The 121,896-nt window shown below is 46.5% G+C and overlaps 4 protein-coding genes and 8 non-coding genes across 12 annotated transcripts; 9 read left to right on the top strand and 3 right to left on the bottom strand.

The window, feature by feature from the left end:
* Positions 1 to 15,105: 15,105 nt before the first annotated feature.
* Positions 15,106 to 40,483, top strand: LOC102571922 (E3 ubiquitin-protein ligase TRIM7). Its single transcript, XM_014594473.3, has 7 exons — positions 15,106 to 15,594; positions 16,200 to 16,295; positions 21,683 to 21,913; positions 27,721 to 27,743; positions 29,928 to 30,043; positions 33,051 to 33,086; positions 36,420 to 40,483. The coding sequence occupies exons 1-7, from the start codon at positions 15,178 to 15,180 to the stop codon at positions 36,932 to 36,934; spliced, it is 1,434 nt and encodes a 477-aa protein (XP_014449959.1). The 5' UTR covers positions 15,106 to 15,177; the 3' UTR covers positions 36,935 to 40,483.
* Positions 40,484 to 42,103: 1,620 nt separating this feature from the next.
* On the top strand, positions 42,104 to 42,176 carry TRNAT-UGU (transfer RNA threonine (anticodon UGU)). The gene has a single exon. It is a non-coding gene; the product is annotated as a tRNA-Thr (tRNA).
* Positions 42,177 to 43,178: 1,002 nt separating this feature from the next.
* TRNAP-UGG (transfer RNA proline (anticodon UGG)) lies at positions 43,179 to 43,250 on the top strand. The gene has a single exon. It is a non-coding gene; the product is annotated as a tRNA-Pro (tRNA).
* A 984-nt stretch (positions 43,251 to 44,234) lies between these two features.
* Positions 44,235 to 44,307, top strand: TRNAV-AAC (transfer RNA valine (anticodon AAC)). The gene has a single exon. It is a non-coding gene; the product is annotated as a tRNA-Val (tRNA).
* Positions 44,308 to 45,016: 709 nt separating this feature from the next.
* Positions 45,017 to 45,098, bottom strand: TRNAL-AAG (transfer RNA leucine (anticodon AAG)). Its single transcript has one exon. It is a non-coding gene; the product is annotated as a tRNA-Leu (tRNA).
* A 2,638-nt stretch (positions 45,099 to 47,736) lies between these two features.
* TRNAT-UGU (transfer RNA threonine (anticodon UGU)) lies at positions 47,737 to 47,809 on the top strand. The gene has a single exon. It is a non-coding gene; the product is annotated as a tRNA-Thr (tRNA).
* A 3,276-nt stretch (positions 47,810 to 51,085) lies between these two features.
* TRNAP-UGG (transfer RNA proline (anticodon UGG)) lies at positions 51,086 to 51,157 on the top strand. The gene has a single exon. It is a non-coding gene; the product is annotated as a tRNA-Pro (tRNA).
* A 2,322-nt stretch (positions 51,158 to 53,479) lies between these two features.
* TRNAV-AAC (transfer RNA valine (anticodon AAC)) lies at positions 53,480 to 53,552 on the top strand. Its single transcript has one exon. It is a non-coding gene; the product is annotated as a tRNA-Val (tRNA).
* Positions 53,553 to 67,893: 14,341 nt separating this feature from the next.
* Positions 67,894 to 69,285, bottom strand: LOC132243884 (olfactory receptor 2T27-like). Its single transcript, XM_059714397.1, has one exon. The coding sequence runs from the start codon at positions 69,283 to 69,285 to the stop codon at positions 68,341 to 68,343; it is 945 nt and encodes a 314-aa protein (XP_059570380.1). The 3' UTR covers positions 67,894 to 68,340.
* Positions 69,286 to 83,958: 14,673 nt separating this feature from the next.
* Positions 83,959 to 84,030, bottom strand: TRNAP-UGG (transfer RNA proline (anticodon UGG)). Its single transcript has one exon. It is a non-coding gene; the product is annotated as a tRNA-Pro (tRNA).
* A 20,110-nt stretch (positions 84,031 to 104,140) lies between these two features.
* Positions 104,141 to 105,085, top strand: LOC102563938 (olfactory receptor 2T27). The gene has a single exon (XM_019495559.2). The coding sequence runs from the start codon at positions 104,141 to 104,143 to the stop codon at positions 105,083 to 105,085; it is 945 nt and encodes a 314-aa protein (XP_019351104.2).
* An 11,837-nt stretch (positions 105,086 to 116,922) lies between these two features.
* On the top strand, positions 116,923 to 118,261 carry LOC132243883 (olfactory receptor 2T27-like). The gene has a single exon (XM_059714396.1). The coding sequence runs from the start codon at positions 116,923 to 116,925 to the stop codon at positions 117,865 to 117,867; it is 945 nt and encodes a 314-aa protein (XP_059570379.1). The 3' UTR covers positions 117,868 to 118,261.
* The last annotated feature ends 3,635 nt before the right edge of the window (positions 118,262 to 121,896 follow it).

Below are 121,896 nucleotides of genomic sequence, written 5' to 3'. Positions count from 1 at the left end.
ATTAATAGAAATTTGTGTTAGTAAACTTAATCAGCAACAAAGACTTCCATCATCTTTGTTGTCCATCTACAGATAATTGGAGAGAGGCCCTGTGAAGGTTTGTGTGAATGTGTGAGTGTATGTGTGTGTAATAAGTAGTCTTTACATATGACTTTCTTTTATTAAGTGACAGGCAAGGATTTCTTAGGGTAATATAATTTATTGGACCAACTATGTAGTTGGGATAAAGTTAGACAAGCTCTTGAATGCACAACCTTCTTCCTCCGGTCTTTTTTGTTAAGAAAATACACATTGTGATAAGAAACCTGTTTGTTATCCTTCCTACATGAATGCTTGTTTTCCAAGCCTTTCATTCCTCTTAGACTGAAAACAGACAGTGCGGCTGTTGCGGCTCTGGCTGTGGTGGGACACCGAGCTGGTAGAGAAATTGCACTTCTGTAGTAATCACGCCTAAAGTGGCTGAGTGGTTGGTGCACCACCATGCTTCCACCACCAGGTGGCCTTAGAGGACAAGCACAGCATGGCCAGAAGGGGCCAAATGGTCCCTGGCCCTTCTCTAACTCTACCTATGGCACTTATTGGTTATTCGTGCCTTGATCCTGGCTGCTTTGATATGCAAGTTACAGTTCCTAGGTCAGATGTAAGAGGTGGAATAGAAATTCTGACACAATACTTTAATAAAATAAAGCATAATCAGTGTAAGTATAAATGCTTGAGATGTGCAGGGTAACATCTTTGCCGTTAAGAATTGTCATTCTGGGTCAGACCTCTGGTAGATCTCCTGATGCCAGTCAGCAGCAGTGATCACTACCAGAGGAAAGTTTGAGAAACCCTATAGCAGACAATGATAGGATGTCCTTAAATTGGCAAAATCTCTTTGGGCGCATCTACATGTTGCTCTACAGCGACGACGCTGTTACTGCTACATTATAACCACCTGTACCGTACCGTACATGTGGTGCACAGTTATTTTTTAGCAACTACTTCACTGTAGCGGCGCACTATAACAGGGGAATGCCCCGCTATGGCAAGGTAGCTTCTGGTCACATGGAGACACATGTGGTCACTACATTGCTGTAGCATGTTGCTACAGTGACATAGTGTCACGTGCAGATGCGCCCTTAATGTACAACCCTTAGCAGTGTGCATAAGTCCTGAAGTATGATTTCATAGTTTTCATAGACATTAGGGCTGGAAGGGACCTCGGAAAATCATCGAGTCCAGCCCCCTTCCCCAGGGGCAGGAAGTCAGCTGGGGTCATAGGATCCCAGCAAGATAAGCATCCAATTTATTCTTGAAGGTGTTCAATGTAGGTGCTTGAACCACCTCCGGTGGCAGGCTATTCCAGACCTTGGGGGCTCGGACAGTAAAGAAATTCTTCCTTATGTCCAGCCTGAAACGGTATTGCAGTAGTTTATAACAGTTTGATACAAATGAGAATTTGTATCTCTTCTACAACTTTAGCATTTTCGTTTTTTCAATAAACAATGAAACAAATGTGCAGAAGAAATAGGTGGTACTAATCTCCCTCTTCCCCCCACACCCTCACAGCTATTGATGAAGAAATAATTGCAGCAACCACAGGTGGATTGTTTTGGAGCTGAGCTTGACAATCTTGTAAACCGGGGCTGTCCAACTTCTCAGAAACCAGGGGCCACATCCATGTGGGCCACAGGCCTCCCAAGCCACACAATACATGGGTTCCCCAATTGCATGTTCCTCCTACCGCCACACTATCTCCCACAATGCTTCTCCACCACATAAACTTCTCCATGACCCTTTGCCACCATGTGGCCTCCCGCACATGCCCCCACTGTATGTTCACCTCTGTAGGCTTCCCTGCACCCACTTCTGCCACACGATCTCCCCCATGCTCTCCCACCACACAAAGCACTTGGAGGTCCTGTTGCCTTTCTGGGTTACCTGGATCCCAGATGTCCAGGCTCCCCAGACGTGCCATCCTGCCTCCAGGGGCAGGGATAGGAAGTGAAAGCTGGACGAGGAAAGAGCAGCCTGGAGGCTCCAGCCACCAGCAGTCAGAGCAACGGGGAGAGCAGCACCCGGGAGGGAGGATCTAACCATGAAGAAACTAGAAATCTCAAAAGGCTTTGATGTATGAAAGGCTAACTCTTCTTGGAAACTTTGTTTTGTATTTGATTATTTTATAACTATCTGTTGCAATTTATGTTTCATCTACCTGCTTGTCAGTTGAATTTGATGCTTTGCTGGAGGCAGGGAGCTAGAGGAATGAGCACCCTAAAAAAAAAAGCTGCTTTGAAATGTAAACCTAAATTAGGTTCTTGTGGCTGTCTCCTAACCCCTGGCATCTAGCTGGCATCAAAGCACATCATTATTGCCCAGGCCATTTCAAATAAGAAGCTTTCTTGACAGTTGGTAGCTGGTCTTCTTTTGTGCAGACCCTTCCTCTGACCTCACACTGAGTCCCCCTTTGCTGACCACCCCCAGCAGCTTTCCCTCCAGGAGCTGTTGTTCCCCTTCCAGGCGTTTGTTTGTTAACAGAGACTCCAGGTGGCCCTTGTCTGTGACTGGGGCTTGGTGCCCTGATTGCTCTGCTTACAGGCCTGCGGTTCAACCGCACGAACTGCTTGGCTCCATCAGGGCTATGGTAAGGTACTCCCTAAACAGGGAGGGAGGTGTCCTGCTCTCGTGCAGGGACAGCAGAGATTTCCCAAGAGGCCAGAAAGGCCCAGAACATCTGTGGAAAGAGGGGAGCATCCCCAGCACTGGCAGCAAGGGACTGCTGAAGGTAGACAGCATCTTGCTCAGCCCAGACTGCCACAGCCAGAAAACAGCGGGGCTGCAGCATGGACCACAGGCTGGAGCCATTTGAGAGGAAGGATCTAAGCTCTCTTCAGCCAGGTCCCCACACTTCTTCTGCTCTTTCCACCTCTTGCAGTGCACTCCAGCTCCAGAACCAAGCCCTGCACATCCTCACAGTCTGCACCCAATAAGGAACCATGTCAAGGACTGCTCATGACTTGGAGGTGCGAGAAGCACACACTGGCAGCTCTGGGGTGGTTCCTGATTCCTTGGGCATCTGTGGGATTCCAGGACATGGTAGGGGTCATCCAGGAGAAAGTCCAAGAAGTTGATGATTAGGGAGAGTTCAGAGACAATCTCAGGCCAAAGTGACTCAAGTGCCTCTCCCAGAGGAAGATAACCGCTTGCATGACCAGTCACAGCCCTCCATTCCCTCCCAGCCATCCACAGAAAGAGAATTTCCTTGAATGTAAAATGAAAGAAGAACTAAGAAGAAGAGGAGTTCCTCTGGGCTGAAGGCAGTGTTGAGATCAAGGACGGACTACTGCAACTCCAAAGCTGCATGTCCACTTTGCTGCAAAATTCAACCAGGAACAGGACATCGCTGGGGACGATGGTTGGCTACCCCATAGCGAGGAGGACGTGGCTGTAGAAAAGCCTTCATTTGTGGTGTAAAGAAGCATCAATTGTTTAATGTCACCAGATTGGGAGGTCTGGATTATCTTCATTGCAGAAAGGCTTGGCACAGGAAATAGCAAAGATTTTTTGCCAAACCAGCCATCTGGGTCATAATTCTGTGTGACAAGAGAAGAGCAAAAGCAGTGGCCTCTCTGTGCTCTTGGCTGTGGCAGGGGGCACAAGCAGAGAGCAGAGGTAGAGGAACAGGACAGCGCCCACTGGCAGTCTGCCTTGCCCTCCCCTGCACCACTGTGGGATGCTGGGGTCCCACAGGTCCCCAGTCACACTTTTCACAGTTCATACACTTAACCAGAAATGAAATGTTTTTAAATAGTACATCTTTACAACTGATCCTCTTTTGGAGCACACTGAACATTTCTGGAGTACAGCAAGGAAATGCCTGAATAGCTTGCCCTTCAAAGGTGTTCAAAACACTTCAAATGCAGCCACAATGCCTTCAGCCAACAGCCTGCGGATGCACAACGAGGGGCTAGCATCACATCCATTGTCCTCTGATTCCCTGGCCCAAACGGCCAGGTAGGTAGGTACTCATTATGCAATTCAGTTGACTGGAGAGGACCTTCTGTGGAGTCCAAAAGAGGCACAATCTCCATGGCAGGACACTACATCTCTTGCTATACCACCTGAGGCTGTGTGGGGCTAAATCCATTAAGGCAGGAAAACCATTAATAGCAAAAGGGCTGAGCGTGACCTTGCTCTACAACTGAAAGGCAAAATCCTTCCACAATGCCACACAAGAGAGAGCAGTTAGGGGGAACGTTTCCTAGGGACAGATTGCCCTGTTGCTGAATCTTATTCTAACGCAGCTGGAACCAGCTACAAAGATACGTGGCACAAGCCAGAGGGGTCCATTAACACCAGTGGAGTTTCCCTCTCCCTGAAGCAGGGTGTTGGTGCCTGAAAGCTTGCAAAGAACATTTTTTTCCCAACTATTTAACTGCTCTAATAAAAGTTATCACATCTACCCAAAGAATCTTGCCTGCCTGTGTCCTTAGGTCAACAGGGCTGCAACCAGCAACCCGTTATCCAGTCTGGCAGTTTGTGAGCTCTCAGCAATCTCTCTGCAATCACAAGAGGCTCCTTTGTTTTGCTTTTATCTGATTCTCTGCCCTCTTCAGCCCCCACACCATTTAAACATGCCCTACTGGGTCCAGAATTCATTGGGAAACATTAATTAACAGCCTGCAGAGAGGGGCATTACATGGTTGAGCGACTGACAATGGTCACCATGCACTTCTATTTAGAGAGAGACAGAGAGCAGCAAAGAGCAGCAAGGAGAGGGTTATTTTCATCATCCCTCCCTTAGGACAGGGAGAGAGCTGTAAAACAGGTGGAGGAGGGGGAGAAGGGGAGGGGGAGACAGGACTAGACATTTGATCTCTGCTCCAGAAAGTTTATGCTGTCCTTTAAGCTAAGGATCTTTGGCAAAGATAAGAACAGATAAGTCAGTGGGGAGGGGAGCCAGAGGGAAGAAAAGTGCTGGGGGTGAGAGGAAGAGAAAGGAAGAAAGCATGGGGGAGGGGAAAGACTGGTAAGTTTGTAGGAGAAAGAGAGGGAGGGCCTAAGAGCCTTGTTACACCTTACGCTGCGAGCTGCGCAAATATTGATCGGCTTAGTGCTAGCTTGGAGTTTACAGTTAGGGAGGAGTGTGGTGTGGCAACAAAGTGAAACGGGGGACAAAGTGTCATCAGTAGACGCAGAGATGTCAAGGCCAGTCCTTTAGTCCAGTGTTTCCCAGGCTAGCGTGCCTAGCTGTAAGACTGCAGCAAACGTGGACTGGGCAGGTGAGAGGAAGGAATGGGAAAGCAGAAGAATGGAAAGAGAGATCGAAAGAACTTGAAGAACAACTTGACAATGTATTTTTGGTTGCTGGAGAGGTTAAAGCGTGGCTATAGGGACATAAAATGTTTTCTTTGTGAGCCATAACATGGGATCATGTTATTATATACTTATCATGTATATAAGTTTATACGATTAACCTAAAACGGGATATGCAACACCCCAGAGAAGTTTGAGAACCACTGCTCAAGTAGATGAGATGGCTGCCCTATAGGTCCAACGTATCATTGCAGGCATTTGAACTATATCTAACAGCATTTTCTGTGTCTCTCTCTTTCTCTCTTTATGGTAGGCATGGGATGAGCTGAATGTTTATCTGTACTTACATAGTACCCATGGAGTAAAATAACCATCTGTCTATCTAGCTTTTCTATCTATCTGTTTTTTGCTCAGCACCTACACCTACGCTGTTACCTATGGATTAAGACAACTCTCTCTCTCCCACTCTCTCCATTCTTCCGTCCATCCAGGGTAAGCATAATTGGAAAGGTGCAGTTTCTTGTCTCCTTTTTGGCTGACTATTTTTATGAGAAAGTGGTTCAGTGATATTCCCCACTTCCTCATGCACAGGTTTAAATCCTCTATACATATCAGTACATAGATTTCATCACAGAATAAGGAGAAAATGTTTATTCAAATTGTATGGAAGCAAGTAATTGGTTCTCGTCATCTGACTTGAAATTCACAAGAATTTTTCAAGTGCTTTTTGTGCTTCTGGAAAACTGTCCTGACATCTGATGTGTCTTTCAGTAATTTTTTTAAAAATTTCTTATTACAATTTTAAATAAAAACAATAGATATTTTTTCAAAATAAAAAAATGACTGTTTTAAACACTATGAAACATGAAAACCTTTAAATTCTGAATTATTTACGTAGACAAATTATTTGAGCAAATGAGATTAAATCTAGCACTTGAGCCAAAGGAAAACCTGTGTTGGGGATTCTTTGTTTTAATCATAGTGAGTAATATTTTAAAATTCTTTATTAATGTTGGTATTTTTCTGAAATTCTTTATTTTTTGCAAAAAACCTGTTGCAAACATAAAGAGTGGCACTTGATATATAAAATGAAAGTAAGAAATAAACCTACTAAAAGTATCTTTAAAGGGACACTGTAAACTTCCAAGTCATAACTTGGAAAATGCAAAAGCTAGTCTGTCAGAAGTGACTGAAACGTTCGCTAAAATTGAAGACAGAAATAAAACTGCTGCTTTTATCTGCATAAAAGTCAGCTGTGTTGTGAGAGAATCACATCATTAAGGTCCAATCTATGCAGTTTTTTTGTCATGATTTAAATACAGTATTCATTTTGGGTGGGATTGTTGTTGCTGTTGTAATTATTCCACAGCATCTCCTTATGTGGATGCAGCTTTATTAGTAGAAAGGTGCTTTATCCTGTGTTACTTTGTTCCCTAGCTCCTTCCATCTGTAAGCATCTTTATATAGGTAAGCTTTGTCCTCTTTCAGGGAGGTTGTACTATCTTAAATGTAGTCATATAGTTTTTGTGCATAGATAAGCCCTAACCCAATGTCCCTTCATATTGTTACCAGCAATACCACCATCACTACTTCTAACACTCCTGGAATGTAAAACAAACTATTGATCTATGACTTCAACCTTAACTTATATTTACCAAAGGGTTTTGTGTGGAAGTTTCTTATAATGCACAATGGTTGTCATATCTCATCTCTTATTTTCATGCTCCAACAATCCTAAATTGGCCTTATCGTCTCATAGCCCAAGAATAGAATTTAGCCCAAAGTTCATATTAGTACTTCTATTACAAACATACAGACATGTCCAGAGGAAATCTACCACCTAAATATCACATGAACCCTGGGAATGCTTATGGTGTTGGTGGCAAAATCAAAAGTGAATCTCCCTCCAGGGCATAGCCCAGACATTCAGAAAGTTTGGAATCAGGCTGGAGTTTCAGATCTCTTTGCAAGAGTGTCTTGCTCTTTTGTTTTGGCTCTGCCCACAATAGAGATAAGTCAGTGATTCTCAACTGGGGTGATGTGGCATCTTGGAGATCTCATCTACATATGAGTCATAAAATAAACCCAGAAATTTCAAATAGGAACTGTAGAATCATAGAAAAGTAGGGATGGAAGGGATGTCTAGAGGTCATTCAGTCCATGGCAGGATCATCCCTATCCAAACCAACCCATACAAGTCCTTGTCCAACCTATTCCTAAAACTCTCCAGGCAACCATCTTGCACAGCTACAGAACATATCACCCAAAGACACTAAAAGCACCCTAACTTGCCTGAGGTAAGGTAGAGGATGAGGACTGTTAGGCATGATCACCATGTGCTCCCAGAGGCTGGGGGCCATGGTGAGCTCCCGTAGGTAGTGGCAGTGCTTGCAGAGGTGGGAGCGTGGTGGCAGCAAGTGGGAAGATCTCGCAGGCAGCCACAATGCTGTGAGCAGGGGGCAGGAGGTGTCGAGCACCGACCGGTGGTCAGCGACTACCCACAGATGCCGCTGCAGCGGCGGTGATGACCAATGGCAATCGCAGACCACCTGCAGACACTGCCAGCAGTGTCGACAGCAAGGGGGCAGAGGGGGAGTAGTGAGCGGCAACTGCCCACAGGCACCATTGGCAGTGTCAGTGGCGCCTTTCCGCAGGGGGTGCACCGCCATGCTCAGGGCGTGCATGCGCACCCACGTGCACCCCCTATGCATCGCCAATGCTGTTAGGGCATCTATACACATGACAGAACTCTGGTCTGATATGTGCTAAATAGCATGTATTGGAGCAGATTCAATAAAGCAAGTCTGCTGCCAGTCTGCTGGAGCGTGCTAACTGGTGTATTCCAGCAGCCCCTGTGTCATGGGTATTCAGTGTTTCCACCTTTCAAAATGGTGGTAGGGGCGCTTTAACTAAAGCTTATCAAATGAGCTTTAGTTAAAGTGCCCCACCACCGTTTTGAAGCACAGGACTCTGAATACACATGATGCTGTGGACACTTTAATTAGACTGGCTCTCAAAGCCTCTCTAATGAAAGTGGTCCCCCCACACACACTCCCACCCCAGAGTACAGGTCTAGATGCCTTTAGTGTCGCACTGTTCCAAAGTTTGCTAAAATGCATTCAAGAGGTCCAATATAAAAACCATTTTAGCCTGTTGTAATCTTTCTAAGTTCTTTGCAACAGATGAATTGCTCTATTATTTTTCCATAGTTAAGAAATGAATAAATGGTGAGAGCTGGCATTTTTCTGAGGGGTACCTTGAATCTAAAAAAAATGTTCAGAACCACTGAGATAAGTTCTGGATGCAAGCCTCAGTTCAATACCCTTATATTGCAGTAAATTTGTTGCAATTAGAAAGCGGGGTTTTAAACCTAGTGCCCCAAGAATTGACACAACCCCCGGTTGATTAATAGCAGAAAGGCTTTAATAACAATACCACAAGCAAGCTTATAAAACCAAATGACAGAAAAAGACTCCTTCCCAATACAAACCCAACACAAAATGAACTACTCCACAAAGTCCTAGTACATATTTAGTAGCAGTAGTGTTTTTTCACCAATGCTAATGAAGGAAACTGGTCCAGCCTTGCAGCTTTCACCAAGCAGGATCCCTTCCTGGTTAAGCTGGGTGTCATGTAGCAGTGATCTCTCTCTGCTTCTCCTGGCATGCACACTTCCCTGGCAAATTCACTTACATCTTATAATGTTTAATTGTATAACTTCAAAGCATTTTTCCTTGATAGCTTGCTGATTAGAGTCCAAGCAAACAGAAATGAAAGGGGTTGATCATCATGTCATAAATTGTTAATTGCCTGGCTCCTGTTCTTGCATTGTCCAGGTGTAAAAACTTGTGCATCTCTGCAGACCCTGCAATTGTAGGTCAATTTACAGGTGATGGCCTTGAGTAGTCAGACAGGATAGTTAGAGGTGTCATCAAACCTGCCTTCGGGTATTTGTATATCAATGGGGCACATTTGCAGTAGCTTGTATGGGTAATGATCTGTTTTCCAAACTCCAGACATTTGTAACACCTTATACATTAAGGTGTTTGTTGAGAGAAGTGTTTGTTACCTACAGGGAATCTTTTCTGTATCTTTTACAAGTTTCTCTTGAGATGCATATTTAGCCTTTTGTCTTCTGTAGCTGTTAGGTCAATTGAAATGCATATGTAGCTTCCTTGCCTTCACTGGTTCTCTTATACACATAAACACACACGATGGTTCTCTGTTGACCATTTTCTTGATTTGACATAATCTAGCACAGAGAATAAAACCAATTGGGGTTGCTCTATTTTGTATGGTCCCAACTGTCACTTTGCATTTTTGTGCAAGATGCACTGTTATTTAATTTGGTCATAAAGATTTTATGTGTAAGGCTGATGGAGTTGTTACTATATTCACTATCAACACAGTTCATGACCCTTATATTGCAGTAAAATTCAAATACTGATCTTGATCCATTACTCAGATCCAAAAGTGAGTGTAGATTAACTAAATTACTTCCATGTTGTTGCAGTGACAGGACATTGGTGGTAAGTTAATCACCTCTGCTTTTACCTGTGGTGCGTAGGGTGATCTGGGTGTTTCAGAGATTGTCCTTTCCAGTTGTGGGCAAAGGTGTGAAGGAAGTCTGGGGATTGTCTTAGTTAACCATAGCCTGGAAATGCAAGGGACTAGAGCCAATTTCCCAGAAGGCCTCCTTCAGTCCTAGTTCCAAAGTGCTGCTCCCCATTTTAAGCTCATGTGCCGTGTCTACAGATGCATTAATGCACTTTAGATAATACTCATTAAATCTAGTAACAAGGTACTAGGAAAATGTGCATTAGCCTGGATTAATGTGCATTAACTAAAGTGCACACTTTTAAAGTGATACTTAATGCACATTAGCCTATTTTAATGTGCATTAAGTAAAAAGCATGGGTTTTTTTTACATGACACTTTACTGCACATTAAAGCATATGTGTAGACGCACCATGGAGTTCATAAGCAGCTCTAGATGTAAAATCCAGCTCTGCTCTGTAACTGTGGGCTGAGTCTCCTGTGGAGTTACAATATTCAGGTCTAGTGCCAGGCAGGGAATGCAAATCTGGAAAGATTTTCTTGCCCCACTGGTATTTATGGCTCTGATTAAAAACAGCATCCGTGTTCCACAAATCACTTCCTAAGCATGTGACTGAAGCATTGAAACCAATGGGCTCAAGTGATTGCCTCTGTGCAGTCTTGTAAGAACTGTTCAGTGCAGATCTGGAATCCCACTACAATTTTTCAGTTGGAAAGCGAGACAGCTATGAGGTTCAGATCTACATCGGGGTCTGATATTCACACCTGAAGTTATATTTTATCTCCCCCAATACCTTACTGCAAAGAACCTGCAGCCCAGATCCAGACCCAAAGCTGAAGTTGGTTCCTTATTCCTAGTTCCTTATTTATTGTTCCCAGTTCCTGGTTCCTTTTTCAAAGCTAATCTAGACCCAATACAAACTTTTAATTAATGAATTCCACATCCTAAAAACAAGAGAATGTAATTGTCTATACATATGTACTAATTAATATGTAAAATAACATTCCACATCAAGTACAGAGCCCAAATGAAGGTCAGATTAGGATGGGATTATGGGGCAAAATACTTCTTAGGACACCCCAAATTTCATGGCGATGCCACCGGGGGACTGTTCCAAAGACCCCTGACCACAGTCCTACCTGGCCCAAAGCACGGTTTGGCTATACCAGGCTGCCAACTAACAGCCCCCATGCCCACTGTACTAAGTATAATGGCTTGAATAAGGAACTGGTTTTCAGGCTGGGATTATGGCTAGAAATTCTTCTTGGGCCACCCATCAGAATACCTCTGTGCCACCGGGGGGCTGTCCTGGACATCTGTGACCAGAGACTTGCCCGGCCTAAAGTGTGGTTTGGCTGTGCCAAGATGCCAATGGACAGCACACCAGCCACTCTGCTAAGTGTATGGACTTGAATAAGGAAGTGGATTTTGGGCTGGGATTATACCCAAAAATCCTTTTTGGGCCACCCTAGACCCCACCTCTGTGGTACCGGGAGACTCTCCTGGACATCTCTGGCCACAGACTTGCCTGGGCCAAAGGGCGGTTTGACCATGCCAGGCTGACAACAGACAGCACCCCAGCCGCTGTGCTAAATACATGGAACTGAATAAGGAACTGGATTTTGGATTGGGATTACACCAAGAAATCCTTCTTGGACCACCCCAGAACATACCTCTGTTTCACCAGGGGATGCTTTTGGACATCTCTGACCACAGATTTTCCCGGCCCAAAACACAGTTTGGCCGTGCCAGGCTGCCAACAGACAGGACCCAGGCAACAGTGATAAATATGTGGAACCGAATAAGGAATTGGATTATGGACTGAGATTATACTCAGAAATCCTTCTTGGGCCACCCCAGACCACTCTCCTGTGGCACCAGGGGACTCTCCTGGACATCTCTGACCAGAGACTTGCCCGGCCCAAGGCGTGGCTTGGCCGTGCCAAACTGCCAGCTGAAACCACCTCCCAGACACAGTCCTAAATATGTACACCCAAATAAGGAACTGGATTTTGGGCTAGGATTATAGCTAGAAAATCTTCTTGGGCCACCCATCAGAATACCTCTGCACAACCGGGGGACTCAACCAGGTGTATCTCACTAGAGACTTGTCTGGCCCATGTGCGGGCCGGGAACAATCCGAGGCCCTTTTTGTGCACCGCGGGCTGTGGCCAGCAGCCTGGACACGCCGGGTCAGGGAAGGCAGGCGGCACGCTTGAATTAGGCACGGACGCTTAATGGTTGTTTAAGATTGTTTACTTATACCGAAGATGGTCGCGGTGTAGGCTGGAACTTTTCCAGGAATACTTCGCTTAAATCCTAGTTTAAGGACTTGGAAAGAACTCTGATTCACTCACAGGAAGTTTTCGAGGCTCCGTGGAACTTTGCGCGCAGGGAAGGGTACGTCGAGGGATCATTCGGCAACAGGGAGCAGAATCGATAGGTGATCAGTCTATCGATCAGTTTAGCCGCAAGTCAAATCTCCTTAGAGGCACTTTGCAGCATGCTCGAAGTTCTCCGACTTGGGCGGAAACCACTCAAGCCTCTTATACGGCTAGTAAGCCAATCGCTAGCCGCCACGTGGGAATAATTTAGAACTGACCAATAGTGGGGCACAAATTTAAATACAAATGGCGGGAACTCCTTGCAACGTGCATTTCTGTGCTGCAACGAAGAAATGCACCCTGCAAAGAAAGCTACAAATGGCGGGAAAATAATTTAGCAGTGCCGAAGCACACACAAACAAAAATCACACCCTTGGGTTGTGACAGCCCAAAATGCGGTTTGGCTGTGCCAGGCTGCCAAATGACAGTACCCGGGCACTGGGCTAGATATATGGATCCGAATAAGGAACAGGCTTTTGGGCTAGGATTACAGCTAGAAATCCTTCTTGGGCCACCCCATGGCATACCTCTGTGACCCCAGAGGACTCTCATGGACATCTCTGACCAGAGACTTGCCCGGCCCAAAAGGCAGTTTGGCTGTGCCCGGCTGCTATCTGACAGTCCCCCAGCCACTGCACTAAGTATAATGGCTCGAATAAGGAACTGTTTTTTGGGCTGGGATTAGAGATGGAAATCCTTGTTGGGCCACCCCACTCTATGACTCTGTGGCACTGGGCGATTCTCCCAGGCATCCCCCACCAGAGTACTGTCCGGCCTAAAGCGCAGTTTGGCTCTGCCACGCTGTCAACTCAGAGCAGCCCCCCCCACTCCCCTCCGTGACTGTACTAAGGACAATGGCTTGAATAGGGAACTCTTTTTGGGCTGGGATTAGAAATGGAAATCCTTCTTGGCCACACCACACTATGACTCTGTGACACCAGTGGACTCCCCTGGACATCTCTAACCAGAGTCTTGCCCAGCCTAGAGCGTGGTTTCATCATGCCATGCTGCTAACTGCAGCCCCCGTATCCATTAACATAATAAAAGGCTTTGTCTGGCTGTCTGTGTGTCCATCTGAATGTCTGTCTGTCTTGGGCCAGGCAAGACTCTGGTTAGAGGTGTCCAGGAGAGTGGCCTGATGCCAAAGAGTCATGACATGGGGTGGCCCAAGAAGCATTTCCATTTCTAATCCCAGCCCACCAACCAATTCCTAATTCAAGACCGTATACTTAGCACAGTGGCTGGGGTGCTGTCTGTTGGTTTCCTGGCACGGCCAAACCATGCTTTGAGCTGGGCAAGTCTCTGCTCAGAGATATCCAGGACAGTTCATCAGTGGCACAGAGATGTGTTATGGGGTGGCCAGAGATGGATTTCCATCTAAAATCCCAGCTCAAAATCCAGTTCCTTATTCGGATCCATATACTTTGGGCTGTGCTGGGCTGCTTACAGTAGGCAGGCTGGCACAGCCAAATCCTGCTTTGGGCCGGGCAAGTCTGTGGTCAAAGATGTCCAGGAGACTCCCCTGGTGCCACAAAGGCACAGCATGGGGTGGTCCAAGAAGGATTTCTTGGTATAATCCGAGCCCAAAATCCAGGTCCTTATTTGGGTCCAGATACTTAGCAGAGTGGCTGGGGTGCTGTCATTTGGCAGCCTGGCATGGACAAACCACACCTTGGGCCAGGCAAGTGGTTGGTCACAGATGTTCAGGAGCATCTCTCGGTGCACCGAGATGTGGTCTGGGGTGGCCCAAGAAGGATTTCTAGCTATAATCCCAACCCAAACTTCAAATCCCGATACTTAGCACAGTGTCTATGGGGGTGGTGTCAGTTGGCAGCCTGGCAGGGCCATACTGTGCTTTGGGATGAGCAAGTCTGCGATCAAAGATGTCCAGGATAGTCCCCTGATGCCACAGAGGCACAGCGTGGGGTGGCCTAAGAAGGATTTCTGGGTATAAACCCAGCCCAAATTCCAGTTCCTTATTCGGTTCCATGTACTTAGCACAGCGGCTGGGGTGCTGGCTGTTGTCAGCTTGGCATGGCCAAACCATGCTTTGGGCTGCGCAAGTCCCTGATCAGAGATGTCCAGGACAGTCCCCCAGAACCATGGAGTCATGTACTGGGGTGGACCAAGAAGGATTTCTGAGTATAATCCTGGTCCAAAAACCAGTTCCTTATTCGGGTCCGTACATTTAGCACAGTGGCTGGGGTGCTGTCTGTTGGCAGCTTGGCACGGCTAAACCACACTTTTGGTCAGTCAAGTCTCTGGTCACAGATGTCCAGGACAGTCCCCCGGTGGCACAGAGGTATTCTGATGGGTGGCCTAAGCAGAATTTCTAGCCATAATACCAGCCTGAAAGCCAGTTCCTTATTTAAACCATTATACTTAGTACAGTGGGCATGGGGGCTATTAGTTGGCAGCCTGGCACAGCCAAACCGTGCTTTGGGCCAGGTGGGACTGTGGTCAGGGGTCTTTGGGACAGTCCCCTGGTGGCATCGCCATGAAATTTGGGGTGTCCCAAGAAGTATTTTGCCCCATAATCCCATCCTAATCTAACCTTCATTTGGGCTCTGTACTTGATGTGGAATATTATTTTACATATTAATTAGTACATATGCACAGACAATGACATTCTCTCTTTTATAGGAATAAGGACTAGGGAACCAGGAATAAGGAACGGAATAAGGAACCAACATCAGCCTCATGATCTTCATATGGAGACCTCGCTACCTCTTTTTTTTTTCCATCTGAGTTTCTTTCCCCCAGCTGTAGCACTGGCAAGTGATTCATTACTGGTTTAAGTGATTAGGTGGAGCAGAAATGACTTCAGGGCACCAGCTGGTTCCTGGAATGGGAACACCCACTTTTTGCTCAGTGCCAGGCATTCATTCCCTGTGTACAGTTCAAGTGAAATCAGTTTCTGCTCTCAGGGAAGGAGCCATGGCAGCCGTGTTTCTCCCTGGGAACCTCCAAGACGAAGCCACTTGCTCGGTCTGCTTGGAGTTTTTCAAAGATCCGGTGTCCATTGAATGTGGCCACAATTTCTGCCGAGCCTGCATCGCAAAGAGCTGGAAGGAGCTGGAAATGGACTTCCCCTGCCCTCAATGCCGAGAGGTATTTCAGCACAAGAGCTTCAGGCCCAACAGACAGCTGGCTAACATGTCCGAGATTATCAGCCAGTTCACCACACGCGGCGTGAAGGGGAGCGAGGAAGACGGGTTTTGTGAGAAGCACAGGGAAGCGCTGAAACTCTACTGCAAAGATGATCAGAAGACAATCTGTGTGGTATGCGACAGGTCCCGGGAGCACAGGCCTCATACAGTAGTGCCCATAGATGAGGCTGCAGAGGAGTACAAGGTATCTGTCTGTATGTCTTTGTGTCTTTCTATGCGTTCATACTCCATTTATCACCAAATTATGCAACAATCACCTAGCCCAATGGTTTTCAGGCATATCTTATTGGCATGTAACAAGCAATGACCAGTGTGGGACAACAGATCCCAAAGTACTCGTTGCTTCCTTTTCCCAGCTGTCAAGTTACAGTAAAAGACATTTGAAATCTTCAGATATCCTTTCCTAATGTTACTATTGATATAAGCAATTGTTTTAGTTGCCACGTGGATGTTACATGGTCATAAGCAGAAAGGGATGGTGGGAGCCTGAGGGATCATGGATAGGAATGGGAAAGTTCAAGGGGACAACTTCTCTGTGAATGTATGACCCACACAATGAGACACTTTGAGAACTCTGCTTTAAATAGTCTCCCGTATATATATTCACTTGAAGCAAAGTAATTTCAAAAGCTTGGCACTGCAAAAACTTTCTGAGCTCCTGAGTTAGTTTTATTAGGAAATGAAAGGTGAAATAAGTGAAAATATCCTGATTTATATTTAGCATGGGAGAATTTCTTTGGCACCTTCACCAGAAACCATAATAAAAATCCTTTTTACTATTATTTCTAGGGGCAAGTTCAGAGCCGTTTGGATAACCTGAAGAAAGAGAGACAAGAATTGCTGGAGTTCAAATCAAATGATGATAAGAAAACCCAAGACCTATTGGTGGGTGCCTGCTCTTTGCCACAAGATAACACTCAGGTGTTAGGGTGTAAATGGGAAATAGCATCACAATTTTCAAGGGAAACAAAGTGAAGCCTAACTGCTATTGGGTTTATGTTGCACTGAGGAAAAAATTGTTCTGGTTAACTGCAATCAGGGCTCAGAGTAGAGGTGATATTTTTATTAGATCAACAAGATTTTTGCAAAAAAAAAATAAATCCTTTAATTGCACGCTTTTGGGCACAAAAACCCTTCATCGGGCATCGGAGAAAAGATTCGAATTAACTGGAAACACAATTCTCATCTGAGATATTGCAGAGATGAGTATTTTAAGAAATATTAGTATGAATCCTGGCTAAAAATTTAAAAAACCACTGCAACTTCTGATCCAAACCACCTTAATGGAGGGTTGCCTTCCAGAGAATGCCTGCTCAGAAGTTTCTGAAATTCAGGTCCCTTGACCGTGTTTCAAATTGGGCACTGAAAGAGGGACACATCCAAAATCAATTTTGAAAGGTTAGAAGACGGGCAACAACAACAATAAGTGACAGGGATTAAGTCATGCTGTTCTATTTTAATGAAAGAGCTCTGCAAGTATGTAACAAGCCAGGAAAAGTGCTATTTGCTGAAGTCAGCTTCTCCCAGGCTGCTGGCTATCACCTCCAGCTGGGTCACCAGCTGTTGTCTCTATGGAGTGAGAGGGGAGAGCTGTTGGCACCTCAGGTTTAATCCCACCAGGTGCTGAGCAAACAGAAAAGATGTTTAGCACCCACAAATACCGTAGGAGATGGGGGCACTCAGCACTTTGCAGGATCAAGCCCTGGATTCCCATTCTCCTGTCCTTAGTCATGCACTGCTGAGTCTCATATGTCGATATCCTCCTGAGACATTCAGCCATGTAAACTGCTTTGTGGGCTAGTGCTGCACCTTCTAAATGTCACCTGCACCTAAATGACCCCCCCACCCCGGTCTCCGGAACTGGTTGCAGGGGGGGCACATGCCCCACCCTCCTCCCCAACTAAGGGGGCACCAGTCGTCCATGGTCACTTAATAGCTAAAGAAGAGGGGAATGTGTGTGTGGGGTGGTCACACAGCAGTGAAACCCAAATGCATGCTTGATTCATGTTCAAGGACCAAGACAGTAAGAAACAAAAATGCCCAGATTTACCTCTGAAATGCAGACAGCATAAATCTAAGCCAGAGGAAGGATGAGCCCTGGGTCTGTTTTTGGACGGTAAATGTCAGCAGAGCAACAGATCCCATTCCTTACCCTCTGCTCTCAGGTCATGTCTTTCTCGTGTCACTCCTGTCAGGCAAAAGTGTGCTCCTATCCCCTTTCCTTGCTGATAATACCCCTAGACAGTCATCCTCCCTTTCAGCAGGATTCACAGGCTTATGGCTACTCAAACGCTGCCTTCATTTTCACTCTAGATAAGTAGCAGGCAGAGTAGATTTGCACCTTCTAGACTAACCAAAGTGTGTGTGTGTGTGTGTGTGTGTGTGTGTGTGTGTGTGTTTGTGAAGGTTCCTTGGGTGAATTTGATATCTTTTATCAGACCAACCCAAATAGTTGGAGAATAGTTATTAAGCAAGCTTTCAGGTTCAAAAACCCTTCGTCAGGCTAAGGAAGTTTCAGCAGTTTGTGTGTGCTCTTCCTGGATGGAGTGAAAAGTAAAAAGCCAGGGGCTGGGCTGGGGAGTCGGTTGCCAGGCAGAGTGTGTGTGTGTGTGTGTGTGTGTCTCACATGCTTTTGTATGCTATAGTTCACTTAATCAGATACTGTAAGGCAGAAGGCACGGGTGCACACTTTAGAGAATAACTGGTTCAGAGACGCATAAGCTTTCACAGGCAACAACTTTGTCAGATCCCGGAAGGTACTGCTAGGATGAAGTAGGTTGTTGCCTATGAAAATTCAGGTGACTCAATTAATCTCAAAAAGGTGCTACCCTGCCCTGCTTTCTGCCTCACTTCAGACTACATGGTTAACCATCTCTGCTCTATTTAAAAGAAATGGTGAACCTTTTTACCCCCATGTTCAAGGAGGGACAATGGATGTAATTCATGTTGGGATGGCATGCCAGCATAAGACCAATGCATTAAGACCTCAGAACATGGCTCGAGAGGGGCCTAACATTTGTGCTGTGCTCACTCTACAATAGTTAAATGGGTTTTATAACAAATCCTTGGTCAGGATAGAAGTCAATACGCCTGATAGCTATACAATATCAATACAGTCAACAAGTGTTACAAAATCATGATCCCTCCTAAGAATCATGATATTGACCTAAAATTGGTTAGATTTTAGCAGAAAAATACTAACAAATTTGGAGCGTTGACTTTTATTTGTTTTCTGGTTAGGGACCTTTGTGTCACTCCCACATTTTCCTTTACATGAGGACTAGGAATTGTATTGAATTATTTAAAAATAAAAATTTAGGGTCTCCGGCATTCTCCTGAACTGAGATTTTTAAGAGATGCACTCAAAATTAGGAGACTCATGATAACATCATGAGAATTGGCAATACAACAGTATGGCTGATAAGCCCCTTAGCAAAAGAATAGGCTGGGATATAGTGTTTATGTGCGCTATGGACAAGACCACTTAACAGGGAAGGTGTAATCCCTTTGCTTGGCCCTCCTCATGACTTTCCATGTGATAGGACATCCCCAAATATTCTCTCTTGACTCGGTTTGGTATGTATTTGGGACCCAAACATGCTGACATAAGCTGTATAATGTTGCGTGATAGCAGTGGATAAATACACAATGTTCATCAACTCAGATTTCCATAGGAGACCTGCAAGATGACTGAAGCCCTCTATGGATACCCACTGGCCATAGTTTCCATGATGTCTTCTAGGTACCTCTTAGAAAGCAAAAGAAACTCCTCCTCAAAATCTGAAAAAAAACACCACTTAGTCCTCCTTGCATCCCTCCTGAAAACTCCCCTCTGATGTGATGTCTATGGAAATATATACCCTGATCCTGTCTGGTGGCTGGGATTGCTCCCACTGGCCAGCTGCAAATTACACATCCTGTTTCATGTTTCACCTCTTCTCTGCCATCCTTTTCTTGGTCTCATTCATCTTTTCCACCTTGCTTTTTAGGTTTGCAGTCTCTATGGGACAAAGCCTTTCAGCTGTTATGTATCTAGGCATTGCTTGGTTGAGACTTTTGTCTGATACCACAGTATAAATGACATTTGTAATAATGACAGATGGGAATGTAACATACTAGTTATATGTTTGTACTTATTGAGCAGACAAGAACAAATGGTGGAAACTGTCTGTGACAAGTCTATACTTGAACTATTTAGATCATTACATGGTCCCCATTATTGTCATATCTGAGCACTTGACAAACTTGAATGTTTCCATCCTCATAGGACCTTTCATTTGAGGAAGTGAACTTAGGTTCACAAAAGCTTGTCCCCTCTTTCTTTCTCTCTTTCTCTCTCTATATATATCCTATTTAGTTAGTCTGTGGTGCACCTCTAAGATATACCTCTACCCTCCCATATGACTGTTTTCAGACCAACATGTCTAACTACCATCCCCCATACTTACAACACTTACATGGGAAGGGTGTGGTATTCCTCCCATTGTACAAATAAAGATCTGAGGCCCTGACATGCTGAAGGCTTGTCTCAAAATCCACTAAAGTTAAGGGAAGGACTCTCTAGGTATGTCTACACTTCACCCTTCAGCAGGGGTGGGCAAAATGCAGCCCAGGGGCCAGATGCAGCCTGCCAGGCCATTCTATCTGGCCCGCGGGGCCCCTAAAAATTTAGAAAATTAATATTTATCTGTCCTGGACTGCCTGTCATGCAGCCCTCGATGGCTTGCCAAAACTCAGTAAGTGGCCCTCAGTCCAAAATAATTGCCCACCCCTGCCCTACAGCAATGTTGTTACTGTGCCATGCTTTAGTACTTCCTTTTGGAAGTACTAAACCGTGACACAATAACTGCCCGTACTGTGCTGTATGCACAACACACGGTTGTTTTTAGCTGCTATTTCACCATAGCAGCATGCTATAATGGGGGAGTATGCCACTATGGCGAAGTAGCTGCTGGTCACGTGTAGATGCATGTGATCGCTATGTTACCGTAGTGCATGCTACAGCAACATAGCGCGTCTGTACAGCAACGTAGCGTGACATGTAGACATGACCTCAGTGACCTTAATGAGCTCTGGAATAGGTCCTTGCCTAGATATACCCAGGCTATTTATAAGGGGCCAGGTAACTGAACCAAGTCTGTGTCTGGTGTCATAGTAAGTGGACCATGTACCTCTCAGTAATGTCAGTATTAGTCACACAAGGGAATGTGTTGTTAATAAATCTGAATTGTATCTTGATAGGTTTCTGTTAATAGAGCAGTATAAAAATATCACTCAAAATTATTAAAAAGGGAGAAAGCTAATGTTATTCATCTTTGATGAGCATTTTATTATGAATTACAGAATCATAGAAAATTGGGGTTGGAAGGGACCTCAGGAGGTCATCTAGTCCAACCCCCCTGCTAAAGCAGGACCGTCTCCAGCTATATCATCCCAGCCAAGGCTTTGTCTAGCTGGGTCTTAAACACCTCCAAGAATGGAGATTCCAACACCTCTCTGGGTAACCTGCTCCAGTGTTTTACTACCTTCCTAGTGAGGGTAGGCAGGGTAGATTTGCACCTCATAGGCTGACTACATCAGAGGTGCATCAGCTTTCCTAAGCAGAAGCTTTAGTTAGTCTATAAGGTGCAAATCTACCCTGCCTTCTGCCTGACTCCAGACTAGCACAGCTAACGACCTGTCTTTATTATTATCCATTTACTTCTAATAACCTCTACCTTCATTGCTCTAGCCTGTGTAGAAATGTGTAATGAGAGACAGCTCTAGCTTCAGTGGCTTGCAGGCTGAACAGAACAAAGGGTGGTGAGAAGACAGAAACACAAAAATGTGAAGTGAATCGCCTGAAGTCACACAACGACAGAATGGGCCTGTCTACATGTGTGCTTTAATGTGTAGTAGCCCATTTTACTGCACATCAAAACATCATGTAAAAAAACGTGATTATGCTAATGCACAGTAAAATAGGCTACTGTGCATTAAGCATCACTTAAAAAATGTGCACATTCATTACAGCACATTAAGGCAGCCTAATGCACATTTGTTTAGTATCTCACATTGGAGGTACTAAATTTAATGTGTATTAGGAAAAGTACCTTAATGCATGCGTAGATACACCCCATTAGTAGTAAAGTCCAAAATCCTTTCCATTGTTTTATCCCATCATGGTACAATCCACCAGATTAGAGTAAATGATCTGTTTTTGTTTTTATTACAAGGTGATACAAAAAATATTTTGTTTTCATTATAAGATCTGCTATTTGTTTTTATTAAAGAAAACTATAGAGATAGAGAGGCAGAAGCTCTTCTCAGAATTCGAGGCGCTGCGCCAGTTCTTGCATGACCAAGAGCATCTCCTCTTGGGTCAGCTGGAGAAGATGGAGAAGGGCATCTCCAAGAGACAGAACGAGAACATCACAGAGCTCTCCAAGGAAATTTCACTTCTCAACAAGCTGATCGCAGAGCTAGAAGAGAAAATCCAGCAACCAGTGCTTGAGCTCCTCAAGGTAAGGCTGAGCCATAAATTATTGCACAGGGGAGGAAAAAATGCTTTTACCTGTTTGTATGGGTGGGATTCCACCCATGACTGGACCACGGGTATAGATAGCTATACCCTGTACAGGAGGGATCGTGTAGAGAAAAGGGGCGGGGGTGTAGCTCTCTATGTTAAGGAAAGCTACGCGTCCCTGCAAGCCGATATTGGCGACCAGGGTGGACGGCTGGAGACCCTCTGGGTTAAAATCTGTGGGGAACACGGCACAGGGGACACAATGGTGGGAGTCTATTACAGACCTCCCACCCAAAGTCCTGAGCTTGACCAGGAGTTTGCCCAGGAACTGGCTGAGGCAGCTTGCTCCAGGACCATGGTTGTCATGGGTGACTTCAATTACCCGGACATCTCGTGGGAGGATCGCTCAGCAAAATCTGAGCGGTCGCAGAGCTTCCTCTCGTGCGTGGATGACCTCTACCTGACTCAAGAAGTCTATGGGCCAACGAGAGGCAAAGCGCTGCTCGACCTGGTACTGGCTACTGTGGATGACCTAGTCAGCGACCTAGTGATCGATGGGAAGCTGGGTGACAGCGACCACGAGCTGATCACCTTCACCATCCGCCGAAAAGCTGGCAAGTCAGGCAGCAACACGGAAGTCCTTGACTTCAGGAAAGCCGACTTTGACAAGCTCAGGAGGCTTGTCAGTGAGGCCCTCAGGGACTGTGACCACAGGGAGAGGGGAGTTCAAGAAGAGTGGTTGCTCCTCAAGGGAGCGATCCTCAATGACCAAACTAAGTCTATTCCATCTCGGAGGAAAGGCAGCAAGAGGGCACAGCAGCCCCCCTGGCTCTCCAGGGACCTAGCAAACCTCCTGAGGCTAAAAAGAAAGGCCTACAAAGGATGGAGGATGGGAGTCACCTCCAAGGAGGATTATTCTGCACTGGTCCAGTCCTGTAGGGAGCTGACCAGGAAAGCCAAGGCTGCAACTGAACTCCAACTAGCTTTGAGCATCAAGGACAATAAAAAGTCCTTTTTTAGATATGTGGGGAGCCGGAGGAAAAGCAGGGGCAACACTGGACCCCTGCTGAACCAGATGGGGCAACTGACAACTGACGCCCAGGAAAAAGCCAACCTATTAAATAGGTACTTTGCGTCAGTCTTTCATCAGCCCCATGGGACGCCCATGCCCGCTACAGGGCCGGGAAGTCCGGGTGAGGGTGATCCCCTGCCCTCCATTAATGCTGACTTTGTGAAGGAACATCTTGAGAAGCTGGATACCTTCAAGTCAGCCGGCCCTGACAATCTTCACCCCAGGGTACTCAAGGAGCTGGCGAGCATCATAGCCCAGCCTCTAGAGCGGATCTTTGAAAACTCTTGGCGCTCTGGTGTAGTGCCCGAAGACTGGAAGAAGGCCAACGTGGTGCCTATCTTCAAGAAAGGGAGGAAAGTGGATCTGGCTAACTATAGGCCCATCAGCCTGACTTCTATCCCGGGGAAGATCTTAGAAAAGTTTATGAAGGAGGCCATCCTTAATGGACTGGCCGACGCCAACTTCTTAAGGGATAGCCAGCACGGGTTTGTTGCTGGTAGGTCTTGCTTCACCAATCTCATTTCCTTCTATGACCAGGTGACCTATCACCTGGACAAGGGAGAAGAGATTGATGTCATATATCTTGACTTCAAAAAAGCCTTCGATCTGGTGTCCCATGATCGCCTCTTGGAGAAACTGGCCAATTGTCGCCTTGAGTCCTCCACGATAAACTGGCTGGAAAATTGGCTCCGTGGTCGGACCTAGAGGGTAGTAATTGATGGAAGTCACTCATCATGGTGTCCTGTGACCAATGGGGTCCCCCAGGGCTCTGTCCTTGGACCCATACTGTTCAACATCTTCATTAATGATGTGGACAATGGAGTCAGAAGCGGACTGGCCAAGTTCGCAGATGACACCAAACTTTGGGGCAAAGCATCCACACCAGAAGACAGGCACGTGATCCAGGCTGACCTGGACAGGCTCAGCAAGTGGGCGGACGAGAATCTGATGGTGTTCAACGCTGATAAATGCAAGGTTCTCCACCTTGGGAAAAAAAACCCGCAGCATCCTTATAGGCTTGGCAGTGCTATGTTGGCTGGCACTATGGAAGAAAGAGACTTGTGGGTCATCATTGACCACAAGATGAACATGAGCCTGCAATGCGATGCTGCGGCTAGTAAAGTGACCAAAACGCTGGCCTGCATCCATAGATGCTTCTCAAGCAAATCACGGGACGTCCTTCTCCCCTTGTACTCGGCCTTAGTGAGGCCACAGCTGGAGTACTGCGTCCAGTTTTGGGCTCCACAATTCAAAAAGGATGTGGAGAAGCTTGAGAGAGTCCAGGGAAGAGCCACGCACATGATCAGAGGTCAGGGAAGCAGATCCTACGATGACAGGCTGAGAGCCCTGGGGCTCTTTAGCCTGGAAAAGCACAGGCTCAGGGGTGATCTGATGGCCACCTATAAGTTTATCAGGGGTGACCACCAGTATCTGGGGGAACATTTGTTCACCAGAGTGCCCCAAGGGATGACACTAGGTTGAATGGTCACAAACTACGACAAGACCATTTCAGGCTGGACATAAGGAAGAACTTCTTTACTGTCTGAGCCCCCAAGGTCTGGAACAGCCTGCCACCGCAGGTGGTTCAAGTGCCAACATTGAACACCTTCAAGAGCAAACTGGATGCTTGTCTTGCTGGGATCCTATGACCCCAGCTGACTTCCTGCCCTTTGGGCAGGGGGCTGGACTCAATGATCTTCCGAGGTCCCTTCCAGCCATAATGTCTATGAAATCTATGAAATCAGAGTCCAGGTTTCCACTTGCATAACTTCACTCACTGATTGTTCAAAATATGGAGCTGAACTTTTTAAGAGATTGGGGTCCATGTGGGCTTGATTGTTCCTTCTTTGCCTATCCTATCTTCAAAGCCTTCAAAAGATGGGAACTAGAGACCACGTACTGTCAAACCTCTCTAGGATGTCTTATATTGGGCACCCAAAACCACTAATTTCTTGAGAATACATTGGTGTAACTATATTTATAACAGTTCAGTTGTGATATGCTACCTTAAGCATTAAAGCACAGTTTTGAGATAAAGGAGTAATCACATTAGCTGACATTGGAAGTAAGCTGTTATCCTTTATAGAGAGCCATTACTTAAAGAGAATATGGGACACATTTTGCAGAGCTGTTACATATTTTTGAGGTAAATTTGCATTTTTATTCTCCTAAATTAAGTCATGTTGAGCCTTATAGTTTTGGTGCCATTGATGGCTATTATTTTTAATAGGGATAACACCTTTCCCTGTGAGAGTAATAATGGCTAGTCTACATGCCGTGGCCAAATTGCAACTGAGATCCAGTGCTCTGCCTAACTTAAAACTGTGTTCTGACCTTGGAAGGTGCTTCTATAAAAGGGCATTGATTTGGGAGAAATGCACACGTGTAAAATAATCCAGCACATATCTATTCTGATACTTCTTATTACACCCAAGATGACTCTGAGGGCTTTTATTTTATCTAGAGGAGAACAAGACAAACAAACAAAAAAAAGTTCCTCCAAACTATACAGTGATTTACTGGGATATTAGCAGTCAGGAAAAATTACCATTAACTACTGTGTTAGCTACATACAGTAGATAATATACAGATATACTGTATGTCTATATACTGTATATCTGTATCTACCAGGTGATGCAGTATTGAGGGCCCAACCCCCAAAACTGCAGAGGGTTGGGCCCTCAATAAGTGCAGAGACCTGCAACTGTGCCTCTGGGAGTTGAGGTGTTTTATACAGTTCAGACGTTTATGTCTGTATTCCCACTTATGGGCTGAGCTAGGATTTTGGAAAGGGGGTGCAGGAGCAGTCATCTGCACTGATGGGGACTTTCTACTCCAGCTCCCAGCTTCCCCCTGTTAGGGGAAGACTCCACCGCAGGATCAGCAGTGGGACTTTTTAAAGTCCCTCAGATAGATAGGAAGTTTCCCTCTCCCTTCCCTTCCTCTCTATGCTCATCTACATGATCCTTTGTCTTCCTTCCTATCCCCCTGCTCCCCCATGCACTGTTGCCACTGTCCCCAGCTAAACCAGGGCTGGGGACCTCCAGAGCTATGCCTGCCCTGCTGCAGCTGGGCTGCACACAGAACCAGCATTTGCTAGAGGCAGCAGTGGCAACAGGTGGGTTCCTTTCTTCCAGATCTGCTTCAGGCCTGGCAGGGAACACTTGGGGGACTGGATACCAAGGGGTAACCTGCCCACTGCTTCTGCTGTCCCTGGGTATGCCTGGCTCCTTGCAGAGCCTGGCTGGATCATCAAGGGTAGCCCTGAAGCTCTATGCCCCCATGCCTCCACCCCAAGACAGCCGGAAAGTGGCAGCAGTGGACACGGGAGGGAAGCAGAGGGGAGGGAAGATGAGTCAGCAGTGTGCCCTTGTTGCCAAGAAGGCTAACGGCATACTGGGCTGCATTGGTAGGAGTGTTGCCAGCAGGGCGTGGGAAGTGATTCTTTCCCTCTATTCTGCACTGGTGAGGCCATATCTGGAGTACTGTGCCCAGTTTTGGGTCCCCCACTACAAAAAGGATGTGGACAAGTTGGAGAGAGTCCAGTCGAGTGCAGTGAAAATGGTTCAGGGGATGGAGCACATGACTTCTGAGGAAAGGCTGAGGGACCTGGGCTTATTTAGTCTGGAGAAGAGACGGCTGAGGGGGAATTTGATAGCTGCCTTTAACCACCAGCAGGGGGTTCCAAAGATGGAGCTGGGCTGTTCTCAGTGGTGACAGGTGACAGAACAAGGAGCAGTGGTCTCAAGTTGCAGCAAGGCAGGTTTAGGTTGGATATTGGGAAATGTTTTCTGACTAGGTGGGTGGTGAAGCACTGGAACAGGTTACCTGGAGAGGAAGTAGAATCTCCATCCTTGGAGGTTTTTAAGGCCCTGCTCATCAAAGCTTTGGCTGGGATGATCTAATTGAGGATAGTCCTGCTTTGAGCAGGGGACTGGACTAGATGTGACCTCCTAGGTCCCTTCCAACCTTAATTTTCTATGATTCTATGATTCTACGTGTGTCCATTATTCTTACCTGGGGTCATCTAATTAGCATTTGGCAAGTCCCAGACCTATGCATCTCAGATCATTGAAGCTGTCTCCCACAGTCACTGCATAGTATGAATTTTAAGTTGATTAAAAATATGCAAAATTAGAAATCTCCATAATGGAGGCAATATTTCACATGAAGAAAGCAATACATTTAAAGATAAAAAGTGGGGTTTTTCAGTGAAAAACATGTTTAAGTTGAAAAATCTCAACCACCTTTACTTCTGAATGAGTAAATAAATTCAAAGCAGTCAAATTTGTTTAGAAACACTGCACTAGTAACCTGAAGAGAGGATGAGTTTGGACACAAACACATGGTTTATGAACCATTTCCAATTTTGAGGATTTCACTGGTACAAGGTGTTAGGCCTTTTACTTAAGGGTGAATTTTACCCATAGGGGCAAATCTTCAGCTGATAGAAATCTGCTTGGATCCAGTCAAGTTACCTTTGCTTATATATTTCCATAGGATGCGTCTCTGTCACTTGACTATTATTAAATATCAGGAAAGAATAATATCCTGGATATCTGGAATTTTTGATGGGGTGAGACTTTAACTTTGCTTTTAACTGTGGGATTTTGGAGTTAAAAGCAAGAGTCTGAGGAGAGCCAGGATGGATTCACGTTCCCTATGGCCCAAGTACAGTTTTTGCAGCACATCCTGTTCAGGGGATTCACTCTTTCTTTTTTTTTTCCTTCTAGGATGTGATGAGCATTGTAAGCAGGTATGGAGCTGTGTTTTAACTTTCTCTTTCATGCTTTTCTCACTCACAATACTGAAAGGTCAGTGTTAGCCATTGAGATAACAAGGGACCTTATCCTTCGGAAGGATCTCCTCCCACCCAACACCAGCTTCTCCGCCAGAAATTTAACTTTGTCAGGTTTACTTTTCCTATAAGGCCATTTAAACAAATGCCAGACTGAAAGCACTGGAGACAGGAGTCCGAGGTATCTTTATCTATGCAATGTGAAATTCAGCCAAGTATGGGGCCATGCCTGTGTGAAGCGGGTAGCATTCGCTTCGGATTCGGCCGATTCAGGGGACAGTGATTCGATTCGGTGATTCAAATCATTGTCCCGATTCGATTCAGCCAAATCAGCTAGGCCCCATCCCCTGCCCCTCTCCCAGCCTGGCAATGGCTGCCCCAGCTCCCAGCGCTTGTTAAAAAAAAAGTCCTGGTGAACCCCGGGGTTTTTCTCCGGTGTTTTTTTTTTCTTAAAGGGCTGGAAATGGTCCAGGCAGGGCATCCATAGTGGGGGCTGGGGGAGCGGGGGGGTGGGAGGGGGCTTATGCCCTATGTAGCGTGGGGCACTGGGGGGCAGTGGGGATTGCCCCCCACCCGGCAGCACCCAGTGAGCACCGGGACTTTTTTTTAAAGTACCAGGCTGGACCGGTGGGGCAGCCATGGGGGGGTGGGGGGCAGGGGTCCTCCCCCCAGCCTCCTCTTCCCTGCCCCCTACTTACCAGCTCAGAGTCAGCTGCAGCTCTTTGCTGCAGCCACGGGGGACTGCCCGAATCATCAAGGCTCTCCAAATCTTTTTTGAAGATTCGGAGAGCTTTGAATTGATTCGGACCTTTTAATTGGTCCCCTGATTCAATTTGGATTTGGAGACTCGGCCACTGAATCGGGCTGAATCTCCTGCGAATCGAATCACCACCCAAAGCTTCGCACAGCCCTAATACACACCACATAAACCTTAGGATGAAATTGTGTCTGGAACACAGCTCCAGACTTGCTATGCACCTTGTAACTCACACTTAAGTCCTGATCCAAATGCTTTGAGGTCAAAAAGAGTCTTTCCATTGACTCCAGCAGCTTTCATAGCATTCTTGATGAAAGCTTGATAATAGCTTGATGTGGTATTCTTAGTGGTGCACAGTTAACATATCAGGCCTCCTGAGATCAGGAGGAATATTAGTGGCAGGATAAGTCCCCTCTTTCCCCCACACACCCTGCATGTGAAACTTCCCCTTCCCTCCAGCAGGACTGCTCTGTAGCATGTTCCAGTAGTGAAGGTTGTAGTCTAGGACTTGGGAGACCTTACAGCCTGTGTGCTGTCATCATCTCCCAGCATGATGCTGGGCAAGAGGCTGGGATGACGAACCACAAAAGGATTTAGATGCCTCAGTGCCTTTGTGGATCTGCTCTTCTGTCTCTTACTCAGTCCATTTATCCCCAGGATAAGAGAGCCAGTTGTGACAGTAAGTAATTAAAAACAAACTAAGGTTTTAGCAAAGGGGGCATTCGCCTTTCTCACTCACAGGCAACACCCCTGTCTACATGGGAGAGGAGGGAAGGGCACTGTGCACCCTTGTTCTTGAACTACCATGTGGCTGGGGAGATTTGTACATGGAAAGAAGGTACAAGCTGAGGGGGACTTGAGTCAAGCCACTTGACTCAATGCCCACTTAAGTTAATCAGAATTATCCCATTGATATCACAGGGTCAGGCTCAAGAGGACAAGGTGTGACTGTCTCACTGGCCTGCCACTCTCCCTCCACACATAATCCTGAGACAGACAAATAGAGGAGTGTGTATGCAGAGGAAGGAAGGGAGGCATAGGCAGACCTGGATTAAGGCTATACACTCAATTTATTTACTTTTATTATGGTTATCACAAAAGAATTGCTGAGTATTGTCATTCTTTTTGTGACCTATTTATTCAGTTAACATGTTCAAGCATTATTACAGCTTAATTGTAGGAGTTGATTAGTGTTACCCAGCATTTGTTAAACTCAAGTGTTGAAGATGTTATCGGTACCTAAGCTTTCTGCTGTCCTCGCCCGCACAAGGTTAGCACCCTTAGGTGCTAACAGGAGTACAAGATGAGTATTTGGACACATCTAAGCAGCACTAGAGATCAGATATCAAAAGCATTAACTAATATCCATATTTTTTTTGCATTAGAAGCAATGATGTGAAGTGTCAGAAGCCAGTGCCGGTTTGTACGGATATGAAAAACCATGTCTGCAACTTCTCTCTCAAGACTGTTATCTTAGAAAAAGTGCTAAAGAAATTTAAAGGTATGTGAGAGTAAAATATGCTTGCTGTTTTGCCACCAGAGGCACAATGCTTTTGATGTACGTTTCTACTAAAGTGCTACTTGATATATTTTATAAACAATGAGGAGAGTGATGATTCATTGTGGCCTTTTCATCCGGGTTTTCCATTAAAAGATCACTGCACGTACCAAAAAAGACCAGTAGGTGGTACTAAGAGACCACAACATGAGCCATGAAGGAGTAAAACTGAACAAAGCTGTCTCAGAGAAAAATCTCACTGACAGCCATCACTTAAGACACACCGGCCAGGTCTACCTGAGATGCTACAGTTGTTACGGTGCAGTCATTTAGTACGTACATACACAAGTACTAAATGACCGTGCAGTAACCGCTAGTGTTACTGTGCAGTAGCATCCCCGCAAAGCTTCTCGGTGATGCTGACTGCGCAGTAGCTCCTTACTGCTGTGCAATAGCGTCACATCAGAGGGGTGAATTGCAGAGGAGTGAATTTCACCTACTGATTCAGTGAGCATTTTGCTTCATTAAAATACTAGGATCCACCAAAATGATAGCAGGACTTCTTTGATTTCAGTACCATGGCTCCCTTGCCACCAAATTTTTGGACTAATGGAGAGCTTTGTGTGCTGGATGACATAGTGCCAGGGAATAGATCTGGCCTGTGGGCCAGGGGTTGAACATCCCTGATCCAGGCAGCTATCTAGTCTACCTGGCTAAAGGAGTTTCTAGCTCTCATGTGTTGAGAAAAAAAAAGGAGTTAAGTGACATAGGAAGATTTATAAACCAGGAGGGAAAACATAAAAAGCATTTGAAATGCATTATTTTTCTTGAGTGTCATTGTTTTAATCTAATCTTGTTACATATATAATCTCCCCTCCCATTTCCTCTCCCCTGTCTGCAACTGCTGCTTTGCCAGCTGCCCTGGGGTTGGGGTAAGCTTCAAAGCAGCTCCAGCCAGGCTGCCTGGGGGCTGGGCTCAGCAGCAGCACAGCAGGGATGCCAAGCTTGGTCTCTGGGAAATGGGCAGGGAGGAGGCACTCACCCCCAGACCATCGCTGCTGCTGCCACTGTTACTTAGTCCGGCCTGACCCCCATGCAGCCTGGCTGAACTGGGCAGGAGCAGCTTTGAAGCTTCCCCCAGGACACTGAGGAAAGCATCAGCGGCAGGCAGGGGAGCAGGGAAGGGGAGAGGAGGAGAAATTTGTACCTGCTTCAGTAGCTTTACTCCCTGGAGGCTCCCAAGGACAACCTGCCTATATCAGTGGAGGTGGAGGAGGCTGGGAGCTGGGATACAACCACCCCTGCAGTACAGGTTGCTGCTCCCATGAATGACTGGTGCCTCCTGAGACTGGGGTGGGGAGGCACCATGGTGGTGAGTGATGAGTGGGGACTGCCTGCAGTCACCGGCGTTTGAGTCGGTGGCAGCAAGAGGGGACTGCCCGCACCTGCTTGTGTCAGTGTCAATGTCAGTGGTGACAAGTGGCGAGTGGGGACTGCCTGCAGCCACTACCAGCTGTGTTGGTGGCGGGGGGGCGTGGGTGCAGGCTGCAAGTGGGGACGGCAAGTGGCGAGCAGTGACTGCCCACAGCTGCCACCCGCAGCAGCCAATCTCAAGGGGAGCACATGCCCCCCCATGCCTCTCCTATGCATCACCTATGGCTGCTCCTTCACCCCACTTCAAGAAACCTTGGATCTACCCTTGCCCATAGTTGCTATTTGGATCTGGAGGCCTCTTCCTTTACCCAGGTTCAGCCACTATGGTCCTGTCTCAGGGAGGCTTTCTCTCTGCAAAGGCCAGTGTGGAGAGCAGTTCCACCAGAGCTACACAGATAACCTATCATGACCACTCTTCTGAGCAAGCCCTCTGCTGCCCTTAAGAAGTCATCAGGCCACCCTTTTTGCTGGAAGGAGCAGAGCTGATAAAACAAGAGGGTTGGATCCAGTATTGTTACTAATGTGCTGCAGCTGTTGCTAACTTCCCTGGAATCTACCGTACTAGACCTGTGCAAATAACAGAGACAGGCCAGCCCTGTAGTCACTTTAATGTCAACAGCAACAGGATTGACCAGCAGGCATCTCTTACTGCCGTGATCTTGGGATTAGACTGTCCAGTCTTTAGGCATGTTGCTGAGCTCTCATCTGCCATTCATTTACCCAGAGGATGGATTTACTCAAATCTAATGTAAGCAGGCACAGTGTGTGTGCTCAGCTGTTTGCACCTAGTTAGGCCCACATACAGAGCAGTTACTTTGCCATACACAACAGCAGACTCAATGAATCAAACAGCTGCTTGTCTGTTGTTAGCAGCTACTCAAACAGCTGTCAGTCCTTTGCAGCAGTGTAGACTTGATGGCTGCAGCCTTGCTATTGACAGCTGCCAGCCTGCTTCACAGATTATTATTCAGACTATTCAGTTAAACAGAGTACAGTTACATTACAAAAGCAGACAGGGAGTCCCAAAGTTCCTGTGTAGTTAAATAATTTGTGCATTTATACATACAATAGGCAGGTAATTGTTGTTATCAGCTGGGGGTGTCAAATATATGGCCCTCAGACTGGACCAGCCCATGGAGACCTTTCATCTGGTCCCTGGTGCTATCTCTGGGTCTTGGATTAGACCCATGCACCACTGTGGCATGCACTGGACCAACCCCATGCTGCATATTGAATGGGGCTGCTTCCAGGCACGTGCTGCTGGCTGCACTCAGGGCCAGTCCCAGGCACTTGGGTCCTATGTCACTACACCAAACCAGCCCAGCACCACTCATCTGGATGAGTTTGACACCCCTGACATATGCCACAGGCCAAAATGTGAGACTAGTGTCATGTTATGCAGTTGATGGATTTATACGCTCATCTGATACTCATTTAAATAGAGTTGACGTACTCCCATTAGCAGTTAGTAATATTAGTCTCCTGAAGAAGTATTTGCCCCCCTGGATATGCATTCCCAATATAGTCCCCACAGGTGTGTCAGCATCAGCACTTATTGACTCCCCTCTTTTTTCAGAGAATCTGCGAGATGAATTGGGAAAAGGTGAAAAAGGTAAAAGTCAAATATACCCATGTTTCCTGATGCAAACATTTTAAATTGTGGTTGTAATTTGCAAAGCGATTCGGTAGAGAAAGAAAAGGGCACTGTGGGATTTTTTACTTTTCTCTCTCTCAATGATTTCCAGATCCAGTTTGGTCAGTTCAGGACTCAAACGATGGTTTTTCTAGCTGACGCCGAGGATCTGACAGTGAAGCTGGGTCCTTTCTGCCTGTTACACATACCAACCTACAGTGCCAAATGGAAAGAACTGAAATTTTAATTTAGAGCTGACTCTGGTTCCCTCTAGATCCTTCCACCTTGGTTCCTCTGCCCTTACAAATGACAAATCAAGGTCCTGAGTCTGCCAAACTTGCACTGAGGCCTGGTCTACACTAGAAAGCTTTAGCAGCAGAGCCATGTCAGTCCAGAATATGGGAAACAATCACAGCTCTGGTTGACATGGCTTTGCTGGCAAAAGCTCTAGTGTAGTTGCAATTATATTGGCACAAATGTCTGTTTGCCAGAAAGGCTTCTTCCACTTGGGGAATTGGTTTAAGCTATACCACCAAAAGAGCTCTCATCAGCACAATCTGTATCTCCAGGGAAAGTTGCAAGGATGACGCCACTGGTACAGGAATACCAGCCCACCCTGTAGATTAGACCCCAGCAGGACTTTACTGCATGAGAAATCAAGAGAATAAATTATGAAGCCTGAGCTCCAAAGCCAATCTACTTTCCAACTGACTTCAGGGGTCTCTTAAGGAGAGCCAAGGCCCTACCTAATGTCAGGGCTGTCCATTTTTGCAAGTTGCCTATGCGCTGTATAACCTCTTATTTTATCTGTGTTCTCAGACAGCAACAATATTTTATTTAAAGACCCATCTCCTAGGAGCTTATAATTGTAGGAGAATTTTAGCTTCCATTTATATATATATTTAATATATCCATTTATATAGTCCTCATTGTTGCAGACAAACTGGAAATGGTGGACTCAGCACATCCTAAAACCTACAAAACCAGGAGAGAGATACATTTTAAAAGTTCATTTAAAAAAAAATCCTTTTAAAGTCTCATGATTTTAAGCCTTTTTCATGATTTGCAGGAAGCTTGACTTGTATTTTTTTAAATGCATTTCGGGCTGGCAAGATGGCAAAGGATGAAATCTCTACCCCTCCGCACAGCCCAGGCACAGCTTCTTCCCCACTCAAGCCTGGTACTGGAAGCCAAGGCGGGCACTATGTAAGGCTTAGATTGCACTTGATATCTGCACTGCTGTTCAGTTCACTAAGTTAGAATAAAATGGCAGAATCAGCCCTTAAATTAATAGTATATGGAACTTAATATTGCAGTTTGGGACATCCAAGCCTTGGATATTCTGTGGCTGAGAAGGAACTATTACAGTCCTTTGCTTTTCTGTGGAAATGCCACAAAGTCTTAAAATGTCACAACCACTTCTGGGAGGGGTGAGGGGGAGGTAGGGAGGCTTGAGTAAAGGCTCCAGACCAGGCATTTTAAACTGGTTGCCTAAAGTTGGTTTTGGTATATGGGCACCTAAATATTGAAGCCATTTCAAAAGTGCTGAGTGACCACAAACCCAGGTGAATGAAAGCAGCAGGCTCAGGGAGTTCAGGTGTGAACCGTTGCAAAGTGGAAGCGATCTGGATGGGAGGCTCCCGTTTCGGGCTGTCATTGGCCTAACAGAATCCACACTCACTCTTCTACCAGGAATGAAACTGGGGGGGTGAAGTTGGCCTCTGTTGAAGTCAATAGCAGTTTTGGAATTGACTTTTTTTAACTCAGCCAGACACCAGAGAGATGTATGTGGTAAGGAGAATCCTCAGGGCTGGGATTTTCAAAGGAACATAAGGGAGTTCACTATCCAAGGGTGCAGACACAAGGCACAATTAATATAGATTAAATTACCTCTGATTTACGCTCTAATAAGGAGCACACATACCACTGACTCGGCGCTATTACAACGCCTAGCCATTAGGGAGCTGCTTTGCATTGAGCAAAGGATTGAACTCATCCAACGGAGTAGGCCCATGAAGGGTCCTGTGTACCAATCTTCCCATGCGGTAATGTTACAACCTTTGTTTTTTGAGGAGTGACCTTACCCTGGTTTTGAGTGATTTACTACACTACATTTCATGCGTCTGCTGCACTTTCACTACCTCTTCAAGTCGATTTGCCACATAGGAAGTGTGTTTTGTGACTGCAACCGAAGGGAAGTAAAGTTTGAAATCCAATTTGCTTATGCTCCTAAATCCCAGAGACTGTCCAGGGGGGCTAGATTGCTTGACAAAGTGCCATGTGCATTTAGCAACTTTGCTAACTACAACCACAATTTGCTTGTACTTATGCTACCTGATCTTTTTTTAGTGTGGCTTTGTGAAAGAGCATATTTTTTATTAACTCTCTTTGTTGTTCCTCGAGGTCCATCTGAATGCATTTTGGTGCGCAAAGGTATATTTAGGCCAAGATTTTCAACAGACACTAGTGTGGGAGGGATGGGGGATAGGGATTGCACAACTTGTCTAGGGAGGTGATACTTCCCCTCTATGTGGCATTGGTCAGGCTGCAGCTGGTGTACTGCGTCCAGTTTTGGGCCTCGCACTTCGGGAAGGATGTGGATGGCCTGGAGAGGGTTCAGAGGAGGGAAACTCATCTGGTTAAAGGCCTACAGAAAAAACCCTATGTGGACCGACTGGGAGACCTGAATGTCTTCAGCCTCCGCAAGAGGAGGCTGAGACATGATCTTGTGGCTGCCTACAAACTCATGGGGGGGGGGGGGCAGCAAGAAATAGGAGATACAATATTTAACAGGGCACCTGTTGGGGTAACTAGAAATAATGGCCACAAACTGGAAAAGAGCAAATTCATATTGGACATCAGGAAAAAATTCTTCACAGTGAGGGTTGCCAAAATATGGAATAAGCTTCCGAGGGAGGTGGCGCTGTCCCCTTCCTTGGAGGTGTTCAAAAGGAGATTGGACAGACACCTGGCTGGGCTCGTCTGACCCAAGCACTCATTCCTGCCCAGGGCAGGGGGTTGGACTCCATGGTCTAATAGGTCCCTTCTGACCCTAACATCTATGAAACTATGACATTTCCTACATTTTTTAAAGGGACATGATATTTTTATAGGGTGGCTTGTAGGCAGTTTATGCATCTCACCTCAGGTCTCCAAATGTAGAAACCCCCCCAATTATTAGTCTCTTTTGAAAAAAATTGGCCTAAGTATGTTATTATTGCACATAATTACTACTTGGTTGCATGGGGATTTTATGAGGTCCTTTACTAGTAAACCTGTGGTTACTGTTATCATCATTGTCATCATCCACAGAGGACCTGACTCTGGATCCAGATTCTGCAAATCAACTCCTCATCTTATCAGCAGATCTCAAGAGCGTAAGGATGGGATGCAGGAAGCAGGAGTTGCCTGACAACCCCAAGCGATTTGACACAAATTCCCGGGTCCTGGCCAGCACAGGATTCAAATCCGGGAGACATTACTGGGAGGTAGAGGTGGGGGCCTCCGACGGCTGGGCTTTTGGGGTGGCCCGGGAATCAGTAAGGAGGAAAGGCCTAACTCAGTTTTCACCTGAAGAAGGAATCTGGGCAATGCAGCAAAACGGTGGGCGATACTGGGCCGTCACTTCCCCTCAACGCACCCCTCTTTGTCTCAGCGAGAAACTCAATAAGGTCAGAGTTTACCTGGATTACGAAGGGGAAGAGGTGTCGTTCTACAACGCCGAGAACATGCAGCACATCTTTACATTCACTGTTCCTTTCAAGGAGAGGGTGTTCCCACTCTTTTCAGTCTGCTCCACCGTGACCTACATTAAACTGTGTTCTTGAAATTCATGAAATATTTTGCTGAAGATTTGTTTATATGCTCTTTACAGAAAGGTGCTAAGATACCATCGAGGTAAGCCTGGTATCGATGTGATAGAGAGATAGATAGACAGACAGATAGATACTCAAAAAAGTTATTACCAGAGGGTCATGAAAGTAGTGCTTGCTACAGAAAACTAAAACCAACAACAGCTATTGAGATAACCATAATCAGCAATCTCCAGACCGTTTCTACGTATTGCGCACTCCTAAACTTATCGCTGAACCAACTTCCTGCTTAGCGAGAACACTGGTGTATGCCCTATGTCCTCAAGACTGCTAATGAATCTGCATTTTTCCCCTCTGGGGGGTACAAATATTAACATTAGGGCTGACTTGAAATTCTCTACTGGAACTTTTTTTCCATTGGAAAATACCAGTTGATCAAAACTGAGATGTTGAGCAGATGCATGTCAATTTCAATGAAGTTTCATTTTGAAAATAAAACTCTGGATGGAATATTTTGAAATATTTCCATTTAGAAATGGCTTTTGACTTCTAATTTTTCTTCTAATATTGTAACAGAACATTTTGCTTTTATCAAAAATTAAAATCAATTAATGATTTTTTGTTTGTGGTCTCTCCAGCTCTATCAACACAAGACAATGTATCCCAGGGTTCAGCTCTCTTTTAGGAACGGCAGGATGAATTAACACAGCTCTGCCCTAAGGTGGCCGAATGCCCTCTGCCACCATTTCTCCCCGTGCCAAATGCCTGCACAAGCTGTCAGGCCCCATACAACCTTGGTGGGCTGGACAGAATCACTTTGAGAGCCAGATGTGGATGGAGGTTGTAGGTTGCTAACCTCTGTTTTATTTGAAGCACTGGGGATTTCTGGTCCTGTGCCCAGGCATACTTCTAAAATTTAACTCCCCTCCCTCCACCATGTGCAAGGGACAGAAGAATATTTTGCTTCCTGAACTAAGTGCAAGAAATGACATGCAAGAATATCTGCTATGACTTTACACTTCTGAAACTCTTAGGTGCTTTAGGAAAATTTCCCCCTACAATCCTTACGTAGTAGACACTATAATCTACGCACCGCATTATGGTTATCCTAATGGTTTGCCTGGTTCATATATAGACTTGAGCTGTTTACATAATACTTTATGATGTAATAATTCACTTTCTTTGGCTTGCTGTATACTGGGTAGAGCTGGTTGACAATTTTCATTTGAAATGATTTTTTTGACAAAAATGGCTGTTTATCAAATGGAAAATGTCCAGTTTGGGGACATTTTGGGGAGGTTTCACATTTAGCAAGAAACCTAAAAAACAATAATGTTACAGTTCCACTCATCTGAAAAAAAAAAAAAAGCCCATTTTATTTTTCATTATTTATGACCTTTCCAAAACTTCTGAAAAGGTATTTCAATTTTAAAAATCCATCATTTTATGCAGAAACACATAACATTTTTGACCTGCAATAATCCCAGAAAATGGTATAATTTCAGCAATTGATTTAGTTGAACTGATGATCGTGATTCATATTTGTTTAGTCTTCCAGCTAAACTGGTGCTAATACCGGTTCCATTCAGCCAGTGGTTTTCAATCTCTTTAGATTCAAGGTACCCCCCCATGAGACCCAAGACACCTCTCCAAATACCTCACTTAGTTTCACTCATTTTTTTGACCACAGAAAACATAATAGAGCATTTTTTCTGGTGCAAAGAACTCAGAAAGACCACAACAGGTCAGAAAGTTTTTTTTACACAAAAGATTCCTGTTTGAAGTCTTTGGATTTATTTTGTGATTAATTTGTAGGTGTTTGCATCCCCAGAAGAGCTAATATTGCACATCACCTTGCAACACCCTTAAAAGGATCTAATGGCACCCCAGGGTGCCACAGCACTAGCTGAGAATCACTGCATTAAACCACTTACGGTAATGGTGCAATTTCAGTGATCCCCATTTTCAATCTCATCTATACCATAAATTCAACTTACCTCAGGGAAAAAAAACATTATCCATTACTAGGGACATACACCTAGTAGTCATAAAGAGAGGGGTAGTTATGATTCCCTAGGGCTGTCATACCTTCAGTCAACCTAGAGTTTAACACTAAGCTGTGAAACCATATCTAGTATGTTCAAAGATTTAGAAATATCTTACAGACACGTCACTTAGTTTACCGCTGGGAGGCACTCAGATGCTACAGCAATGAGTGATACGAGAAGTGAATAGAATGCAATAGAAGTATGAATTTATGCTAAGAAAATGTGCACGCAAATTTCTTCTATAGTGCAATTCCAGTAGTGACGGCTAGAGGGCAAATGGTTTTCAAGCATATTTGTGACTGTCTCACTGAAGGCCTTGTCCATAGAAAATACTTGCACTGCTTTTATTAAACTGATCTAATTAAACCAAATCAACCGTTTCCTCAAAAGCAGCTTATTTTAGGTTAACTTAAACCTGTGCCCTAATTAACTAATGCAAAACGCAAGGAAGTCTTACCTAGACAGAGAAATTGATAGCCTCCTGCGTTCCAAAAGGACTACTCTGCTATAGTTATTTTGGTAAACTGTAGTTGTTCTGGGATGATCCCATAAAATGGACCTTCTGCTCTGAAAGGCAAGTTATTTGAGAACAGTGTGTCTATATAACGGTTTATTTCAGTGTAGTGATTGGTTCGTTTCCCAAAGGAGACGGTAAGACTATTCTGAAATGGAACAAAGGGTTTGTACTGTTTTAAATAATTTAGCTTAATGCACAATTTTAGTTATAACTGTGCCACACTCTGCGTACATCAACTTTCTTGTGTTAACAGTGCAGGCTGTTTTCAACACTAGTGATTTTCTGAATTTCTCTTCAGTTCATTCTCACCGCGGTAACTCTACCCATGGGAACTCTAGCGTAGACTAATTGGTTTCCTGTCAAAGTGGTTTTGGAAAAGATGGTAGTAAAAGCAAACGTGGCTGGTTTATCTTAAGTTTTTAATGAATTCTTACAAAAGCTGATTGAAGTCAACCGACTTTAGTGGGCTTTGGACCTACTGGCACAATGCAGAGAGATTTTTCAGAATACTGCCAGTCGAGACAGATCATTGTTAGGGTGAAGGCAGTTTTACCAGGTCTAAAGACCTGAAAAGTACAAAAGTAAATTAAGCCAATTTAAATAAGAGCCACACTGGTTCAAGTGCACCTGTGCTGAGGATTTTCCTTAGTTTTCCTAGAAAGATTGTAGATTTCCTTTTGAAAGCCAGGCCTATCACTGCATGGTACCAGTGGCCAAAATACCTGAGCCTCATCTGTCCTATAGCCACCATGATAGAAGAGCAGAAAAGGACTGACACTATCCATAGGGTAGGTGGGGATTCGCTGTGAGACTCTTTCTTTTGTTTTTATGCTATGACTTGATGCAAGTCCTATTTGTACACAATGCATACCTCTTCCATTCTCTTGATGTACAAGTGGTTTAAAGATCAATGGCAAATAATTCATCGTTTGGTTGGGTTTGGAAACTCAGTGACTGGCGAGAAGCCTTGTGCTAGAAATAAAATCTGATGGCACCATCTGAATTTGTTTATTTATTTTTCTTTCTCTGTCTTTCAATTCCCCCACCTTTTTTACTAGGGATAATATTTAAAGGTTCACAGTTGTTTCTTAAGGATAAATGCATTAAAGACTAAGAGTGTAGGTTGTAGCCGTGTTGGTCTAAAGTGGGGGTGGGCAATTATTTCAGGCAGAGGGCTGATTACTGAGTTTTGGTAAGCCATTGAGGGCTGCATGACAGGCAGCTTGGGGCAGATAAGTATTAATTTCATAAATTTTCTAGGGGCCCCATGGGCCGGATAGAATGGCCTGGCAGGCCACATCTGGCCCACGGGCCACATTTTACCCACCCCTGGTCTAAGGACATAAGCAGACAAGGTTCTTTGGGTGAATCTAATATCTTTTATTAGACCAACTTAAATAGTTGGAATTTTTTAAAATGTAAGTTGGTCTAATAAAAGATATCAGTCACCCAAAGAACCTTGTCTTCTTAAAGTCCTAGTGAGGACTGTATAAGTCCTGCAAACAGCTGGGTACAGGAGTGCCGGTTTTCATATTCCAGCGGTGGTCAATTTGGACATGCAGAGAAAAAACAAAAAAATAATTGGGGTGAAGAGCAATTTGTATGGCAAGTTATGAAGCCTTAGAAACATTTGATTTGTGTAATGAATGTGGCATAAAAATCCTGAATACATTTCTTTTTCTTTTGCAATTTAAACACACATGTCTGCAAAGAAATGGATTGGCAAACACTGCTCTTAGTTAGGCAAGGTTCTTTGGGGAAATCTTTTATTAGACCAACTAAAATAGTTGGAAAAAATTCCTTTCAAAGATATTGGATTTACCCAAAGAGCCTTGTCTCCCTATGTACTTAGACCAACACAGCTACAACAGACACCACTGCTCTTAGATTGCATTCCTATCTATGACAGGGGCTCTCTCTCCCACCCTTCCCTGCCCACCTGCCCTTCCAAAAAGTGCAAAGCGCTCCAAAATAGTCTTTGATTAAAGTTTGCATGATGCTTTGGAAAAGGAAAAAAAAAAAAGTAAAGTACTGAATATGACTCCCAAGAAATTAATATGATTACATGGAGTGGGTCATCATTATTTTAATTCTATTTATTTGATGTATGCAAATAAACACCAGTGCAAAAACACTGTGCCACTACTAACTGGCGTAGGTTGTAGCCGCGTTGGTCTAAGGACACAGGCAGACAAGGCTCGTTGGGTAAATCTGACCGCTTTGATCAGATGGGAAAAAATCATCTTCCAGCTCTTTGAGTTGGTCTAATCAAAGCGAGCAGATTTACCCAAAGAGCCTTGTCTCTCTGCAAACTGGCCCCGTTTTCGTTTTCCTAATAAAATGTGCAACACGCATTCAGTCCAGCAGGTGCCAGGCTGTCTCGGGTGAGAGCCACTTGAACTGCGGAGCTCAGCCTGGCCTGAGTCTCTTTCTCTTCCTTTCTCAAGGCGAAGAGGGCAGTGCAGCTCGGGACCCGTGCCAGGGCCGACGTGCACAGAACAGACCCCTTCTCCCTTTGGGGGACAAGGCTGGGCAGAGCAGAGCAGAGCAGAGCTGCGGCGGCGCGGCGCCGGGCCGCGTTCCTGTTCCGTACGGGCGAGGAGCAAACACAGCAGCGCCGGCTCCATAGCTCAGGGGTTAGAGCACTGGTCTTGTAAACCAGGGGTCGCGAGTTCAAATCTCGCTGGGGCCTAAATGACACTTTTTTTTTTTTTTTCCCTCTACCCCTTTTTATTTATAGAATTGCTTTAATTCAAGAAAACCCGCACACCCCGCAGTCAACCTCCTTTCTGGAAACACAGTGCTCCGCTCATTGCAAGTGTCTGCCCGGCTCTTTGAGAACCACGTGTCACTTCTACGGGACAAAATTAATATAGTAGCTTTTATATTGAGATAGCATTGGTCTGTAATATGTATGCGTGCTAGGATTTATATTTATACAGTGCATATAAAAAAGATGATGTAGGTGATCGAATATGTACTGATGACATTGATTACATGGATGGTCTAACACGTCTCTAGAGAGATCTATTACACCTGTATCAGTGTGACCGTGTAATAGATATATAGATAGAGCTGACTCTGTAGATATATGTAGATATGGATATCTATATATTTATATATCTATAGCTATATCTGTATCTATCTATCTAGATAGATAGACGGCTCTGTATATCTATTAGCTCATCACTGATGATGTACTATAGCTATCTGTAATATAGGGGGGGGGAGCCCTGCGCGGGCTCCCGTCCTATCACCGGTCTCATGCACATCATTTGAATTTGCATTAATGAATCGTTTGATTTCTGGACCTCAACCTGCAGCTCCCTCTTGCAGAGCACTCGTGGAAGTGTCTCTTTAACCGCGAGGCCAGATTTACAAGTCCAAAAAAATCTTTAAGTAAATAAAAGAAGTGGGAAGAAAAGAAACCCAACCCCCAGGCCGGCGCAGGCAGCAGCAGGAGCAGGGTTTGGGGGGGGGGGGGGTGCCCCGTGCAGGTTGCTGCTGTTGCAGCTGGGAGCGGAGGTGGCTCCCCTCACGGCTGCACGGGCTGGGGGCAGTGGATCCACCCGAGGGAGTGCAGAGCGCAGGGCAATGGGGCCGGAGCAGCCGGCGGGGGAGCAGCCAGGCTGGGCCAAGTCACACCAGGCAGCGGCAGCACTCAAGTGCAGCGAGAGCAGCCTATTTCCCAGCTGGCTCGTTGGTCTAGGGGTATGATTCTCGCTTTGGGTGCGAGAGGTCCCGGGTTCAAATCCCGGACGAGCCCAAGTTTTTATTTTTTTCCCCCTTAAAACTTTCCCGACAATTGAAAGCCGTGCCCACTTCGGGAGCAGAGCAACCTGCCCGGGAGCCGCCGCCGCTCACGGGAATCGCGGTGTTTCCTGGCTGCCCGCCCCGCTCCCAAGCGGCCACGTTCCCCTGCTGCACTGCGCCCCTCGCTGCCCCCGCTCCGCTCCGTCCCGTCCCGGGGCTGCCCAGGGCAGGAGAAGCCGGGAATAGCAGCCGCCCGGGGCGCCGGCAGCACAAGAGGGGGCCGCGGGGCAGCCGGGGAAGGGCTCGCTGGACTGCAAGCAGAGAAGGGGGCCGGAGGGCTTTCCAAGGCACGGCCTGGCTGGGGCTGTGGCAGGCAGGGCGAGGGGTCTGGGGCCGGTGTGGGCAAGAGGGAGGGCCAGCCGGCCTCAAGCAGCAAGGGGCGGCTGCGCAGAGGGCGATGCTCCTCGCAAAGGAGGCGGGATGCCCGAAGGGGGAGGATCGATGAGTGCAAAGGGGGCTCCTGAGACAGGGAAATGCTGCGGGGAGGGGTGCGTCCCTGCACGGGCCTGAAAGCGGGGGGGGGCTGGACATGGGGCTCCTCCCCACCCACCCCCGGCTTTCTTCATGGGCAATTTGCTAGTGTGTGTGTGTGTGTGTGTGTGTGTGTGTACATATATATATATATATATATATATATATATATATATATATAAGTGCTAGCCAGACAGCAGACTAGTGTATACCAGTGTATGCATGTACGTATACATATGTGTGTGTTTACACACACCTGCAGTTTCCCAAAACAGTCACACAGTTATGCAAACATTTGGCAACCTATGCTTTACCGAGATAGGAGCAGAAACACCAGCAATAAGGACTCAAAACTGAAGGTTTTGCCCCGGAGGCCTGGGACACCCGAGCCCGGGTACACGCAAGCAGGACCGGCCGCAGCTCACAAGGTGAGAAGAGAGCAGAGGCAGAGACCCTGGGCAGGTGGGTTTCTGTAGTGTAGTGGTTATCACGTTCGCCTAACACGCGAAAGGTCCCCGGTTCGAGACCGGGCAGAAACAAGAACCAGTTTTTTTCCTTATTTAATCCCGATTTTGGGTAATACTGATGATAAAGGGAGAAAAATATTTGAGAGTGTTAGTGCAGGACACCTGTTCCTACCTAAAAGAGGTCTGGTCAAAGAGAGAGAGAGAGAGAAGAGCCAACTGGTGTACAGTTGTGCAGCGCAGAGTCCAGGACAGGGGCTTGCTAAATGTGTAGGGTGAGAAGGAGGGGATGGGGGGGAAAGGGGGTGATATCTTTTACTGGACCAACTGTGTAGCCTTGGGATAAAGTTAGAGAAGCTTTCCCATGCAAAGCAGGCTTCTTAGGGGGCAGAAGGGAAACTGCTGGGGGCATTTGTCATTCCTGCAGGGAAGCCAAGGAGATGCGGGCACCAGGTCCTGGGAACATCACCGGAGTCACAGGTCCCAGCTGCTGGAGTCACTCTTCCCTCCTGCCATGCCTGGGAAGTGACTCCACAGCTGTCCTGGGCAGCGATCTGCCACTCACATCATGTTTGGCCCTCCCTCACGGGTCTGCACACATGGGCTTCCTGTCAGCTACAAATTGTCTTGTGTGCTCTCTGGGAGTACAGATCAAACAGCTGTAAAGCAAACTGTAATCAGCTCTGTGACTGGGATTTCTCTAGTTAGAGGTTTCAGGGGGAGCCTGTTGGGGACATGGAAAGAAATGATAAAGAACAGCGGGGGAAAACTGAAAAAGGGTTGCTGGCAGCGGTGGGATTCGAACCCACGCCCCCGAAGAGACTGGAGCCTTAATCCAGCGCCTTAGACCGCTCGGCCACGCTACCACAATGCCACAGGGTTGCACTCTGCCTGTCTCATTGCTTCTTAGAATGACTATTTGCAAACCTTTTCTATTTGTTTTTGGTTGGATCATTAAAGTGGAATTCTAATCGGACACCTCATGAGCTGAATCTTTTTTTTAGCTAGCTAGCAAGTAATAAAAATCAGTAGAAGCACAACTCCAGTAGCCTGTTATCTGTACTCTAATGTAACAGCTCCCCTGCATTTATCCTTCTTCACCGTTAGCACCTTGAGTAGCTCTGGATAACAAGAACAAGAAGAAAATCATACATCTGGGGGCAGTAATGCTTTCCCACCTAACATCTCTCAGACAAGAGTGGCTTACTATTTAATCAGGCTTATCTTTTGACATCACTGTTACTTAAATGTATTAAAGAGATTACTGGCAGACAAGGTTCTTTGAGTGACTCTGATGTCTTTTAGGCTTCCTTCCTCAGCCTGACGAAGGGTTTTTAAACCTGAAAGCTTGCTGAGATTTTTTTTTTCCAACTGTTTAAGTTGGTTTAATAAAAGAGATCAGATTCACCCAAAGAACCTTGTCTGCCTATGTGCTTAGACCAAAATGGGTACAACCTACACCCCTTAAAGAGATTACTGGTACTTTTATATCCCCTGTTCATGGCCTTGGCCAGTGTCTAGACTGAACACAGCAGAATTTTTTCAGGCTTTGCTCATGGAAACATAACTTTTGGAGTCATCACTGCTATCCAGAGAAGACTTTTTGCATGAGTGGACTAGTTTGCTTCATTCCCAGTTTTTAAAGGTTTTCATGGTGGATTTGGTATGATCATCATCACCATCATCAGCGTAATCAACTACATTTTCCCCCCTGCTGATATCAGTTGTCACTGTTGTGATTTACTCTTTCCCACTCCAATAAATATTAGCTAATGATGGCAATGTTTGGTGAGTAGTTTAATAATTTTACTAAACAACATAAGAAAGGAGAAAATCTCAGTTTCCCACTTTCTGTAGCTAATTCACCTTTACATTATTTACTATCCTCTCTGCACCCCTAGTTGGGCACTGTCCTCGATTTTCTCCAGCCTCTTCTCTCAAACTGTTTCCCTCTTTTGATGCCTTTTTCTTCATTGCTTTGCCAGCAGCTAACCTTGTAGGCTGATGCAAAGACCCCTAATTCTTGCCAAGCCCCCCCTGATTCATATGTCATGTTTTCTATTGCTAAAAGACTCCTGTTGTTCCTTTAACTAGGCCCAGCTTGTTAATATGATTGACAGAGTTAAGCTGACCTGGATATTTTTTAAAGTATCAGATATCATGGTATATGTTACTCTCTGCTTGGAAGCTTCTGCTTTTAAATGTCATGAGGATAGAAAAAGCTCACAATTTGATCAGTACTTGGTTGAACATATTCTTTTTGCCTTTAGACCAGTATGGCTACAACCTGGATACCTGATTGAATATAGGGCATCTTTTTTCAAGTCCACCAGCCTGGCCCTATTATACTCACATTATGCTATCACTAGGTTATGAGACTTCTAGGTAAAATAACCTGCTCTATCATCTGAGGCTTGTTGACAAGCCCTTAGACAAATCTGTGACATAACTAACAGTCCTTCCCCATCTCCTGCGGTGCAGTGAGGAGAAGGATAATAAAAAACTGTCAGGTGTTTAGGTATTATAATAACAGAGGCCATTTAAGTAGAGTATATAATTAAATGCTGTTTCCTCTCCCCTCGAGTGTTAGATAACATGTATTAACAATGTTGGCATTGCACTCCTAAGACTTAGTAGGAGGATGTCTTAAGGCTGTTTCTCTCCTGGATGCTGTGGCCAAATCAGATGCATCTGCCCCTTGCTTTGCATCATTCATATCTTCCTCTTGCCAAATTACAGCAACAAGAATGGCTAAAGATAGTCACTTGACTCATTGGTTAAGTATTAAACCATCACAGCTAAAGGATTTAACCATCTGGCTAGCAAAGAAAACTTTGTTATGTGGACAAGCTCCTTTAAAGTCTACCGGCAGGCCAGGTTCTTTGGGTAGATGTGATCTCTTTTATTAGACCAACTGAGTAGTTGGAAAAAAAAGCTCTTAGCAAGCTTTTGGGTGCAATCACCCTTCTTCAGGTATAGGAAGTCTCAAATAAGTCTCATGTCTACTTGCATTTATGCCCTACACCTACACCGTGTGTGTTAAGGGAGGGGTGAGTGCAAGAGATGTCTGAACTCCTAAAAGCTGTTCCCCAAAAGGTTTTATGCTTAAAATCAGCAACAAGTGACCAGCCCATTGGCTTTGATAAAGCTTCCCAAGCAACAGCTCCCAAGCCAACTGAGAAACCTGAGGAAATCTGGACTCCTGCACAAGTATCCTCTGATGTGTGAGGTAGGCTGGGATGTCTCTGCTCCCAATGTTGCAAATCCTATTCTTCTCACAGCAGACAGCAAAATAGTAGCACAAGTTAACCTACAAGTAGTTGGCCTGAGTCCTCCTTGGTCTGGATTAAAGCTGATGCTAGAGAGGGAAAACAGAAAGTGAAACGAGGTTGTATGACTGGTACTGGGAACTGTTAGTCTTTACTACCAAATTCAGGTAGACCACAAAGCTAGTGAACCATCATTTAATTCACAGGAGAGGGCAAAGGACATCCTGAGTTTGTTGGCTCCATAGCTCAGGGGTTAGAGCACTGGTCTTGTAAACCAGGGGTCGTGAGTTCAAATCTCACTGGGGCCTTCTAGGAGCCTTTTTTCCATCAGCACAGTTTCTTTGCCATCCTTCTTCATTATTGGGTCAGGCTGCATCTTAAATGATGAATGTTGCTTTGTTAGCTTGTCACAAATATTCTGCAAATGATTATGGTTTAATTTTCATAAATCTGCCACTGAAATGTCAGCTTGTCTTTTAAGGTATTGGTTGTAGCTGTGTTGGTCTAAGGACATAGGCAGACAAGGTTCTTTGGGTAAATGTGACATCTTTTATTAGACCAACTAAATAGCTGGATTTTTTTTTCTTTGCAAGCTTTTGGGTAAAATACCCTTGTTCAGGCACAGGGAGAGTCACCCTCGAGAGTCACCCTCCCTGTGCCTGAAGAAGGGTGTTTGTATCCAAAACCTTGCAAAGACATTTTTTTCTAACTATTTAGTTCCATGTTGCCAACTCTTATGATTTTTGGCGTTGTTCTTAAAGTCTACACTTTGAGAATGTGAAACACCTATCTCTTTATTTTATTCTAATACAATAACAGGCTTAGTCAGTCTGTCTGTCTGTCTGTCTGTAACACTTTGGCCCAAGTGCGCATGTGCCAATTGGCTGCACTGGCCGGGCAGCTGGGAGCAGAGCCAGCTGAGTTCAAAAGGGAGCCCCATCCACTGGCGCTGCCTCCTCCTGCAGCCTCCCATGCGGCAGCTCCCTCCACCCAACTTCCACAAAGGCAAAAAAAAAAGAAGAAAAAAGTGGGTAGAGCACTATACAAGCAGTGGTGCCAACTGCGGAAAACCAGGAGCCCCTCCATTGTAGCAGGGTTGGACCCGAAGGAGGTGGGGAAGAGGGGCAGCGGGGTGTGTGTGTATGTATATATATAACAGACTTACAAATAAAAAAAAGTCCAACTATTTGGTCTGATAAAACATATCACATTTACCCAAAGAACCTTGTCTACCTATATCTTTAGACCATCAAGACACTAGAAGAAAAGCTGACATTTCAGTGGCAGATTTATGAAAATTAAACTTTAATCACTTGCAGAATATTTGTGAAAAACTAACAAAGCAACATTTATCATGTAATGTGCAGCATACATATATATAAGAAAGAGCTAAGGTTTTCACACTCCTGAAGCGCAGACTTTAAAAACTTCAAAAATCATGAGAGTTGGCAATAGTGTTAGTTGGTCTGCCCCTTGCTTTGCATCATTCATATCTCCTCTTGCCAAATTACAGCAACAAGAGTGGCTAAAGATAGTCACTTGACTCATTGGTTAAGTATTAAACCATCACAGCTGAGGGATTTAACCAGCTGGCTAGCAAGGGAAACTTAAAATATTAGCTTTTCTTCTAAGAAGTTAGAGAGGCAGGCTGGGTAAAATATACATACTGTAGGATGATGATGTTTCTTCCTGTCCCCCAAACAGTGGCCCAGAACTCCCTGGCACAGAGCAGAGGAGGCAGAAAATAATCCAGGCTGTCATCTATGAAAGTTTACAGTTCTCTGAACTAGTTAGCTTGTTAGGTGCTATCCTGTCCTGCCTTCTGCCAGTTGATAAGAGACTCATAATGGCTCCTGGATAGACAGGATGAAGACCACTTATTTGTAGTTTGGTCTTGGATTTTTTCAGTAGACAGTTACAGTAGCATGACAAAAAATACAACAATTGACTACTTGACTTTTGAGGAGGTATTCGAATCCCTTTGGTTCAGCTACAGCTGGCACCTAGCAGGGCACACCCCTGCTCGTGTAGATGTGGCAATGTGGGCTCAGGCAACGGCTAGCATTTCGGTCTTTCATCCATATATATAAGCATTCTGCCCTAAAATCCTGTTCCCCTCTAGAAAAATAATCCACATCGTGGTTTCCTGAAAAGGAATTTTTCAGCAATAGGTCTTGTACAGCAGTATTATTCCCCTAAAGGAAATAATACAGGAAATAAATACTTCCCTAAATATATTTTCCAGTCATATGAGACACTTAAAAAAGCCAATCACGGTGAAGACTGATTTTCCAAAGAGTGTAGGACTGGGACCTTTTGTTTTTTGTATAGGCCTAATATGTGTTGGCAAAAAATGTGAGAGATTTGTATCTCGACAAACAATATTACAGACTTAATGTAGACAACATTTTTCCTTCTTTACATTCTGGGTAAAAGGCCTTTGTTTCCAAAGTTGTCTTGGAGTTTAGCAAAATAGGTCCTTTATCTAAGAGCTTTTAAATAACATGTTTTGCAAAAAGTGGAGAAAAAGGTGAAGACTATGTATTGTGAGTATTATAAGCTATATAGTCGGTTTCCTTGTGCTGACCCCTCCATATCCATCAGTTGCCTTGTGCCTTGCACTGGAATGGGATGCTCTTTGGGGCAATGACTACCCTTTTGCTCATTGTTTGCACAGCACAGCAAGGTTTTATTCTGTGAGAGGGGCTCCTGTGGGTGCTCCTGCACTACCATTTATCACCATCTGTCTTTGTAACCCATTTCTCAGACTTGCTTACACAATGTGCACTTGGCCTGTGGCAATAGCTGCTAGACTTAGGTACATTATACAGCAGGGGTGGGCAAAATGTGGCCTGTGGGTCAGATGCAGCCCACCAGGCCATTTTATCCGGCCTGCAGGGCCCCTAAAAAAATTACAAAATTAATATTTATCTGCCCCCCGACTGCCTGTCATGTGACCCTGATGGCCTGCCAAAACTCAGTAAACATCCCTTTGCCTGAAATAATTGCCCTCCCCTGTTATACAGCTTGGAGGATATATTATAATTAAAAGGGGGGTGGGGGAGGGAAGAGGCCAGGAATTGTCACTTCCCAAGTTTACTGTCGGTTTGATGAATAAACCTCCTGTGTTACTTGCCCGTCACTCCCCTTCACACTCTCTTCTTGATAACTAAGGTAAGTTATTTTGGATAAACCTGCTTGTGTATTTAAATAATACTTATTTTGAAGAGTCTTTCGTGTTCAATATTAATTACAAAAGCAAACTTGGGTTTATTGTGCAAGTGGATCTGGCATTTTCCACCTTATCCATAGCCTGTGTGTAGACAGAGGGTTTTTTTCTGACTGAGAATGAAGCAGTTGGGGTAGTGACACTGCTTCCAGCTGAGAGCTGCAGAGAAGGGTTAGAAAGTGAAGACTGTGGGCCTGGAAGATGGGGGGAATAAGGGTGAAGAAGCAAGAGCCAGGGTTGTGGTGTGCCAATAGACCTGGGGACACATCAGGAAATCAGCCAACTGCAAGAGAAAACGAAACTCAGAAACTTTCACAACTTTTTAAAGGCTACTGGTTAGCTATATTGCATGGGTGGCTCGTTGGTCTAGGGGTATGATTCTCGCTTTGGGTGCGAGAGGTCCCGGGTTCAAATCCCGGACGAGCCCACTTTTTACTCCCACTTCTTCACGTTTTTAAAAATCTAGAGCTCTTCCCCCGCCTTCAACTCTCCTTTGAAACACAAAGTTTCATTTCCACCTAGGAGAACTTTTACAGACTTCCCTGCTCTGCCTGAACAAGCGTGTCTGTGCCCCAAAAGCTTGCAAATAACTTTTGCAAACATCTAGTTGGTCTAATAAAAAATATCACCTCTGGCACCAGTTAGTGATTCCTTTAGCCTCTATATGGCTACAACCTGGATATCTTTAAAAATCTCCAACACTTTTAGACCACACACAATGCATGGGATTTCACTGTGTGATTTGCAAGATCCGTACTTTTGGAAGTGATCTCTCTGGTGGGAAAAGGGAATCCCTAACCTTGGGGGATACGTGGTGTAGGGGGTCTGATGAATGTCCCCAGCAGACCTGTAGCTCGCTCTTCTCCTTTCAACAGCCCCCACTCCTCCCCTTCCTCAGGAAACAGAGCGGGGAAGTGAAGTAGATGCCTATTCCCGAGTCTCTGTGGCTGGGGCTTTTGCAGTCAGTGCTTTGCTCAGCTCTTGGAGCTTTGCCACATATTTTTTTTTTTTTTTTGGTATCATTACTCTTCTGCCCTTTCCTCCTCCCACGCTATTTAAAGAACAACTCTTAATTGCAGTTGCTATTTTCTAACAGATCGAGGCAGCTTTTCAGAGTCCTATCAGGCAAGTCCCTGTTAAGACAATTACACGTTCATTCATCAAGGGGTTTTCAAAGCGAATTCCTCCCAGCAGACGTGTTAGTAAGTGCCTAGGCTTTCAAATTGCAGGGGGAGGGGTAAAAAAAAAGTAGATCTGGTTGTTGTCCTGGTTTCTTTTTCTTGTATCTTTGCCAGATCCTGTTCTTCTCTCCTGCTGGAACTTCTCCCACCCTTTCCTGCCAGGTCCTGCTGTAAAGAGGGAGTAGGGAATTGTGAATCAGAGCAGGCAGCTTGTGCAGGTTCCTTATAGCAGCATTTCTCCACCCATGGATCACAACCCAAAAGTGGGTCACAAGAATATATGAAAGGGTCATGGGCAAACTTTAAAAAATGCATTGAAATCTTTAAAACTGGCTTACCCTTTTAAAGAAGAAAAATGTGGGAAACTGCCCTGCAAGGGGATTCTTGGGCCCCCCCAACCCCCACCCCACATACCCACCCGCTGCCCCACACACTGGGGGCTGGGGACGGGAGGTGGGAGACAGAGGGGTGGGAGTGAGGGGCCCTGGGTGGGGACTGGCCATCGATGTTTACAAATGGGTCCTGGTACAAAAAAGGTTGACAACCAGCGCCTTATAGGATCAGAATCAAGGGGGAAAGGAGGGTGAGGGTGGTCTCTTTCCCCGGCATTACATGCCCACTGGGGGAAGAAGAGGTTCAGTTAGATGCACGGCATTGGTGACACATTGGCGAAGTGTAGGGGGTGCATGCAGGTGCATGTGCACCCCCTGAGCATGGCAATGCACCCCCTGCAAAAAGGCGCTGCCAACACTGCCAGTGGGTGGTCACCGCTTGCCACCCCTTCCTCTTGCCGCCAACATCACCGGTGGCATCTGTAGGAGGCCCCTGATCGCTGCTGGCTGCCACCGATGCTGCCAGCGGTGTCTGTGGGTAGTCGCCAACTGCCGGTTGGCACTCCCCACTCCCCGCCACTGCCACTGCCAGCTCTGTGGCCGCCTACGGGTGCTCACTACTTGCTGCTGCTATGCTAACGCCGCTGACAGCACCGCCACCGCGTGCAGTAGCTCATCGTGCCCCACCCAGCTTCTGGGGGCACACAGCGTTCCTGATGCAGGGGGTTGATGTTAATTTTATTGCAGTGACTGGGGAGGATTCCCACCCTGAGCTTTGGGGCCAGCATCTGGTAAGGGAAGGAGCAGATGATGCAGTAGAGGATCTTGCAAGGGGCAGAGATGGAGGGATGGTAGAAGGAGTTGGGGCACAGAGGGGCAATGCATGAACATGAGACAGGTGGGGGCTTTTTCAAAAGTGGGTCACTTTTATGAGGAAACTGCAAGTTGGGGGACACTGCTTGGAGCTGCCTACAGGGATTTCAAGGTTCAAGGGGGCTCTAGGGAGGCCAGAAGATACCCGTGATCTTGGAGCTTCCCATAAGAAGAGGTTTGGGGGGCTTGGGCTACTTGAGGGAGGGGAAGCTTGAGCGGGGTACTACATGCCTTGATTTGTTCAACCACTGTCAGCTCTTGAACACCAGGTTTGAATTCAGGCAATGCAAAAATTAATCACACACTTAATGCAGGCCAGAAGAAAACATGTAGAGGATAATGACTGAAAAGTAGAAGAAGTGGGTTTCTGTAGTGTAGTGGTTATCACGTTTGCCTAACACGCAAAAGGTCCCTGGTTCGAAACCAGGCAGAAACATGCTGTATTGAGCTTTTTGGGGGGGCTGTAAAGATCATGTGAATTTTATAGGTTCAACAAAATATGTTCATGTAACCATACATACAAATAGATGTATATATACATACATTTATCTATATGCAATGTGAAACATGGTCTGAGCTTAAAACAACGGTGTGAGCCAAGCTAAGGAGGATGAGTCCAAGTTACCTGGCCTCCAATCCATGCTGATCAATTGTTTAGCATACATATGAACAATGAAAGACAGCGTGGAAACAGCTGATGAAAAGAAGCCAGTGCACTTGGTTTTGCTCTGAACTGTGGGATCAAATGGTAGGAACCCTTTCCAGAAGTCAGTGCATAAAATTCAGCGCCACAGACTCAACCTTTTGGATACACAGGAAATATCTGCATTTTCTATGAATACAGTACTGTGGACTTGTTTCTCATGGGCTATTTGCTGTGGAGTTAGAGCAGAAGGCAAGAAGAAACCCAACAGAAAAGATAAAACAGTGCCTAGCTAAGGAGGTTGCACCAGACACAGTAGCTATGTGGCTAACAACTGCTCTCAACTTCTCCTGATCACCCTAGAGCTGGGGAGAACTATGGGTCCAGAGAGAGTATGTAGGGAACCTAAAGCAGCTCAATGTCCTGTACTTCCATATCCTCCTCCTCCTGGTACATGCTAAGTTCACGACTTCACAATCCAGCCAGAGTAAGACACAGGCTTGCTTGACAGTGGTTTGATAAGAATGAACTAGGGTGACATAAATGGCTTGGGTTGGAATTTTTTTTAGAAGAAAAAAATCTTGTTGGTGAACAATGAACCTCAGGGGGGCTGACTCCCCTCCCCCCAAGAGACCCCCTGTAAGATTTGAAAATCATACCGGGGCAGGGGGCTCTGATCCAATTGCTCCTTTACTTAAGTCGACTCGTTAATCAATGAACCGGCTGAATTTTTTTGCAGACCCCCCTACACACCTCCCAAGTGTTAAAGTGTAATTCGAACCCTGGGTATTGCTAATAGATCACTGAGACACAAAAATCACCATTTCCACAAAATGAAAAATTTCACAAAAAATGATTTTCACTGAAAATTTGGGGGATTTCAGTGAAAATTTGACTTAAAAATACAAAAAGCAATCTTGATTGTTTCAGGGATCTTTTTTCAATAAAGCAACACCTGAAAGATTCGGTGTGTGTTTCACCGAAAAAAATTTAAGGCAAAACCTTCCATGATATTTTTACATTAAAAAAGATTCCAACCATCTATAATCACAGAGAAAGAGGCTAATATCTTGATAACCGAAAAGAGAACATGATTTCGCTTTCAGGTTTTAAAAGAAAACGTTCAGTTTTTAAGTGAAAAGATATTTTCAGCAAAATCGCAAGAATACGCTTCAGAATTTTTAAAGAAATAGTAATTTCCTGATTCCTGCCGCCCCTTCGCTCCGGAAAGTTGAACGTTACAGCATAATAACAACATCAGTCAGGGATGGGGGGGGAGGGAACACACACACACACACACACACACACACACACACACTCCCCCCCCCCCCCTGCATCCCTGACTGGTGTTGTTATTGTGTTGTAACTTTCAACTTTCCAGAATTATATATATCCCAATAGTCATAGCACTAAAATCCCCCACGTGAACACTGCTATAGTGATATAAAAGCACCTTAAATCCACACCCACTGTGGCCAATTATACATGACAACTCTGCTGCTTCTGCCTATGTATGCACATGGCTTCTGTTGTTTGAACTATTATTGACCAAGCTAAAGTGGCTCAACATAATAAAGAAAACTCATGTGTGGGGTTAAAAATGCAGTCAAGGGTGCAGGCACCAGCCTCTTCTTGCTTGTATTCTTCTCACCTTGGATCTGCAACTTGGCTGCCTCCTCTTCAAACCTGACTTGCCTTTCAAAATGCATCTAGTAGGGCTCCTAAGCAGCCCTGTTACAGCTGCTCTAGAGCTCATCCATTGCCTTCTGCTGCCACAGCGTGGACTGTTTGAACATTGCACAATGAAAGTTGCAATCCAAGTAGAGTATTGCATCATTTAAAAAAAAAAATCCTATCTCTGTGGGTGCCTGTGATGAATACTGATGCTTTCTCAGCCTGTCTTAGTCAGGATGGTAACTGCCTTCAGTGATTCCTACTATGTATAAAATTTAGGTTAGGTCAGGATTTCTGTTCTCATGCCAGACTTCTGGTTGCTCATAGATTTGACTTAAACTGCTCCTTAGCCAGATGCTTCAGGAACTGTGGACAACAGGCTGCTTCCTTGCTGTGGTCCTGACCATAGGTGATGCAGGAAATCTGGCACAACCAGCCATCGCCTTCTGTGGTCACTGATTTAGTGAAGTCCTCCCACACATGGAGCAGCAGCTCGTTTCTGCAGCCCCCGTCCTCGCCAGGGCAGCTACAGTAGCTCTGTGTGCAGAAGTCAGGGAAGTCTGGCTATGGGTGTGCATGTGCCTTTGTTTTGGGAGCATCCTTTCACTGGACTATCAAGGACCATCAATCTCTCTCTCACTGTGGGACAAGGCTGCTAATATTTTTTTAATTCATTGGACTGAGGTTTTCAAAGGCCCTGGGGACTTTTGCTCCTAACTCACCTAAAGTGTTTTTGAAAATCCCACCTTTTGTTATCTGTCTTTTGGAAGCTAAACTTTTGGCTGATTTTTCAAAAAAAAGGGGGCTCTTAATTTTGAGTGACAGTCTTTACTAATTACTTTTGAAATTCTTGCCCTGTCTTTGTTCTTAAGTAATTTAAATCCCAAACAATGTTCCCTCTAAGAAGCAGCGGACGGGGTGCGTGTCCCACAGTGTCCTGGAGCCAGCAGAGCCTCACTGGGGCAGGCAGTGTCTTCTCCCCAAGGTGAGGCAAGGCAGGAATGGAGGCTGGCGCGGGGGGCTGGAGCGGGCTCCACCACCTCCGGAAAACTGCTCCACTCCCCGGCCCTGATGCGGGGGAGCGGAGCACTTCCCTGGAGCCGGGGAGCCCGCGCCAGGCTCTGGCTCCAGCCTTTCCTGGTGCGCGGCCTTGAAAAGGCTGTGCACAGCCACACTTTTAGTTGTGTGCAGCTGCGCACATGTGCACCTTAGAGGGAGCCTTGATCCCAAACTGCATTGTTATGCAACTATTATAACACAGGCTTGCCACAGGGATGTGGGCAGTGGGGTTCCCCAGGGCTCGGTCCTCGCCCGCACTGTTCAATATCTTCATCAGTGACTTGGACAAGGGGGTGAAAAGCGCCTTGGTCAAATTCACAGATGACACTAAGATGTGGGCAGAGGTGGGCACACTAGAAGGGAGGGACAGGGTGCAACTAGATCTGGACAGGTTACAGGGGTGGGCGGATGAGAACAGGATGAGATTCAATACTGACAAGTGCAAGGTGCTGCACCTGGGGAGGAAGAACCAGCAGCAGACCTACAGGATGGGGAACTCCCTTCTCGTCAGTGCAGAGGCAGGAAAGGATCTTGGAGTCATTATTGATTCCAAGATGAACATGGGCCGCCAATGTGAGGACGCAGTTAGTAAGGCTAACGGCACCTTGTCATGCATCCACAGATACATCACGAGCAGGTCCAAGGAGGTGATCCTCACCCTCTATGCGGCGTTGGTCAGGCTGCAGTTGGAGTACTGCATCCAGTTCTGGGCGCCGCACTTCAGGAGGGATGTGGCCAGCATGGAGAGGGTCCAGAGGAGGGCCACTCGCATGATCAGGGGGCAGCAGGGCAGGCCCTACGAGGGGAGGCTACAGGACCTGAACCTGTTCAACCTTCACAAGAGAAGGCTGAGGGGGATCTGGTGGCCGTCTATAAACTTACCAGGTGGGGACCAGCGGGGAAAGGGTGAGACCCTGTTCCCCCGAGCACTACCAGGAGTAACTAGGAATAATGGCCACAAGCTGACTGAGAGTAGATTCAGGCTAGACATCAGGAAGCAGTGCTTCACAGTCAGGGCAGCTAGGATCTGGAACTAGCTTCCAAGGTAAGTGGTGCTCGCTCCTACCCTGGGGGGTCTTCAAAAGGAGGCTATGTAATCACCTTGTTGGGGTTGTTTGACCCCAGTACTCTTTCTGCCATGGCAGAGGGTCGGACTTGATGGTCTGCTCAGGTCCCTTCCGACCCTACCAACTATGAAACTATAGTAATATATTTGGTTACATGAATGCCATATGCCCCCAAAGGCTAGGGGGCATGGCAACCACCTGCAGGTGGCGGTGGCAGCGATGGCGATGGTGCTGGGGGTGTGGCAGCAGTGAGTGGGGAGCTCCTGCAGGTGGTCACGGCAGTGTTGCGTGGCTGGGGGGGCAGTGGCGAGCACCAACTGGTGGTCGGTGACCACCAGTAGACGCTGCCGGCAGCATTGGTGGTGGCCAGTGGCAATTGGGGACTGCCTGCAGACACCACTGGTGGTGTTGGCAGTGAGGCGGGTTGGGGGGGGTGAGTGTTGACCACCCACAGGCACCGCCAGCAGCATCTGCTGTGCTTTTCACAGGGTGCACTGCCAATCTCAGGGGGTGCATGTGTACTTGCGCGCACCCTCTAGGCATTGCCAATGTTTGGTGAAATTACCTTCATTTTCCTATTTGCAAATTGCTCCCAGACAGGCTTTGACTGCCCTCTTCAGGAGTTTTTCTTGACTTAATCAGGGATTGATGGTAGTAGTTTTTTAACAAGCCACCTAATGTATGCATGGTTTACCACAAAACTTCCATACTGTGTTTTCTGAACAGGGATGCCTAGCAAAGAAGGTCAGGATAATGTTTAGGACAGTGTCTTGTAGTTAGTGGGCTGAAGCAGGGTTTTTTTTCCCCCAGCCATTCTCTCAAAACTGTTTGTGACACCTCCACTGACTTTTGATATAAATACATGATTCATCCGAGTGCTATCCATGACTTGTGTGCCAGGGACTTGCAGTGCCATAGCAAGGAAATTTGGTGCCCAGGGCAAGACCGAAAAACACTGCCCCCAAACTTTAATGAAGCTTTTATAGCATGCATTACCCACTTTATGTGCTCTGTAACAAGTCATCAATTAAAGTAACAAACTCATAAAGTCTTTATTAGGATATTTAGGCTGATACTGTCTTGCCCCTGCTAAGTAGCTTAGTTCCAAGATAGTCATTGAGCAGGAGAGGGGGGATCTACCAGGTCCTCTCTCATATGAAGTTTTATTGAGCAATAAAATGGCACTTTATTAAAGCAGCAATATGGGGGTGCCTGACATGCCGCATGGCCGGCCAGTGACAGAAGCAGGAGCAGGCAGGTGGAGGCCTGTTGACAGCTTCCCAGAGCAGAGTGGCCAAGGAGTGGCCTCGGTTGTCCCAGTGCAGAGAGCACACATGCGAGCTTGGCACGGAAACCAGCTGTGATCCCTCAGTGGTTTGGCCCATCTGGGTACCAGGCAGGCGGGGATCAGCACCCCCACTGCAAAGGGACAGTTCTTCAGATGGGTGGGCTTTGCCCTTTGTTCCCTGTGCTCAGGGAATAGGGCTGCAGCCAGGCAGGGTGGGCGCCATGGCTTTACCCACCTCGCCCCAGGCAGGATAGGGTCCATTGGTTCCTGTGCCACTTGGGTGTAATTTCTGTCCCCTACCCCAAGCAGTGTCTGTGTGTCAGGGCTGCACCACCTGCCAGAGAGAGCAGCCCCCATGGGCTGGGAGGACGGGGAACACCGGGCTGCAGTACATGTGGCTGCATTGGGGAGGTTCATGTCTGCCAATGCAGCACTAGCCCACGGTGGAGCCAGGAGCTGGGCAGGCTCTGAGCCACCTGGCACAGCTTGCCCCTGTGCCATGGCCCTTCTGGTTGCCCAGCCCTGGCCGTGCCCTTGCAGACTCCCGCTCAACTGGCAACTCGCCCACTCAACTCCTGCTCAACTCATGACTTACCTGTTGGCGCCCACTCTCTTCGGTGCCCAGGGCAGTCACCCTGCTTGACCTTCCCTTACTATGGTACTGGGGACTTGCCAGTTGTTCACTGTACCAGGAATCAAGAGACAATTTTCTGTGTTTAAACTTTTCAGTGTCCTGCTGTATAATATTGGTTACTTTGACAGATGACTTAGCTGGTAGATGTGAGGTCTAAATTAGCGTGTTAATTATAGTTGGTAGTTCCAAAGCTAGAATACTCTCAATGTTTCTCGAAGCTTTTGGAGTCAGTTCCCTCTTGCTGCTTACCTATCTTCTGCCTGCCAAGTATGTAGGTTGGAGGGAGACAGGTGATAGGAGAGGCTCCCTCAAAGGTGTCTACAGATACTGCTTGTCTGTCCAGAGCGGGAGGGATAAAAGAGCTTCTGCTTCCTGATTTCAATGTTATACTTAGTTGAAAAGTAACCTAAAACCGCAGCAAGAGGGGCTGTGGTGTATGTGTTTCTTAGCCCTGGTTTGTTCAACCCTTCTATTAGAAGCTTCTGAATATGATAGTGTTAAACCTCGACTCCACGTGAGGCCCAACAACTAGGGAGGGACGAACCAATTGCCTGTGGGATCACGCGCATGACCACTTGTGGAGCAAACACAAGCACACGCTGCGTTCAACAGCTTTACTGAAGCGGAGGCAACTTTGGGCGGGTCCCCACCAAACTGAGGAGCGGCCCAGAACATCAGTGCATTCATACATTTATACCTTCCAGTTTACACTTATTAGCATTAAACTATGCCCAGTCTCCTCCCCTGACCGTTATGCCCATGGCTCTGCCCCTGCCTTATTTCCATGGAATTGGCTATGCATTAGTCATTACCATGAACATTTCCACTCTGCGCCTGCGTGAGGTTGTCACCCCTACTACCTTCAGTCACCTGCGGTTACTCATCTTAAAAGTCTACTTTTTACATTTTTCCTCTTGATATATCACTGGTTTCCTCCCCTGTCTGGTTTGAGCTCTTCTATTCCACATCTAATGATTAGATGGTCAAATGATTAGACAAATGATCAACCATTTAAAGCCCTACATTCCACTAAGGAAACAAACATCATTTTGCTGATGTTAGTTAGAATAAGCATTACGCTTCTGCGAACTTTAGCGTCTTAAGCCTTATGCCCAGTCAAATCTCTAACTTGGGCATAGGTAAGCAATGTATCAGCTATAAGACCAAGTATTTTAGTGTTCGGCTCACCAGCAAGGGAAAAGAGTGGGAAAAAAGAGTGGGAAAAAAGCAAAGGAAAAGGGCAGGAAAAAAGAGGGGGAAAATGCAAGGGTTTATCATCCTAACAGATAGTATATCCATAACTCCTTCCCAAACTTCTGAGGATGTCGTACCTCTGTACATGAAGTACTATACCTGTGTGGGTGCCTGTGATGTTGACAAAGAAGGAATGATTCCCTTCTTCACTCTAACACCTCTTCCTCTGCACATTCTTCATTCATTCCTTCTAAGGGTGTGAAAAGAGTTATTTGTTTCACATTGTAAAACTAAGTGAGACCATAAGGGTTCCTCCATCCATGCTGGATTCCTAGGGTGCGTCCAGATGAACACAGCCATGTGGTTTAGGTGCCAGAGGCCCATCTGTGGCACTGCAAACTATATGTGCTGCACATGCATGCATTCAACACCCTGCTCATTTGCAGCACAGCAGTTTTTTTTTCAGTTTAGGGTCCACAGCACATCAGCCAAAAAATGTGCAGTGCATCAGTAAAAAACAAACAAACAAAAAACCCCAAGACCGTGGCAGTGCACATGGCAGCAGTGTGTGCACCATTCGAAACCAGAGCCTGGCTGGCCACTGGCCAGAACTATGCTCCAGCTGCTGGCCAGGCTCCTCCTACTTGGATCACTGCTGCACCCCAGGGAAGACTGCTGGGACCAGCCCAGGTGTTGGACCCAGCCTCCCCTACCCAACCCAGGGCAACTTGCTGTTCACCAGAGCATGCATGCAGGGGCATTCCTTGGGGACAAGTAGCAGCAGCACAACTATGTGCAGCTGCTGTTTGTCCCTAGGGAGATGCATGTGTGCGTTCGTCTGGATTTGTCCCTAGCGACTAAAAGTTTAATTCAGTGAGAACTATGCAGATTCTCAAGTGAGAGAGACTTTGCAGAGTCCTTGAGGTTGGACCCATGAATCTATCTGGGGGAGAGGAACCTAAAACTCAACATCAGCCTTCTTTTTATGGGCTTTATTGGAAGGAATAAACAAGCAAAGCTAAAAATCAACTATATCACCACTACGAAAACAACTATATATTTTTTCTGAACTAGCTAACATTAAATAATGCAATTGTCATTTTTTATTAATGAATTAACAAGTATATTGGATGAACTCATTCACTGATTTAAATAACAGAATTAATGAAGTATTTGATGCCAGTTCAACAAAGAATCACTTACTATTGTTCTTATATTGGGATGGTAAAGGAGGTAGCTGCCAGGTTCAGTTTAAAGTCCCATCCAAGAGAACTTGCTAATGGAAGTGAAATATCAAATTTAGCAGGTGCTAAAGAGACATAGAAAACAAACTGTGATTTATCTTTGGGTTACCAACTTAATGCTAATTCAAGGCTCCTCCTTGAAACCCACTGCTATGGGAAGCAATATTTTCTCTTCCCTAACCCACATAGAAGCAAACTGCAAGTTTTACTCAACTGTATTTCTTTAAAAAAAAAAAGTTTATCAAAGCATGTCAACTGCTTCCTTTCTGCACAGTGGCAGGTTTTACAACATGTTTACTAACAAGGGAGACTGGTTTATCATCAAGGTAAAGGACAACAAGAAATTGTTGTAAAGGACAACAAGAAATTGTTTTTTAGATATATAGGGAGTAAAAGGAAGGCCCAGGGAGGAATAGGACCCCTACTAAATGGGCAGAAGCAATTGGTGACGGACAGGGGGGACAAGGCTGAACTCCTCAACAAGTTCTTTGCCTCAGTGTTGCTAAGCGAGGGGCACGACAAGTCTCTCACTGGGGTTGTAGAGAGGCAGCAGCAGGGCGCCAGACTTCCATGCGTAGATCCTGAGATGGTGCAGAGTCATTTGGATGAACTGGATGCCTTTAAGTCGGCAGGCCCGGATGAGCTCCATCCGAGGGTGCTGAAGGCACTGGCTGACATCATTGCAGAGCCACTGGCGGGAATATTTGAACACTTGTGGTGCACGGGCCAGGTCCTGGAGGACTGGAAAAGGGCCAATGTGGTCCCCATTTTCAAGAAGGGGAGGAAGGAGGACCCGGGCAACTATAGACCAGTCAGTCTCACCTCCATCCTTGGCAAAGTCTTCGAAAAAATTATCAAGGCTCACATTTGTGAGAGCCCAGCAGGATAAATTATGCTGAGGAGAAACCAGCATGGGTTCGTAGCAGGCAGATCATGCCTGACTAATCTAGTCTCTTTTTATGACCAGGTTACAAAACGCCTGGATAAAGGAGGAGGGGTGGATGTCGTATACTTAGACTTCAGGAAGGCCTTCGATACGGTATCCCACCCCATACTGGTGAACAAGTTAAGAGGCTGTGACTTGGATCACTACACAGTCCGGTGGGTGGCGAATTGGCTAGAGGGTCGCACCCAGAGAGCCGTGGTGGATGGGTCAGTTTTGACCTGGAAGGGTGTGGGCAGCGGGGACCCGCAGGGCTCGGTCCTTGGACCGATACTCTTCAATGTCTTCATCAGCGACTTGGACGAGGGAGTGAAATGTACTCTGTCCAAGTTTGCGGATGACACAAAGCTATGGGGAGAAGTGGACATGCCGGAGGGCAGGGAACAGCTGCAAGCAGACCTGGACAGGTTGGACAAGTGGGCAGAAAACAACAGGATGCAGTTCAACAAGGAGAAATGCAAAGTGCTGCACCTAGGGAGGAAAAATGCCCAGCACACCTACAGCCTAGGGAATGACCTGCTGGGTGGCACGGAAGTGGAAAGGGATCTTGGAGTCCTAGTGGACTCCAAGATGAACATGAGTCAGCAGTGTGACGAAGCCATCAGAAAAGCTAATGGCACTTTATCGTGCATCAGCAGATGCATGACAAATAGATCCAAGGAGGTGATACTTCCCCTCTATCGGGCACTGGTCAGACCGCAGTTGGAGTACTGTGTGCAATTCTGGGCACCGCACTGCAAGAGGGATGTGGATAACCTGGAGAGGGTCCAGAGAAGGGCCACTCATATGGTTAAGGGCTTGCAGGCCAAGCCCTATGAGGAGAGACTGGGGCACCTGGACCTCTTCAGCCTCCGCAAGAGAAGGTTGAGAGGCGACCTTGTGGCTGCCTATAAGTTCATCACAGGGGCACAGAAGGGAATTGGTGAGGTTTTATTCACCAAGGCACCCCCGGGGGTTACAAGAAATAATGGCCACAAGCTAGCAGACAGCAGATTTAGACTGGACATTAGGAAGAACTTCTTCACAGTTCGAGTGGCCAAGGTCTGGAATGGGCTCCCAAGGGAGGTGGTGCTCTCCCCTACCCTGGGGGTCTTCAAGAGGAGGTTGGATATGCATCTAGCTGGGGTCATCTAGACCCAGCGCTCTTTCCTGCCTATGCAGGGGGTCGGACTTGATGATCTATTGAGGTCCCTTCTGACCCTAACATTTATGAATCTATGAATCTATGAATCTATGAATCAGGGGCAGAAATAGGCTTTGGATCTAAGGCATTATTACTGAAGCTGTTCCCAAGGTGAATGCATTGTACATGTGCACGAGTACAAATGATTGACGCATGGAGCAATGGGGATCTTTTGTCTTAGGCAAAGGAGTTACAAATTAAAACAAAAACTCTGAACTCTCCTGCTTTGTGGTCTAGTGGTGATGGTAATAATGATGAGGATGAGAAGGATGATGATGACAATGATTAATGTATTAATCCTGTGATTCAGGGATGTAATTTATAGTTACTGGGACAAGGCAAAAAAATATCTGGTGATAGAGCTTATTGCTGAGGACAGTCTTTTTGACAGTAGCAGAGTGGCAGCAGACTTTCCAACAGCGGCAGACTCTGGCTGCATAGCTAATGGCCAGTGTTTACATCTTCTTCACTTCAGGATCCTTCCTAGGGATGCAGGGGGTCACTTCTTCCATAAACAGTAGGGATTGGAAAGAGCACACAAGGCTTCTGCCTGGTCTTCACCCTCTTGTCTGAGGACTCACTTTCTATGCACTGTTTTCATGGATCTGAGGCCATGTACCCTGGATAGTAGCTAATGAGCAGGGATCCTCCTTTTCTCTAATTTAAAAAAATCCCCAATTTTTGGTTGGAAAAAAGTAAACCCAAATCCACAATTTTCCAGGATTAAAATAAAATACCACTATATCTATCTATCTGTCATGCTCCCTTACAACTAACCTTGCTTACAGGCCAAGCCCATCTGAGGTAATTGAATTTCTGTGGGGGCTGTGACCCAGTGGCACTGCGTAGCACGTGCACCCCCGGAGACTGCTGGTGCACCCACTGACAGGCCGTGCTCTCCACTTTGGCGACAGGCAGCGGGGAAGGTGGGAGTTTTGGTGCCCACCCATGAGTGCTGGCTGGGCAGTGGGAGCACTAAATGAAGCCCCATGGCCACTTCTTGGAGTGCTGCGGCCACTTCTGGGAGCGCCCCAACCGCTTCCTGGTTGGTGCGATCAGCTGCAGGGGGACTCCCTCACCGGTCAGTGAGATTGGCTGTGGGGGGACCTCCCCAGGTCTCTGACTGGTGACTGGGGGGGCACGTGCCCCTCCTGACTAAGGTGGCACCAGTCGCCCACGCTGTGACTACACTCATAAGTGCTATCACCCTTTGTTTGGGAGCCACCGTCCTACCCCATGCCCACTCCACTTACCTGTAGTCAGATGGGTGTTGGTTCATACCAGTTTTGGAAAAATCCTCTCTGGCTGTGGGTGAATAGTCTCTCTCTTTCCTTCTGTTTAAGGCTGGCCAAGCACTTTGCCTCTTCTAGAAAGGGGTTTCCTTGTCCTAGGCCTAGTTTATCAGAGTAATGACTTCCTGTTTCTGTAAAGCATTGAGGCAAAATGCTTAGTGGGGACACCCCCAGTTCAACCAATCTCTAATTGGGAAAAGAATCCTGCCAGTTTTGCTCTCATGCTTCAGCCTCAGTGGCTGCAGCTACACGTTCATTAATGTCCAGTAGTTACTGTGCATTTAATTTAGTACTCAATAAAGTACTAAGTAAATGTGCAAAAACTACAGTTACTGTGCAGTAGTGTCAGGTGAATGCCATTTTAATGATGCTACTGCACAGTAGCTTAATAATACTGCATATTTATGTATTAGCACTGCCCATGCTGTGATGCACCACTATGCAGTGTCATGAGGCTACTGAACAATAAGCATCTCGTGTAGACGTGGCCAGTGACCTCATACTATGGGTTTTACAGGGCTCAGCTATGCGATGGAGGCTACAAGTTAAGGAAAGTTATTACAAAAAAATATTTTCTTGTTCTATATTTCAAAAGCTTTGTTTACTATGTATCTGTTCCTCCCACAGTGTAATGCAGGATTATCTGCATTTTATATTTGGGACGCTGAGGCCCAGAATGATGAAGAGAAATGTCCAGGGTAACAAAAGAAGTGAGAGGCATAGCTGAAAATTAGATGTAGATCTTTTCTAAATCCCTTAAAAAGAAGGCAATACTTTACTTGTGTGAGGCCAGTTCCACTTCTTACCTCCTTTGTTTTCATAACTATTTCTTTCTTCATCAATTGCAGAATTTCCCAAGAGTCAAACTTCCATTTTATAACCTCCCTTGCAAAGCAGTAGCTTTGTGACAGCTCCATGGATAAAATAAGTTCCTACCACCAACTAAGCTGTGTTCTTGGCTAGATCCAGGGGTTGGGGGGAGGGGAGGGTGGTATTAGATCTTAAAGAGGCTCAGGCTGTACATCTTATCAGAAGTCCGTCTCGGGGAGGTGGAGTCTTCCCTCCTCTCCTCTTCTTCTTCAGTTTCCTTGTCTCTAGCTGGGATTTCATCTGCAGCTCTGGCATCTGTGCTTAGTTTCCCCAATTCCACACTGGGGCACTGACCCAGCCCCACTTAACCCAATGTCTTGGCATGCACCCTCACCAGTTACACTTTTGACATCCAGCTTTACAGGTATGATAGTCAGTAAGCCATCCACTCCAGGCCTGAAACTACCCTGCTGTACGTGTGTTCAGGAGGTGGAAGAGTGAGCTTGGGCACCAGCCCTGTGCATGGCTGAGGAGCTGGCTGTGTGTGGGTCCTCTCCTTTGAAAGTTTCATCAAACAGTTATCTCCATAGGTTTGCAGCACAGAGGCAGCACCGGGGTGTGCCGGACCTCACAGGGAATTTGTAGACCACTTGAGCCAACATAGCCCAGAGGTCACAGGAATAATCCTACTCCTCCCCTACCTTTCTTGGTGGTTGGTTTGGACAGATTATTGCCACCAAGCCCCACTTGGATGTACTGGCTTCCCTCTTTTGGGAAACATCTGCATGTTCCCCCTTCAGGGAACCACATCTTTTCCTCAGCTGCCAATCCGCCTGAGGACCACAGACCCTGGGGCGTCCTAATTTTCACCCATTCTTGCAGCTCTGGCAACATACAGGCTGTGCTAATAATACACTGTCCACCACCTGTCATCCCTAGCAATCACATTCAAGGAATGACCTCCCCAGTGCTGATGAAGGAATGCAACCACACTGGTTTCTGCATTTCATTGAGGGTCTGTTGGGTAGATACAGACATAGCCAAGGCTTCATTATTATATTGCTTCACTGGGCACCAGGGGCAAAATACCAGAGTGACTGGCAAATTCTGACCGTTGGGTAGCTGCAAGAATGTCAGTTTACCAGTTCCTTTCCCTACATTTCATTGTCTTTTATTTGAGTCAGAACCTGTGTTCAGTAAATCCTGTCTACCAGTCATATCCATGTTCAGTTTCAAAGAAAGGCAACAGTGGGCACTTCTACATGAGACACTACTGCGCAGTGGTTACTGCACATTTATTTATAACTCATATAAGCAAGTACTAAATAAATGCTCAGTAACTGAAGTTACTGTGCAGTAGCACTGGCAAATGTCTTTGAAGTGATGCTACTGTGCAGTAGCCTAATAATACTACACAGCAGCTTATTAGCACTGTTTGTGTTGTGATGTGCTACTGCTCAGTGTTATTAGGGTACCGCACAGTCAGCATCTCATGTAGACATGCCCAGTGACCACCACACCTTTCCTACTTTCTCCTGTACAAAGTCTCATCATGGAGAGGAAACAAGGAATGTTCCTGTTCCTCTCAGTGGCCCTTTCCCAGGAGGCCATGAGTAAAGACTAATTCATTTATTTTATAAAGTTTAGATACCTACTTTTTAAATGGCCACGTCCCATCTCCCATGATGAAGGTTATTGAAGAGAGAAGATAAAGCTCAGTTCGGATCCCTGTTTACTTTTCTCTTATAAAAACCAAGATTTTAACCAATGAATTCAGTTGACTTAAATTGCTTTACAACCAATACATGAGAGACAATAAGGCCCTGCTTCACAAAGTGGCTATTGGAAATGTGCCTATCTAAAGACTTGAGCAACCACTGCTTGTGAGTTTTAGGTGAGTTTTCTGCAGAGGACCAGGGTGACAGCTACATGGATTTTTGGTCCTTCCTAAGGTCTTTGGTGCATGCAATAGGCTTGCAATATAAGGGCAGTAGTGACGTCCTGACACCTTTCCAAAGTGATGAAACACTCAAAGAGGATATATACCCTTGGTTTTATGTGAGATATAAATTGCTAAAGCAGCACTTTAGAAAATAAAGCCTCCTTCAAAATATTCCAGAAAACCCTGCCAACAGACCTGAACCTTTTTATTGATCCTAGTACCTAACAGGGAACTACAGCTTCTCTCAGTTTTCACGGAGGACTCTGCATTTTCCAACCAGTTTTTTTTAGGGCTCCTAAGACATCCTTATTTCTCAGGCTATAGATGAGAGGATTCAGTATTGGGGTGACAACGGTGTAAAACAGACACACAATTTTGTCTTGCTCTGGTGTGTGGTATGCATTGGGTCTCATGTACATGAAGAGAGCTGCCCCATAAAACATGCAAACCACAGTCAGGTGTGAGGAGCAGGTGGCCAGAGCTTTCTGCTGTCCTTTGGTTGACTTCATCCTCAGCACTGTAGAGAGGATGCGAGTGTAGGAGGCTAATACGATGGAACAAGGGATGAGGAGCATGACAATGCCAGTCACAAATACCAGACTCTCATAGGTGGAAGTGTCAGAGCAGGCCAGTTTCATCAGGGCTGGGTGCTCACATAAGAAATGGTTAATGTTTTTTGAGCCACAGAAGGGCAGATGCATTATATAAACTGTATGCATCAAGGCATCTACAGATGCCCCAATCCAGACCGCAGCGGCCAAGCCCAGGCAGACTCTCCTGCTCAGGAGGAGAGGGTATTGCAAAGGCTTGCAGATTGCTACGTACCTGTCATAAGACATGACGACCAGAAGGAGGCACTCTGCTCCACCTGTTGCCAGCGTGAAGAACTTCTGAGCCCCACAGCCAGCCCAGGAAATCGTGTTGCCTGGGGTTACAAAGTCTGCTGACATTTTGGGGACAATGGTGAGAGTCTCACAGATGTCCATGAAGGCCAGGTGGCTGAGGAAAAAGTACATGGGGGTGTGAAGGGAGGAATCCACCTGGATTAGAAACATGAGGAGAGCATTCCCGAGCACAGCAGTAATGAAGGCTAGTAAAATCATGGCCATGAGGAAGGTGTGGACTTTGCTGTGGTTCAGGAGTCCCAGCAGGACAAATTCTGTTGGTGAAGTTGCATTGCACCGCGCCACTTCCATTCAGTTGGTTGAGCCTGGTGAAAATGAAGGGAGACAAAATGAAAAAGCTCATGGGACATGCATACGAGCCCTGTAGGGTAAGCCTAACTGTGCCAGGTGCAGTACCCACTCCTACCTATGTTGGAGTGGCGGACTGCTCTAGGCTGGAGAAACAATCCTAGCAGCAGAAAAGGAGGGAGCCGGGCTGTTTTTGGGATAGTGCCCTCAGGGCTAGACTGCCAAGTCAGACTCCCCTGCTCTCTGTCTGGCCCCGTACATCCTGCACACTTGAATTCTCACGGGTCCATTTCCAGCAGCAAGGTTGCAGGGGCGATCACCTGGCTTATTCTCTAGCCCTGCATTCGGGGCAGTAAAGAAATGTTGTTTTCAAAAAATTACTTTTTCTTCCCTTCCTTCTCTTTCCTTCCTTTTCTTTTCCCTAATTACTTTCCCCTATTCCTAAACATTTTTACATTACAATTGCAAATTTTCTTTGAGACTAAAAATTATTCCATTGGAAAATGCCTCAGCAAGCACTTTTTGGTCTGTGATTTGAGAATGTGTCTTTTTGACTACTTTCGCTTATATTTTGTGCAACATCCCTGGTAGATATGGTCCAGCTCATTGCATCTTAAAGTGCAACCTGGCCACATGTTCAAGCAGGGAATGGCTTGACAAAATACAAAACCAGCCACAAAATTATTAGACAATAATAATAATAATAATAATACACAAGTAATAATTTTGTGTCTTGTTTCACTTGTGCCTTAAAATGAACATGGCACCCAATAAGCCATTGCAGGATTCAAAAGGGCCTCAGTGTGGTCCCTGTTGTCTGCCAGTCAACTGATCGGGGGCTGGCATGGTCAGCCCTGGGGTCCATCTGAGCCCTGGCATGGTCCCCATGCTGCCCCTAATCAGCTGACTGGCTGCTGGCAGGGGCTGCACTACGGCCTATTGGACCCCGGTGTGGTCCCCTTGCTGTCCACAATTAGCTGATCAGCAGCCAGCTCTGGGGACTCAAACTGGCCCCCTGGTCTCTGGAGCCAGCCAACAAGCAGCTGAATGTTAGGCACATTTGCCAGTGCAGAAAAAATCTGGAATCATGATCCCAGACTCCCCCCATACTAGCAAGTAGGATGAGATTGGGGTTTGATTCCCAATCCCAAATATCACAAGCCCTGCCATGACCATGTAGTGTGGTAGGAGGCAGGATTGTCAGGACCACAGGTCACATGCCATGAATGTTGTCAGCAGCCTGTGAGTAACGCTTCTGGTAGGCACTAGATAGTAGTAAGAAGGGGCAGGTTCAGCCCTTCTTCCAGCGCTGGATAGCAGTAACAAAGGGAAGGTTCAGATTCAGGAGGCCCCACAATCTTTCCATTCTGAATCATGTCCCACTCAGGAGCCTGGGAAAATACATGGTAACAAGGCATTAAAAGAAAAGGAGCACTTCTTCACTCACCAGCACCATTCAAATGTAATAGGAGTCATTCTAGGGCAGGGATGTCCAACCTTTTTGAATGTGGGGCCGGATCATGAACTTTTTATCACTCAGTGGGCCAGTGAGCCATATTCAAAGACCTCACAGGAAGTGGTAACACATCACCCCCCCCAAAATGGAAGTACAGTGTTTACTTTCGTTTCCCGTCACAGCACCGTGGGCCTCAGAAAACAGCTTGGAGGGCTGCACGGTGGCCCGCGGGCCGTATGTTGGACCAGCCTGTTCTAGGGGAAAGGGGGCAAACACAACTTTACCTTTTAAAGGAAAAAGGCCAGTTAAATAAGGCCAGTTACAGTCTCTGAAATAACTGGAAACCCAACCCAGGGGAGCTACCACCTTGCCCAGTTCATTGGGAACAGAGACTCGCGCAGAGCTGCTGTCCGGGGGCTGTAGCACCTACCTCGGGCACAGGCAGCAGGTGCCGGTAGGGAAGCCCACGCTGGTGTTGCCACCACTCTGTTGGTGCCCACCACTGCTCCACCACGCAGGGTCTGCCACTGCCACAGGAGGTCACGTCTATTCCTCCCACTTCTCCTCTTCAGGCTGCCTGAGCAACCTCTGCTCTTTTGGACCTTCACCTGTTTCAACACAGGGTCAGGGATTTCAGCCCTTTGGACAGAGTAGGTATCAGATTTATACCTGAACCTACTATGGTGACTTGTGCTTATGAACACTTTGCTTTAAAAAACTGATAGTCCACAAAATCATCCAAGGAATTTTTTTTTGTTTTTTTTAACATTACTCTTGGTTTCAGACTCCTGCCTCACACTCGGTCCATCATAGATTCATAGATGTTAGGGTCAGAAGGGACCTCAATAGATCATCAAGTCCGACCCCCTGCATAGGCAGGAAAGAGTGCTGGGTCTAGATGACCCCAGCTAGATGCTTATCTAACCTCCTCTTGAAGACCCCCAGGGTAGGGGAGAGCACCACCTCCCTTGGGAGCCCGTTCCAGACCTTGGCCACTCGAACTGTGAAGAAGTTCTTCCTAATGTCCAATCTAAATCTGCTCTCTGCTAGCTTGTGGCCATTATTTCTTGTAACCCCCGGGGGCACCTTGGTGAATAAATACTCACCAATCCTCTTCTGTGCCCCCGTGATGAACTTATAGGCAGTCACAAGGTCGCCTCTCAACCTTCTCTTGCGGAGGCTGAAAAGGTCCAGTTTCTCTAGTCTCTCCTCGTAGGGCTTGGTCTGCAGGCCCTTAACCATACGAGTGGTCCTTAACCATACGAGACAGTAAGTATGCCTTTGGGAGATTGAAGGGTACATATTGGCCACTGACTAGAAAGCCTTCACAAGCAAAGCAATGCCTTCCTGGAATTATAACAGTGTACCCTGTTCTGCACATAGCCTACAAAAGCCAAAAGCAGAGAAGAAAAACCCTTGTGAGAGGCCAGAGGTTGTGGTTCAGTGAATTTCACTATGCTTTGAAGGAAACATGAGATGTCCCCACTTAAATGACATTCATTAGAGGCTTTTTATATGGAACAGAAGCTATTTTGGGGATGTGCCTTACCTAACACCTTCAAGTTGCTTGTCAGTGTGTGGTGCATGGCATATGATATCACAGCTGGCTAGACTGTCTTGGATGCTTTTTCTGCTAGGAGCTGTTGGTTGTGTGCACTCTGTATGCCTTTTATCATTTTAAAAAGAACATTTGATGTCAATTAACTAAGGGGAATATGTCAGCATGTGTTAAATGTGCCCCTTTATCAATTTTACATTGACTGATGGATGTGATTTAATTCAGAGGGAAATGTCATCGGTAGCACAAGGTCTTCCCTACGGGCACCAAGGGCATCATCATGGAGTAGCTTTTGTGCCCATTTTATGTACTTTCAAATATTTATAGCATTGTTTAATTTATGTTTTTAGTGTCTGAATCTATAGGATTAGTATGGTTCATTATCTACAGACAGGATTTGGTATATGTGCTTTATGAAACTCAAAGTTTACTATTTAGTGGTGAATGTTTTTTCCCTGAATGCCGAACCAACTGTTGTGAGAGTTGTTGGACAAGCTTTCAGGGATCAAGTGACTTCTTCAGGTCTAAGAAAAATAAAACTCCTGGTCTTAAAGCAATTTCCAAATCTGGTACAAATCATCTGGTAATGCAGCTTAGATTAACCTGTGAAGATTGAACAATTCAGCCTCAGGCTTTTTGACTGTCTGTATTTAGCCCAAATGGGACACAACCTTGCCTTAACAGTAAATCCAAAACCTGTCAATGTGTCTCCACTGCCACAACAGTCAACAACCCTCACAACAAAACCATCAGAATCCATCCATGGGTGGATTCTACACAGGCATATCACATCCAGTGTGCCACATGCCATCATGGAAGTTATATGGATGAAACTAAAACAGGAGACAGACACCAAAATAAACTCTCATAGAAAAAAAAAAGAGAGATACATGAACTGGCAGTAGGAATACACTTTTCATAGAACAACCCTCTCTGACCCTAGTCAATGCTTGAAGGGAATTTACAAACCACCTCTAGATGGGCTGGGGGACAAATTCATAACCCTACCACAGAGTGAAAAAAGCAGGATGTCATACAAAAAGTGGCTTCATGGCCCATTACAATCTAACATATACTTCTACTAGTCCCACAGCAATTCATACCCTGCCTTCTTGAATTGTCTTGCTCTGCCATGAGCTATGTTGCCTATTCTACAGTGCCTACTACAACACCATCCATGGAGTTAGTCCTGTCTGGAGCCTTTCTTGCTCTTCCCAAATGCCGCTCTTTGCGCTAAAATTGAGAGCTGCCCCCAGGGCTATCGCTAACACATTGAGAATCGGGGTGACTGCCCCAGGCCCCATGCTTCTGGGGGCCCCGTGGAGCCGGGCGGAGCAGCCACGGACCCTCCCATGGGGCCTGCCTGGAGGTCGCGGCTCAGTCCCACTCCACAAAAGAAGCACAGAGGTCCTCCCCCTTTGCAGGGGTACCATGGCCCCGCACAGTGTTAAGGGGGCCCCACACAGGCTGATTTGCCCCATGCCGCACACCCCCTTGGGTCAGCTCTGGCTGCCCCACTACAGAGCTCTGCCCAGCTCACCGTGAGTGCTGACCCCTCAGTGATCTTTACTCAACGGTCCATACACACTAAGGGAATGCAGAGAAGGAATAAACAAAGCTATCTTAACACACCAAACCATCGTAGGACATGCATAACATAAGCAGGGTTACATGTAAAAAAAATAATAAAGCAATTCTTGTGTTGCAAGGGACTCAGAAAGACCACAGCAGGTCAGGATGTTTTTGACCCTATGATGGGATTTTTGGGTTTACCTTGCAACTCATGCACACTTCACAGTGTTAATATTACACAGCAGCGATGAAAGGATCTCACAACACCCCAGGGTGTCAGTGACTGAAATGATAAATCAGACCATTTGAAAATGATTCTCCTATGTTTGAAGCAGGCGTGAGTCCAGATGAAATCAATGGGAAGTTAGGGTCCACAGTCTCAGAGGATCAGCCTCAGTGCATCATCAGACTCCTCAAATCCAGCACAAACCCTCTCATATTTAAACAAAAGCTATTTTTAAATTAATTCTTTACAGCAGTGTCTTGAAACTCTAGCCAAGCAACCACCAAAATCGTGGCCCCTGTGTGTTAGGTATTATGCACAGAGACAAGAGGAGAAAGTCCTTCCAGCCTGCCACCATAAGCAAACTGCTGATGCTTTAAGTGGGGAACTGCTGTGAGTATAGGCTTATCTGTAGCACCCAAAGTACAGTTAGGACTGGTGCTCCCTTGAACTGGACATTGTACAACTTACAACACCTTGTGCACAGGGTATAAGTCAGCCTAGAGTTAGACCCATAAGACTTTATAATTCTGCCCAAACTCAGTGTTTGGTGGACGTTCTTCAATACACCCAGCAGGAAGGCAGGATAGTTAATGCAATGCAATAGTTCACTAAGTACATTCATCTGCCTGAGACCTTAATCCTGCAAACACTCAGCTGCACAGATAACTTTATAGATGATACCCAAGCCTCTTGCTTCCCTGGGCACAGTTACACGATTCTAGATTATGCACAAGTGGAAGGGTTCTCAGGACTGAAACCTCAGGACTAGGTCATTTTCTACTTTAGGTGCCTAAGTGATGCATGCACACCCAGGTAACTGCTGGATTTTACATTTATACCCTGTTTAAGAATTTCTTTCCCATCATGGTAAAAATAAATTGTGATGTTACACTCTGGTACCCATTTCCCTCCACATAGTCACCTGGTCAGAGCACACTATGCTCAGTAGTGAGAGAAGGGGAATGCTGAATCCCAAACCATGGTCATGCAGCTGTACACCAGTCACTTAATCCCCTGAACTGAGAGGATTTAGCTCTCAGCTCAGTGATTCTCAATCTTTAAAACAGGCATCCCGCATCTTACGCGGGGGGTTATGTTCTAAAGGCAGCGCGTAAAGACGAAAATCGTGTATAGTGAAATTGCATATTACTGTGCCAGTGGTGACTGCCTCTGCCTCCAAAACCTCCCCCCACCGCCGTGGAGCCGTGCTTAGAGCCGTGCGGCCGGCGGCAGCGGCGCAGCGTGGGGTGGTGGTGGGGATGGCTGCATGCCGCCCAGCCATCACCACGCCCGGCGGCCGGCCACACAGCTCCGGGCATGGCTCCATGGTGGTGGTGGGAGGTTTTGGAGGCAGAAGCAGTCACTGCTGGCAGCGTGGTGGTGGCTGGGCCTCCAGGTAAGCGGCAGCGCCACGTGCAGACTCAAGCCCTGCCCCTCCTCCCACCCGCATATAGTTGAATTCGCACAAGTTAAATGCGCATAAGATGCGGGATGCCTGTACTTGAGGCACCCCCTGGAAAATGCCAGCACCTACTTTTAACTTTTTTTCACTACAGAAAAACACAGTCATTTTTTTTCTGGTGCAAAGAACTCAGGTGGACCACAGCTATGGATTTCTATTTGATATTTCTGGGTTATCTGTGAATGATTTGACATTGTGTGTCATTACACCTCACCCTGAAAAGGAGCTCAAGGCACCTCAGGGTGCTGTGGCACCCTGGCTGAGAATTACTAACTTAGTTTCACCTTTCTCACAGCAGGCATTTCAAGTCAGTTGGGGCTTTTTTTCCCTCTTGTTTCACTCTTATCTGTAAAGATGTAGGGCCAGATACTATCCCACCTATCAGGTGCTTAGATGGACTCTGGCACCAAGGTGTGATGCCATTCCACTTTCTCAAGTCTCTGAAAAATAGCAATGCATTTACTTCTGTAACAAGCTATTAGCTTAATCTTAATATTAAGTCACAAAAGGCAGCAAGGAGGAGAAGGACGCATCCACCTTTTACATTTTCTGATTTTCTGGGGATCAAGTAGGGGTCCATAGGGTCACACGTAGGTGCCTAAAAGATAGGGTGGGTTTGGCTCAGAATCTGAAGCACTACTGCTCCTAGTGAAGGTGTTGCCCAATGTGGCTTTCTACACTGGAACATTCAACTTCAACTAAAGGTACAATGTTCAGAAAATGGAGTTATCAGTAAATTTGCCACATGATCATCATCATCCTGTAATACTTTCTGGTTTAAAAAAGGTGAGATAAAATACAGCATTTGTGATACCAGCTAATACAATAAGCATAGAATTTATTTTCAATGTAATTTAAAAGTCATAACTAGAAGTAAGAAGTGAAATTTAAGGAGAAGAATGGTGCAGCTTATAACAAAGCATACAAAAGTTAGTTTAACCAGCTGCAACTTAGGGACACAAGAAAGCCACAGTCTCTTACTGTCATCAGACTTATCAAGTTCTGACACCAGTCCAGCTATGAGAGGATTTTGACCTCTTGAAACAGTATTTTCTACAGATCTACTGTTTCTGTTCCCTTCCTAGAACAGTCATTTCTCCTTTACTCTGATGTATGAGCATCTATAACAGACCCAAAACTGAGATCAACACTTATTTCAATAAGTTAGTAAATCAGCAGTGCCTGTAACCCGCATCTTCCTCACCTTTTCGTTCCAGAACTGTCAAAAAACAGGATCACTGCAGGTACGGATCGGACCCAAGGTAGTCAAAATGTCCTTCTTGTAATAGGGGCAGTACTGGTTCCCTGAAGAAGGAAATTGGTTTAAAATATTTCCTGCATGGATTCCATTACCTTTCCATATGTAATATAGTACAATAAAGCTTCATGCCTAAAGTTAGAAAAGATAGTCATGGTTCTTCTTCAAGACTGATAAATACAAGGTGGGGAAATAAAGAATCTGGGATCAGTACAAGGAGAGATTGCTGGAATTAATACCAAAGAAACTGGTGGATCCTTTGTAATGATCGTGGTACAGTAACACTGCATATTAATAACACTGCATCTCCAACTTGCTTCTACAGTTGCCCACATCAAGTGCTAATAGAATCGAAAGCATAAGTAATTCTCAGAGAAAAGCCAGTCTTTTATATGCTGAATCAACATTGGGAGAATTACATCATCCAAGCAGAGAACATTTTAAAGCACTAAATAAAATGATTACATTAATTTTCCCAGGCCCTGGGGACTCTTTCCCCAAGTCCTTAATTAAAGTTCAAAAACAGGTAAGGCCCTGCACTAACTTTATCTACAGAGATGTAAGGGAACTGTGGCCTTCTGCTTGAGTCTTTCCCTCTGTTGGCTCAAGGTGGGAGGGGCTGCTAAACAAGACATTTTGAAAAGGGGAGAACAATGTTTAATTTCTTCCTAAATTAATTCTGGGATTATGTGCAATGGGAACTGTCCAATCTTAATGGTTTTATTTTAGTTCATGAGGGAAAGCATCCCACCATTTAGTAACCTTTGCTGCAACAGTAATCCAGACTGACTGGTCCTAGGTGACATTTATCAGTGAGGACCAGCCATTCTTCCAACATTCATGCGAAACAAAGCCCAATCTTAAACATAGCAACAGGGGAAAGAAGCCGTGGGTCTACAGTGGGTCTCCGTGCTCTACATTAACAGACTAATCCTAATTATGGCAGGAGACCAGGCCCAGACACCTCCGTTCTTCAGAGTTTGGACATAAAGCAGCAGCAGGTTTTCTTGAGTAAGAACCAGAAATACAGTTCATTGTCTGAGACCAGTTTGCCTGTAGACACACATGTTCTTCTAACATGTGCTGCTACCATAGTCTCGGAAATAAAAGATGGACCATAGTGCAGGACTGGAAGCTTTTGTCCTACTGGAATCAGAGGGACAGGCTGCTACTCAGGACTTTTCACTTCCAAGCCAGAAGTGACCTCTTTGAGCCACATGGTCACAGATTTGCGGGAGCAACAACAGGACATGTGAAGGGTGAGGACTGCTGCAGTCTCAAACCCCTAATAAATCTCTCAAGTGATCAATCCACCAAAAAGTCAGTGGTCCAGCACTGCTCCTAGCGAAAACAATGTGAGAGCTCACAAGAAGGGTAGCAGACCAAGATCCGGCCCATATTTCATTTGAAAACCTGCAGGATTCCCAGATTACAGACGAAGGGTCAGAGCCTCCTTCACCCTGTTTTGGCCCTGAACTGGACTTTGACCAGGACTGACTTTGAGGCTGTCTTAGATTGGGGGCAGGAAGGAGAGAGCTCTGGTCAATATATATATCTATATACCAGCAGAAACTAAGGGACAGGCTCATGTCCTGTGCAGCTAGGAGATACATTACCTTGGCCCAAAATTCTCGGAGAGCTTTGCTGATTCAGGCAGTCCCCGGTGGCTGCGGCAGGGAGCTGGAGCTGGACTCAGAGCTGGTAAGTAGGGGAAGCAGTAGGGGAGCTGAGGGAGGGTTGAGGGGACCATGAGGGGACCCCTGCCAGGCCCCATCCCCTGGCTGCTCCCCCAGCCCCCCATGACCCCTGCCCATTCCCCCAGCCCCACCCCCTGCCATGGCTGCCCCTCCCACCCCAGCTCCCGGTGCTTTAAAAAAAAGCCCCAACTCACCAGGTGCTGCCAGGCGGGGTGGGGGTGGGGGGGTGATCCCTTGCATGGCAAACTGTGCCATGTGCCCCCTGACCCCCACCTCACTCCCCCAGCCCCTCCATGGGTGCCCTGTCTAGGCCAGCTCCAGCCCTTTAAGAAAAAAAAATGACAAGAGCCCCGGGACTCACTGCTTCTGCAGCGGCGTTGGTGGTTCGGGGTCGTGCAGAGCCCCCCATGCAGCGTGGGGCAGTAAGAACGGTGAGTCCAGGGAAGGGTCTCTATTTTTTTTCCTTAAAGGGCCAGAGCCACGGTAAGGGGGCTCGTGCAGAGCCCTGCAGGCACCATGGGGCAGTGGGAGGCAGCGGGGATTGCCCCCCGCATTGCAGTGAGTTGGGGCTTTTTTTAAGAAAGGGAAGGAGATGGGGCAGCCATTGCTGGGCTGAGAGAGTGGGCGGGGGATGGGCCTGGGAGATTCGGAGATTCAGAGATTCGGCAGCAGCCGAATATCCAAATCAGATTCTGTCAAATCGATTCGGGACAGTGATTCAAATCACTGACACTGTCGTATTGGAACAAACTTATTATTAGCCATTTTTTTCAGGTCTTACACTCAGCTCAGTGGCATTTCTCCCCGTCTGTCCGTCTGTATCTGCAGAAATAACACAATTACATTATAAAATTGTCTCCATTCTAAATTTCAGAAATTCAGAAAAAATATGGAAATATCATAGAAAATTGGGATTGGAAGGGACCTCAGGAGATAATTTAGTCCAACCCCCTGCTCAAAGAAGGACCATCCCCAACTAGATCATCCCAGCCAAAGCTTTGTCTAGCCAGGTCTCAAAAACTTCCAGGGATGGTCATTCCACCCCCTCTCTACATAGCATGTTTCAGTGTTTTGCTATCCTTCTAGTGAGAAAATATTTCCTAATATCCAACCTAAACTTCCCTTGCTGTAACTTGAGACCATTGCTCCTCACTCTGTCATTGGCCATGAATGAGAAGAATCTCGCTCCATCCTCTTTCAAACCCCCTTTCTGGTAGTTGAAGGCTGCTATTCAGTCCCCTCTCAGTCTCCTCTTTTCTACATTAAATAAGCCCAGTTTCCTCAGTCTTTTCTTATAAGTCATGATTCCCCAACCCCTGAATCCCCAAACCATTTGTTTTACCCTCTGCTGGAGTCTCTCAAATTTCTCCTCATCCTTTCTGTAGTGGAGGGGCCAAAACTGAACACAGTACTCCAGATGTGGTCTCACCAGTGCTGTCTAGAGTGGAATAATCACTTCCCGTCACCTACTGGCAACACTCTTACCAGTGCAGCCCAGTATGCCATTAGCTTTCTTTGCAACAAGGGCACGCTGTTCTTTCATATTCAGCTCATTGTCCACTGTAACCCACAGATCCTTTTCTGCAGAGCTGCTGCCCAGCCAGTCAGCCTCCACCCGTACCGGTGCTTGGGATTGTTCTGTCCTTAGTGCAGGACCTTGCACTTGCCCTTGATGAACCTCACAAGATTTCTTTTAGCCCAATCCCCCGATTGGTCTAGGAAACTCTGTGGAAAAATCCTCCTCTCCGTCTCCCTGGTCTGATACTGTCCAGGTCCCAACCCCCCTTTCTGGTTCAGCTACATGGGCACCTAGGCATCTGAGCCTGGTCACCTAGGGGTCTGGGCTGTAAAAATTCCTAAGGGAGGGGCAGCTCGCTCTTCCCTTTGTCCCGGAGCAGGCAAGTTGGGAAGGGGAAGTCTTTTTTTGAACACAGACAAGAAGGATTTGCCTTCATGAGAGAGACTGTCTTGCAACGATTACCCCAGGCTTGCGGGTGTGCTTTAGGAAGGGGGTTGGCTGGACACAGGCACCCCAGGAGAGACACCACATCCACTCATCCCCCTGCATCCACGGAGCTTGTTACCTCATCATAGAAGGCAATCAGGTTTGTCAGGCATGACTTGCCCTTGGTGGATCCATGCTAATTGTTCCTAATCACTTTTTCCTCTTCCAAATGTTTACAAATGGATTCCTTGAGGAGCCACTCTATGATTTTTCCAGGGACTGATGTAAGCCTGATTGGTCTGTGGGTCCCTGGATCCTCCTTCCCTTTCATAAATATGGGCAATAGGTTTGCTCTTTTCCAATCATCCAGGACCTCTCATGATCACCATGAGTTTTCAAAGGTGATAGGCAGTGGTTCTGCAGTCTTTTCAGCCAACTCCCTCAGCACCCTCAGGTGCATCCCGTCCAGCCCTAGGGACTTGTGTATATTCAACTTTTCTAAATAGTCCCTAACCTGTTCTTTTGCCACTGCTGGCTGCTCACCTCCGCCCCAAACTGTGCTGCCTGCTGCAATAGTCTGGGAGCTGACCATACCTGTGAAGACTGAGACGAAGGAGGCATTGAGCACTTCATCCTTTTCTGCATCCTCTGTCACAAGATTGCCTCTCCCATTCAGTAAGGGACCCACACTTTCCCCTATTCTCCTCTTGCTACCAACATACTTCTAGAAACCCTTCTTATTACCCTTCACATCCCTTGCTACCTGCAACTCCAATTGTGCTTTGGCCTTTCTGACTTTATCCATGCATGCCAGAGCAATGGTTTTGTACTCCTCCCTGTATATTTGTCCAAGTTTCCACTTCTTATAAGCTTCCTTTTTGTGATTTAGTTTACAGAAGAGATCCCTGCTAAAAAGCTGGTCTTCTGCAATACTTGCTAGTCTTAGACAACAAAAAAATGTCTAATGGGTGAAGACCTCAGGTTGTTCCCACTCAGTGGCAGGCTTGACACCTCTGGCAGAAGTTTTTCAGAGATACGAGAACTTCAAGCTAGTAAACAGTTAGTACCAACCTGTGTTCTGTGCTCTGTAGATGCAGGAGTCCTACTAAGGAGCACTAGTCTGTAAGAACAGCAGCCTCATGTAGTATTTATGGGGCACTCACAGGTGCCTGTTGATACCCCAAGTTAGAATTTCCATGGGGAGAAGGTGGCCCCATTCCCCGTACAAGAGCCCTTTACCCAAAAGTATGTCCCCTTGCATTCCTCATTAGGAGGATCGAGCCCCTAGTCCTCTCTTAGAAAGTTGACTCTGTAGCTCTTTTCTGAGCTCAGAGGTTGGGACAATGTGTCTTCATTTCTCTTCTCTCCTGCCTCAGTTTACTTGTTTCCTTTTAGGATTTCATTTGCAGTCCTATGCATCTAACCTTAGTTTCCACAATTTCACATTGGGGTTTTATGAATGTAGCCGGTATCTTGGGCATTCGTTCTACATTTTTAGAATACTTGAGGAATTGCCTGAGGTCATTACAGAGTCACTAGCTTTTCTTTTTTCTTCCTGAGAACTCATGGAGGTGTGGTGAGGTCCCAGAAGACTGGAAAAGAGCACATGAATAACCATTTTTACATGGGCAAATGATGTGGTGCATGATATTGACAAAATTACTTGGTGATAAATTTCAAGTTAGCTTAAAGTTGAATGTCGTGTACGAGTGGTGTTGTAGCCTTGCTGATCTAGAAATTATGCAAGAGGCAAGGATTTTTTTTTAAGGTGACATATTTTTATATCACCAGGTGTATCTCCTGGGGTACCTATGAACATCCAAGTCCCTTCCTGGAGCACATCCGCAAGCCTGGGCTAATTGCTGCCACCACCTGGGCTCTGGTCCCTGTTAGGCATCTGTCCAGCCTGGGGTACACAGACCCTGCATACTTTGAGGGTGCTTAGCCCACCATGGTATCTTGGGGTGCTTCTTTTGCTTGAAGCATTCAAAAGTAGCCTCTGGAGGAAAGTAAAAAGCCAAGCCCACTTTAGCTAGCTGAACAAAGGGAGCAATAAAGGCTTGTCTCACCATTCTCCCCTCTAAGACTCACAGCCAGGCATGTTGTAACAGATAGATTTTATTGATCAAAGAGGGAGAGAATGGGGACGGGGTACAGGACAGAGAAATATTACAAGAAAAACACCTTGAGTAAAACAGAATAAATTGACCCTTTCAAATATGGGCATGTGGCCCTTTTAAAATGTGGCTGAAAACTTAGTTCTAAACTAGTAGCCATATTCTGGATTTCTACTTACAAATTTTCTAGAGAGTCTGTCTATCATGGAGGCACATCCTTCTTGTCTGTGTTCCCAAAAAGACTGACTTCCCCTTCCCAACATGTCTGCTTCAGATCAAAGGAAAGATTCATAGATTCATAGATGTTAGGGTCGGAAGGGACCTCAATAGATCATCGAGTCCGACCCCCTGCATAGGCAGGAAAGAGTGCTGGGTCTAGATGACCCCAGCTAGATACTCATCTAACCTCCTCTTGAAGACCCCCAGGGTAGGGGAGAGCACCACCTCCCTTGGGAGCCCGTTCCAGACCTTGGCCACTCGAACTGTGAAGAAGTTCTTCCTTATGTCCAATCTAAATCTGCTCTCTGCTAGCTTGTGGCCATTATTTCTTGTAACCCACGGGGGCGCCTTGGTGAATAAATACTCACCAATTCCCTTCTGCGCCCCTGTGATGAACTTATAGGCAGCTACAAGGTCGCCTCTCAACCTTCTCTTGTGGAGGCAAGAGTGAGCTCCCTCCTCCCTTAGGAATTTTTACAGCCCAGTCCCCTAGCTGACCAGGCTCGGCTGCCTACGTGACCAGGTATAGATTCATAGCTTGTAGTCAGAAGGGACCACAATGGATCATCGTGTCTGACCCCCTGCCCCTGGCAGGAAAGAGGACCGAGGTCAGATGACCCCAGCCAGGTGACTAGCCTCTTCTTGAAGACCTCCAAGCTAGGCGATAGCACCACCTCTCTTGGAAGCCCATTCCAGATCCTGGCCACCCTTACTGTGAAAAATTTCTTCCTAATATCTAACCGAAATCCACTTTCAGCTAGTTTACACCCGTTATTCCTAGTCACTGCCTGGGGTGCCTTAGTAAACAGCGCTTCCCCTATTCCCCATTGACCTCCCCTAATAAATTTATAGGTGGCCACAAGATCTCCCCTCAGCCGTCTCTTGTGAAGGCTGAAGAGATTCAGCTCTCTCAACCTCCCCCCATAGGGTCTATCACGAAGGCCACTAATCATGCGAGTGGCCCTTCTCTGAACCCTCTCCAGATTCCCTGTGTCCCTCTTGAAGTGTGACGCCCAAAACTGGTCACAGTATTCCAACTGCAGCCTGACCAGCGCTGCATAGAGGGGGAGCATCACCTACTTTGTTCTATTAGCCATGCACCTGATAATGCATGACTAGCTTTGTTGATGGCCTCATTACACTGCCAGCTCATGTTCATAAAACCTGGGCTCGTCCGGGATTTGAACCCAGGACCTCTTGCACCCAAAGCGAGAATCATACCCCTAGACCAACGAGCCATCCCATGCACATACCTGAATGAAAAAGGGGGTTGGGTCCTGGACAGTATCAGCCCAGGGAGACCTATAGGATAATTTTTTCCACAGAGTGCCCTAGACAAACTGGCGTACGGGCTACAAGAAATCTTGTGAGGTTCAACAAGGACAAGGTCCTGCACTAAGGACAGAACAATCCCATGCACCAGTACAGGCTGGGGGCTGACTGGCTGGGCAGCAGCTCTGCAGAAAAGGACCTGGGGGTTACAATGGACAATAAGCTGAATATTAACAAATGGTTATTCCACTCTAGTCAGCACTGGTGAGACCACATCTGAAGTACACGGTTCAGTTTTTGGTCCCCCACTACAGAAAGGATGTGGATAAATTGAAGAGATTCCAGTAGAGGGCAACAAAAATGGTTTGGGGCCTAGGGGATCATGACAGATAAAGAAAGACTGAGGGAACTGGGCTTACTTAGCCTTGAAAAGAGGAGACTGAGTGGGGACTGAATAGCAGCTTTCAACACCTGAAAGGGGGTTTGAAAGAGGATGGAGCTAGACTGTTTTCAGTCATGGCAGATGACAGAATAAGAAGCAACAGTCTCAAGTTACAGCAAGTTCAATTTGAATATTTTAGGAAATATTTTCTCACTAGAAGGTTAGTAAAACACTGGAACAGGTTACGCAGAGACGGGGTGGAATGACCATTCCTGGAAGTTTTTAAGACCCAGCTACACAGAGCTTTGGCTGGGATGATCTAGTTGGGGATGGTCCTGTTTTCAGCAGCGGGTTGGACCAAATTACATCCTGAGGTCCCCTCCCATTCCGATTTTCTATGATATTTCCAGATTTTTTCTGAATTTCTGAAAATGGAATGGATAGAATTTTATAATTATTTTTTTTTATTTCTGCAGATACAGATGGACAGAAAGGAAGAAATGCTACTGAGCTGAAACTTAGAGAGGAGCTCAAGTGGAACCAGTTAAGCTGGGAATCACTGGCAAGGAAAAGCCTTAAAAGGTAATACTCGAGCAGCGAGAGGATGGGAGCTGAGGAATGCGGCTATCAGCCATGCTACAGTGACAGTGGGTTTTGGGATTTTTTTATTTGGACTTTGTTTTGAGCCAATCAGGCTCTATAGAAGGCGAGGGGTAAGGGAGACTGGGAGACGACTATACCTTAAAGAGACAGTGATGCATTGTGAGCTCTCAGGAAGGGAGAACACGCCTAGAGACTTGGGAATCTTAAAAGAAAAATAAAACACAGGGTGTTATAAACTGGACTGAATAAGAATGCTACATTGACATTGTCGTGGAAACACATGCAGCATACTTTTGGGTCAGGTCAGCAGAAGATTTTTATTCAAATGAAACTACAGCTGTAGGGGGGACTCCAAAGTGACATGGATTTCTCAAGCACTTGGAAGGGGTTCCCCCCAAGAGCAAAATCAGGAGGCTTATATATTTTTAACAGTCACTTACAACTCACGTGATCATATAGTGGAGCCCGCCAGAAAAAGCAGCCACAAACACCAGCTCACACTGCCTTGCTGTTATCAGGATGGGAACCATGGGGGAGACGAGGTTAGTTCACAAAGCGAGAAATAACACTCCTTTCTTGCACCTGGAAATCAGAGTTGTACATACTTTTTTTCTGCTATCTTCAAGGCCGCGGTGAGCGAAGCAGTTGCAGAGGAGTTACAAAGAACAAACACTTTCCCTTATCTGTTCTACTGTACAGAGCCAGCAATTCCCCACAAAGTGGTTATGTCATCTTATAACTCGTATGATCAAAGTTCAAGGCATTTATTTTTTTTTCTGATTCCACAACATTATAGCTCTTAAAGTAAGATTATGCCAAATTGAATTCTGTCTAAGTTAATATTAAGACTTACCTGACATGGAGAGAAGTAACAACAGCCTTTAAAACAGTGAGTTGATTATAGATAGAAAAATAAATCTTGACAAATAAAGAAAATGTTAACCTAAACAAAATAAGACTGTGATTTCAATTGATGTTGTAAACCTTGGGTGTCTTGTAGAAGAGTTACAGTAAAAGGGTTAACTCAAAAGAATCCCCACAAAGGTTTTTGGAGTCCTACTGCAGTAGAAAATACACAATACCTCCCGACTAATAACATCATACAATAATCAAGACGTGGCAGGAGAGAGTCGGAATATAATGCAAGTAGTCCAAGACTGAGAAATCTCAGAAAGGAGGGGCTAGAATAATACATTAGGCTATACGGTACCCTCACAGGGGCCTTCAGGAATACGTTCTGACTGAAGGCGTATGTAGAAATTGTAGTCAATAGGCCAGCTTCTCCATTCAAGGACATAAATGCAGTTCTCATAAACTAAATGTATTTTTTGCCTTGCACATGACAGATTCAACTGAGTGCCATGCTTGGAGCCAATAAAAGGTCTAACTATCACCCAGTTCCCACTGATGATCTGTCCTGATAATGCAAGGGAGTATTTGGCCATTTATAGGCCTCTGCACAGAGCTGGAGAATTTTGGGCCAAGGTAATGTATCTCCTAGCAGCACAGGGCATGAGGCTGTGCCTTAGTTTCTTTTGGTACATATATATTAACCAGAGCTCTCTCTTTCCTGCCCCAAATCTATGACAGCCTCAAACTCAGTCCTGGTCAGAGTCCAATTCAAGGCCAAAATGGGTGAAGGAGGCTCTGACTCTTAATCTGCAATCTGGGAATCAAATGAAAGTTTTTCAAACAAAATATGGGCCAGATCTTGGTCTGGCCCTCCTGGTGAGGTCTCACACTGTTTTCACTTAGAGCTCACTGCCCTGATCTGCTAGTGGGTAAGCTAGTAGCGAAAGAGCTGCCCCACTGGTAGATTTGGGGAAGGGAGCTGGGACCTCTCCCTCTCCTGCAGCTCTTTTCAAGTCCCTTGCCCCTGATTAGGGAGCCAGGGCAGGAGCTCTGTGCTACGGGGCAGGGGGACATTGTCCCCACCCCAGCAGCAGGCAGAGCCAAGGAGCCGGGAGGCAGTTGTCTCCTGCCCCTTGCTGCCTGCCAGCCCTTGGGCTAGCACCTGGGGAGAGTCTGGAGCTCCCTGCGGTGGTGGCAGGGATCCATGGCAGGGCTGCAGGAATCTTAATGCAAAGAGCAGCAAATCTTCTCTCATCCATCCATTTGTAGCTGCCTGCCTGAAAGCACTGAGTCCCAATTAGTTTACACCAGAATAAATCTAGGCCAGAGTTAATGCATGTGTAGATGCACCCAGTAGAAAGCTAGGTCTCTGGAAAAAACAGATTTGAGCAGTTTAAAATGACAAGGCTGGCTGGCTGAATGTTGGCTTGTTGTGCATAACTAGAGATGACCTGTGATGGAGTACCTTGGCCTGTGAGGTCAGAGGAAGGGCACAGCCAGGTCACTGTATCTTCCTCACAGCTGAACACAATGGGCACTTTTTCTGTGAGGTCCCAGTCCTGCTCAAATTGTCCTTCTCTGACACGTCCCAATATGAGACTCTGCTGTTTGTGTGTAGCATCCTTATGCTCCTTATCCCTTCTTCCACCATCCTAGCCTTTTATGCTCGCATCCTTGCTGCAGTCCTAAGGATGAATTCAACCAGACAGCAGAAAGCCCTGGCCACCTGCTCCTCCCATCTGACTGTGGTGGGCATGTTCTATGGGACAGCCATCTTCATGTACATGAGACCCAGCTCCTACCACTCCCCAGAAAAAGACAAGATTTTGTCTCTGTTTTACACCATTGTTCCCCCAGTACTGAATCCGCTTATCTACAGCCTGAGAAACAGAGATGTCTTAGGAGCCCTAAGAAAGCTGGTTGGGAAATGCAGAGTCTTCCAGCAAAATTGACAACTGCTCTAGTTTACTGTGAGATAAGTCTCATTCAACTGAGAAGGCCACCAGCAAGGTATTCTGGAACATTTAGGAGACTAAATTTTCTCAGTCATTTAACATCCAGTGACCTACTGTGAATCACGGGCTATATCACTTTAATGTTTAGATAAAGGTTTGAGGAGGTCTACTCCCTTTTCCATGTTCACTTGAGTTCTCCTGTTGGAGGAAATTTAACTAAATTATTGCATAGTGAAGATTTAATGGGTGTTTTTTACTTTGTATTTCCCTTATGCTGACCCACTGAAGGAGGCCCAAACCCAGACAAAAAGTCAAGCTAATAGGTAAAGTGGCAGGGCAACAGATGTGATCTGGGGCACAAGGAGACAAGACTTATGAGGAAAAGTTGAAAGAACAAGGGATATTTAATAGGGCTATGCAAAGCTCTGGTTCCTGATTTGATTCAGTGGAGATTCGGCCCAATTTGGTGGCCGAATCTCTGAATCTGAATCGAATCAGAGGGCACTTTTATCTCTCTGACTCAAATTGGAACCCTTGGAATTGGTTCGGAGACATTTGGAAAGATTCAGCGATTCGGTGATAGAGGCAGCTTTAAATGGTTTTTCTACATATCTCGTGAGTGTTGCGATTCTGGGGCACATGAAGCGTCCCACAGGAGTGCGGGGGGCTCCCCAGTGCGCTCAGCAGCAGACCTGGAAGTGGACCAGAAGCAGTCCTGTGTCTGTGAGGGAGCATGTGGGGAGGGCTCCCATGCTCCCCTGGGTTAGTGACTGGTGCCTCCTGGGCCTGGGGGGGCACCTGGGGTCCCCCTGCAGCCAATCGCCGATCCAGGGGGGTATGGGGGAGGGGGTCCCCGGTGTGCTCCCTGGAGGACCCGGAAGTGGACTCGAAGTACTTACGGGTTTGCCACCAAGCATGTGGAGGGCCCCCCCCCACACTCCTGTGGGATGCTCCATGCACCCCAGCACTTCATCGTTCACAAGCCATGCTGGTACCTTGAGCTATGTAAAAAAAAACATTTAAAACTGTCTGTATATCTGAATCGTTGATTCTCCAAATCAGCATTGAATCTTCAGATTCAGATTCAGCCAAATTGAAGCAGGGACAGTGATCCGAATCAACAAATCAAATCACTGCCCCTGATTCGGGCCAAATCCAAATCAAATAGGGCCCATTTTGCACACCCCTATTATTTAACCTGTAGAAGAAAATACTGTGGGGGGGGATTTGAGAATAGTCTTCAAAAAGCTAAATGATGTTATAGAGAGAATGGAGATGAGCTTTTCTCTGTGGCTATCAGGTACAGGGCTAGGAGCAAATGCCTCAAGCCACAACAGAAGAAATTAAAGATGGGGATCAGGGGGAACTAGATGACTTTGGAGTGGTCAGGCATTGGATCAGGCGACCTAGAGAAGCTGTGTATTCTCCGTGCTTGGAAACTTTCACAAGCAGGTGAGACAGACACTCGGCTGAAGTGGTTTAGTGAGGAATGATCCTGCCTTGAGTAGGGGCATGGCATAGATGTACCAATAGACACAGATCAATGGTTGCAGTGGTTTAACTAGTGGGGTCCTTTGCAGTGCAAATTTCCTATGATAATATGTACTTATATCAGGGGTGGGCAAAATGGCAGATTCAGCCAGTGGTCAGACTCCATTTCCCAGTAGTCCCTGCCCACATAGTTGGGGCCAGTTTCCATGGAGACCCCATCATCAGCCATGAGTCATGCAGGCTGCAGATCAAAGGTCTGGACCATGCTATCACCACCACATGATCCCAACCCGGTGCCAGGGCAGCTCCCTTCCCTGCCAGCAGGGACAATGCATGGGGTGTTTCAGGGGCTATAACCACCCCAAAATTCCCTGTAATTCCTTGTAGCTACCCTTCCCAGTGGCGCCACCACTACTGCCACTGCCTGCCCCACACAGGTGGTGGTAGCTGAGTCCACCCCACCCCTGGCTCCAGCACACCCCGCTCTCTGCTCCCCATCAGCCTCCCCAGCAGGAAGAGGCTGGCACCACTGCTGCCTGCCAGCACCGCTGGGGCTGGTCTCCACAGAAACCCCGTCCCCACACTATCACAGCTTGGGTGCTGTTGGGGTCTCCATTGAAACCAGCCCCAGCCACACAGTAGGGGCTGCTGGGAAATGGAGTCTGTCACAGGGAGTTACAGAAGGGAAGACCCCAAAGTGCCAGGGGGGAACCCCTGGGTCAGGAACCCTCAGGGGGGATGAAAAAAAAGAAAAGAAAAAAGGAAATGCTTACTTGCAGCGGGCCCCACAGCAAAGCTGGAGCCCGAGGAAGGACCTGCGTGACTCATTAGCTGTGCCTTTATACAGCTGTGGCTGGCAGATGTTGTCAGCCGCAATCGCCGGCCGGCAGAATTAAAGCAGGCCACCGGCAAGGAGGAGGGGAGCAGATCAATGCCGGTGAGAGCACCAGCAGTGGAGGTCGTCCCAGAGCTCCGGCGGAGGCAAAAGGAGCCGGAAGCTGCTTCTCCTGGTGAGAAAGGACGCTGCCGACCACGCGGCAGGGCAGATGCGGCTGACTGCAGCAAAAAGGAGCCAGAAGCTGCTTCTCCCAGCGAGGGACGACACTGCCGAGCACATAGCGGGGCAGATGTGGATGGCTGCAGTGGAGAGAGCCGGGAGCCGGAAGCGGCTCCTCAGGACTGGGAACCCGGTCAAAAGAACAGAAGGGAGCAGGAAGAATCCAGCACTAGTAGCCACAGCAGACGGGCTGGAGAGACCGGCACAGTTCAAGATATCCGACCACGTGGGAACATTGAGGGCCCGGGGAGAGCTGACGAGGCGTACAAGGGGGAAGCCAGGAGCCAAGAGCAGCGAGAGGGGCTGTGAAGCACGACCCTCTGGGGAATCAAGACGTCCCAGCAGGTAGTGCTGGAAAAGGCACCCGCTGGAGGACCACAGTGGGTCTAGCAAGACCAAAGGCTGGGCGACAAGGGAGAAGGAGAGTGGGGTAACCCGCAGGCTACCACGCCCGCGTATAGGGCCAAACATAGGCCACTAGTATCTGAAGGCGGGTATTGGTGATAGGGCCCAGGGAGCTGGGAAAAAGGAGCGGCCGGGCCCCTTAGAGTGCTTCAGTGATTTTCGTTTGCATTTTATGTTTCCCACTGTTGGAGGGTTTGAGGAACGGGGCTCGTGGAGCCTGATTGTTGTTTAAGTTTTGAGGCCTTTGGTGGCCTTAGGGAAAGGAAGACGGCCTTGGGGCACGGGTAGGATTGCAGGCTGTTTATACGAAGGCAGAGAGGACCATCCAGGCAAACGTAGTCAGGGGCTCAGTGGTTGGGGATCTGGCCAGGAGGGCATTTGTGACCCGTCAAGGCTGGGTATAAGGGCGAAGTAGAGGGGAGGCGGAGCCTCGCAGAAGACTGCCAGACAGATGTTCTGCCATCGAGAAACTCCCCAGTGGTCAGAACCTCCCACTGAAGCAAGATTCAAAGTCGCGGCAGGCAAGATAGGGGAAGACTACACAGGAAGTAAATATCTACTTGACGGAATACCAGGGACAGATGGGCGAACACCACCGAACATCCGGGCCAGAGCGGCACGTGACTGGATGTTTGAGGCCAGACGGACACAGAGTCCTCTGCTGCCCAGATCCGGCTGGTGGGTCACACTTCACTCGCCGCTGACTTAGATGAAGATCTTCCAAACAACTCTTTAAGAGCAAGGCAGTGTACTTTAGGTGTGATTCCTGTCTCCCTTACATTGTTTTTCCATTTGGTTTCACTCTACTGAGGCCAATGGTGGGACACACGGTGTGTCTATGCACGTGCTTCATTGTGGGAGGGGGGCATTTAAATTAGAATAGTTTCCAGATAGCCGCTTTACTTAAAAGGCCACAATGCCACATACATTAAGCCCCCGTGCATTTAAAAAGGGCCACAGGATGCTTTATTTAAAGCTTGTTCTATGAAGTTTAGGTAAAGCACCCCCATGGCCATTTCAAACTGTGCAGGGGCTTGATACACGTGACACTGCAGCAACGCTGCAACACTCTAATTAGAGGCGATTAATAAGATCTGCTCCAATGTGTTCTAATGAGAACTCCAAAGAGCACCTCTCTAGGCAGCCATAGTTTTTACTGTAGAGAAGAAAACCTCTATTTTAGGTTAACCTGTTCTATTTAGCATCTTATTTATGAAAAAAGGCTGTTACCCAAGAATCAATCTAAGCCTTGTATAAAATAAATTGATCTGATTTAACCAAGATATCATGGAAAAGGGCAACAGGGGGAAACAGGAAGCTTGCTAGGTTGACATCCATGGCAAGAATGCAGAGCAGTAAATGAAAACAGAATGATGTTCGATGTTCCTGTCTTTGTGACTGAAAAAAATGGAGCTGATCAGTAGACGGGACCAAATGAATGCAGGGCATTAATCAAATAATGGCATTTTTCATTAAAAATAAATAAAATGTTGAAAAATCATGTGGTTAATAGGTATAATATTTCTTTCACCTATCACATCTGCCAGTTTTCACCTCAGACTGGTATTATGATGTTAGTTCTCAAAGAAGCAATTGAATAATTCTGTGAAGCAACAAAAAGGATCCGGGGCCTGGGAGACAAGACTTACGAAGAAAGGTTGAAAAAGCTACAGTTATTTAGCTTGGAGAAGAGAAGACTGCCAATAGCATTTGATAACAGTCTTCAAATACCTGCAGGGTGATTATAGAAAGGATAGAAATGTGTGATTATCTGTGTCTATTGGGGATAGGACTAGGAGCAATGGTTTCACACTGCAGCAGGGGAAACTGAGGCTGGAGATTAGGGAGAACTAAGTAACTCTGGGAGCAATTAGGCATTGGAACAGGCTGCCTAGGGAAGCTGAGGAGTCTCCATGCTTGAAAACATTAAACAGCAGGTGAGACAGGCACTTGCCTGGGGATACTTAGTCAGGGATGATCCTGCTTTGAGCAGGAGCTGGACAAGATGTGACCTTGTGAAATCCCTTCCAGCCCTACATTCCTACAAACATAGGATCCTATGATCCTAAGTACTTAGACGCACATGTTCCCAAGAACTATTTTAAAGACCGAGGGACTTTAGACTTGATTCCTGTCTCACCTATATCGTTTTTATACCATTTTCACTCCATTGAGGCCAATGGTGGAACACATGTTTTTTTACAAAAGAGAAGAAAAACTCCATTTTAGTCTAATCTTTTCTCTTTAGTAGAAAAAAATGATGATGATGATGATGATGTTGATGATGATTGCATTCATAAAAAAATGTTACCAAGTATTTGTTTAAACCTTATGGAAGATAAATTGATTTGATTTATGTAAGACATCTCATCAAAGGGCAACAGGGAGAAAGAAGCAGCTTCCTAGCTTTACATCCATGGTGAAAATGCACAGGAGCAAATGAAAAAAAAATGGCATACAGCAGGGGCACTTATAGTAATAAAAGGAATAAGAGGCCATGGTGTCTGTGGTGCTCAGGCTTACTGATGAATGAGCTTGTTGATAGTGGAGTTGGCTCTGAGACTAGCCAAGACATGGTTCCCAGAAGAGGAAAGTTGTTGAAATCAAATGTGGCTTGAGGGAAACTGCGACCCCAAACTGACTAGCAAGAGAGAAATGGGAGAAAGGATACTTCCTGTAATAATCTAGGCCAGGTTGGCCAAAGTAGGCCACTGAGGACCATACAGCCCTGGGCCAACCCCTGTGCTTCAGACACCGGGAGTTAAGTGTTTGAAAAAGGGTTCAGAGAAGAGGATCCCCAGAGCTTTGCACAGTGCTGGAGCCCCTGAGTCCCCCGTCTGCCTCCTCCACACATCTATAGCATGGTGGCCAGAGGCCTGGAGTGAGTGGCTTGGGCCAATGCAAGGGACTGAGCATGAGAAGATTTTGGATAATGCACTTACAACCTACTGGGAGCGTGCAGGCTTCATGTATGGACCCTGTTGTTTTCATGGAGCTGAAGTGGGATGCAGGGGAGGGATCCAGATGTTTTGGTTTGCATGGCCAGAAAATGATGGCGATGTCCCCTTGGAAAAGTAGGACTGTTTCCCTGAGATCACATGCAGGACTTTCTGCATGGCTCAGTTCAATGGTGAGTCAGAGACCAGAAGGGAATAAAGCAGACGTGACCTCTTATTAGGAATCTGGCACTTCTGGACTTTCAGGAATCCTATCTGCTTTTCATTGTATCCTGTCTCTGGTCATGAGTAGGGACCTACCAAATTCATGCTGGAAGCTGCCTAGGCAGAAGCTCCTTTAATCCTGGAGGTTCCCCTCTGCAATCCCCCACAAATCCTCACCCCCACTCCCACCCCCAGTTGCTGACAGGCTGAGGGACCCTGGTGGCCCTGCTGCATGTGTCTGACCAGCTGGAAGGAGAAAACCACACCATATTTAAAAGCACGGCTTTTGCCTGTCTGCCAATCAGGAGCGAGGGGCAGGGCCCTGCTGTCAATTGGGGGAGGGTTGGACACGTTCCAGGGAACCTGCAAGATGAAGGGAATTGCTGCGCAGCCCACGTCCACTGTGAATTCGGTAGATCCCTAGTCGTGAGGACAATGTCAGACAAACAGAGGGCACGTGCCACATGTGACAATGCTGGGGCTGTTCTGCTGGGGCAGTGTCAGGGGCCTGAAAGGCAGCCCAGCCTAACCAAAACAGGCTCTAACCTGTGGCCCATCTTTGTTTTTGAACAACTGGCCAATGTTAGGACCTTCTGCCGGGCTGCTGGTAATAGCAGTCTGTGCAATAAAGTCCAGCTGTGGCTGCAGGACAGCCAACACTTCTGTCTGAAGATCTGCTGTGGTTAAGCTCTCTGGATCCTGCACTCACTGCTTTTCCAGTTTCTCAACCTGCTCACCTGTGTGTCTGGGCTTTGGCTCTTGGAATCTCCTCTTTGCTTTTGTTATACACTTCCTCACCCCTGAACCTTGACCGGGACACTGTCTTAGCTTTTCCTCCATGGATCTCATGGCTAAGTCTTTGATTCCTGATCCATAACTTGCACTGCGATGTGGAGTCCACCCATAGCTTCTGCTCTCTCCCAGCAGCCTACCCATTAGGCCAGAACGCCTGTGCCACAGTCCTTATAGGCAGCCATCTTCATGTGCATGAAACTCAACAATTGCCATTGGACAGGTGCAATAAAAGTAAGATTGGGTCTCCATATCACACCATTGTCAGCAAAATCCTGACTCCTCTCTTACACTATCTGAGAAACTGGGCAATTTTGGGAGTGCTAAGAAACTCACTTGGGCTATTCCATCTTTAGTTTATCATCTGACCTAATTTAATGAGATTTTGCTGTGAACCCTTTGGTACAGGATTGTCCTGATACTCGTGCAACCAGAATGGATTGCATAAAAGGTTAGATGTATGTCTTGGGGAAAAATTCTACTCTGTGTACAGAAGCAGCAGAAGGATTGTGTTGTATGCAGGTACTGAAAGCTGCCAGTTTGTTACTCTAAATGTACCACTTTGGCACCTGATGGTGAAATAGGAATCAGCCCTAAATGTCTTAGTAAGCCTGGTGATAACCCTCATCCCAAAAACTTACCGCAACTTTTCCCCTGCTCTTATTCCCTGTTCCTAACTTCCGGGGGCAACACACTATTCTTCCCAGGATGTCATTGGGGCTGTGTTTTGGTTGTCTACATGTCATTTATGGCACTGACATGCAGGAAGGATTTCCATTCCTGAATCCACAAGCCTGCCCACATAGCTGGGGCAGTAAGAGCCAGGGAACATACCTGCAGCACTTGTGGATGTATAGCAGGCTTAGACGACTGAAAAAGTTGTCAGTGATGGCCCAAACTTGCCAAGAGTTGCACCCAGGAAGGCAAAGGGAGAAAGATTTCTCATCTTTGCCTCTGAAGGACCAGGGCATCCAAGGGAGAAGCTGGAAACCTTCATCCCTCACCAAATGATTTGAGCCGGGATCAACTGGGCTGCACAGGAATGCCTACTAACCACCAGGCCCCAGATCAGGCACTACTCAGGGCTGTCTTTGGATCTTGTTTTGAAACACAAATTCAGGACAGCTCTTAAAAGGAAGGTATGTAGGAGATGTGTGGAACTGGGAGGATGAGAGCGAGTCAGATGGTGTGAGGAAGCTGTTCCCCTAGCAGAGAGAGCCCTGGATAGCCTGGGCCCTTGCTCCTAGCAGGGCAGACCTCCCCTCTGGTACAATCCTCCATCCATTTTCCCAATGACTATACTTGTGGCATATCTTCTAAAGGATCATTGGAGAAGGGCCTGGATAATGACTGACCTGAGTTGTTAGCTAGCTATGCTAGAAATTAGAAAAAGTCATCTTCAAATACCTGAATTTAAAAATTCAGGTGAATAGGTTCTGTGACCCCTGTCCTTCTCCTCCCAGGTGGGTGCCCTGGTCACCTGGTTATTGAGTTAGAAGGTAAGAAGCTTGTCTTTCTTTCAACCTCTCATCCTGTTGCCAGTGCCCGTGCCTGGTCTCTGTATGTACGTAGTTTCCTACAGGTACAAAAATAGACTTCCTTCTGGCACACAAGTGTCCAGATTGAGATGTAGACAAATAACTGCAGTCACAGCGAAAATCAGGAAAGAATAGACACCTCTCGTATCTGTGTCCCCCCTGAGGTGCTTCTGGGAAGGATGGCATATAATGAATCAATCAAACAAATAAAATGTCAGGTTTTTGACTATTAGCTTTCTCCTGATTATCAGTCTGAGGTCCTCCTGACTGCTCTTGACTCAGTCCTGTCTCTTGGTCCCTGACCCTGGCCTCTTCTCCAGCTACTGATTCTGGCCCCTGGGACAGGACCTAATCATGAGGACTGACTGACTGACTATGTTCTTGTCAGTGACATCTGGTAGGGACTGGCACCACTAGACTGGTTAAGATCTGGATGTGCCAGGAACTTGACAAATGTTACATAACAATGGGTGCACTGCATAGAGTATAAACCATCCAAAAGACTGAGGCATAAGTTATGCACCACAATACTGCCACCTTAACTCAGGAAGAGATGATTGGTCTCAGTCTACACGTCCAGCTGGCGTTGTCCTAGAGCTGAGATTTATTTACACAGTCTCTCATTGCCTCTAAATGTCTTTCCAGAAATCTTTTTTCCTTTTCCTTTTTTTTTTCTCCTCATTTCTTCACTTCTAGGTCTCTACAATATTTCCCCACACCCTACCTGAGGAACCAGATATTACAGACAGCTTGTAATGATGCTGAATGCAATCTTTTCTCTTTTTAGAAGCAGTGGGCACATCTACACATGATGCTACTGTGCAGTGGTTACTGTGTCTTTAGTTAGTACTTACATAAACAGGTAGTAAATAAATGCACCATAATTGGACCTACTGCACAGTAGCACCAGCAAACAGCTTGTAAGTGATTAGTGTTGTGGGCAGTAGTATCTCTGCACATTTTTGCCATGCAACAGTATTGTCGTGAATCAGAGCAGCCGCTGGCAGCCGTCTGACTCACACCGGAGTGTTTAGATTTTGAACTCGGCAGGCGGGTAATTGATGGATGGAGTGGAATTAACCAGGCACAGACACGTGTAGGTTACAGGAGTTTGTTTACTTATGTCGCCTAGATAGTGATGATAACGCAGGCAAGCCTTTGTTCCATTACAGCTTCGGTTACAGAGTTGAGTACACGCATTCAGGTTACAGCAAAGTAATGACGGATGTGGCGCTGGAACGAACTGTCGGGCTAGCAAGACGTTTCTACATCAATATTTTACGATGACGGGGAGTTTATTGGGAATTGATCAAGTTCCCAAATCTCTCTGGTGACGAACACAGGTGTCTCTCCTCTGAAATCCCCAGAGTTCTCCGCCTGGGGCGGAAACCGTTAAACTATTTATAGGCAGAGGTGTTTGATAGAGATACCCAATAGCGAACTGTTATGTGGAATCTTTAATTTTCTGGCAAGCAACGGTTCTTTGTGTTCTCAGGTTGCTATCAGGTTACAAGGTAGTGGGTTAGGTTCCTAGCATGTTACGTGTAAGGTACCTACGCTTATTTCTTGACCAATTATATATAGCTTCCCCTAACATTTTATTTCAGCTGACCAATTATCTACAGTTCTCCGCCAGCGTTTTGTTTCAAGGAATTCTTGGCAGGGGTGTCTTTTAACCCTTAGTCATCAAAATGAGGATGATCTGAATGATGTCTCTTGTCAGTGACATGGGCACAATTTAATTGGGTTGTGACAAGTATTACACATAATTATCAGGCTACTGTGCAGTCAGTGTCTCGTGTAGACATACCCAGTTAAAAATTAAATATTATCCAGGCCGCAATAGAGGGAGTTTTAATACTTCTGGAGTGATGGCATAGCTGGGATGGTCCAGGAAATATGTGATATGCAAGCACTTTTCTGAATGATACATTTTACTGGACCAAGTGCATGGTTGGGATAGACTTGGACAAGCTTTCACATCCAGTGCTTTCTTCTTCAGGTCAGAGGGAGTTATCTGTTCCTACTACTAGAAACTTGTTCCACGCTGTCTTATTCTACATGTGAGAATTATTCTGATTAGGCCCTTAGGCCTTTTCTCTCTAAACTTGCATTGACACAAGTGTGGCGGGCTTGCCGGTGGCAGCCCAGTGTGCCAGCTTCAGAACAGTTCAAAATGATTGGTGGGGGTATTTCCCCTCCGCACCAATCAGGAGCCAGGAGGAGAGAGGCTTGCCCTGCCCCTACTCCAGGGCAAAGTGAGGAGCTGGACCCAAAAAGGCACTAACACCCCCCGTCTCTGATTGGTCCATTTCCAATATTCCTTGGGAATAAAAAGGCAGTGTGCCCAGCACGTGGATGGCTGTGTCAAGGGACGGAGAAGAGGACAAGTAAGAGCTGGCAGAACTGGCCAGGGGGTCGCAGCTGTTGCCCCGGAAGAGCCTGAAGAGTGGCAAGTGGCCATGTCCCCCATCCCCGCTGTGCGGGAGTGCGGTGTCAGTGCATGAGCAGTGCACAGAGTATCCAGGACCCTGGGAGCTGCATGGGGTGGCTCAGGTCTCCAACCCCTGGTATGAGGCCAGGCAGTCGGTGCATGCAGGGTCTGGAGGCAGACTGAGACCCTGGAGCGGCATGAGGTTGCTAGGGTCTCCAAACTCTGGCATAGACTGTGTACACGGTGCACAGCTGCTGCTCGGAGGGTCCAGGAGTATGCCGAGACCTTGGTGCCGCACCAGGCAGCTCAGGTCTCCAACCTCTGGCACAAAGCAGGGTCAACAGTGTGCAGAGCAGTGCACAGGGCCCCCAAGTAGGCTGGAGGCCGGGAGAGCCCCAGAGCAGCTGAGCCCACCCTGCCGAGGAGAGAGACCCTTCACCCTGAAAGACGAGGACAGCCTCACCGGGCCCTTGGAGTAGTTATGAGTTGCCTGGGAGGAGATTCTCTGAGAAGAGGAGGAGGATCTTCCCCCCCATGATGAGTGGTTGGGATATTTAAGTTGGTTAAAGGGGAGGCTGGCATATCTGGGGCTTTTCCACATCCCTCCTTTCATCTAGGGCCCCCGCTTTTCCTGGGGCGTTGCTATTGCTCGTTTATTTCCCCTGGGCCCTGCACTGCATATTTTGTGAGCTTGCACCTCATGTTTTGTAATTTGGTATTCCACTGGAGTACACGTTTGTATGCCTTCACGAGACACTTGTTGTGACCCTTTGGATCCCACTCCTGTTTATAGAGTTTGGATAGATATGCATATACTCTGCCTACAGTTCTTGCAAGTTGTGTGTGTGTGTGTGTGTGTGTGTGTGTACTAGCCAATTGCCTGTCAAGAATAACTGGAAGTGTGGGGAATGGGCGGGGATTGAGTCCTGTGCCCCCCATCATCCGGGCCGACCCCCTGCTTCCCTCCTGCTGCTTGGGGACTTTTATGTCATATTACATTTGTATAAAGTAAAGGTAACCCTGTGTCCTGGCCTTGCTCTATAGGGGAATCAGGGAAATTACATGCAGCTGGCAGTTCAAACCCCTCACAGCGCACCTGCCCTGCTAACATTCCCCTAATTGGAAAGGGAATACATACTTGGGTATTACCGGAGTTACACAAGTATGCCATTTTGGTGGGGAAGGTTTCCCCCCACATAGTTATGCATTTTCTGTAGCTGAGGGTCTATTAAAACTACCAGCCTAGACTCTGTGTTCAGTGGCAGAATTTAAAGAGATTTTGCAAAGCACTAAGGAGAGCTATGGATACATTCTCATACGTATTAGACTAATGTACAGTACAAAAAGTCTCAGATAAGCACCTGATTCTGTGGTCTACAATCAAGAAATAGATTCCACTCATTTGTGTGCGATCTGTTCAAATCTGAGGCCTCTGGACCTGTTCTTCTACTACTATCCAAATCCAACAAATTCAGAGGTGCCTATCTGACCAGACTGTGCTCCTTTGCTTTTTCTCTTTTCTAAACAGTGCATATGAGAGGGATGTCTTGCACACAAATGTTTAAGGAACTAATGCTCTTGATGGAGAAACATCATGTAGATTGAGTGAGAATCTGGAAGTCTTATTTCACTAGAAAATCACGCAGTGAGAGATTTGGCGTTCTGTGTTAGAATGAAAACATTCAAATATGACATTTCCTCCTTAAAAAAACAAACTCAAAACCCTACGCCTAGAATTTCATTTAAGAAAGAATGCAACATATTGTCTCTTGTCCTTCCTGACACACTTTGTTCTCTCCCACCTGAAGACACAGGTTACTAAGACATTTCTCTGAGCAGAAGTTTGCAGAGTTTTCAAACACCTGACTGGAGAACGGTCTGCCGGAGCACCCGTTGGGGCTGAAAGTGGAACTTAATTAAAGTCTTGGGACAAGAGTCCCTGAAGTGTGGGAAGGTTTGTGTATTTTCACAATTATTGCTGAGGAGTGACATCATGCCCACAATCTTGTATTGGCTTTTTAAAACACTGTATTTTTATGACTTGTCTGTTCCCCTCTCTCTGCTACCTGATTTACTCAGTGAGCTGCAGACACAGGACTGACAGAGTTACAATGCCCCTTTTTACAATGTCTGTTTCAGACTGATTTTAAATTGTTTTTATATATTGCCCATTTTCCATTTTCTCAACCCATAAAATATTTTTTCAGGCTCTATGCATCAGCTACTAGTATATTATTTAATTCTGAAACATAAATGGAGTTCATGCATGAGAGACTTTAAACTAATTTACTTCCTTAGAAAACTACTGCTGCCATGCCTAGAACAGCCACTTCTTTAATTTTAAAGTAGTGATAGCAAAAGAAGAGATTTACATGGGTTGCTTGTGCATTTGCTTTTGAGTTTATAACTCTATATTTCTTGGAAATGTACATGTACCTTTAGGATGGAAAAAGAAAACATTTTAGGACTGTAGTAGAAAAGATGAAGCTTCTTACTGAACACATCACAGAATGAGATAAAGCAGATCCAGGTAAGTGATTACTGTTTTCTTCCAGTAGTATTTTATACAGGTGAAGATTCTTAAATCACATTTATCTTTATTACAAACAACACCATTTGTCTCTTTAAAGATACTAATGTGGTAATGACAAAAGAAGTGGCATGTAAATGTTTCTCAAAATATCTCTCATGTATTACATTTAAATAAAGTCACATACATTTTACTTTTAATTATTACTTCTCTTAATATTAATAATGTGTGTTTGGTTTTATTTTCTTTTAATTCCTTAACTCCAAATGTGCTCCAGTGTGCTTCTTTTTTGATGTGGAAAAGAAGCAGATGATACAATTAAGAACTGGAAGATGGAAATAATGAATAAAAACAGATTATTCCTGTCAGGGTAGCTATGTATGTTGATGAACTTCAGAGGACCCCGAGGAGGGGGAAATGTTTGCAAAGAAGGGGTAAAATCTGGCTCCTCTGGAGTCAATTCCAAATTCCCCTTTCACCTTAACGGGTCCACGATTTCACCCAGGTCACTGTTGGGGCTACTAAAAAAGTCAGATAAAGAGAGATTTAGTTTAACATAGCAGATCATATATGCTCTGTGCTGTATATCATAACATAGATACATAATATCATATCATATATTTCTATTTTTAATATCACACATCCTTCACACTGTAAGAAGGACAGTTTGTTTTAGGTGCTTCACAACCCTGTACCTCACAGTCCTCTCTTTCAAGGCTTTTCTGTGTCCCCACCTTTTCATGTAAGGGGGTTAATTCCTAATTATCTTTCTGTGCCTGCATGGTATGTACAGTGTTTGGTAGCTATAGGGCTCTAGGGTTTCTAGTTCACTGTGCCAGAAGGAAAACAGGCACCGAGGCAGAGGACTGCAGAGCCCCAGGGAGAGTTTGCAGTTCAAGGATGGTTTGAGAAGCCAGGACCAGTAAAACCACCCATTCCAAAAAAGTGTCACAGACATCTTAATAACATGTCTAATATTGGAATACAAATCATAGGCAATTATGAAGACAATACAGATAAGGCATAGTGAGCTGCTGATTTAAAAGAAATATCCATTAACGTAAGAGAGTCGCAGAATTGTTAGTACAGAAAAAAATCTTCAAGTCACCCGTTCTTATGGGACTCCAACAGGAGGACAGCCTTCCAGGGAAAATAACTTCTTCTCGAGATTTCAGAAAAAAGGTTTCAAATGCTCTGACTTGGGTCACCTGCAGAGGTACAACAGAGCAAGGATCAGAGTTCCTGCCTGAAAGGAAAGTTTCTGAGGCCAGCTGGGGCTCTTTATCACCAGTTTTTAGCTGAACTTAAATAACTTACTAGATAAAATTACCACAAATGAGGCTGTCGGATGAAAAAAAAAAGTCTTATCATGCCAATTTTGAAATAATATACAATTCATCCATCTAATATTGTAATCAGATGTACCTTACCAGTTTCCCAAGGCATAGACTTATTGTAGTGGACAGTAGAAAGCTAGCTGGCAAAATCAGATCTGACCACTTTAAAGTGCCATTGCTGGCTGGCCGGATGCTGGGTAGTCTCGTAGAGCCAGAGATCACCTGTGATGGAGTACATTGGCCTGTGAAGTCAGAGGAAGGGCAGAGCAAGGTCACCATATCTTCCTCCCACTTGAACACCATGGGCGTTATCTCTCTAGTTAATCCAGTAGATCCATCACTGCCCTGCAGAAACAGAGAAGCCAGTGAGATTGTGGCCTTTTATCAAATAGGCTGAGGTAACTTCTCTCTGGCTCAGGGAGTTTCTGTTCCTAGTTTCATGGAAGCTATTCTTCAGGTCTTGCACCTGGACCGCTTCTAGTCAGGCCCAGAGATTATTTCCCATTGATTTCAATCAGACTCACATGTAACAAGGTAGTATTAGGAGCGCAGCTACTATTTGGGTAATATTACCAGCATGGAGCATAGGAACTCCTTATTTGCCCTGCTTCTGGGTAGGGAAAGTACTATGCACTAACTTGCTCACTGCTGTGGACAGTGCATAGTACTTTCCACAGTGTGACATTACAACCAGGAGTCCAGTTAACTCTTCTTAACCTGGCTATGATGTCTCCATAAAGCATAGTAGTTGAAGAATAGGCAACCATTTCCAGCTGCAAACTGGAATAACCTACTGCAGGTTGGAGGTGGACACCCTAGCACCCTGCCACCACTGCCACTAATCTCCGCTCGTGGCACAAGTAGAAAGCCCACAGATGGTGCTTGTCTTCATGACAGCCTGGGGACAGCACCTGTAGAAGGTGCCCCCCAGCTCCTAATGCCACCAATGCCCCAAAGTGGTCAGGGAAGATTCAAAACTTCTGCAGGCCATGGGTAATTCAGGGGTTGGCAACCTTTTTCAGATGCAAACTGGAATAGCCTAACCCAGGTTGGAGGTAGGTGGGTGCTAGGACCTGCCACTAGTCTCCACCCGTGGCGCAACTAGGAGGCCCACAGCCGGCATTACTTGCCATAGCATCCTGGGGAGAGCACCTGCACAAAGTGCCCCTCACCACCAAAACCCCTGGGCCTGATTCAATGGTTATGCAGGCCATCGGCTGAAATCTCTGCTGTACTCAATTCTACAGCGTAGGTATAACACAAGGTACACCACTGCGATTCCACATGCAGGTGGGGCCTGCAGCTGAACATAGAAATGCTGGGCAAAGTGTAGAAAATCTTTAGCCTAAGTAAACTCTATTCCCCTGGAAGTGAGGTTATTGTCTCATCAACCATAATGTCTGGCATTTCTTCCACAGGAAAAGACAACCTGCCAGGTGACTCAGGTGCTGTTAGTATTATCCAGTAGGAAGTGTGGACACATTGTCCAAGGCATCTTGTTCTTGTCCAGGACTTCAGACACAGCCACATGAAGAGGAAATGAAGAGTGGGAATGAAACTTCTTCAGCAGACTTCATTTTGCTGGGACTCCTGAGCCGGACCAATGTCCACAAGTTCTCCATGGCCATGATCTTATTAGCCTTCATAGCTGCCTTGTCCGGGAATGCTCTTCTCATACTTCTAATCCAAGTGGATTCCTCCCTTCACACTCCCATGTACTTTTTCCTCTGCCAACTGGCCTTCATGGACATCTGTCAGATATTGATCATTGTCCCCAAAATGTTAGCAGACTTCCTGATCCCAGGCAACCCCATTTCTCCAGCTGGCTGTGGGACTCAGATTTTCCTCATGCTGACCATGGGTGTATCAGAGTGCCTCCTCCTGGCAGTCATGTCTTATGACAGGTACATAGCGATCTGCAACCCCTTGCAGTACCCCATCCTCATGAACAGGAACCTCTGCTTTGTTTTATCAGCTGGAGTCTGGATGGGAGCATTGGTAAATGCCTTGTTTCACACAGTGTTTACACTGGATCTCCCCTACTGTGGCTCAAAAGAGATTGACCACTTCTTCTGTGAGGTCCCAGCCCTGCTCAAATTGTCCTGCTCTGACACTTCTCAATATGAAACTCTGGTGTTTGTGAGTAGCATTGTCCTGCTCCCCATCCCTTCTTCCATTATACTGGCCTCTTATGCTTGTATCCTCTCCAGGGTCCTGAGAATGAAGTCAACCAAGGGACAGCAGAAAGCTCTGGCCACCTGCTCCTCCCACCTGACTGTGGTGGGCATGTTTTACGGGGCAGCCATCTTCATGTACATGAGACCAGGCTCCTATCACTCCCCAGAGCAAGACAAGATTGTGTCTCTGTTTTACACCATTGTCCCCCCAGTACTGAATCCACTCATCTACAGCCTGAGAAACAGGGATGTCTTACGAGCCCTAAGAAAGCTGATTGGGATATTCAGAGTCTTCCTGCAAAATTGACATAAGCTGTACATTACCATGGGCTAAGTCTCATTAAACTGAGAAGGCCACCGGCAGGGTTTTCTGGATCATTTAGAAGGAAGCTAACATTTCTCAGTCACGTAACAGCCTGTGCCCTACTGAGAGTCACAGGCTTTTGGGCTCTGTCACTTAAATGCTTAGAAAGAGGTTTGAGGAAATCCACCCCACTCTCCCTGTTCATTAGTGTTTTCCTGGTTCAGGAAATTAAACCAAATTATTGCAAACACTGAAGACTTCATGGGGGATTGAAACTTTGTATTTCCCTGATGCTGACCCTGCACAAGGCCCAAGCCCCCCTGCAGGAAATACGTCAAATGGAAGGGCAACCAAAATGAGCCCTGGGATGAAAGTTTATGAGGAAGGTATGAAAGAACGAGGTTTATTTAGGATGGATAAGAATAGAAGGGCAGGGAGTGGGGTATAGTTTCATGTATAGTTTCTCAAATACATGAAGAGTGATTATAGAGAGAATGGAGATGAGCTTTTCTTTGGGGCTCTAAGGGACAGGACTAGGAGCAAGGGCCGCAAGCCAGAGCAGGGGAAATTGAAGGTGGAGATTAGGGGGAACTAGCTGCCATTGGGAGTGGTCACACAGGGATGAGGCTACCGAGAGAAGCTGTGGATTCTCCATGCTTGGAAGTGTCCAAAAGCAGGTAAGACAGACACTTGGCTGTGGTGGTTTAGTCAGGGATGAACGTGGCTGGAGTAGGGACATGGGCCACAGGACCTGGTGAGGTTTCTTTCAGCCTATGATCCTAAGTGCTTAGAAGCAGATCTTCCCAACCACTATTTTTAAGTGCAAGGCACTGTACTTTATGTCTGATTCCTGTCTCACTTCACGTTGTTTTTCCACCAAATTCACTCCACTGAGGTCAAAGGTAGAACACGTGGCGTGAGTGGGTGTTTTAGTTAGAGTGGCATCTGGACAACCACTCTACTAAAAAACCCACAGCATCACATATAATGACTTCCTGTGTGTTTAAAAATGACCGCAGGATGCTTTATCTAGAGTTTGTTCGACGAGTTTTAGGTAAAGCACCCCAATGGCCAATTTTATCCATGCCAGGGTTTAAACACATGACACTGCAGCAACGCGGGGCAGATGCGATTAATATGATCTGCTCCAACGCATTGTAGTGAGAACTGCAAAGAGCACCTGTCTAGGCAGCCATAGTTTTTACAGAAAAGAAAAAACCTCTATTTTAGATTAACCTGTTCTGTTTAACCTGGGGACACTTGCCTGCCTGTACACAAATGCCAGGAGCTTGGGGAATAAGCAGGAGAAGCTCATCCTCCTGCTCAATGCAAATAATTATGATGTCATAGGAATAACGGAGACCTGGTGGGACTCCACCCATGACTGGACCATGGGTATAGATGGCTATACCCTGTACAGGAGGGATCGTGTAGAGAAAAGGGGCGGGGGTGTAGCTCTCTATGTTAAGGAAAGCTACACATCCCTGCAAGCCGATATTGGCAACCAGGGGGGATGACTGGAGAACCTCTGGGTTAAAATCCGTGGGGAACACGGCACAGGGGACACAATGGTGGGATTCTACTACAGACCTCCCACCCAAAGTCCTGAGCTTGACCAGGAGTTTGCCCGGGAACTGGCTGAGGCGGCATGCTCCAGGACCATGGTTGTCATGGGTGACTTCAATTACCGGGACATCTCGTGGGAGGATCGCTCAGCAAAATCTGAGCGGTTGCAAAGCTTCCTCTCATGTGTGGATGACCTCTACCTGACTCAAGAAGTCTATGGGCCAACGAGAGGCAAAGCGCTGCTCGACCTGGTACTGGCTACTGTGGATGACCTAGTCAGCGACCTAGTGATCAATGGGAAGCTGGGTGACAGCGACCACGAGCTGATCACCTTCACCATCCGCCAAAAAGCTGGCAAGTCAGTCAGCAACACGCAAGTCCTTGACTTCAGGAAAGCTGACTTTGACAAGCTCAGGAGGCTTGTCAGTGAGGCCCTAAGGGACCGTGACCACAGGGAGAGGGGAGTTCAAGAAGAGTGGTTGCTCCTCAAGGGAGCGATCCTCAATGACCGAACTAAGTCTATTCCATCTCAGAGGAAAGGCAGCAAGAGGGCACAGCAGCCCCCCTGGCTCTCCAGGGACCTAGCAGACCTCCTGAGGCTAAAAAGAAAGGCCTACAAAGGATGGAGGATGGGAATCACCTCCAAGGAGTATTATTCTGCTCTGGTCCGGTCCTGTAGGGAGCAGACCAGGAAAGCCAAGGCTGCAACTGAACTCCAACTAGCTTTGAGCATCAAGGACAATAAAAAGTCCTTTTTTAGATATGTGGGGAGCCAGAGGAAAAGCAGGGGCAACACTGGACCTCTGCTGAACCAGATGGGGGAACTGACAACTGATGCCCAGGAAAAAGCCAACCTATTAAATAGGTACTTTGCATCGGTCTTTCATCAGCCCCATGGGATGCCCATGCCCGCTACGGGACAGGGAAGTCCGGGTGAGGGTGATCCCCTGCCCTCCATTAATGCTGACTTCGTGAAGGAACATCTTAAGAAGCTGGATACCTTCAAGTCAGCCGGCCCTGACAATCTTCACCCCAGGGTACTCAAGGAGCTGGCGAGCATCATAGCCCAGCCTCTAGGGCGGATCTTTGAAAACTCTTGGCGCTCTGGTGTAGTGCCCGAAGACTGGAAGAAGGCCAATGTGGTGCCTATCTTAAAGAAAGGGAGGAAAGTGGATCTGGCTAACTATAGGCCCATTAGCCTGACTTCTATGCTGGGGAAGATCTTAGAAAAGTTTATTAAAGAGGCCATCCTTAATGGACTGGCCGACGCCAACATCTTAAGGGATAGCCAGCACGGGTTTGTTGCAGGTAGGTCTTGCTTGACCAATCTCATTTCCTCCTACGACCAGGTGACCTATCACCTGGACAAGGGAGAAGAGATTGATGTCATATATCTTGACTTCAAAAAAGCCTTCGATCTGGTGTCCCATGATCGCCTCTTGGAGAAACTGGCCAATTGTTGCCTTGGGTCCTCCATGATCCAATGGCTGGAAAATTGGCTCTGTGGTCGGACCCAGAGGGTAGTAATTGATGGAAGTCACTCATCATGGTGTCCTGTGACCAGTGGGGTCCCCCAAGGCTCTGTCCTTGGACCCATACTGTTCAACATCTTCATTAATGATGTGGACACTGGAGTCAGAAGCGAACTGGCCAAGTTCGCTGATGACACCAAACTTTGGGGCAAAGCATCCACACCAGAAGACAGGCGGGTGATCCAGGCTGACCTGGACAGGCTCAGCAAGTGGGTAGACGAGAATCTGATGGTGTTCAACGCCGATAAATGCAAGGTTCTCCACCTTGGGATGAAAAACCCGCAGCATCCTTATAGGCTCGGCAATGCTACGTTGGCTAACACTATGCAAGAAAGAGACTTGGGGGTCATCACTGACCACAAGATGAACATAAGCCTGCAGTGCGATGCTGCGGCTAGTAAAGCGACCAAAACGCTGGCTTGCATCCATAGATGCTTCTCAAGCAAATCCCGGGACGTCATTCTCCCCTTGTACTCGGCCTTAGTGAGGCCGCAGCTGGAGTACTGCGTCCAGTTTTGGGCTCCACAATTCAAAAAGGATGTGGAGAAGCTTGAGAGAGTCCAGAGAAGAGCCACGTGCATGATCAGAGGTCAGGGAAGCAGACCCTACGATGACAGGCTGAGAGCCCTGGGACTCTTTAGCCTGGAAAAGTACAGGCTCAGGGGTGATCTGATGGCCACCTATAAGTTTATGGGGGTGACCACCAGTATCTGGGGGAACGTTTGTTCACCAGAGTGCCCCAAGGGATGACACTAGGTTGAATGGTCATAAACTACTACAAGACCGTTTCAGGCTGGACATAAGGAAGAACTTCTTTACTGTCTGAGCCCCCAAGGTCTGGAACAGCCTGCCACCAGAGGTGGTTCAAGTGCCAACATTGAACACCTTCAAGAGCAAACTGGATGCTTGTCTTGCTGGGATCCTGTGACCCCAGCTGACTTCCTGCCCTTTGGGCAGGGGGCTGGACTCAATGATCTTCCGAGGTCCCTTCCAGCCATAATGTCTATGAAATCTATGAAATCAGAGTCTAGGTTTCCACTTGCATAACTTCACTCACTGATTGTTCAAAATATGGAGCTGAACTTTTTAAGAGATTGGGGTCCATGTGGGCTTGATTGTTCCTTCTTTGCCTATCCTATCTTCAAAGCCTTCAAAAGATGGGAACTAGAGACCACGTACTGTCAAACCTCTCTAGGATGTCTTATATTGGGCACCCAAAACCACTAATTTCTTGAGAATACATTGGTGTAACTATATTTATAACAGTTCAGTTGTGATATGCTACCTTAAGCATTAAAGCACAGTTTTGAGATAAAGGAGTAATCACATTAGCTGACATTGGAAGTAAGCTGTTATCCTTTATAGAGAGCCATTACTTAAAGAGAATATGGGACACATTTTGCAGAGCTGTTACATATTTTTGAGGTAAATTTGCATTTTTATTCTCCTAAATTAAGTCATGTTGAGCCTTATAGTTTTGGTGCCATTGATGGCTATTATTTTTAATAGGGATAACACCTTTCCCTGTGAGAGTAATAATGGCTAGTCTACATGCCGTGGCCAAATTGCAACTGAGATCCAGTGCTCTGCCTAACTTAAAACTGTGTTCTGACCTTGGAAGGTGCTTCTATAAAAGGGCATTGATTTGGGAGAAATGCACATGTGTAAAATAATCCAGCACATATCTATTCTGATACTTCTTATTACACCCAAGATGACTCTGAGGGCTTTTATTTTATCTAGAGGAGAACAAGACAAACAAACAAAAAAAAGTTCCTCCAAACTATACAGTGATTTACTGGGATATTAGCAGTCAGGAAAAATTACCATTAACTACTGTGTTAGCTACATACAGTAGATAATATACAGATATACTGTATGTCTATATACTGTATATCTGTATCTACTAGGTGATGCAGTATTGAGGGCCCAACCCTCAAAACTGCAGAGGGTTGGGCCCTCAATAAGTGCAGAGACCTGCAACTGTGCCTCTGGGAGTTGAGGTGTTTTATACAGTTCAGACGTTTATGTCTGTATTCCCACTTATGGGCTGAGCTAGGATTTTGGAAAGGGGGTGCAGGAGCAGTCATCTGCACTGATGGGGACTTTCTACTCCAGCTCCCAGCTTCCCCCTGTTAGGGGAAGACTCCACCGCAGGATCAGCAGTGGGACTTTTTAAAGTCCCTCAAATAGATAGGAAGTTTCCCTCTCCCTTCCCTTCCTCTCTATGCTCATCTACATGATCCTTTGTCTTCCTTCCTATCCCCCTGCTCCCCCATGCACTGTTGCCACTGTCCCCAGCTAAACCAGGGCTGGGGACCTCCAGAGCTATGCCTGCCCTGCTGCAGCTGGGCTGCACACAGAACCAGCATTTGCTAGAGGCAGCAGTGGCAACAGGTGGGTTCCTTTCTTCCAGATCTGCTTCAGGCCTGGCAGGGAACACTTGGGGGACTGGATACCAAGGGGTAACCTGCCCACTGCTTCTGCTGTCCCTGGGTATGCCTGGCTCCTTGCAGAGCCTGGCTGGATCATCAAGGGTAGCCCTGAAGCTCTATGCCCCCATGCCTCCACCCCAAGACAGCCGGAGAGTGGCAGCAGTGGACACGGGAGGGAAGCAGAGGGGAGGGAAGATGAGTCAGCAGTGTGCCCTTGTTGCCAAGAAGGCTAACGGCATACTGGGCTGCATTGGTAGGAGTGTTGCCAGCAGGGCGTGGGAAGTGATTCTTTCCCTCTATTCTGCACTGGTGAGGCCATATCTGGAGTACTGTGCCCAGTTTTGGGTCCCCCACCAGAAAAAGGATGTGGACAAGTTGGAGAGAGTCCAGTCGAGTGCAGTGAAAATGGTTCAGGGGATGGAGCACATGACTTCTGAGGAAAGGCTGAGGGACCTGGGCTTATTTAGTCTGGAGAAGAGACGGCTGAGGGGGAATTTGATAGCGGCCTTTAACCACCTTTAAGCTTTATGTAAGACGAATTAATCTGATTTATGTAAGACATCACAGAAAAGGGCAACAAGGAGAAACAAGAAACTGGCTAGCTTTCCATCAATGGTGAGACGGCACAGGAGCAAATGAAAAAAACATGGTGCTCAACGTTCCTATCTTTGTGCCTGGAAGAAATGGAGCTGGTTGGTAGACAGGACAAATGAATGCAAGACATCTATCAAATGAAGGATGTTTTTGTTAAAAATAAATAGGATGTTGAAAAATGAATTGGTTAATATGTATAATATTTTTACATTTGACAGTTTTCCTATCAGACTGGGATTATGGTCCTAGTTCCCAAAGAAACAATGGAAGGATTTTGTGAACGCTCGGCTATCCCTTCATATTCCCAACTTTACCGAAAAAATGAACAAACCCATGTGCTAGGTTCACACAGAGCATTCCTCCATCTCCCCTGAAAAGAAATCCCCATGAACTGTTTCTGAGTGGTGACGTTGAAGAGGGGAATATGTTATATGTCAACCTGTGTGTCTCCCTGAGCTGTGAGAGTGAGTGAGAAACAGGAGGCCTTGGTGTCTGTGGTCCACAGGCATGCTCATGGATGAGCCCGTTGAGAGTGGAGCTGGCTATGAGACTAGCTAAAACATGGTTCGAGGAAGAGGAAGGTAGTTGAATTGAAATGCGGCTTGGGTTAAACAGTGCCCCCAGACTAAATACCAGACAGTCTTGGAATATCAAGGGGAGACATAGGATCCTCCCTGCAATAATCTAGGCCACACTGACCAAAGTAGGCCACTGGGGACCATACAGTCCTTGGGCAACCCCTGCGCTTCAGACCTTGGGGCCTGGAGTGGGTGGCTTGGCCCAACACAAGGGAGTGAACATGGCAAGATTGCAGCTAATGCACTTATGAGCTACTGGGAGTATGCAGGTCTTATGCATGGACCCTGTTGCTTTGACACATCTGCAGTGGGAACTAGGGGAGGGATCCATATGTTTTGGTTTGCATGGCCAGAAAATGATGGCAATGTTCCCATGGAAAACTAGGACTCTTGGGCTGAGGTCACATACCAAACTTTCCTTATGGCTCAGTTCAATGCTAAGGCATATGACCATTAGGGAAGAAAGCAGGCATGACCTTTTATTAGCAATCTGGCACTTCTGTGACATTCAGGAATCCTTTCTGGTTTTGCTTGTATCCTCTCTATGGTCATGAGCAGGGACCTACATTATTCATGCTGGAAGTGGGCTGCCCAGCAGCTCCTTTAACCTTGGAGGTTCCCCCGTGCAGCCTCCCCCCACCCCACACCTTTAGTGATTAGCTGAGGTGATTAGCTAGCTCCCTACTAGCTACCCCACTGGAGGATCAGGGGAAGGGGCTGCGACCTGGCCCACCCCTGCAGCTCGTTTCAAACCTCATGCCTCAAATGCCTAATCAGGGTGTGGGACTGGGACCTGCCCTGATCAGGACAGTTCACAGGGCAGGGGCTGGAGAACCTGTTTCCTGCTCAGCTCCATGATCACGGGGCTGGGGGGGGAACAGGCTGGAGAGCTTGTTCCCCACCCAGCTCCTAGATCGCAGAGGTGGGCGAGGAACAGGCTCTCCAGTTCCCACCCCACAATCACTGGGAGCTGTCCTGGTCAGGGGCATGCCCCAGGTCTGTGCCCTGATCGGGTGATTGAGGTCCGTGGCTTGGAAAGAGCTGCAGGGGTGGGGCAGGACCCATCCTCCTGTCCAGTCCAGCAGTGGGGCAGCTGGTAGCGAGGCCGTGGCCCTGAACCTTATCTCCCAGCACCAATTCTGTGACACTGGGACTGGTCCCAATGCCAGCCCTACAACCGCGGATCTGGCACTGGGAGAAAAGGATCACCCAACCCCCTCCTCCCGTAATTGTGATGGTGAAAAAGCGGGTGGGAGATAAGGATCTCTTAGCCTCTGCTCCACAATCATGACCTTGGAGCAGGGGTCTTGGAGCTCCCTGCTGGTTGCGGAGGGGGACATAGTCCCTTCCTGGGCTCCAGTGGAAGAGCCCTCCCCGGCAGCAGCCAACTCCATGGGGCAGGGAGCAATCTCCCACCCCTTGGGGGTTGACTGGCCAGGAGCAGATTTGCGCCCAGTCAGGTGTCTAGACAAGTGCTACTGCACTGTTAGGAACTGCAAGTAAATTTGCTACTTGCATTTGCAGGTAGCAAGCTTAGTATTAGGAAGGGTTACTGTGCAGTAACCATGTGCATGTGTAGACGCATATGTTAACTGCACAGCAAAATACACTGCTTCACAGTAAAGCATCTCATGTAGATGCACCCACTTTGGAACAAATGTCTAGTATTAGGAACTGAAAACTCCCTCTGACCTGAAGAAGAATGCACTACATTTGGAAGCTTGTCAAAGCCCCTCCCAAACATGCAGTCAGTCCAAAAAATTTATTACCCATAAAAATACTTGCCTCTCACGTATTTCCTGGACTGTCCCACCTAGTCACTCCAGCACTATTAAAGTTCCTCTATTATGACCCAGATTATATTTTATTTTTAAGTGCTCCTAAGAAGAGAGAAAATACCACTAGCATCATTACAAGCTGTCTGTAATATCTGGCTTTTCAGGTGGGATTTCCTGGGAAAAAAATATTGTACAGCCCTAGAAGTTAAGAAATGAAAAATAAGATTTCTGGAGAGACTTTGAAAGACAGTGAGTGACTGGGCTCAGTTGCACATGCAAATAATCCAGGAGCACTTTACTCGAGACCGAGGTATGCTAAAGTAAACTCTCCCAGGAATACATCTACACGTGCAGCGATGAAGGAGAAGATTTGCTTCCCCTAATAGCAGACTGCTCCTGCTTCCGGTAACCCTTCCCTGGGCTCCTGCAGCAGCCGGGGGTAGCTCAAAGCTCCCTTTTGGTACTAGCCCAGGAGCTGGCAGGGAGCACGGGGCTAGGAGACAGCTATATTCTGGTGGGGGGGTTTTGACATTGCTCGCTGTCCCTGGGAACTGCCTGCTGCTGGGGCAGGGGCTGCCACCAGAGGCCGGGCAGGGACATTGTCCCCCTGCCCCGGCAGCAGGGAGCTCCCAGGCCCTGGTTCATGATTGTGGGGCCAGGGGTGGGAGACTCTTATTCATATCTGAGCAGACTATGCTCCTTTGCTCTTCCTCTCTTTCAAACTCTCCAGATGAGAGGGATGTCTTGTGATTGAATGTTTGGAGAAGTGATGCTCTTGACGGAGAAACATCATGTCGAGTGAGTCACAACCCAGAGGTCTCATCCCACTAGAAAATCAAGCAGTGAGAGATTTAGCATTTTGTATTAGAATGAAAACATTCAAATATGACCTTTCCCACTTTAAATAGCCCCCTAAACCTAGAATTTCATTTAAGAAAGACTGAAATGTATTGTCCTTCCTGAAATGCTTTGTTCTCTCCCACCTCCAGACAGAGGTTGCCAAGAAACTTGCCTGAGCATAATTTTGCAAAGTTTTCAAATACCTGAATGGAGGGAAGTCTGCCAGAGCACCCACTGGAGATGAAAGTACAACTTAATTAGAGACTTGGGAGAAGACCCCCAGAGTGTGGGGAAGTTTGTGTATTTTGGTCCCATTAGACTTCAAAGCTATTGTTGATGAGTAACATAATGGCCACAAGCTTGACTTGGCTTTTGTGGAGACTGTGTTTTTATGACATACGTGCTCCCCTCTCTCCACTACCTGATTTACTCAGCTAGCTGCAGAAGCAGGATTGAAAGAGGTCCGCTGTCTCTCTACTCAGTGTAGAGGGTCTTTCTTTAAGACTAATTTCATATACTTTTTATATATTGCCCATGTTGCATTTTTTCAACTTATAAAAATATGTTTTCAGGCTTGGAGCAAGAATTGGTATTATATAATTTTAATGTCGAAACTGAAATGGAGTTCATCAGGAATTTTAAGGTCATTTGCTTCCTTAGAAAACTAATGCTGCCCCATACGAAAGGAATGCCATGCAAGAAAAGAGATGTATGTGGATTTCTTGTGTACTTGCTTTTGAGCTTGTAACTCTTTATTTCTTGCAAATGTACATGTACCAATAGGCTGGAAAAAGAAAACTTTCTAGGAATATAGTAGAAAAGATTAAGCTTCTTACTGAAGTCATCAGAGAAAAAGATGAAGAAGACCAAGGTAAGTGATTACTGTTTCCTTCTAGTCCTATTTTATACAGGTGAAGATTCTTAAAACCAGATTTATCTTTATTACAAACAGCACCATTTCTCTTCTTAAAGATCCCCATGTGATAATGACAGAAGAAATGGCATATAAATGTTTCTCAAAATTTATCTCAGGTATTACATTTCAATAAAGTCATGTATATTTTACTTTGTATTATTATTACTTCTACTAATAGTACCATTAATAAAATATATTACACTTTATTTCATAGCTACAAATGTCCTGTAATGTGCTTCTTTCCATGTGATAAAGACTGAAATCATACAATTAAGAATTGGGAGGTGGAAATTATTAATGAAAACAGATTATTCCTGTCAGGGCAGCTACGTATGATGATGAACTTTAAAGGAGGAGGAAATGTTTGCAAAGAAGGGGTAAAAGTCCGTCTCTCCTGGTGTCAGTTTCAAATTCCTCTTTCACCTTCACAGGTCCAGGATTTAACCCAGGCCACTGGGTTAGTAGGCCTGGGTTCGTAGGATTTGTTCTGCAAATATTTTCACTGTAGATACCTTCAAGCATTCATTGTCCCATTAATTGCCCAGCACACGCTACGGCTGGGGAGCAGCTATGGGGTATTTTTTAGAGTTTGGTAAATGGTGAGGTGTTTGGGACAGAGCATGTTTCCTCATACTCCCGTGTGCCATGTCTGCATTGCCAAGTGCTTCTTCTCCTGCTACCGATCACGTTACTCATGATATATGTCACTGCTGGTGGTGATGGAAAAGGAGAATGGCCAGAAGGACAGAGCCACATTCAATCGTTGTGAAATGTTTTGCCATGAGTTTCTTCTGTGAGATTGTTTCCTATCGAGTTCAGTCACACTCACATGTAACAAGGTAGTATTAGTAGCACAGGTACTATTTGGGTACTACTGCCAGCATGGAGCATAGGAACTGATTATTTTCCCTTCATCTGGGTAAGGAAGGTAGCATGCATTGACTTCCTCACTGCCATGGCTAGATTGCAATCAGGAATACAATTAACTTGTTTAACCCTAGCTATGACATCTCTGTAGAGCATAGTAGTTGAAGAGTAGGTAAGAGTTTCCAGCTGCAAACTGAGTAACCTACTGCAGGTTGGAGGTGGTCACCCAAGCACCCTGCCACCACTGCCACTAATCTCCACCTGTGGCAGAAGGAGAAAGCCCACAAATGGTGCTTGTCCTCGAGACAGCCTGGGGAGAGCACCTGAAGAAGGTGCCCCCCACCTCCAAATGCCACCAATGCCCCAAAATCATCAGGCCAGATTCAAAGGGCCTGCAGGCCATGGGTTGCTAATCCCTGCTGTAATCATTTCTATGTCTGCAGCATAGACATACCATGAGTGAAACCACTGCAGCTCACTTGTAGGTGGAGCCTGCAGCTGGACATAGAAATATTAGGCTAATAATAGGAAATCTTTAGCCTAAATGAACATAGTTTCTGAAGAAAAGAGGCTGTTGTCTTATCAACCATAATGTCTGCCATTTGTTCCACAGGAGACGAAAACCTGCCTGCTGCCTCAGTTTCCATGAGTGTTATCCAGTAGAAAGTGTGTGCATACGCCACCAGGCATTTGGTTCTTGTCCAGGACTTCAGGCAAAGACACATGGAGAGGAAATGAAGAGTGAGAATGAAACTTATTCAGTGGACTTCATTCTGCTGGGATTCCTGAGCCGGACCAGTGTACACTTGTTCCCCATGGCCATGATCTTATTAGCCTTCATCGCTGCCTTGTCTGGGAATGCTCTTCTCATGCTTCTAATCCAAGTGAATTCCTCCCTTCACACTCCCATGTACTTTTTCCTCAGACAATTGGCCTTCATGGACATCTGTCAGACACTGATAATTGTCCCCAAAATGTTAGCTGACTTCCTGATCCCAGGCAACCCCATTTCTCCAGCTGGCTGTGGGACTCAGATTTTCCTTGTGCTGACAATGGGTATATCAGAGTGCCTCGTCTTGGCAGTCATGTCTTATGACAGGTACATAGCGATCTGCAACCCCTTGCAGTACCCCATCCTCATGAGCAGAAACATCTGCTTTGTTTTATCAGCTGGGGTCTGGATGGGAGCATCAGTAAATGCCCTGTTTCACACAGTTTTTACACTGGCTCTCCCCTACTGTGGCTCCAAAGAGATTGACCACTTCTTCTGTGAGGTCCCAGCCCTGCTCAAATTGTCCTGCTCTGACACCTCTCAATATGAGGCTCTGGTGTTCGTGAGTAGCGTTGTCGTGCTCCTCATCCCTTCTTCCATTATACTAGCCTCTTATGCTTGTATCCTCTCCAGGGTCCTGAGGATGAAGTCAACCAAGGGACAGCAGAAAGCTCTGGCCACCTGCTCCTCCCATCTCACTGTGGTGGTCATGTTTTACGGGGCAGGCATCTTCATGTACATGAGACCCAGCTCCTACCACTCACCAGAGCAAGACAAGATTGTGTCTCTGTTTTACACCATTGTCCCCCCAGTACTGAATCCACTCATCTACAGCCTGAGAAACAGGGATGTCTTATATGCTCTCAGAAAGTGGATTGGGAAATGCAGAGACTTCCAGCAAGATTGACAGAAGTTGTAGCCTGTCCAGGGGAGGGGGGAGGGAGCCTTGCATGAGGCTGAGCCCACTGCAGAGCCTGGCAGCCTGAACCTTCTCTCTAACAATTTTAGGCGCTCTTCCTAATAACCCTGGGTCATGCCTGGGGGAACAGAGACTTCCTCAATTCCCGCTGGTCCCCCTTGGTAAGTTTGTAAATGAACACCAGATCCCCTCTCAGCCGTCTCTTGTGGAGACTGAACAGGTTCAGGCCCTTTAGCCTCTCCTCATTGGGCCCACCTCGCTGCCCCTTGACCATGCGAGTGGCTTTCCTTTGGACCCTCTCGATGCTAGCCACATCCCTCCTGAAGTGCCATGCCCAGAACTGGATGCAGTACTCCAACTGGGGCCTGACCAGCGGCGCATAGAGGGGAACGATCACCTCCCTAGACCTGCTGTGATGCATCTGTAGATGCACGACAAGTTGCAGTTAGCCTTCCTGACTGCTTTCTTGCATTGGTGGCTCATGCTCATCCTGGAGTCTACAATGACTCCAAGATCCCTTTCTGCCACCGTCTTGACAAGAAGGGAGTTCCCAGCCTATAGGTGTGTTGCTGGTTCCTTCTCCCTAGATGCAGCAGCTTGTCCTTGTCTGTGTTGAAGTCCATCCTATTCTCATCTGCCCACCTCTGTAACCTGTAGCTGGATTCAGTCCCTCCCCTCCAGTGTGCCCACCTCGCCCTACAACTTGGTGTCGTCAGCAAATTTGGACAGCGTGCTTTTTCCTTTGCTGCAATCACCAGATTGCCAAGCCTATCCTGTAGCGTCCTCATGCTACCCAGTGCCGTCTTCTTACTTCCTATGTATTTGAAAAAGGACTTTTTATTATCCTTAATTCTGGTCACTAGCCCGAGCTCCATCTCTGCCTTGGCCTGCCTAACAGCCTCCCTAATTAACCTGTTCTATTTAGCAGAAATTTTAGATTAACCTGTTCTATTTAGCAGCTTTATTTATGAAAACGGCTGTTACCCAAGAATCTATGTAAGCCTTTTGTAAAATAAATTGATTTGATATATTCCAGATATCATGGAAAAGGGCCCAGGGAGAAACAGGAAGCTTTCAAGGTTTACGGCGATGGCAAGAATGTAGAGCAGTAAATGAAAACAAAACCGTGTCCAATATTCCTTTCTTTGTGACTGAAGGGAATGGAGCTGATGGGTAGACACAACAAAATGAATGCACAGCATTAATGAAATAAAGGAATTTTTCATCAAAAATGAATAAGATGTAGAAAAATGTTAATAGGAGTGCTCCTTCTCAAAGTAGCAATGAAACAATTTTGTGAAGGCTGGCTATCTCCATATTTCCAACTTTATCTAAAAAATGAAAAACCCCATGTTGAAGGTTCACACAGAGCAGGCTTGTCCAACATACAGCCTGTGGGCTGCCATGTGGCACGCCAAGGTATTTTCTGTGGCCCGTGGTGCTGCGACGGTAAATGGAAGTAAACACGGTTTACTTTCGTTCCCACCCCTTGTCCCTCCCCCAGCCCCTCAGCAGTTTCCTAATGGCTGCTGAAGGGTTGGAGAAGGGACAAGGTTCCCACATGCACCGCATCAGCTTGACGTTGCCGACGCGGTGTGTGTGAGAAGAGGAGTAGCCTGCAGTGAAAATGTGGGTTATCGGTGTGGCCCAGGGTGGTCCCGGGTATAATTTGCACTGGCCAGAATCGTGGGTGGTGAGCGGAGCACGGCCGGGCACACGCGGGTGAGGGGAGTGGGGACGAAATCACCCCAGACCCTCTCGGGTCAACTTCCCCTGCTCTAAATCGCTGCTTGCACCTGGCTCTGGCCCTTGGGGCTGTGGCTGGGGAGAAGGAGGCATCATCCTGGGGCCCCCAAGCCTGCCCCGCTCCACGCTTACCCACATGGTTCATCTTCCCAGCGGTGGGCGGAGAAGTTGCAGCTGGGGGCTGCCTGGGCACTGCCCCATGCCTGGCTTACAGGTCCCCATGTGAGCACGCGGCGGCAGCCTGGGCTTGCTGCACCACCTCCGCTTCTTCCGTCTCCTCCTCCTCCCTCCCTGGCAGAGGAAGCCCCTTTTTTTTTTTCTTTCTATTTTCTACTTTTTTTTGCTGGCTCCAGTCTGGGAGCCGCTAGGTGGGCTTGCAAGGCAGAGTGGGGCCTGGGGCGGGGGGCTTGGGTGGCCTGGGTCCCTGCCCCATGGCTGCTCCGTCTGTAGAGCCTGGCACGTGCGGGCTGCAGCATCATGGCATTCACCTGGCTCTTCCTGTGCAACCATTAGAAGCTTTGTGCATCCATCCTGTGCATCCATAAGAAGCTTTGTTCTTATAACTCGAAAGGACCCCATTAAAGGTGGAAGCGACGGGAAGCTCTGTGGCACCCTGGTAAGATTCTGTCTCCTCCAGTCTGACATCCGGTGTAACACAGACCATAGAATTTCACCTGCTGAATTTCACCGCCTCCTGTGAGGTCTTTGAATTTGGCTTGCTGCCCGACTGGGTGAGAAAAAGTTCATGATCTGGCCCCACATTCAAAAAGGTTGGATACCCCTGACATAGAGCATTCCTCCATCTGCCCCTGAGAAGAAATCCCTATGATGTCCTTCTGAGATGTTGAAATCTCTACAATGTCACTGAGGGAAATGTATTATAGGTCAGCCTGTGTATCCCCCTGGATTGTGAGTGTGGGTGAGAAAGAAGAGGCCATTGTGTTTGTGGTCCTCATGCATAATGGTGGATGAACCTGTTGATAGTGGAGCTGGCTCTGAGACTAGCCAAGCCATGGTTCCCAGAAGAGGAAAGTTGTTGAATTGAAATGTGGCTTCAGGGAAACAGTGACCCCAGGCTGAATACCAAGACAGAGAGGGGAGACATAGGATCCTTCCTGTAATAATCTTGGCCACATTGGCCAAAGTAGGCCACTGGAGACCATCAAGACCTGGGGCAACACCTGTACTGCAGACATTGGGTGTTAAATGTTTGAAAAAGCTTTCAGAGGAGAGGATCCCCAGAGCCACGCACAGTGCTAGAGATCCTGAGTCACTCCTCTGCCCCCTGTGCACATGTACAGCATGGTGGCCATAGGCCTGAAGTGGCTGGCATGGCCCAGTGCAAGGGAGTGAGCATGGCAAGATTGAAGCTAATGTAAGTATGACCTACTGGGAGTATACAGGCTTCATGTGTGGTACCTGTTCCTTTGATACAGCTGAAGTGGGAAGCATGGGAGGCATCCATGTGTTTTGGTTTGCATGGCCAGAAAATGATGGCAATGTTCCCATGGAAAACCAGGACTCTTGTCCTGAGTGGTCCTTAGAAAGTTCATGTTGAACTTAACTTACCTGGACATACAGGAATCCTATCTACTTCTCCTTTTATAAGCCCTATGGTCATGAGTAGGGACCTGTTGAATTCATTGCAGAAGTGGGCTGTCCAGCAACTACCTTAATCTTGCAGGTTCCCCTGTGCACCCCCCTGCCAAACATTGCAGATTGGCGGAGGGGCCCTGGTGGCCCTGCTGCTTGTGGCTGACCAGTTGGGAGGCAAAAACAGCACCATATTTAATACTACAACTTTGGCCTTCCAGCCAATCAGGAGTGAGTGGCAGGGCCCCTCTCCCAATCAGTGTGTGGGGAGGGGTGTGGAGGAGATGGGACATGCCAGGAGCCCTGCAGGATTAAGGGAGCTCCACAGAAGACTTCCACTATGAATTCGGTAGGTCCCTAGTTATGAGGACAAGGTAAGGGAAAGGATACCAAAGGGCACTGAACATGTGTGACAGTGGTGGGATGTACTACTGGGGCAGTGCCGGGGGCCCTAATAGGCAGTCCAGCCTGGACTAATTCCCTAACCAACAGAGGCTCTAGCTGGTGGCCTGCTCTGCAATTGAACCAACTGCTCACTCTTAGGGCCTCCTGCTGGGCTGCTGGTAATGGTTGAATGACTATGAATCTATGAATCTATGAGGTTGTCCCCTCAATAAAGTCCAGCTGTGGCAGCAGGCTGCAGGCCAGACGACACTTCTGTGTGAAGATCTGCTGTGG

The sequence above is a fragment of the Alligator mississippiensis genome, chromosome 11 (assembly GCF_030867095.1).
Source record: "Alligator mississippiensis isolate rAllMis1 chromosome 11, rAllMis1, whole genome shotgun sequence".
In the NCBI taxonomy this organism is placed as follows: domain Eukaryota; kingdom Metazoa; phylum Chordata; order Crocodylia; family Alligatoridae; genus Alligator; species Alligator mississippiensis.
Note: the sequence above shows the minus strand (reverse complement) of the source record. Positions and strands in the feature narration are given on the sequence as shown.

Excerpts from the sequence above, each read along its gene's own strand:
- LOC132243884 (XM_059714397.1), bottom strand. The coding sequence starts at position 69,285 with ATGGAAGTGGCGCGGTGCAATGCAACTTCACCAACAGAATTTGTCCTG.
- LOC132243883 (XM_059714396.1), top strand. The coding sequence starts at position 116,923 with ATGAAGAGTGAGAATGAAACTTATTCAGTGGACTTCATTCTGCTGGGA.
- LOC102563938 (XM_019495559.2), top strand. The coding sequence starts at position 104,141 with ATGAAGAGTGGGAATGAAACTTCTTCAGCAGACTTCATTTTGCTGGGA.
- LOC102571922 (XM_014594473.3), top strand. The coding sequence starts at position 15,178 with ATGGCAGCCGTGTTTCTCCCTGGGAACCTCCAAGACGAAGCCACTTGC. Across the intron at positions 15,595-16,199 it reads AGGCTGCAGAGGAGTACAAG|GGGCAAGTTCAGAGCCGTTT; the intron begins GTATCTGTCTGT and ends TATTATTTCTAG. Across the intron at positions 16,296-21,682 it reads AGAAAACCCAAGACCTATTG|AAAACTATAGAGATAGAGAG; the intron begins GTGGGTGCCTGC and ends TTTTTATTAAAG.